Here is a 118,063-nt window from a genome sequence, read left to right on the forward strand (position 1 = left end):
ATGTTAGGGTTAGTATTAAACTTTGTTTAGATGTACCATAATTAACTTGGCTAGTTGATTGTTCGGAGTCTATGGAAGAAATAGTTTTATGCAAAATTTTAAAAATACCAGTCTGGTCAGAATATGGGGGGGTGTCAATGCAGGCGGGAGCCGAGGAGGCGGGATTGCTGGCTGATGGGGACAACCGTGTACCTCGGGGGGTGTCTGTCACACATGAGCCAGTCCAGGCTGACCTCGTGCTGTGAGTTGATCTGATCAGACTGTATTAAAAATGTTAGTATGGTAACTGCCTGCTCCCTGAGTCTGGTTTTTCAGGGGATCTTTGGTGCCTCGAGGGCAGGCCAGGCTGTCTGTACCCTGCACCTGGGGTGGGGATGCTGAGACCTCTGTACCAGTTTCCCTGGGATTGGCATCCCATACGGTCCCCCAAGCACCACCAGGAGTGATTCCTGAATGCAAAGCCAGGAGTAAGCCTTGAGCACTGTCAGGTGTGGTCCCAAACCAAAACCAAACAAAAAGTAGAGTAGAGTGGTGGCTCCCGTGCCCACGTGACGCCCGGGGTCTGATCCCCTGACATTAGTAAAGGGGGGGAACGTAGAAAGGCTGGGCAAAGAGAGTGAGTGCGATAGCAGGAGTGTGGGTAGAGTGTCCAAGGGGCTGTGAAACTCAGAAGCCCTCTGGGTAAGGGACAGAGGGGCCTGAAATGCAGCTGCCCGGGGCCTAGGGAGGGAAATCCTCAGCCCCAGGGGGTTCCCCAAAGCTCAGCATCTTGAAGCCCCCAAATTCCACGTAGCCACAGGGATAAGAAAACGGCTACGTACCCTTAGTGATGACTTTATGAATGGGGGAAAGAGGAAAACAAAAGCACGCGAAGAGTATAGTGAGGAATTACTGGAAGCAAGAGTTGGAGGTAAAGGGCCCGGCAGACTTAACAGCACCTGGGAAGTCCAAGAAACCTCCTAGAAAAGCAGCATTTCGCCTCTCGGTAAGTAGAAAGGAAGAAAAAAACAAATCAGAGAGAGACCAGGAAGAACAAACAAAGCAGAAAATACTTCAGATCCATGTTAGTGTGAAGGGCAGAGACTGAGCTGGATTACGAAAGCTTCTAGCTGGGAAGGGCAGAAAGGTAGTTCAAAGGGCTGAGCATGTACGATGCTGACGGGAGGCCGATGCTTGATACCCAGCTCTGCGTGATCCCCTGAGCACTGCCATGTGTGGCCCGAAATAAAGAAAAATTCCAGGCCCGCCCACATTTTCAAACAGGAAAACCCAGAGCTTGTCTTCACAAAGCTGGCCCTCAGTGGAATCCCCAGCACTATATGGTTCCCCAAGCGTCACCAAGGGCTCACTCTTGTGTACCCAGTGAGTATGACCCCAAGATAAAGCAAAAACAAAACAAGCTTGTAAGTGAGGTCAGGGATACAGCTTTATGGCAGCATACAAGCTGGGTATGGGTGGGGCTCTGGATTTGAGGCCCAGCACCCAAAAAACCACCACCACAAACCTCCTAAGCCGTTAATTGACACAAAACCTTGGGTGAGTAGCTGAGTTCTGTGTTTTTAAGGAATGAAGCATTCCCTAAAGGGGAAGGGTGACTGTGAGGCCTGGGGGTCACCTGACGAGCACTAAAGGCAACTTGTCCTGGAACAAGGACTTGACCATTAATCTCACCTGCCTCACCTCTGCCACTTTCCAAAACTCTGGTCAAAGGCTCACAGAGAGGTCAGGACTACCGGAACTAACTCACATGGTAGGAAAGGAATAAGAATGAGAGCAAACAACCACTTCTGCTAATGCAGTAACCTGTCTTGGGCTAGAGCAATGGTACAGGAGGGAGGGCATTTGCCTTGTATGGGGCTGACCCAGGTTCAGTCCCTGGCACTACCTATGGGCCCTCGAGCCCCACCAGGAGTGATCCTTGAGCACCACCACGGGTGGCCCAAAAAACAGAAAGCACCAACCTCAAGACATGAGCCACAAGCAGAGGTGCCGGGGGCCCCAAACCTCCATGTCTTACTGATATACCGTAACCTTTAGGCCAGAAGAAGAAAATTTGCAAAAGACAGGTGAAAAACAGGCGGAATGACTGCCACCTTGCGCGTAGAGGCTGAACCTTGGCAGTTAAGCTCTACCCTCTGCCCTGTGGCGCCTGTGGGCAAACCTCTGAGCCGTCGGTTCCTCCACAGTAAAGTGGGGCTCTGAAAAGTGAGCGTTCTCTGGGCCTGATCTCAGCTCCGCATCAGGTGTGAGTCCCCTCATGCTCCCCCTCCTGCAGATGAGCAAACCGACTCAGAAGTGGAGGGAAGCCTTGTATGGGGCTGACCCAGGTTCAATCCCTGGCACTACCTATGGGTTAGTGTCCCCCACCCACCCCAGGACAGCCACAACACACACCCAGGTCTGTCCTCATCCTCCCGAGCTCCAGTGAGGGTCTTAACACACAGGCACATGCCCAGAGGAGACTGCAACCCTGCTCAAGGTTCCCTGGCAAAGGGCCTGTGCATGGCAGCAAAATAAAAGCTGCCAAGGCGGTCAGGCTGGTGCCAACGAATGTGCCCGGAGACCCTGTGTGAGAAAACTCCTTATGGGTGACCCCAAGACTCTCTGGACCCCACTGAAAGTCTCCCAGCACCAGTGACCTTGAGGCACTTGCTTCACGCGGTTGAACTGCCCGAGAGCGCTGGCCTGTCTCCACCCTGGCAGAGCTCCAGGAGACCCCCTAGCACGACAGGCCTCTGGCACACACCACTACAGAAAGATCTGGCCACTGAGAGCCAAGAACGGGCAGGACCTGGGAGCCTAGCAGGTCTGGGACTGCTGCTGATCTCGGGACATACTTTCTGAAATGGCTTTTTACAATGCTGGCCATTCCCCAAGCCTCAGTTTCCGTATCTGCAAAGTGGGGATGAAAGAACCAATGGAAGGTGCCAGTGTGCCGGATACAAAGCCAGGCTGTCTGTGGCAGCTGGAGTTCTCGGACACCTCCCTTCCTGGGACGCCTCTAGCATCAGTCCCCACTTTCGTGATTAAGTTCCACGTATTGAGCCTCTATTGAAGCCTAACCTGAGTCATACTCTGGTGCTACCAACAGTGACCATAGTACTCTTAAGTGCCAAGTAGCCCATATGTCAATTTAGGTGGCCCTCTAGGCAGCTCAGAGGCTGGCAAGATTTTTACAGCAAAGCCACTTGCCCCCTTAACAGCTGTGAGAAGAGCAATGAGAAGCTGAACCCCGTAGTCTAGACTCAGCCCTTTCCTCACTGCCGTCCCGACTGGCTTGACCCCCACTGCCAGGCGACCCAACGCTCCTAAGGTGACCATTCTCAGTCTCTCCCACCAGTTCTACTTTACCCCTGCCACCCGGACCCAATTCTGGGCACAAATCTTCCCCTCAGCTCAGTTTCTGGGCTGCTGCGGCTCCGACCTCCCCTGGCCCTTCAGCTCCCTTCCTGGGTCCTCATGGTGGCCTGATGCCACGTGGTCTGTGGGGACAGCCTGCTGTGGAGTCCAGAGCCACCACTTTCTCATTTGGGGGACACTTGGCAGGTGCACATTGAGAGCACTCAGAAAGCTCCCTTCTACCTTACAGGCACCCTTTCCTCCCTTGGGAATAAGAACGAACCAGAGCAGGGACAGGCAAGTGTCTGTGAAGATATGGAGGGTAAACCTTTCGCAGAGGCAGGCGGGCAAGACTCCGATGACACTTCATCTGCAAACACTGGAGTGTGGCTCATATCATTTTTATCTCTTACAATTTTTATTTTTTTTTGCTTTTTGGGTCACACCCGGCGGTGCACAGGGGTTACTCCTGGCTCTGCGCCCAGGAATTACTCCTGGCGGTGCTCAGGGGACCATATGGGATGCTGGAATTGAACCCGGGTCGGCCGCGTGCAAGGCAAACGCCCTACCCGCTGTGCTATCGCTCCAGCCCCTTACAAGATAATTCTTGGAATTTTCCCCCCCAACTCCTTATAAATTGTAAAAGCCATGCTTTGCTCACAGGTGGTACATAAATAGTGGCTTGGGCTTGGTTCCGAGGCCTGAGTTTGTATCTGCAAGAAACTTCCACTGGGCAAAAAAAAAAAAAAAAGCTGCTTCTCCTGCTTCTCTTCCCTCTCCTGGTTTTGGGTCTTGGACTTCACTCAGCCGACCCCAACTTTACAGTCAACAGATCTGACACCCCATTTGTGACTGCCATTGATTCAGAGCCAAGAGTAACCCCTAAGTGTTTGGAGGATCCTCCCAGGAGGGGAGATGCATGTCGAAAGTAGACTATGGACTGAACATGTTTGCCACTCAATGCCTCTTTTGCAGACCACAACACCGAAAAAGAGAGAGAGAACACAGGGAATTGCCCTGCCACAGAGAAAGGGGGGTATGGGGGGATGGGGGTGGGGGGATATTATCCATGGTGGTGGAAAATGGGCACTGGTGGAGGGATGGGTATCTGATCATTGTATAATCAAAACCCAAGCACAAAAAATTGTAAATCTACAACTGTAAAAAAAAAAAAAAGAAAGAAACAACAACAACAAAAAGAGTAACCCCTAAGCATCGCCCATGTGGCCCAAAAGCCAATTAAAAAAATAAATAAAAATAAAACCCAATAAAAAAAAATGTAAAATATAGAAGCAGTCTGAGTTAGACTATGCAGCTATGTAAAACTGATTACACAGAGTGTTCCCATGGGGGGAAATATTTACAACTTATTTTGTTTACTTGTTTTCAGGAAAGATAGATCACTCACAATCCCCTAGAAACAAAGCTCCTAATTGAATCGAGGATGACAACTCCCCGGGACTGTTCTCTCATGTCCCCTAGAGTGGGGGTGATTATCGCCCACTTTGGGAAACACTGGTTTACATCAAAGAGGACTCCTGAGAAAACAAAATTACCTAAATGGTAAAATCCCAACTGTGTTAAAAATCTGCATGGATAAAAGGCGTGGGAAACTACTACTGCAACAGCCCACTGGACAGCTCATACAAACATGCAACATTTCTCACAGGGGCTTCTCCGAGGTGAGTGGGTGCAGCTTGGGGACTACCAGGGCCACCCTGGTGGTGCTCAGAGTGTCAGGGATCAGTCCAGGACCTCCGGCACGCTAGGCTCACACTCTAACTCCATGGAAGTGCTTCCTCAGCACTGAAATGGAAACTTTTTTTTTTAACCATTCTCAGCAGAGGACCTTAGTGAAAACCAAGCCAAATCTTCTTTCTCATTGAATAGTTCCGTGTTAGAAACCACAGATTCTCAGCCACCTTTTGGAAGTAGAACAGTCTCCTTTTGGTATTTGAGTTTCATTTCATCACAAATAAAAATACTCTTCAAAAATTTTCCATCTCAAGCTCCCCGCTTCCATGTTTGCTCTGGCCCCTCCCACAACCTCTGGTGGCATGACTAGAGGTCTGCTCTTCACCTTTTCTTTTTGTTGAATAAGAGTTTTCAACTTTAGGGGCCAAGTGATGGTACAGTACAGTGTGTAGGACACCTGCATTGCATACAATCAGCCTGGGTTCAGTCCCCGGCACCTCATATGGTACTACCAGGAGTGATTCCTGAGTGCACAGCCAAGAGTAACCCTTGAGCATCGCTGAGTATATGGCAAAAACAAAAGACTTTTCAACTTTATTTGGGAAATAATGAAAGGGAGGGAGACAAAGAAGGGGGGAGGGAGGGAGAGACAGGGAGGAGAGAGGAGAGGAGGGGAGAGGAGAGAAGAGGAGGAAGAGAGAGAGAGAGAGAGAGAGAGAGAGAGAGAGAGAGAGAGATCACAAATAAGGTTATACCAGCCATGTTCCCTGAACTGAGAAATGCACCCTAAAGTAAGAAAGCGCACATCTCATCTCAGGGATCAGGGGGAGGTCCCAGGAAACATGCCCATTGGGTTAAATATACATCTCCGAGGAGATGCAGGCCAATGTGCGTGTCATCGCCTTTTCTTCTCCCCTACCTGAGCACTGTGGGAAGCAGCAGACGGCCATCTCTCGGCGGGGTGAAGTGGCTGCTGGCCTCTGTGAGCAGCATCCAAACACAGGCTCTCTTGTACAGAGCCCTCTGAATATCAGCTTTCCTCTCTGTAAAATGGAAAGAAAACAAACACGTGGGTGATATAAAAACTGAAGAGAATGCACGCAGGAATATTGTTGACTGCAAAATACTGCCTAAGTGTTATTAGATATTTTTATTATTCCAGTTAAGGTGTGGGGGGTCCTCATGCAGCCGAAACAGGTTTTCATTTAGTTGGCAGAAGAAACAGAGCTGGTGATCTTTCCCCCCTTAAATCTGCTTTTCTCTTAGCCTTCCCCAGCTCAATGAAAAACAATTCCAGGGGTTAGAGAAACAGTACAGGGGTTTAGGCGCTTACCTTGCATGTGGCCAACCCTGATTCAATCCCCAGCACCACTTGATCCAGGCACTGTCAGGACTGACCCCTAAGCAGAGCCAGTAGCCGCCCCTGAGCACCACTGGGTATGGCTCAAACCATGACGCCCCTTGGAAAAAAAAAGGCAGGGGTGCTGGAGAGATAATCCAGCAGTTAAGGCACTTGCCTTCCAGGTGTCTGTTCCTGGTTCATTTCCAGGCACCCCCTACAGTCCCCTGAACACCATCAGGAGTATAGAAGCAGGAGTAAGCTCTGAGTACCACTGTGTATGGCCCAAATTTCTCCCCACCCCCAAAAAGGGAAGAAAAAGACAAATCCCAAAGCAAAAATATTGGAACACAGCTTTGGCCCTCTCTCTCTCTCTTATACCCAAAATCAGCAGGTCCTGCTGACCGCGCTGGTAAACCACGTCTACACAGCAAGAACTCCCTCCCTCTCCTGCTACTGTCCCAGTAAGTCCCCTCTGCTTTCTGGCCATTGCTCTCCAGGTGATCTCCCTTCTCCACCCCCAGACCTGAATGACGTGGGTCACTACCAGAGCGAGCCTCTGCGACTGAACTGATTCATGTTGCTCTTGACTGCAAACTCTCAATAGCTTTCCATCTCACTAAAAGCAAAACCCAAAGCCCTTACCAGGGCAAGAAGGTATCATCTGATCTGGCCTCTACTTCCCTTTCTGACCTTAATCTCACCTCACTTTCCCTCACCCTGCCAGCTTCAGTCACGTGGTCTCTTAACTGTTCTTCTCACAAAGCCAGCCATATTCCTGTCTAAGGGCCTTTGTAATTTTGTCCCTCTGCCTGGAATAGTCTTTCTCCAAGTAGTCACAGGACTTCTCCCTGACTAAGAGTTGTTTTCCCCATCTAATTAAAAATATACACATCACACTCGAGCAATAGTACAGTGGGAAGGGCATTTCTCTTGCATGCAGGCAACCCAGGTTTGATCCCCACCATCCCAACCCCGAGCACTGCCAGGAGGAATTCCTGAGTGCAGAGATAAGAGTAACCCCTGAGCAAGCATTGCCAGGTATGGTCTCAAAATTAAAAACTAAAAAATAAATAAAACTTGACACGCCTGTGGAGAGATGTCATGTATCTCCTTGAAATTTTGCTTTGTATATGCGAGGCCCTGGTTTGACCCCTGGCACTGCAAAACAAAAAAACTGACAAAATAACACTGCATACATCTGCCCCATCCCGTTTCTCTGCTGTTTCTATTTTTTTAGTATTGACCACCTGACATATATTTATAATCTGCCTTCCCCCACTAGAATACAGGACTTTTCTCCTTGCAATATCCCTAGCACCCAATAGAGAAATTAATTTCTTGCATTTATAATCAATTTATAATAACTGGTTTATGACCACTATCTTGTAGTTATACCTGCCCAAGTTCAATGGTAATTTTATGTAGTGGGGTTCTCTGGATTGGAATCCTTTCTTGGAGAAATGCACATATGTAACAAAGAATTAAAGTCTATTTTCTATGTCCAACTTTAAATGGAATTACTGTAGCATTTGGGGACTGGAGTCGGAGAGACGAGAAAGGGATCTGTCCTTAGTATCTGACTATCTTTAAACTCTTCCTGATGTCTTTAACTGGCTGAAATCTGGCAAGGTTTATTTGGCCTTAGCCCATGTGTGGAAACAACTGAGAAATGTGTCTAGAGGGTAGCAGGTATGTGCAATTTACTACATTTACAGAGAGCAGAGGGAAGGCATCCTGCCAGGGCTCCACAGAATCGCCACTGGTCTTCAGAATTGGTCAATGGAGCCGGAGAGACAGTAAGGCCTTGCATACAACTGACCCGGGTACAATTCCTGGCACCACACATGGTCCTCCAAATGCCCCAGAAGGGCAGAGAGACAGGAATAATCCCGGAGTACTTCCAGGTGTGGCCCACCGCACCCCTCCTAAAAACTAAAAAAGGGAGTTGGGAGATGGAGTCACGTATCCAACATAGCACTGTGAACTCAGGATACTCTTTGCCTCAATTTCTGAAGGAGCACAGACAACTGTAACCATTTTGACTTTCTGGTGACTGAATCTACCAGACCCAGGATTCTCTGGGGGGAAAGAGCCCATCTCTGTTCTCAATGAGGGTCCAATCTCCCTACGGGGCCATGTGGGTACTTTATTCCTGGTCTCCGGTACTGCAGGCCCCATGTGCCCTCCTGACCGCCGCTGGCTGTGGGCCTCTTCACTTCGCGGAACACAGAACTATTCCCAACAAACTGTTCTTTCCCTCCTCAGACCTGCCTGGACTGGCTCATGCAGGGCACAACAATGTGCTGTTTCCCCTTGGCAGAAAATAGCCAGCACTAGTCTGCAGTGACCCAGAAAGAACCAGCAGGGGGAGCCCCCAAAATTCATACTTTTCAGGACCCAAAGGGGCCAAGGATAAAAGGTATTTATTTCGCAGGAGTCTCAGATAACATTCTCCTAGTTTAAGATACATAGAACCAAGTTCATGATTAAAACAATTGATATTGAGGGGCTGGAGCAACAGCACAGCGGGTAGGGTGTTTGCCTTGCACGCAGCCAACCCGGGTTCGATTCCCAGCATCGCATATGGTCCCCAGAGCACCGCCAGGGGTAATTCCTGAGTGCAGAGCCAGGAGTAACCCCTGTGCATCGCTGGGTATGACGCAAAAAGCAAAATAAATAAATAAAAATAAAACAACTGATATTGAGGTTGGGCTAGAGCGATAGCACAGCAGGTAAGGCGTTTGCCTTGCACATGGCCAACATGGCTGACCCGATTCGATTCCTCTGCCCCTCTCGGAGAGCCTGGCAAGCTACCGAGAGTATCTTGCCCACATGGCAAAGCCTGGCAAGCTCCCCATGACGTATTCAATATGCCAAAAACAGTAACAATAAGTCTCACAATTTGTTGTGAGATGTTAGTGGTGCCCGCTCGAGTAAATCGATGAACATCGGGACGACAGTGCTACAGATATTGAGGTTGGTGGAAAGCTAAGTGCAATTCATCCAGCGATCAACAATCATTTCTGAAGCACCTACTTCACGCTGGGCTGGCTTTCTTTTTTTTTTTTTTTTGCTTTTTGGGTCACACCCGGCGATCCTCAGGGGTTACTCCTGGCTCATGCACTCAGGAATTACTCCTGGCGGTGCTCAGGGGACCATATGGGATGCTGGGAATCGAACCTGGGTCGGCCATGTTGGCTGCGTGCAAGGCAAACGCCCTACCCACTGTGCTATCGCTCCAGCCCCTGGGCTGGCTTTCATACTCAGAAAATGATTTCTAATCTCATACAATTAATCCCTAATCTCACACATTAGAGTTGATGAACTGGGAGTACTGGTGGAGTATTAGTCAGTGAAGAGCTAAGCACTTGAATCAAAGTAAAGGCACATGACAGGTTCCTGAGACTCTGGGAATGGAAGAGACAAAAGAAGAACATGTGAGGCCAGAAAATTCTTATGATTCCAAGAATACGGAAACTGCCAGAGAAAGAATTGCAGTCAAGTGGCTGCAAGCACATGTATCACTAAGGGAAACTACATTGAGAACAAGTCATCAATATGTTAATTTTTCTTCAAAGTAATCAAGTGCCAGCCAAAAGAACAGCACAGCTGGTAGGCACTTGCCTTGAGCACGGCTGGCATAGGTTCAATCTCCAACACCTCATTTGGTCGCCCCCAGCACAGCCAGGAATGATCTCTGCGCAGAGCTAGGACTGACCCCTGAGCACCGAGCCCTGAGCTGGGTGTGGCCCCAAAGCCAAAATATAAAAATGGAGAAAGTAGAGGCTAGAGAGAAAGTCCAGTGGGCGTGGTGCTTACTTTGCATGGGGCGACCCAGGCTTGAGCCCCAGCACCCCATAGGGTCCCCTGAGCCAGAGAGGAGTGACTGCTGAGTGCAGAACTAGGAGTACCAGTCTACTGGCGTTGGGTATTAAGTCTCATACTGTGTCTTTTTCTATCCCTCAAATGAGTGCAGTCATTTGGTTTGTCCCTCTCCCTCTGACTCATTTCACTCAGCATGACACTCTCCACGTCCATCCATTTATAAGCAAATTAAATGACTTCATTTTTCTTGGCAGCTGAGTAGGGCAGTCATGTTTTATCTCACTCTTTATTCCCTCTCCCTTCTCACTGGATTATTTGGGGGGGGCTGGAATGGGGGACACGGCCACACCCAGTGGTACTCCTAGTTCTGCACCCAGCAGTCACTCCTCTCTGGCTCAGGGGACCATATGGGGTGCTGGGGCTCAAACCTGGGTCGCCCCATGCAAAGTAAGCACCACGCCCACTGGACTTTCTCTCTAGCCTCTACTTTTTCCATTTTTTCAAGAGGACTTGGAAACTTGCCACAATAGAGAGGAAGGAGGCAGTTAGGACAGAGAAGGGACCACTGTGACAATGGTAGTTATAAATAATCATTCTGGAAAAGAACTGAGTGCTGAACGGAAATAAAGGGATATACATGATAACCTTTCAGTCCCTGTATTGCAAACTATAATGCCTGGGGGTGGTGGTGGGTGGCAGGAGGGAAACTGGGGACATTGGTGGTGGGAAATGTGCACTGGTGGAGGGATGGGTGTTGGAACAGTGTATGACTGAAACCCAATCATGAACAACTTTGTAACTGTGTATCTCATGGTGATTCAATTAAAAAAACAAAAACACAAAATCAAAAGAAGCTGGGGGAGAGAGGTACCTAGTCATTCACTATATTATTCTACTTTTGCATGTTTGCAAATTTCTACTGAAAAGAGTTTATATACACAATTTGGTTAATAACCACTATCTGTCACAGAAGATACTCTATTTGTTGTGGGAGAAAACCTAGAATCTCTGTTCATCCAAATTTTCTAGAAAGTTCCTAACACACTAAAACTACGAATATTAAAAAAAAAACTATGGATATTTTCTTCCCCATTCCCTTCTCTCACAAATCTGTTGTGAGAACTTATTATCTTAACCCTTTAAAGTGACAGTTGGAAATGATCATTCTGGCAAAAACTGAGTGCCTAAAGGAAGTAAAGGGGGATGTGGGGGTTATGGTGCAACAGGTCAACCTATACATGTGGGGTGAGAGCATCAGCAGCCTGATGGTGCCTTCAGACTTCCTAACACCCCAAAATTGCTGCTGTGCCTTTGTACGAACCCCAAGAACTTGGGACTAAGTTTATAAAAAAATAAGCAGCCAAAAGTTAGGTATGTGGGAGCCATGCTCACAAATGGCGCAGCTATACAAGCTCATTTATTGGTCTTATTTCAGAGACCCAAGATAAATCTTGAAAGAGATCAAAAGCCACAGTTAATCTTGGGCCCGAGCATGGTTGAACAGATTAGGTAAATCGGAGGGGGATGGGTTGGCCTGGTGGCCTGCCCAAGCAGAGTCCCCAGCAGCCACTTGCTTCCACAATCCAAAATCACTGCCATACCCCTGGCCTGACTCCGCCATTTCAGGATGGACCTCACCAAAATTTAATCTGCTGAAAATTCTGATATGCAGGTTTTGTGACTAAAATCTCCAGGCTTCTTGGGGGTCAGGATGGGCTACCTTCCCCCACCTCCCTGTACTTCCAGAAGCCTCGGCAGTCACATCCACACCCCAAAGCTGCCACCCAATTGAAAAGCTACTCCAGGCTTACCGTTCTGATAAAAATACCGAATGCCCTGAACAAACACCATGACCTCTTGACCTCTTAGCACCTGTATTGCAAACCATAATGCACAAAAGAAAAGGAGAGAGAGAGCAAGAAGGAAAGTGCCTCCCATAGAGGGAGGCTGGGGGTGGGGGTTGGGTTGGGGGATGGTGGTGGGGAAACAGGGGACATTGGTGGTGGGAAATGTACACTGGTGGAGGGATGGGTGCTGGATCATTGTATACTGAAACCCAATTGTGAACAACTTTGTAATGGTCTATTTCAAGGATGACACTTGACATCCTGTTACTCATCGATTTACTCCAGTGGGGGCCAGTAATGTCTCCACATGTATTCGATATGCCAAAAACAGTAAAATCTCAAGGATATCGTTAAAAAATTTTTTTTAAAAAGTAATGTAGAGTTCACTCAGCTTAATCAATGACTGAAAAATAGCAGTACTCCCACATTAAAAAAAAAAAAGGAAGTAAAGGGATATACTTTAGGTCCTATCATTCAGAAAGTTTAATTCAATTCCCAGTTCAGACACCACGCATGCCCCCTGCCCAAGTCCTGCCAAAGCAAGGAATAAGCCCTGAGCTCTGCCAGGTGTCACCTAAAAACAAAACAAAAATGTGACACAGGCCAGTGAGACGATACAGGGTGTTAAGGCATCTGAATTGCATACAGCTGACCCTAGTTTGATCCCTAGCACCGAGTCCTGCCCAAAGTGATTCCTGAGAGCAGAGCCAGGAGTAGGCCCCAGCAGAATGAGTGCAGCCAGGTGTGGCCCCCCCCCCAAAATAAAAACCGGGGCTGGAGTGATAGCACAGCGGGTAGGGCATCTGCCTTGCACGCGGCCGACCTGGGTTCAATCCCTGGCATCCCATATGGTCCCCCAAGCACCTCCAGGAATAATTCCTGAGTACAGAGCCAGGAATAACCCCTGAGCATCGCTGGGTGTGACCCAAAAAGCAAAAAAACAAACAAAAAAAAAAACAAAAAAAGGTGACACAATGCTGTCAGTGGGGTTCCTCACCAGTATTATTCATAAGGGCATAAAGGAAGAAACACTAACACTCATTTGGGAGAAACAGTAGGAATATACTCTCTCTTCTGTTGTGCAGCAGGGAAGATGTGGTTGGGAATGACGAGGAGGAGGGATCCATGGAGTGAAGGGCGAATTCTGCTCCTGGCAGCACTGTGACGTCACTGGGCAGCCCTGAACTTGTTCCATAATCTCTGGAAGCTCCTCTCTAAGGATGGGGCCACATTACACATGGAAACTGCACTTGTCAATGCTTGTTTTGGCAAGATGAGAGAAGTGCAGAGGACAGATTCTTCCCCATGTGTTTCCTACTCAGCATAACATTTCAGATACTAATTTACAAAAACAAATAAACACCACCCCCTCCCCTCCCAGCAGATTGTAAGGCTGGTCTCATGCCTGACTTCTGGAGAGCTCTGGTTCCAAATAAAGGTTTTCTGCCCCAAAAGCTCAATCCACAACTGGCAGCAGTCTGAGCTGAAGCAGATGGAGGGAATGTGAGTCTCTGTGATCTAAAAGCAACAGCCAGCATTTCCTGAAGCCATGGAGGTGGGGAAGCTAATGATTCCAAATCCAGGAGAATCAGTGCAAAGAAGGGCTATTCAAAACAGTGAAAACAAACCAGGACTGGTCAGAGAGATGCTCCAAAGGGCTGGAGCACACGCCTTGCATGTAGGAATCTCAGATTTGATCTCTGACACCATATAGTCCACCGAGCACTTCCAGTTGTGGCAAAAAAACAAAACAAGAAAACTTCCAAGAAAACAGAATTGGAAGTGGAATAAAAATAAGAGTCTGAAGTAATGTTTTGGGTAAAACCAAACACAAGCCCTGCACAGTAAGTAAACAAACCCTCTGTAATTATATCATGTTGAACTTGAAGCTTCACCCAGGAGTGCTTAGGGGCTATTCTTGGTACTGAGTTCGGGTGTTACTCCTGGCAGTACATTGGGTACCATAGGTGATGCCAGGGATAGAAATGGAGCTGACCACATGCTAGGCACGTGCTTTTTACGAGGGCCACACCTGGCTATGCTCAGAGCTTACTCCTAGCTCTCTGCACTTCTGGTGGTACTCGGGAGACCATATGGCATATCAGTGATCGAACCACATATGGTCCCTCAGAACACTGGCAGGAGTAATCCTGGAGCACAGAGCCAGGAGAAAATCTTGAGCATAGCTGAGCACAGTCCAAAGTCCTCCCTGACAATTAAAAAAAGAAAAAAATTAAGTTGAACCATATAGTAAGTCAGGACTATCTATAGTCAGATCAAAACTCAAAAGCTTTAGGGGGCCAGAGAGACCATACAGGAGGCACTTACAGTACATTCCTGAAGGCAGCCTGCCCTGATTCAATCCCTGATTCCTGGTACTACATGGTAACTCTCCTCACAACACTGCTGAGTGTGGCCCCAGAGGCCCTAACCACCACCTGGCTGATCTGGGTAACCCCCAAGCACTGCCAAGGCTGGAGCAACACCACAGCCTCAGGCCTTCACACTGAACCACTGGCCAAGAATCGCTGGAGTGGCCCAAGAGCCCTTGAGCATTACTTGGGACACAAAAATTAATAAATGAAAGCTTTTGTGCAACCAGAACTACAACAATGTATGAAAACAACACAGATTAGGAAAAAATATACACATTAGATCTTAGTAGTCAGAAGAGGTATCACTGTCACTGTCACTGTCCTCCCACTGTTCATCGATTTGCTTGAGCGGGCCCAGTAACGTCTCCATTGTGACACTTGTTGCTGTGTTTGGCATATAGAATACCTCATGTGTAGCTTGCCAGGCTTTGCCATGTAGGTGAGACACTCTCGGTAGCTTGCTGGGCTCTCTGAGCCGGGCAGAGGAATCGAACTCAGCAGAATGAGTGCAGCCAGGTGTGTCAGGATGTTGGCTGCGTGCAAGGCAAACGCCCTACCTACTGTGCTATCACTCCAGCCCCAGAAGAGGTATATAGTTCTTATAACAACAAAAAAGACAACACAATTTAAAAATGAGCAAACAACTTCAATAAATATTTCCCCCCCCAAAGAAGATAAACAAATGCTGGGCTGGAGAGAGAAATCAAAGGACTACAGTACATATCTTGCTTTTAGGAGACCCTTAGTTCCATCTCCCTCAGTTTTTATCACACCTCTAAGGACTTCTTAGTGTGGTCTGCTGACCCCCAGCACTGGCCAGCAGGAGCAGTACCACATCACTGACCCAAGCACTGAACCATCTCCCAGCATGGCCTCAGCACCTCTGGGCACAAGTAGGGAACACTGCCCAAAACAGAGAAATAAATGGCTAAACTCATGTGAGTTTGATTTATCTTTTTATTAGTCTGTAGGAAAATCTAAATCAAAACCACAATGGGAGATTACAGCAGGCAGGGCACTTGCCTCGCATGTGGCCATCCCAGGTTTGATCCCCAGCACCCCATATAGTCCCCTTTTCCCTGCCAGGAGTGACCTCTGAGCACATAAGCCCTGCTCACTAAAACAAAACAAAAATAGATGTATGTATGGGGCTGGAGCAATAGCACAGCGGGTAGGGCATTTGCCTTGCACGTGGCCGACCCGGGTTCGATTCCCAGCGTCCCATATGGTCCCCTGAGCACTACCAGGAGTAATTCCTGAGTTCAGAGCCAGGAGTAACCCCTGTGCATTGCCGGGTGTGAACCAAAAAGCAAAAAAAAAAAAAAAATGTATGTATAAAAGGTCAAATAGAATATTATTTAAAATGTCCACAATAGGGCTGGAGCGATAGCACAGCGGGTAGGGCATTTGCCTTGCACGCGGCCGACCCGGGTTCGATTCCCAGCGTCCCATATGGTCCCCTGAGCACTACCAGGAGTAATTTCTGAGTTCAGAGCCAGGAGTAACCCCTGTGCATTGCCGGGTGTGAACCAAAAAGCAAAAAAAAAAAAAAAAAAGATGTATGTATAAAAGGTCAAATAGAATATTATTTAAAATGTCCACAATAGGGCTGGAGTGATAGCACAGGGGGCAGGGCATTTGCCTTGCACACGGCCAACCCGGGTTCGATTTCCAGCATCCCATATGGGCTAGGAGTAATTCCTGAGTGCATGAGCCAGGAGTAAACCCTGTGCAACGCTGGGTGTGACCCAAAAAGAAAAAAAAAAGTTTAAAATATCCACAATAGGCAAATGCATAGAAACATTAAGTAACTCAGATTTTTCTTTTTCATAATAATAATCAATTGATAATTGCAAAAGATTGATAATAATCAATCTTTTTTTTTTTTGAGTCACTCCTGTGAACCATTGGTGCTAAAGGGTTGCTCAAGGCTTATTCCTGCCTCAGCATTCAGGTCAGGAATCACTTTTTTTTTGGGGGGGGGCGGCCACATCCAGCAATGCTCAGGGGCTATTCCTGCTCTGCACTCAAAAGTTATTCCTGGTGATCTCAGGGGATCATGGGGGATGCTGGGGATTGAACCCAGGCGGATCGCATGCAACGCAATTGCCCTACCCATCTCTCCAGCCCTCCTCAGGGATCACTCCGGGCAGGTTTAGAGGATGTTATGGGCTGCCAGGGATTGAACCTGATTGGCTGCATACTAAAGCTCTGGACCTTACAAAAAATTTTTCTTTGACTATCTAAAGACAGAATCATTCGAGGAATGAGAAGGTTTTCTCATAAATCTGATGATGACTCACGAAGGTGACAAAGGTTCGGCTCCTCAGTGTTAGAGAAGACAAGATCCTAGAAAGTGGAAATGGCTCCCTCACCACTGCCTCATAGCAACACCCTGGCTGCAACTGGGAAGAATTTCTACTTCTAATGTAAAGATAATAAGGAAGCTGTGCCAATGTCGTACAAAACTCCAGAGCACTTAGCAGTGATGGCTGACTTCCAACTGAGCCATTAAGGTAAACGCAGAGGCAAGCTCCAGGTAGAAATGTCACTGGGAATTCAGAGGATACACTGAATGTTTGAAGCTTAATGCCCTATTATTGAACTCAGAATCTTGCAGACTGGAGCTGACATGAGCCCACTTATGACACCCAGCCTGCTTATTTCTAGACCTCACAGAAGATCAGAAGGATAATAATCAATCTTAGGTTCTTGGGCCTTGTAGCAATAAGATGTTGATTTTTTTTATCTTTTAATTTCCTTTCAAGCCGCATCACTCTATGATTTTGTTGGAATTCTTCTCCCTTTTACCAGTGCCAGGAACTGAGCTGACATTGCCTTGTTCAGGGCAACTGTCTTATCCCCAGTAGTATTTCTCTAGCCCCTGGGGTTCTTTTCTCTTCTCTTTCCATTTTATTGTAACAAAGTCAGAATATAGATCATTTATTAGTATTTACTTATACATCAGTTATTAGTATTTCCTGTCATGTAAATTATTTAAAAATACATTTGGGGGGCATATCCGGTGTGCTAGGAGGACGATGTGCAAGGATGCTGGGTTACTCCCTGCAGTGCCTGGGGATCATGTGATGCTGGGGATAAAATTCAGGCCTCCTGCATTCACTGCATGTAGTTTAGCCCTTTGAACTGTCTTACCCTCCTAAATGACATTTATTTGGGGGTGCGGGGGCGGGGGGAACTGGCCACACCTGGTTGTGCTCAGGGGCTATTCCTGGCTCTGTACAGGAGTGACCTGAGTCAGGGGACCATATGCAGTGCCCAGAATTGAAACAGATCACCCAGAGCTGTGTCACATAACAGAAGTACCTTATCTCCTGGCCCTATTATTTCTTGCGGGGTGGGAGCAGTGGTGGAGTTTGAGCCACTCCCAGCTCTGTGCTTTGGGGTTACCCATGTTTAGGGGGGTACCATGTGGTGCCTGGCTCTGGTCACATGAAAGGCAAGAGCCTTAACCCGATTTTGAAACCTAGTACTCTATGATGCCAAGCACTACCGAGGATGACCCAAATGTGCATCACTGGGAGTAGTCCCTGAGTACCATTGGGTTTGCTATTCCCACGCCCCCCCTAAAATCCTTTGTCTGTCCCCACATCAGCTCCTCTTTTAACGGCTCTGGCATGGCTAGTGATTAGAATTGACGCCTAATCCACTCAGAGCAGCACACATCTGAAGACCAAATCAGTTTGAGTCCCGTCAATCCTCCCGACAATCCTTCCAGCTACTTCTGGTCCTTCTCAGCTGAACTTCTCCAAGTTTCTGTTGCCAAGCCTTCCCTCATTATCTCCTTTTCCTTTCATAATTCATTTATTTTGTTTCCCTTCTCCCCCAGCTCCTCTTGACAAAGTCACCAAAGGCCTTCATGCTATTAAAACCCGCAGGTTCTTACTTTATGGCAACATTTCACGATGCTTATTTCCATCCCCTTCCTTCCTGAAGCCCTCTTTCCTTTGCTTTTCTAACACCCTCCTTTCCCGAGGCAGTAAGCCCACATTCTGCTACATGTGAAGCCTTCCATAAACATGCTTTTCTACCTGTCTTTAGCTCCCGAAACGGCAGCCTTCTCCTAAAGCTCCTGACATTTTCTTAGCCAAGGAATCTTGCTTATTCTTTTTGGTTAATCGCTTTGTCTCCCTTCATTCCCATCACCCACACTTACGGTGCCCTGCTATACACCAGGCATACCAGGCATGTTTGTTATAAATGCTTTAATCCGCACAAGCCTCTAAGGTAAATTTTAATGTATCTCCAATTTTCAGATTAGGACAGAGAGACAAAGGGTGGTTAAGTACTTACATAAGTAACTTGCAAAACTACAAAATGATTCAAGCAGCTTACTAAGAGAGCGGGACTCAAGGCCAGGTACTGACTCATTCAATTCCTCATGCAGGTCATTTTCCACTTGCACCCAGATCCTGCAACAACCTGTATGTTGATCTCCCAACCTTCTGGGTTTGGGGTTGTTTCCCCCCCTCCCCCCGGGGTGGCAGGTCAGGGTGGGGCAGTGAGGGGCAGGGGTGCAACACCCGGCTGTGACCAAAGATTAATCCTGGCTCTGTGCTTAGGGATGAACCTGGTGGGCCATATGCAAGGCAAATGCTTTACGGGACCCACTCCACTTCTGTTTTGGCTTCCTCTAATCATCTACCCTCTTCAGTTGGTGTAACCCCAGTCTGTTCTATCCTGTTATCAGTGTAAATAAAGTTCTCTGGCCACGATCCCATAAAAAGGAGGAACAAGAAAGAAGGAAGGAAAATAGGAAGGAAGGAAGGAAGGAAGGAAGGAAGGAAGGAAGGAAGGAAGGAAGGAAGGTTGGTTGATTTTGGCCAGAGCTCACTCATTCAAATGTTAGATTCAACACTTTGTTTGCTTTGGGTTTTAGGACACAGCTGACAGTGCTCAGGGATTATTCCTGGCTCTGTACCCAGGGATCACTCCTGGCAGGGCTCCAAGGACCACATGGGGTGCTGGGGACTGAACCCAGGTTAATCACGTGCAAGGCAAGCCCCCTACCTATTGTACGATCTCTCTGGCCCTTTAACTCGTTGCTTTTTAAAAACTCTTTACTGTGTTTTGAAACTTTATCCTGCTTTAAGGATAAAATTCATACTGGAAACTCTAACTTAGTAAGCATTAACTGCTTTGGTTTAGTAGTTCTATTTTGGAGTCTCATTTTAATCACCACTTAGAATGTTCCACTACCCACTGTGACAGCTTATATTTCCAGGCTTCTGCACATTGCCTGGTCTGCCAAGAACACTAACTCCATCCCCTTTAACTTTCGTTTTTAATTTTGGGGGTATTTGGGGCCACATCTGATGGTGCTGGGAGACCATAAGTGAGTCTAGGGATTCAGACCAAAGTCAGAGCCGCAGACTGTATGCAAGCACCTTAACCCTGTTACTATACCTCCACTCTGCCAAAATCTGGATTCTTTTTCAGGAGGAGAGGGGTTTGGGCAACATGCAGCTGTGCTCAAGCCTTACGCCTGGCTCTGTACCCAGGGATCATTCTGGGTGGTGCTTGGGTGAGCGCTTGCAACGTCAGGGATCAAACAGGATGTTGACCACACACAAGGCAAGTGCCTCACTCCTGTCCAATCTCTAACCTGATACATGCATACTTTTGGGGCGTTGGAGGGGTGGGGAAACCCATCTACACTCAGTGCTTACTTTTGGCTCTGCATTCAGGGATCACTCGTGAAGAGCTTGGGGCAATCATATGTGGTGCGCAATGGAACCTGGATCTACTGCGTGCAGGCAATATGCTTTACCTGCTGCACCATGGTTCCAGCCCCCAGTACCTATATTCCTAACCACTATAATAATAGGTTAAGGAAATAGAGTTATAGCTGCTAATTAAGTTACCCAAGATCATAATGTAGTGATAAGGCTGAATCCTGGTTTTCACAAAGCCTGCACTCTCTAACACATTGCTTCTCTTACTTTATTAATTTTTTGGTTTGGGTTTCACATTCTACAGAGTTCAGGAGCTACTGGTACAGTGCTTGGGGGTGCTCCTGGCAGAGCTGAGGGGACCATTCAATCCTGGGGATCAAACCCAGCCCTCCAGCAATTAAAACATGCACTCCAGTCCTTTGAGCTATCTCCCCAGAACTTTTACTAGGAAAACCAAGGCACAAGGACCAACCCTGTGACTGAACTCCAGACCTGGAGCTGGCAAGACTTGCACCTGCCCCCTTGAGCTATCTCCCTGGCCCCTAATTTTGCTGCTTGAAATGCTAGTGCTAAAATTCATTCTGGGTAACTGATAGTTTTTAAAAGCTGCAAGGAGAGGTTACTGATATTGGATAATATTAAAGCCCCTTCCAAAACAGGCATAATTGTAGTTGAGTTAATTTTCCTTAAGTGTGGATAGATAGTCTTTTTTGTTATTTAGTTTTGGGACCACATCTATCAGTGCTCAGGGTTCCTCTTGGCTCTGCGGTCAGGAATCACACTCCTGGTGGTGCTCAGGGGACCATACAGTATGCTCGAGATCAACCAGAGTCAACCACATGCACTACTACCTGCTATACTATCACTCCAGCCCAATCTTTTAAAACCAAGTTTCTAGTTAAGACTTCCTGGTGCCATCTCATGTGACACTGAAGACTGCTGATTTTATCAACATGAAAGTCATGTTTTCTTTCTTCCTCTTTTGGTTTTGGGGCTACACCCAGCAGTACTCAGAGATAACTCTTGGCAGTGCTTAAGGGACATTTGTGTGGCCTATGATGGAACCAGGGTCTGTGGTGTGCAAGAAAAGTGCCTTACACAAACCAATCTCGGGACTATGCGGCTTTTGTCAGAAATCCCTCCAGACTTAATTAGTAAAATATCAGAAATCCAAAATCGCGTGGCCGTGACATCATATGGTCTCAATAAACAGCAATAGAAAACAAATTATTTCATGATGCCTTTTCAGCAGGTTTGATTGTTGGGGGAAAATTCCAAATAATAGTGGTGCATCTTTTGTCTAAATAATGAATGTAATAAAAGTAGAGAGAGAGTTAAGTGGAAATCATCTGCCTCGCAGGCAGGGGGAGGGGTGGCATGGGGGGTATATTGGGGTTCTTGGTGGTGAAAAAAATGCACTGGTAAAGGGATGGGTGTTTGATCATTGTCTGACCGAGACTTAAGCCTGAAAGCTTTGTAACTGTTCTCACAGTGATTCAATAAATAAATTTAAAAAAAAAAAGTGCCTTAAACCCCGTACTATGTCTCCAGCCTGGAACACTGCAACATTTGCCTCTAGGTCAAAATTCACTCTTATCTAAGTATTTATTCTTTCTGTTGTTTCTCAAAACCCTGGGCTGGAAAAACAGCTCAATGGGTTTCTTCGCAGGTTGGAGGCCTGGGTTTGAGTCACAGCATGGTCCCTGGAACACTGCCAGGTATGGCTCAATAATAAAAACAAACAAAAAACACTGATAGGATGTCCCCAAATTCTCTGCTTTTGTGGCCGAGTTCGATTCCTCCGCCCCTCTCGGAGAGCCCGGCAAGCTACCGAGAGTATTCGATATGCCAGACACAGTAACAACAAAGTCTCCAATGGAGACGTTACTGGGCCCGCTCGAGCAAATCGACGATCAACGGGAGGGCCTCCAGTCCTCCAGTGGTTTCTTAGTTCTCTAGTGTGGAATGTCTTGCTCCTGAAAGTAAACTGTAAGTAAACTTTCTTGGCTGTTTTATTATTTACCCTTTAAAAAATCGTATTTTTCTGGAGCCAAAGAAACAATATAGGAGACAAGGCATTTACTTTGCCCTCAGCCAGTCCTCGTTCAAATCCCTCGTTCGAAAGTGAATACGGGCCCCTATATGATACGGCCTGGAAACAGCCTGAGACCACTCCAGAGTAGAGTCTGAAACAGCCCCTGAGCACTGCTTCAAGTCTTCTGTCCCCCCCCACCCCAGTTCTATTCTCTGGAGTCAGGGAGACAGCTCAACAACGGGCTGGGATAGTTTGCAGGAGCTGGGTTCAGTCCACAGCACTGCAGGTCCCTGAAGCACTGCTGGGAGTGATACCCAAGCTTTGAATCAGGAATAACCCCCCACCATGAATATAAAACAAAGCAGAAAGATTCTATTTTTCTTTCTTTCTTTTTTTTTGGTCACACCCAGCGATCGGCAGGGGTTACTCCTGGCTCTACACTCAGGAATCACTCTTGTTGGTGTGTGTGTGTGTGTGGAGGGATAGTACCTCGTTGGCCACATGCGAGGCAAGTGCCCTATCTGTTTATTATCTCTCCAGCCCCAATTTTTTGTAGTTTTTAATTTTCGTTTGCTCTTTGGCTGGGGGTCACACCTGGTGATTCTCAGGGGTTGCTCCTGGTAGTGCTTGGGGACCACATGCGGGCCTTCTGCATGCAAAGCATGTCTAGCAGGCACTCTAACTCTTCCAGTTCTCCTATGGTCTCTCTGCAGGTTTTCTAGACTATTACTCCTAACCAGGTATTGTTTTTGCCCTTTCTTTCAAATATCTATTGAAAATTCAGGGCTGGAGAAAGAGTACAAAAGGTAGGGCTCTCACCTTGCATGCAGCTGACCTGGGTTTGCTCTGCAGCATCCTATACGGTTCCTGAGCACTGCAGGAGTGATTCGTGAGTGCAGAGCCAGGAGTAACCCACGAGCACCACCGGGTGTGGCCCAAATGCAAGGCAATGCCCTAGCTGCTATACTCTCTCTTGGCCCTCATGAGATCTTACTCCAGAGAATTTTACCAGCATCTTGGCCCCCTTTTGCTGGCAAAAGAGAAAAGTATTTTTAAGCTTTTGGAAGCTTTATGGTTTCCTTATTAGAGCTTTCTCACTAGCATACCGTTATCAAAATGAACTGCCCATCCTTTGTGAGAAATGCTCTGAAAGCTATTTCCTGAGTTAATGGTATGGCTTTGTCTCCCTGGATTAGAACTGATTTAATATGAAACGAAGATTCAAACATCCTTAAGATATTTAGTAATAAATGAGAATCGCAATTCACAGTGTTGGCTTCAATGACATAAGCAATCCAAAATAAGTATTTGATCACCGTATATTATTACTGCAATAGCATTTCCAGAGAGATCTGAAATAGCCAGAGGCCATAAAATGAAGCCACACTGCACTAATACGTGAAGCAAAGTTCAAACCTGGATTATAATAAAAAGACAAAAGCATCATCAGTGACGATGATAGGTACATCGCTGAACTAAATCTGATTTTCTTGAGGAAGGAAGGTACGAATGTCTTATAATAGAATATTATGCCTTTGAAGGCCTGAGAAACAAGTCCTCAAAACCCTCCCCCTGACAATCAAATCACATTGATAAATGTCTTATTTACGTAAGGGGAGAAAAAGCAGAGATGACTAAGCTGAAAAAAATCTCTTCTAGTCTGTCTAGCATCTTTTCTAAGCAGTGCAGTTCCTGATAAAACAGGAAAACAAAGCAAGGGTTTACTACATCAGTTAGGGAAGATGGCAGGGTTGTTGTTTGTATGCGGGTGTAGACAGAGATCGAACCCAGGGCCTTGGAAGCATGCACTCACTGAGTATATCCCTCGCCTCCAAATAGCAGTTCTTATGTAGGAAAAAAAATTTGATAACAGCAATGAGTAAAAAAGTCTTTAGGCGTCAGAGAAATACTGCCATCCCCACATAGGCAGTGCAGATAATCAGAAAATGGGACAAGAGCAGACCTGCATCTAGCCTGTCTCTAAAATCAGAAAGGAAACTATTACAACACAGCAGAGGGCAGCCCTTCAGTGTCTCAGAAGGAGCACTTTGCTGGGCAATAACTGAACATTTCCTACATGCAAAGGATAATGTACTCAGAGATCAACTGAAAAGAATCTCTGAGCCCCTCAAATTCTACAAAGATGTAACCTAATAAATCCACCAATGAAAAGAACCCTGGCTATTCAGAAATTTTAAAAACTACATTCTTGTTTTCTCAAGCCCATTTATATGTTTTTCTATTTTGTTTTGGTTTTTGGTTTGGGGGGCCACATCCAATGGTAATCCCACATCAGGGATTACTTCTTACTGGCTCAGGGGAACATACAGGGTACCGGGTCTGCCCTGTAAAAGGCAAATGCCTGATCCACTGTACTATCTTTCTGGCTCCATCTAAGCCTATATATTTTTATGTAATGAAACAAAACACAAACCACACATATAAGAATTATGAGGAACCCTCAGGAAAGATTGTGCAAGACTGTGCTTTCCCTTCTGTCTTTTCTGAATATTACTGATACTACTGAACCCAAATATACTTACTTGCTCTCTGAAAAGTAGGGCCCCCAAAAGTGCTTGTTTAAAAAAAAAACAGGGGGGGGGCTGGAGTGATAGCACAGCGGGCAGGGCGTTTGTTTGCCTTGCACACGGCCGACCCGGGTTCGATTCCCAGCATCCCATATGGTCCCCTGAGCACTGCCAGGAGTAATTCCTGAGTGCAGAGCCAGGAGTAACCCCTGTGCCTTGCCAGGTGTGACCCAAAAAGCAAAAAAAAAAAAAAATTAGATAAATAAATAAATAAAAAACAGGGAAGGGCTGGAGTGATAGATAGCACAACAGGGAGGGCGTTTGCCTTGCACACAGCTGACCCAGGTTCAATTCCCAGCATCCAGTATGGTCCAAGCACCACCAGGAGTAACCCCTGAGCATTGCCCAGTAAGACCCAAAAAGTAAAAAAAAAAGGGGGGGATGAGGAGAGAAGTGATAGTTCATCGAGTAGGACATTTACCTTGCATCCTGTATGGTCCCCCAGAGTCTTGCCAGGAGTGATTCCTGAGCACTACAGAGTGTGGACCCCCTTCCCCCAAAAAAGTATTTTACAAGTGCCATTCCTAGTGATGCTTACACCCCGTAACCAGGGTCACACTCAGCAGTGCTGGGAGAGGGAATGTGGTGCAGGAAACTGAACTCATGCCCCTCCTGAGGGCTCAATCCTGGTGGGACTTGGGGGGAACAAAAGGGGCGCTGGCGACTGAACCCACATCAGCCGTATGCAAGGCAAACAGGAAATATCACTCCATTATTCTTAACATTTCACTTTTCCCCCCAACATTAAAGACTACCTCACATTTAACATATTCATGATTTGTCTTCCCAACTAAGGTATGTTCTGTAACGGCAGAGATTATAAGTATTTTGTTCACAGACATGTTCTCAGTATCTGGTAAAATATCGGTTACAAAAAATTGTATAATTGTTATAAGAACCCCCTAATAATAAAACTGTTTCATTCTAAAATGCTGACTTAACTGCATATATGTGAGGAAACTTATAAGTACCATGTAATTCCCAGTGTAGACAGAGTTGGGGAGGGGTCTAAGGATCAGCAGCTTATGTGGAGAGATGGGAGAGTGAGGTCAAAAATAGTTGGGGAGGGGCTGGAGAGACAGCACAGTGGGTAGGGCATTTGCCTTGCAGGCACCCAGGTTCAATTCCTAGCATCCCATATGGTCCCCCGAGCACCTCCAGGAGTAACCCCTGTGCATCACCAGGTGTGATCCAAAAAGCAAGAAAAAAAAATAGTTGGGGAGGCACAGAGCAACAGTAGAGCAGGTGAAACACTTGCCTTCCTTAGGCTGACCCAAGTTAAATCCCTGGCACCACATGTGATACCCTGGTTCCTGGCCAGGAATGATCCTGAGCAAAGAGGCAAGAGCAAGCTCTGAGCACAGACAGGAGGAACCCCAAAACTATAAAGAAAAACAAAGCAAAATGTTTTATTAAATGCATTTCAGGAATGAAATACTGTCAGGAAAATTTCTCTAGAGTAAACTAGGATCCAGAAAGATAGTACACTGGGTACGGTGCTTGTGGCCAAATGTAGAACCCTCAAGGAAAGTTTTAATCCCCTGCATACCAAATGGTCCCCTAAGCCCACCTAGGGTAACTCCTGAGCACAGAACCAGGAGAGGCATAACTCTTGAGCACTAATGCATGTGGCCCCAAAACAAAACAAGAAAAGTAAACTTAACGTGGGGCTGGGGGATAGTTCAAAGGATTGGAGTTTGATCCTGGGACTGCATGGTCCCTGGGCAAGGAGCAGCACCCCCTTACCTACCCGAGGATCAAGCATTCTGGTGCTGGGAGTAGCTCTTAAGCACCACTGTGTTAAGAAAAAAAAGGTTAACTAAATTTATCTGTCCTTTTTATGTTTAAAATTTTTACTACAGTGAATTCAATTCATTTCGGATGTGTTGAATTACTATTACTTTCTTCCTTGATAAAACTTTGAAATTTTTCCCTCCTCCCTAAATTACTGACTGCAATATACAAACCCTGGGATCCAAAGAGTCTCCCATTTCTATTTTGAGATTCGCCTGGGTCACAAGGTAGTTTTGGCCAATTGCTCTGCTCAATCTCTCAGTTTACTGAGGCTCCCTCGGAACTTGTACTGTCAGCCAAACAGGAAGAGGGCTATCCTGCCCAACTCCAAAAAAGCCTAAGTCATATGGATTTGGTAAGGTTTTAACGATGCTATAAATCATTGCAAATGTAATTTCCCACAGGGGCTGGAAAAGCAAACCTTTGACTTTATAAATTTAGGGATGAAAGACAGGACGGGCTATTACAATACAGATAAGCAAAGGAGCCTCATGTTTGCATAAAATGTGTTTTCAATCTGCTGTATTCCTAACATATGTATCAACGCCAAACCCCAGATGTAAGCAAAGAAATGTGACAAATAAATCTGACCTTGGCAAAACTATACTATTTTTTTAAAGTGTTCAGAAGCCTGTATAAACCACAAAGGACGACCACCCCGACCCGCCCTCTCCCCACCCACTTCAGCAAGAATATAAGGATATCCCACCTCAAACCCACGTGGCCATGAATTGTTACTGATTGGGTCTCCTAAATTGTACCTTAGCCCTAACCATACCCTTCCCCCAACGATGATGCATCTTGACAGAATTACTCCTATACTCACAGAAATGTCCACATAAGAGATGAAAAGCCCCTGGGAAGCAGCCAGTGCTGGTCTCACATCGATCCGCGGCTAGGCACAACCTGAACTTCTCTTCACTTGGCCAAGTTCCTCTCCTGGCTCGGGGTTAGCGTTCTTGCATGGCATAGGAGGCTTAGGACCCAGGGGGCGCCTTTCAGCCGAAAGGAGGAAAAAAAAAAAACCACCAACACAACACTTAGCTGCAGGGAAGCTCCCAGTTCTAGAGAGGCTGTTTACCAGATCATAACAAGGGCAGGTCTGACTTCCAGAAAGGGACTGGGAGGCGGCGCTGGCGCCAACAGGACCCCAGCTGCACACGGGTTGGTCCAGCACCTGCAAGACTCAGGAGGCGAGGATGCTGTGGTCCTGGGCGCAAACATTCCTTGTCAGCAACATGCTCCTCGCTGAAGCCTATGGATCTGGAGGTGAGATCACAGTCTTTCCTTTCTGCAGCAACTTCATGAAGCAGAAGGCTCAGACTCCCCATTTCCCAGGCCTTGGTCTGCTTAGGTGGGATGACGCCAGGAAATGAAGCCTTGCTCGCTTTCTGTTGTCCCAGGAAAGATTTGATTTTTTTTTCTTTTCCTTTCCCTGCCAGGGGGCTGGCAGCTCCATCTTTGCCATTAAGAACAAAGGCCAGCAGCCACTTTCTCTGTCTTTTCCTCGCCGAGTGGATCGAAACTTGGAGGGGGGTTCATCTCCCTTTCTCCCTCCGGCCCGTTCGGCTTGTTAAAGGGGCTTCGCCTGCACGGAGCAGCCCCCCCAGCACGGGCGCTCCCTCCCCGCCTTCCTGCGGAGGGGCGAGGGAGCTGGGGGCGTGCAGGCGGGGCTGAGACGGGTCCCTCGGCGTGAGGCGCTTCAGGAGCCGGGGTCCGGGGAGAGAGGAAGGGTGTTGTCGGTGGCGGTGGCGCCAGATCCGCGGAGCCGGGAACACCGGAGTTTTATGTAACACCGGCTCGATGACCCGGGGCTTCATTCCAGGGCCGGCCCCAAACTCCCGACGCCCCCCATCGCCCCCCGCCCCGCACTCCGTTCTTGGGCTGTCTCGCATCGGCTCGGAGTTCCACAAGCGCTTTCTCGCTGCTCTGTGGGGTCATCGAGCAAGTGTGTGTGTTGGGGGGGGGGTCCTTCTCCCCAGGACGGAGACAGAGAGTCCCCCGGCTCAGCAGAGGCACTTCCAGGGCGGACTCGGGCTCCTCTGCCCAACCAACACTCAGACTTGGGGCGGGGGGATGCTCCTTTGCTCCACAGGCTGCTTCCAGGACAACGGCCACCTGTACCGGGCAGACCAGTCCTCAGCGGCGTCGGGCCTTCGCTGCCTCAACTGGCTGGACGCACTGAGCAGCCTGGCGTCGGCCCCCAAGACGGGTGAGCATCCGCCTCGGGGCAGCGGGTGACCGGGACCCCCTTCGGTCCTGGCCCGGACACCCCCGGCCCATAACGCTCTCTTCCTCCTTCCCAGGTGCCGGCAACCACAGTTACTGCCGGAACCCAGACCAGGACCCGCGCGGGCCCTGGTGCTACGTCCGCGGTGAGGCCGGGGCTCCCGAAAAGCGGCCCTGCGAGGACCTGCGCTGCCCAGGTACCCACCGGCCCGCTTCCGGCCGCGACCAGCCGCGGGGTCTGGGACCGGCGCCGCGCACGTGTGGCCGCGCGCCGTAGGCCGGCCCCGTTCCGCCCCCCGCGCCGTCCGATTGGTCGAAGCTGTCTCCAGGCCGCGGATCTCAAAGCCCATTGGCCGTCGCCGCCACTCGGAGTGAGCTCATCCTCCGCGAGCCGCTTGTAAACAAGCGTGGGCGGCGAGGCCGGGCGTTTCTCCGCCGAGCGCTCGGCGGGCTCCGGGACCCGGTGGGACCGCTTGGGACCGAGGTCCCAGACCGGGGCCTTTAGAGAGAGTCAGTTTGCTGACCGTTCGTCTGGGCGTCTGTGGCGTGCTAGGCCCCTATAGGCCTTCTCTACACATTTGCTTGTCCCAGTTGTGGTGCAGCCTCACCCGCCCCCCCCTCCCCCCCCGGGATAGTTGGGTTTCAGTGTGGTGGGAGCCCTGCCAGCAGTCATCCCTTTTCCCCGACGCTTAGTCAGGTTCATTTGTGAAATGCTTCTAGACCAGTTTATTTTCCCTTTCTTTTGGCATTGGGCCACACCCAGTACTTAGGGCTTACTCCAGGGATCACACTTGGCTTTACCCAGAGAACATAACATGGAGCTCGGAATCAAAAACCTGGGTTAGCTGCGTGTAAGGGCAGTGCCTTTACCCGAGATCCTATCTCTCCAGTCCTAGGCCAGTTTTGTTTTGTTTTTGTTTTTGGTTAAGAATCAGCAGTTATTGGAGTCGGAGAGATAGCACTGTGGGGAAGGCGCCTTGCCATGCAGCCTATCTGGGTTTGATTTCCCAGAGCCCACCAGGAGTGATCCCTGAGCATCGCTGGGTGTGGCCCCAAAACAAAACAAAAGCAGGTTAGGTGTTTGCCCTGCACAAGGCAGACCCAGGTCCCATCCTGCACCACATAAGGTCCCCTGCGCCCGCCAGGAGTGATTCCGGAGTGCAGAGCCAGGAGTAAGTCCTGAGCACTGCTGGGTGTGGCTCCCAAACAAAACAAAAACAAGTATCCCAGGAGAATCAGGGTTTTTTGTAGAAGGGTAAGATGGTGCTGGGGTAGGAAACAGGGATTCAGGGTGCGGGCACAGCTCTGAGGTTCTCAGGGGTGCCATTTATGGAAGTCAGAGAGCTAGGACAGTGGGCAGGGCTACTAGTCTTGCAAGCAGCTGACCTGGTTTGTTCCCCAGCACCCTGTATGGTCTCTTGAGCCCTGCCAGCAGTAATCACTAAGCATTGCCCAGTGTGGCCCTCCAAAAAAAGTGCCCTTTGTCCAGAGGCCCATAAATCAGGATGTGTTTGACCCCAGAGGCATTTGGGATGAGCCACTTATTAAACACGGTTAAGTCCCACTTCTTGGAGATGCAGATTTTCTGGCAGCCAGGAAACTTGAACTTGGCCAGGTGCAGAACTTAAACAGTTGCAGAATCTCAGTCACATGCTCCTTGTTCTGCATTTTGATGCCAATGGACATGATGATTTAGCCACCGTGGACTCTGGCCATTGTGCCCTGGGGCTTTCCAAAGGCACCCCACATACCTGTCTGGAGACTGAGATTGGGGCTAGCTTGAAAGCAGAAAGGAATGTCCACTGTAAAGGGCTGTCTCCAAGGACCCTTAGAACAGCCCGTGCAAGCCAGAGTCCGCTTGTTGTTTGCAACCCTGGGTCCCATGGGGCAGAGAGCTCCAGGCTAGTTTCTGATGAGACCTGCTTCCCTCCCACTTTACCTCCAGAGACTTCTTCTCAGTCCCTGCCAGCCTCCAGAACTGACTCTGAAGTGACATCTGAAGTACCAGGGGAAGACGAAGTACAGGTGTTTGCGCCTGCCAACGCCTTGCCTGCCCGGAGTGAAGCAGCAGCTGTTCAGCCAGTTATTGGGATTAGCCAGCGTGTGCGGGTGAATCCCAAGGAGAAGAAAGACCTGGGAACCCTGGGTATGACTGCCTCACCTTTCTCCTTTTGTGATATCAAGGGATATCCTTGGGGTTGAGCGATAGAACAGTGGGTAGGGTGTTTGCTTTGCATGCAGCCAACCTCTGGTCAATCCCCGGCATCCCATATGGTCCCCTGAGCACTGCCAGGAGTAATTCCTGAGTGCAAAGCTAGAGGAAGCCGTGGGCATCACTGGGTGTGACCCCCAAACAAAACAACAACAAAGAGATGTCATTTGCTGATCTACGGAGGTGAGGCTAATGGAATTTATCTCCTGTCCTTGGCAGGCAACGTTCTGGGCATTACCATGATAGTGATCATCATAGCCATCGGAGTTGGCATTGTCTTGGGCTACACCTACAAGAGGTCAGTAGTTTCTCTTTTGGACTCTCATGAGAAGACAAGAGGAAGGGGCACAAGGTCAAAATCTGACTCCTTTGTGACCCTTCTATCCAAAAAATGGAATGGGGATAGATATTGAAAGACTACACGATGCAGAGACTTGGTTCTGTTGTTCACTGTGTGGATAAATCTTTTCTTTCGGTGCCTTATTTATTCACCCAGAAGCCTGAGGAGGTAGGCTTTGTTTCCAGTTTTACAGACAAGAGGCCTTTACGAGAGAAGTGACTGGTTCAAAGTTATAGTACCCAGATTGAAAGATAGTACAGAGAGTAGGGTGTTTGCCTTGCATGTGGTTGACCTTGATTTGATCCCTGGCACTGCATATGGTCCCCGCGCACCACTAGGGACATCCCTGAGCACAGATCCAAGAGTAGGCCTGGCGTACAGCCGGGTGTGGCCCTAATACATCCTCCAAAAAAAAAAAAGTTATGTTACCTGAGAGTAGCAGAACCTGGAGTCAAACCTTGTTCACTTTTGTTTTTATTTTGGGGTTACAGCCAGCAGTGCTCAGGGGCTGCTTTTTGGCTCTGGGATCAGGAATCATTCCTGGTGGTGCTTGGGGGAACATAATGTGGTACAGGGATCGAATGGAGTCCACTGCATGCAAGCAAAACACCTTAAATCTTGTATGATCTCTCTGGCCCCTCAGACCCAGTTCTTTTGTTTTGTTTTGTGGCCACACCCTGCAGTGCTCAGGGGTTACTCCTGGCGGGTGCTTGAAGAACCATAGGGGATCGAACCCAGGTGAACTGGATGCAAGGCAAATATCTAACCCACTGTACTATCGCTCTGGCCCCAGACTCATTTCTTATGATACGAGATTTCCTCTATCTAATCTAGCTTTCCCGGTATGGGGAAATCAGACTGGGCAACCTGAATGGCTGAATATTTTCTGAGAGTTACGAAAGTCTGACCATAGAAAAGCTCCAGGCCACTGTTTCTGCATTAGGACTTGAATTTCCTGAGCTGTACATAACAAGATCTTCTCTAGGACGGGAGAAGTGGGTAGAGTGAGCTGGTGGCCAGAGAGGTGGCACTTCTCACCAAGCGAAAGAAAGTGGCAGAGGCTACCTGGGAAACTCAAGGCCATAACCAATGGCTTTGGGCCAGAGGAGGAAAAATGTTTATTTGAGTGACTTCCTGAGATAGCATGTGGAAAAGTTTCTCAAAATAAAGACAAGGGATGTCCAGCCAAGGTCGCATTCATTCTCACAGCAGTGGCTGACTCGGAGAAATTTATTTGCTGTTCTTGAACAAGATCAGGAGATTTGCGTCCAGCCCTGAGTATATATGCTAGTTCTCTTCGACATACGACGTTTCCGTGAAGGAAGTGACATGGTGGCTTATTTTCTAGTGTTTAAGCCCATAATCCTGTTGTATCACTATTACATTACCTGGGGGTGGTAAAAATAGAGTATGAGGAAGTGATGTGATAGCCCACCTATAATTCGAAGTAAGATCTCAATGATGCTGACTGATTTTAACCCTTGAACTATTTCCTCTTTCCTTAATCACTGGATATCATTTGGCTCTCCTTCAATCTTGAGACAATTTATAGGTCTTCAGATTTTGGGGCTTTTGTTATTGTTTGTTTGGCCATACTTGACAGTGCTCAGGGATCACTCCTAGCTCTGTGCTCAGGGATCACTCCTGGTGGGGTTCTTGGGGTGCTGAAGATCTAACCCAGGATGGCTACGTGCAAAGTGATTGCTCTGTTGTACCCACTGTACTATTTCTCCAGCCTCTGCCTCCGGGTTTTTGAAATTCTGAGCTTAGTGCAGAAGCCCAGAAAGGAAATCAGGTCTTTGCTTTTATATCTGCTCCTCTTGATTAATGTAGGTTTGCAGTAAGGCCTAGAGTTTACTTTTCTATCAACTTAAGTCAAGATACTAACTCCCCATCATCATCACTAAACCACGGGACCAGCCCTTTCCTCTGGCGAAGTACTCTGAGAACAAACTGTACAACAGGAAACCACATGTGGGCTAGAGGCAAGCTCTTAGCTTCTCTTGAGTTAGAACAGTGTTTTATGAAAGACAGTTAAACAAAGGTTTTGCCACTCTTCTGCATTTCAGTTTATTAAGTGGGGCTATCTCTGTGTTACATGTAGACAGTAGAATTATTAATTACATTAAATAACTTACAGTTGCCCCTCAACAGATATTCTATGCTCTCTTGGTCAGACCCTACTCTAATAATTTTGCATTTTCTACTCTAATAATCTTACACTAACCTTAGAAGGAACTTTATTTTTTTTGCATGGGGGTGATGGTGGGGGGAGTTGGGAGGCTCCCAAAGAATGCTCAGGATGCATCTGCAGCACTGCCTGATACTCAGGGAGTTATGCAGTGACTGGGGATCAAACTTAGGGGTGTGCATCTCTGACACCCACTTAGAGCAGCACTTTTTATTTTATATTATTTATTTATTTGCTTTTTGGGTCACACCCGGCGATGCTCAGGGGTTACTCCTGGGTCTTCACTCAGAAATTACTTCTGGCAGTGCTCAGGGGACCATATGGGATGCTGGGAATCTAACCCGGGTCGGCCGCGTGCAAGGCAAATGCCCTACCCGCTGTGCTATCTCCCCTCCAGCCCCACTTTCATACCATTTTAAATGAGGTAGGGAGCTGAAACCTTGTGTAGTTAGGTGCCATGTCCAAGCTGCACAGCTAGTAAGATATGTCTAGAAGTATTAGTAGTTCCCCCAGAGTCCAGTGAGTTCTTTTCGTTTCATGGAATAGTTTTCCATTGCAAAGGAAAATAGAAGGTTGAACAAAAATCGTTGGTTTTAGAAGTCAAGAGAAGTCACGATCCACTTCTGAAACACCCAAGTCAGGATGTGACACCAGGCAAGTCATTTTACCTCAGACAGAACTTCCCCATCAGTGAGACAGTGTGAGGTAGGATGAGATACGATGATCCTCCCAGCTCTAACGGTCTCCTTGTCTGTATTGACTGCTACAGCTTAGAGACAGGCCTGGGTTTAAATCCTAGCTCTGTTTACCTGAACATAAGACTTAACCCCTCTGCCTCTCCCTCCCCATCTCAGAAGCCTTGCTCCTCCTGAGAGGCCGTTGAGTTTGCTGTGAGGTGAGAGGAGCGGGCATTCGGTTGGTGTTCAGAAACTCAGCAGCCCTGAGTCACTTTTCCTCTCCCCTACTACAGCTTTGCTCCGACGAAGAAAATGCAGTGGTTCACAGCGATGCAAGTTTTAGAAATAATTTGGTTTTTTTGTTTGCTTGTTTGTATTTTGCTTTTTGGGGTCTCACCCAGCGATGCACAGGGGTTACTCCTGGCTTTGCACTCAGGAATTACTCCCGGTGGTGCTTGGGGGACCATATGGGATGCCAGGGATTAAACCCAGGCCAGCCGCGTGCAAGGCAAACGCCCTACCCACTGTGCTACTGCTCCGGCCCTTTAGAAATGATTTGGAGAGCCCCGTGTTGCCTGCTAGAAATCTGCTATGCCTCCTGGCACCCCAGAGGGGGTGGCAGAGGCCCAGAGCCACTCCATCCACTCCTGCCCACTCTGGTTGGCCCCACACCTCTCCAGAGCAGTCAGGGATAGAGTTGCTGCTACTAGCCTCGAACTCTACCAGAGGCCTAATGGGATGGAGCTTCTCCCAGGCTGGACAGGCTGGCAGGCACTGGGCTTCGTCTCTGGGGATAAAGGCGCAGGCCTTTGTCTTGGTATGTCTTGGCCATGAGTTTCAGATAGTCAGTCTGCATGCACGTGGCCAGTGGCTGCTCCCTGTCCCTTTGTCAGCTCCAAGCAGGTGTGCACTAGCTCCAGAGGGAATGCTTCTTTTCGGATAAAAGGTAAGGGAAAAGCCGTAAGTCAACACCCCTCCACCAACTCAGGAGAGGCTCTGAGTCAGTGAATAAGCCTTTTGTCTTTCTTGGCTGCTGGACAACAGCTTGGCTGCCTTTAGCCCTACTCCAAAGGCAGTGAGAAGGGCTGGGTGACCAGGTGGTCAGCGCAGCAGGTCCAGGGGGGCCTCTCTTAGGTCTTCTTGAGAGCTGGGGACAGCTGCTGCCTTGCCAGGACTCACAAACGCTGTTAATTAGCATGCATGCCTGTTTTGAAGCTTCTAAATGAATGAGTCTATAATCCAGACAAGTCCCAGCACCTGCTTTCTTTATTCTTGACTGCTCTTAGCCCTGCTCTTCCCGATTAATAGAAATTGATTTTTTTTCCCCTTAAAGACTTTTGTTTGATGCAGCCTGATCACAGCCAGATGCCTAGTCAAGGAGGTTGGTGAGATGGGGCCAGAGCGATAGTACAGTGGGGAGGGTGCTTGCTTGCACACAGCCAACCTGGGTTTGAACCCTGGCATTCCGTTCAAACGCGTCCCCAGAATCCTGCCAGGAGTGATTCCTGAGTGCAGAGCCAGGAGTAAGCGCTAAGCACCACCAGGTATGCCCGCCCCCCCCCAAACAAAACAAAACAAAACATGGGGGCCGGATCCATAGTATAGCAGGTAGGGTGTTTGCCTTAGACATGGTTGACCTGGGATCAATCCCCAGAATTCCTTAGGGTCCTGAGTTCCACTAGGAATGATCCGTGAGCATAGAGCTGAGTCAGCCCTGAGCAGAGCCCCAAAGCAAGCAAAGCAAAACAAAACAAAAGAGGCTGGTGTGGGAAGCCTGACTTTGGAATCAAAGCAGATCTTCTGCTATGTGAGGATGTCAGCTTGTAGAGTTGGTGTAAAAAGTAAAGAACATGATAAGTGCATGGCATACAGCAGGACTCAGGTAGCTCTTCACGTTTCGGAGAATGAATGGGAAAACCATCCCTGGAACCTTTGCAGTGTTAGGGAAAGCCCCCAAAATAAAGATTGAAGCCCAAGGCGGGTGGAAGAGAAAGGAGTTTACTGGTGCGGACCAAGAGTTCAGGTCACCCTGGCAACTCTCGGCTGGGACAAAGGATCCACTCTGCTTTTATGTGTTCAGGTGTGGAAGCAAGCAGCCAGATTTGTACAAGCTAATGTGCAGTTAGGCTGCTGAGGTTATGAAGAACAAAGGATTTTGCATTGAACTAACTGTTCTGTCCCAGCTGTCTCGCTCTGGTGGTATGGGCCTCTCTGCACACACAATCCATCACCACCCTCCTTCACAACCCCCCAAACCCATACATTTCCCTCACAGTAGGTTCTCTGAGTGTTGAGTTCTTACCAGGCCCTTACAGTTTTGAAATTCAGGCCTTGGCAAAGTCACTTGCTTGCTCCTCCGATTCTTCCGCAGATCGCCTTTTGGCCATCTTTTGATTTGGGGCTTCCTTAAGAAGATTAAAACCAGCCCTGACAAATTTTTCTTGACATAGACCGCTCTGGTGTCTAGTTTTGGGGGACTGGGATGATAGCTCAAAGGGCTGAAGTGCATACCTTGCATGAGTGAGACCCTGAGCTTGCTCCCTGGCATAATATACCACCCTGTCCCACCAGCACTGCTAAGTATAGCCCTGGGGCCCTTGAGCTCTCAGCCCACACAGGTTACTGCCAAAATGCCCCCTGAGCATTTTGGGAGCACTCCCACTCCAAAAAATAACCTGTTGTCTTATGGAAGCAGACTTTTCCCCTCCATGTTGCAGCGGCTGTAATAAATGAGTAGTACCCAAGGGTAAAGTGAATCAGATTGTGAGCGTGGATGCACTTGATCAGACAACAGCTCCTCGTGGGCCTCCCCTTTCTTTTCTGGGTGGGTGCTTCGGGATCATTGAGCTGCAGGAGTTGGTGTTCAGTGCAGATGCTAGAGAGGTGGCGAGGGTGACTCCGGGAGACGAGCTCACAAATGTGCCCCCCCTCTCATTAAAGTGAGCACCTCTCATGAAAAGGGATCTTTGAGAATGTTAGGGCCTCAGGGTTTTTTTTTTCTTTTTGGGTCACACCCGGCAAGGCACCCTGGCTCTGCACTTAGGAATTACTCCTGACAGTGCTCAGGGGACCATATGGGATGCTGGGAATCGAACCCGGGTCGGCTGGTGCAAGGCAAACGCCCTACCTGCTGTGCTATCGCTCCAGCCCCAGGCCTCAGGATTATTAAGTCAACTTCTTGTTTACAGATGATGAAACTAAAGCCCAGAGAGGAGGGGAGTTGCTGAGGTCATGTAAACAATACTTGTCTTGGCTGGTCAGTGGGAGAATTTCTGGGTTTTGTTTGTTTTGGGGCCACACCCAGGGGTACTCAGAGGACCACGTGGTGCCAGGGGTCATGCCAAGGCTTCTTGCATAGAAAGCAGGTGCTCAGTCCATGACCTTTTTTTTCTCCCTGACCCCTCCAGGAGAGTTTAATTGGGAAATCAAATTAAGATAAAGTTAATTGGTGAGACCAACCCGTATTCAGAGCAAATCACCATAATCCTGTGTTTTAGTTTTTTCAAAATGCTTTCACATTCACCGTCTTTGTTTTGTTGTTTTTGTGTCACACCTAGGAATGCTCAAGGGTTACTCCTGGCTCAGCACTCAGAAATTACTGCTGGCATTACACAGGGAACCGTATGGAATGCTGGGCATTGAACCTGGGTAGGCCGCATACAAGGCAAACACCCTACGTGCTGTACTATCTCTCCGACCCCTCATTTTATTTTGAGGGAGTATTATCCTCAATTCACAGATGAAGTCAAGGTTATGTTTTGCAAAGCGTCATGGAACTAAGGCTAAGCTGGCACCAGGACATAAGAGGAACTGAATTAGACGTGGTGCTTGAATTAGATGTGGTGCTGGGGACTGAACCAGAGTTGGCCGCATACAGTACAAGCACTTTCACCCATGTCCTATCTCTCTAGCCCCTAAAGACTGGTTTTGAGGCATTGTACAAACTTCCTGCCTCCAGAGTCTGCTGTTTTCTCAGTATTCTTTTCTGGTCTCTGAGAGCTTCTGTTATTGTTCTTCATGTCATGAAGGATGTGTGATCTGTATGATCTCAGCCATCTCCCCCGGGGCTGGCTGAAGCAGTGCCATTGGTATCATGAAGTCATCCAACTGCCCTCTGTGGAGTGCGGAGGCGGGGCGCTCCCAGCTGTGCTCAGGGTTTACTCCTGGCTCTGTGCTTAGGAATCATCCCTAGCAGGCTTGGGGACCACATACAGGCAAGTGTCCTACCCGCTGTCTTATCTCTCTGCCCACTCCCCACTACTCTCCTGCCAGCTGCCTGTTTCAAGGCCTCTTTGGGGTAGTCTTCTCCCTGGAAGATTGGCTTTTCAGTTGGGGACTGACCCAAGACCTTACATATGCAAAAATACAGCCTACTGCTCTGCCTCATCCCTGGCCCTGTGGAAGATTTCTGACAGCTCAGCCCACGTATCTAGTTGTTGGCTTCAGAGAATACTGATCTAGGTCCTGGTTGCCAGTTCTGATATGCAGTGTGTTGGGCATTTACCAAACCCTTTAGCCTGTAATAGAGGTGGACTAGTCTTGTGGGAAAAAACCTATACAAGCAGCCAAACATTGGTTTAAGTCACGTCTTTTTTTTTTTTTTTTTGGCATTTTTGGGTAACACCCGGCAATGCTCAGGATTTACTCCTGGCTCTGCACTCAGGAATTACTCCTGGCGGTACATGGGGGACCATATGGGATACTGGGAATCGAACCCGGGTTGGCCGCGTGCAAGGCAAACGCCCTACCCGCTGTGCGGGTTACATTTCTTTGGGGTTACCCCCATCAAGTCAGAATTTCCTTTATTATTAGCCAGTGTCCAGTAGCCTTTGGTTGTAGACTGACATATCCTTGGCAAGTTCCTGAACTTTTCTGGGTCATTTCCTAATTATGAAATCAGTGAAGAACCCAGAGAAATAGAACAGGGGTTAAGGTGCTTGCCTTGGCTGACCGTGGCTGGCTCGTTGGATCCCTGCCACTGCATATGATCTCCTGACACAACCAGGAGTGATTCCTGAGTATAAAACTGGAGTGGCCCCTATGTACCTATGTGGCCTAACCCCATCCCCTGTGCCTTCCCCCGAAAAATGATAGCACCTCATTGTTAAGACTGGACTGAGAATGAAGTGAGATAATGGCGCATCAAGTCCTTAACATGCAGTGAGTGCGCCACGTGAGAATCTCTGAAGAGCTCACTGTCCTTTTGCTCCTTGCATGAATTGGGAGATCAGTGGTTTCTAACCAGGCATTCTACTTTTTGGGACTTCTGCATAGATAGTTCAGACAAATTTATGGGTTAGTACTGTTACATAGTCTCCTGGGTATCTTGAAACCCTGGAGAGAAAAAAAAGTGGTATCTTGTTTTAGAGTCTTTTTCCTGGAGGCAGGTATGTAGTTCAGTGGTAGAGCACGTATCTGGGATGTGTGAGGCATTGGATTCAAAACAGACAGACACACACACACACACACACACACACACACACACACACACACACACACGGCTTTGCTCTGTGCTATCATGTTTCCCAAAGTGGGCAATACTGCCCACTCCCATGGAGTGCTGCAATAATACGGGAGGAAGGGGAGGTGCTGTAGCCACCTCAGGTGCAAGTGTGGGGAGATGCTTTGTTTCCTTAAAGGTAGATTTTCAGGGATGCTCTGAGTTTTTATTTTCAGAGGGGGGTGGTAGGCCAGATAAGTTTGGGAACGTCTACTCTATCATCTTCATTGCATCCTGCTGTAGTGGTGAGAGGTTCATATTACAATCACCCCATTTACAGATGAGAATGCAGAGGCCAGAAGTCCAGGGGGCACTTGTTAAATTAAGGCAGTCAGGCCAAATGGTAATCAAATGTATCAGCTATTGATGTGTTGTGACCATGATCAGCCCACCCATCTGGATTTCAGGGATGGTATCTAACAAAGTCATGGAGGAGGCACAGGCTGAATGCTGGTTTTTTTCTTCGGGGGTGGGGGGGCTTGTGGGGGAGTATCCGTCTGATGGTGCTCAGGGGCTACTTCTGACTTGGTACTGGGGGTCACTCCCAGTGATGCTCGGAAGACCCTGCACTGCCAGAGATGGAACCTGGGACTCCTGCACACAAAGCATGCACTGCAGCTCTTTGCAGCATCTCCCTGCTCTGAATATGTCCTTCTTCTCCCGCCAGGGGGAAGGACCTGAAAGAACAGCACGAGCAGAAAGTATGCGAGCGGGAGATGCAGCGAATCACCTTGCCCCTGTCTGCCTTTTCCAACCCCACCTGTGAGATCGTGGATGAGAAGACAGTCGTGGTCCACAGCAACCAGACTCCAGTGGACCAACTTCAGGAGGGCAGCGCTCCCCTGATGGGCCAGGCAGGCACCCCGGGGGCCTGAGCCCCTCCAGAGTGGGCAGGAGCCCAGGTAGACACCAGCGCAGGCCAGCTTGCCACATCCTACAGCTGGGAGGATATATACTTTGTGTTGTGGTGAAAGCCCTCCCCATCTCTCCCCCCGCCCCCTCTCGTATGACTTCCAAGACACAGACAGGTGTCACTGTGGGCTGAGGGTGACACAGGTGCACCTCCCAGTGCACCTTCTCCATTTCTTAGAGCAGTATTTTGCCTGCGGATGGAAACAGCGGCAGCCTCACAGCAAGCTGTGCTGCTGACAAGGGCTTCCAAACACAGCCTGTGCTTGGGGTGGGCAGGGGGCTCCTCCGGACTCCTCTCTGCTTTCTTCCCCAAGATGGTCTCAGTGTCCGCCTTTCTGTTTAACTCCATACACTTGAGTGGCGCATGCTGTTATTCCTAGTTCAGGTCAAGAGGGGCATTTCAAAGTATAGATTTAGTTTTTTTTTTTTTAATATTTGGGATGGAACTCCCCACTGACCTCTGAGAACCGGAAATAAGTCTGGACAAAAGTGAAAGCTCTGGGCCGAAGGGATCTAGGCTAGGGGCTGCTGGGAGTGCGGCCAGCTTGTTGGCGGTGATGTGCCTTGACAACTTTGTGCTGGGCACGGGTCCAGGGCCCAGGGCCTTTTCCTGTTTTGAAAGGAAAGGAAGAGAAGAATTGCACTTAACGTTCCACTTAGGAGCACCCAACTGCCTTAGGCCCAGGAGCTGAGGTGGCCCAGGCGGTGTCTGCATTTTGCAGGGGTTAAGAAGTAACCTATGGAAAAGGGACTGTGGGGAGCAGGGGGCTTGCAAGCTATTTCTGAGATGTTAATCTGGACCTACACTGGGAGGCAGAGTGAAGAGCCCCAGGGCCGGTTCCTAGAGTGGCCTGAGCTTGCAGGTGCCCTGTAGCTTCCTGGCCAGGCCAGTGCCTTCCAGTGGGGCAGTGGGGTGAAAGCCATAACCTATGACTTGTTCAAGTCAGAATCACTGGGGGGAGTGGGCTTCGGAGCAAATGACCCCCACAGGCCCAGAGGGGGAAAGTGACACATAAGGTCATAGAGCTCCATCATTTTGTGCCACACTGTGCCAGTGGCTGAGCAGAGCTGCTAAGCCTGGAGAGCACCGGGAGCCTTAGCCATGCTCCCCATCCACAGTTTCCTTCCTTCGCCCCTCAGGGAGAGGTGGGAGAGTGGGCTCATTCTCGTCAGCGGCTGTTCAGTAGAGTGGTTTGCTAAGGGAACCTAGGCCTCAGAGGTCCCTGACCTTAGAGATGCCGAAGAAGAAAACATTACTGATTTTTACTTTTCTATAAAAGCATTTCTCTGTATACATGTTTTATATACCTCATTCTGACACCTGCATATAAGTGCAGGAAATTGCTCTGCATTCGACTTCTATTAAAAAAAAAATCCAAACAACGTCACACTGTTTTTTTTTTTGTTGTTGTTGTTTTGTTTTTTGTGGGGGCCAGGACACTTCCTATAAACCAAGAAGCTTTGGTTACTTCATCAGCACCCATGTGGTGAACTCAGGTTTTCTCCTTCACCCTACGTAATTAGGTTTTAATAAGAACTGTTTGGGGGGCTGAAGCTATAGTACAGTGGGGAGGGCATTTGCCTTGCACGTGGCCAACTGGGGTTGGGTCCCCAGCGTCTCATAATGGTCCTTCGCCAGGAGTAATTCCTGAGTGCAGAGCCGGGAGTAACACCTGTGCATTGTTGGGTATGACCCCCCCCCCAAAAAAAAAAACAAGAATTGTTTGATATGGTGAGGCAATAAATGGGGGGGAAATGCTATAGATAAAAACGTCAGGAGAGGGCTGGAGCAACAGCACAGCGGGTATGGCGTTTGCCTTGCACGTGGCCAACCCGGGTTCGATTCCCAGCATCCCATATCACTGCCAGGGGTAATTCCTGAGTGCAGAGCCAGGAGTAACCCCTGAGCATCACCGGGTGTGACCCAAAACGCCAAAACAAACAAAAAAGTCAGGAGATAATTGTAGCTGGTGACAAGGTACAGTTAAAATCAAAGAAATGGAAAGACAAAGTAGTTGTGTTTGGATGGAGAGTTTTGAAAGCATGATTACATGTTTTTGTTGTTATTTCTTTGTTTTTGGGCCATATCCAGTCGTACTCAGGGTTTACTTCTGGTTCTGAGCTCAGGGATCATTCCCGATGGGCTCAGGGGACCAAAAAGGGTGACGGGGATTGAACCCAGGCCGGCTGCCAGCAAGGAAAACATTCTACCCACAGTACTATCACTCAGGCCCCCTGCTTACACATGATCAGGACTCATTCTTCGTCACCCCGGCCCAGCAACTGCAGCCTCCACCTTGACTGCTACCATCCACCACCAGAAATCTGATTGAAACTGCAGGAATCCCGTATGGAAGCTGGTCACTACAAATCCTACCCCTCGGCATTCTATTGGAGGTGGAAATAGTTCAAATACCCAAGCTACAGAACTTACCAGGTTGGCGTCAGCAGAGCTTGTTTGGCAGGGCCAAAGGATGGATGCATGTGTGTGTGTGAGATGTGCCTCACTGGGCTGTCATGCCAGTGTGCTGCGCTGGGGAAGGTTCCTTGAAGGGGGATTCATATGTTTCCAGATGGAAAAAACTACCAATAGGGTATGAGCCTCCAGGAATAGGCAGTGTGACATATGCCCATGTCCAGACGCTACTCTAGAGTCTACTAGAAAGGGCCACCCCAAGATACCAGTTTTCCCAGAACCAGATTCTGCCTTTAAGCTGGATTCAAATTTTGGGAGAAATCACCTTTGGAAATATGCCTTATATTGTACCCAGGATCCCACTAATCAGACGGCACCATCCTGCCCAAATTCCCTTCCATATTCTGATGTACAGAATCAAGGCACCTATGCTTTCAATCATTTGTAGGGAAACACAAGTAGGAGGAGGGAACTTCTCATTGTGAGCATGGCATCCAGTCCAGTGCAGAGAACATCAAGATATCCAGCCTCTAGGGGTATGTGAATTTTAGCAGGTGGGAATGATGGGTCCTGAGGAGAGGACTGCTGGGATGTTCAGTTCAGTCACAGATGTTCCAAGGACTGGGTTACTGCCTCCGGTGTGATGTACATGTTCTCCAGAGGTGGGTGCCTACATAAGGCAAGGTGATTAGAATCGGGGGGTATTTCTATAACTAGGGAGAACTCCCTGTTGTGTGGAGACGTGTGACCTTGAAAGTAGCCAGCAGCGTTTCTTTAGAAGGAAGCTTGGGAGGCCTCATACTTCCTGAAAGGCCTGCAGTCTGCACATTCATCATCTTGAACCAGGACCCAAGTCATTTTTCACGTTTGTAACATCAGTTAACTGTTTAATTTATTTGGTCTGATCAATGGCCCGGCATGGGCCCACAACTCTCACACTTGCTATGCATAGCTGAGACATAGCCAGCCATGCAATGCTGGGAGCCCAGTCCTAACACAAATGCCCCATGAGTGTGGACTGTCAGAGCAAGTAAATTCTGGTCAGACATGATAGCTCATCCCACGACTCCTCAGGTCTATGTACAGTATTTCACATGTCACCCAACAACATTAACAGCAATCATTCTTCTGCGTCACTCCTACCCGTCCCCCTCCCCCAATACAATCACCACACATTGCAGTAATATCCCCAACCCAACCCCATTTGTTAAATATGGTACAAGTTCACAGACACCTAGGCGGAGACAAATCTACTTGTGCTGAAGAGTCCCAGGAGCCCTGGAAGCTAAGGCGGAATGAGCCTCTTGGGTTTTCGAGCTCTTAAAACTGGGTTTCAAGAGCTGTGGCCAGGAGCAAGTAAGCTGGCTAGCCAGCATGGGAGGTAGAAGCCAGATTTAGCCCAGCCCAGCGGGCTGTCCCCTGGCATCTCAACTCTCGATCTCTGTCACCACCTCCTTCCACCCACGCTGCTTCTTGGATCAGGTCTGGTGAGCAGTGGCTGCCATAGACAGGGACAAAAGGATGGTGAGGTCCCTTCTCCCACAGTGACACACTGGTCTGCCAAGGAGCCACATCGTCCTCCAGAACCCATCTAACTTTGGGCAAAATGACTTGGGCTTCTGGCCAAGAACCAAGCAGGGCCTGAGCGACAGTGGCAGTCCCCAGTCTCCTCCTGCACCTGTTGGGTGACTGCTGTGCAGGCAGACCAGGCGCTGCTCAGAACTTCTTAGCCAGTTTCCAGCGATCGATCCAGTCCGAGACCCTGTGGCGAAAGTGTCCCCTCGCCCTGGACTTGCCAGAGCCACCACCCGGGACATGAGCAGTGCAGCCTTTCATCTGCCAGAGGGACTCTTCAAATCTACTCCCTCAAACCCTGCTCCAGGAATGAGGGGACTCGGTGTGGGAGGGAGGTAGCACCACTGTCATTTCACAGCCTGGGCATCCACCTGGCCAGCCAGCAGTCCTCCTCTCGTCCAGACTCCCACTCCAAGTCCTCCTGTACCCTAGGTGGGGCGGAGGTGGCTGAGTTCACAGACGGCTTCACCGTGATCTCCAGCCCCCGGGTCTGGGTCCCGCTGAGTAGTGTGCCAAGAGCCTCCTCGAGTCCCACGGCCAAGGAGTCCCCAAGTAACAGACTCCTCGTGGCCCAGGGTCAGGCCAATGTTTTGTTTTCCCTCTTCACAGCTTTCAGGTGAGTGTTGGATTTACAGAGTAACCCGGCCCCCAAACCTGTGGAGATGCGTTTCCCTGTTCGCTGCGCCCGACAGCCTCCTGGGGAGGTAGTAGGGATGGCTTGTCCCACTTCTTCTAGACAAGCCTCCAATCTGCAGAAAGCCCGGATGGCCCTGTCCACCACAGGGCCAGGGCGCAGAGGGGGCAACGCTGGTTGTGAAACACCCCCTGCAGGGGGCTCGGCCGGGGTTATGGGGGCGAGTCCCTGGTCAGGCCGTACTGCAAGCTCACAGTGTGGTCCAGCTCCTCCAGCTCAGCGGGCAGAGGGATGGCCAGCTCCCCCAGGTACAGGGAGAGGGCCTCAAAGGAGTCCTCCAGTTTTGAGAATGCTGGTCTAGAAAGAAAGGGGGTGAAGAGATAGGTGAGCGGTGGGCAGAGCCAAAGGTCACATGAAATCCTAACACTTTTTTCCCCCGCTTTTTGGGCCACACCCAGCGATGCTCAGGGGTTACTCCTGGCTCTGTACTCAGGAACTACTCCTGGCGGTGCTTGGGAGACCATATGGGATGCTGGGGATCAAACCTGGGTCGGCCGTGTGCAAGGCAATCTTCAGAAAGAACTAAGGCTAGCCATATACAAGTGAGATATATATATATATATATATATATAATATCTATACTATCCAGCTCCCAAAATCCTAACACTTCTTCTTCTTCTTTTTTTTTTAAATTCGTGAAACACCATGAGGTATACTTGTAGACTTACACACTTTGGGTGCTTGGGTTTCAGTCATACAATGATCAAGTGCCCATTCCTCCACCAGTGCCCATTCTCTACCACCAATGAACCCAGTAGCCCTCCCACCCCTTTTCCCCCCACCCTGCCCCACCTCTGTGGCAGGGCATTCCCTTTTGCTCTCTCTTTCCTTTAGGGTGTTGTGGTTTGCAATAGAGGTATTGAGTGGCCATAGTGTTCGGTCTATAGTCTACTTTCAGCACACATCTCGCATTCCGAGCGAGTCCTCCAAACACCCTTTACTTGGTGTTCCCTTCTCTATCTGAGCTGCCTTTCCCCCCAGCATGTGCTGCCGGCTTCCAAGCCGGAAATTCTAACACTTCTATGTTTACTCCTCTTTTGTGTTTTTTCTTAAACTTCTCTCCTTCTCTACTCTGACCACTATATTTTAAATTGTGATATGCACTGTTCCTTTTTGCTTGGTTTGGCTATTTTCCCACAGCATTTGTCATTTTTTAGAATCCAATGTAATTTATTACGTTTATTGGAATCAACTTTCTTTGTTAAAATGTAAACTGTGTGGTGGGTCCAAGGGACTGAACCTTGGTCAGCTGTGTGCGAGGCAAGCTGCCTACCCCACTGTACTATTGCTCTGACCTGTTTAAGCTTTGTTTAAAGGGGAAAATTAATTCAGTGAATAAAAATGCTCACTATAGGGCCAGAGAAATTGTACGATTAAGGTGCTTGCCTTGTATGCAGCTAACCCCAGACTGATTCTCAGTACTGTACAGCCCCTAAAAAATGCGGAGGTGACCCCTGAGTACTGCAGGGTGTATCACAACCTCCCCGACACAAAACAAAAACAAAACAGAAAAAAAAATTACCAAAAAAGGGGCAGGGCATTTGCCTTGCATGTGGCCGACCTGGGTTTGATCCCCAGCATCCCATATGGTTCCCTAAGCACTGCCAGGAGTAATTCCTAAGTGTAGAACCAGGAGTAACCCCTGTGCATCACCGAGGGTGACCCAAAAAGGCACAAACCAAACCCAAACAAAACAACATGGCTGGCTCTTTCAGCCTGTGCTTGCCCCGAACACAGATTTCCCCCCCTCTCCCCTTTCACATCTTTCTAAGCAAGTTTCGTTCAATAAAAACTATTTTGCTTCACACCACACACACATATACACACAATCACTAAGTACACACGAACACACACACACACACTATAGTGTAGTAAGAAGTACTGCAAAGCTGGAAACTTCTGAAAAATCACATTATGTATATTATAACATGTTTAGACTTAACAGTTGCATGTAGTCAATAACAGTGAAAAATGAGAAGACTAGGTCGTAACAAGGAGAGTGCAAAAACAGAAAACTTTCCTCTATTTGGGATGTTTTAGCTCAGGCATATTTGGATATGGATAGGGAACACAGATTCTGTTAGAATAACAGAGGTTTTGGTGAATTTTCTTCCATTAATATCTATTTTGGCGGTGGCTCTGGGGATTACATCCGAGACCCATCCATTTGAGGCATGAACACAGCTGCTGAGTGCATTCCTTGCCCTTAACATTTTTCTTTTATCTTTATTTCATTTCTTTGATTTATGCTATGGTACGCGGAATAAGCTCGGGGTGCCACACATGCAAGACAAATACTACTGCGGAACCCTCTTTTTTTTCATGTACAGGCCATGCCCTGTGGAGTTCAGGGGGTCATAAAGTCATAAAGAATTAAGGATTAAGCTCAGAACCTACTTGCTAGGTTCTTGCTCTACCACTTAGCTGTCTCCCTTGTGCCCCACTTCACCTTTAATGTAAAATGTAGTTCCAGTGGCTGGAGACAGTACAGAGATGAAGGCACCTGCCTTGCATGTGGCTAGCCTTAGTTCAATCCCTGTCATCACATGAAGTTCCCTGAGCACAACACGTATGGCTCAAGCCATACCGCACCTTCAAAAAGAAATGCAGGGGCCAGAGAGAAAGTACAAAAGCCAAGGTGCTTATCAGGCATACCAACAATCTGAGGTTGATCCCTAGTACTGCAGATGGTCCTCCAAGCCCCACCAGGAGTGATCCCTGAGCACAGAGTAAGGAGTAAGTCCTAAATCCCGCTTGGTCTGGTTACAAAAACAAACAAAAAGAGCAGTTTTGTGCTCTACTTGTTTGTTCTGCTTTTTGGCCATACCCAGTGGTGCTCAGGACTCCTAGTGGAGCTAGAGGGACCATATGCGACTATAGATCAAGGATCCAATCCAGATGGGCCGACGATACACTAGGGATCCGATCCAGGTGGGCTGCGTGGAAGCCAAGTCCTTAACCCTGGTTAAATCTCTGGTCCCGTGCTCTATGCTCGACTTCTGACCCCTGAAGATTTCTTTACATGGCTCCGTCTCTGTTATCTGTGTCACTTGCTACAAGGCCCACGTTTTAGTCCTCCCTGGAACTGACATGTCTGCTTTCAGATGGCAATAACTGTTGATATGACATCCCTGAGTTCAAGGCATTTGTGACCCCTGTGGCTGGAAAGGAACAGCCTCAGGCTGGAGTAAGCACCACCAGACAGTGAACGTGGGGAACGGGGCGAGGTACCAACCTGCTCTCGGGCTCCAGTTTGCAGCAGATAGCGGCCAGGGGGAAAAAGGCTGGGGGGCAGTCTGTGGGGACAAACTTCTCCCAGAATAACTTCACGTTCAGGCCAAAGTCCAGTGTTCGTGGCAAGCAGTCCGGATCTGCATACACCTGCCCAATAATCTGCAGGCGAAAAGAAGGCTGGTCAGAAATGCTGGGCCGTGGCAGTACAGAAGACGAGGCCTTGCAGATGGCTGGAACTGCAAGTTTGGTCCGAATCCCTAGCACTATATACGGTTCCCCTGAACACTGCCAGGGACCACTCTTGGGCACTGAGCGAGGAAAAGCCCCCGAGCACTGCTGGGTGTGCCAACCCCCACCAAAAAAGAAAAGGAATTAACCATGGAGAATGCTCCCATGTGGGAAGGATGGGCAGAAATCACTTGGGAAAAACAAGGCTGGCTGCTCTCACCTCTCTCTCCACCTCTTACTAACCCACCAAGAGTCTGAGTATTGAGGAGGATGGAAGAGATGTCACTGCAGCACAAGCACGCTGGCATGTGGAGGGGGCAGCGCCCACACATTCCGCCCTGCCCTGCTATGGCCCCATTATGTCCGTGTCCCCTGTCCAAGTTCAGGCTGTGTGAGATGATTCATTTGGCATTTCCCTAGTGCTTCGCGCGTAGTGCGTGTGCAACTAATTTCTATGAAAGAAAGCAATTCAAAAAATCTTTTCTTTGCTTGTCGCTCCTCTATCATTCACCACGCTGGAGGAATTATTCAATGAATGTACCCGAGTCCTCTGAGAGAGACTAAGCTCTTAAGGACAAGAACTTTCCCAAGATTCTCCCTAGACCCCAAGAAGCCAGCATGAGTTGGCACTTTCTGGAGTGATTACTTCCACTTGTTGGGCAGAGGATGCTGGGGCGGGAAGGTGGGCACCACCAGGGCCTGAGGAAGGGGTGACAGAGCAGAGAGCTGCACCTGGCCCAAGCTAGATGTCATCAACACGAACATTCTCCTGCCTCTCCTAGCAGAATTCTGAATCTCATCTGCCCTTTTCTACTTGGTCTAAGTTTTTTTCAAAATTAAACTTTCTTCACCGTAAGAAACCCTGCTCAGAGACTCACGAATGAATCTCGGAAGACAGCTGCTGACACAGAGCGGTCCCCGGACCCCATGCCGAGCTGGGCACCAGGGCGCCTCAGATGGAGCAGACTACTGCTCCATCTGCCTACTCCAGAAGAAAACCCTGGTGGCCACAAACCTCTGGAAGAAAAACCCAGGTACGGGGTTTTCTGGGTCACACCCGGCGAAGCACAGGGGTTACTCCTAGCTCTGCACTCAGGAATTATTCTTTGCGGTGCTCAGGGGACCATATGGGATGCTGGGAATCGAACCCAGATTGGCCATGTGCAAGACAAACGCCCTACCTGCTGTACTATCGCTCTAGCCGCAAAACCCAGGTACAGGGAACCAGTGACTGAAAACTCCAGGCCATGTGGAGGCAGGTATGGGCGGTCCCTCCCCATCTCCCCGCCCATCTGGTGTGCTGGCAGTGACGCCCACAAATTACCTCTGGGCGCCATTTAAGAGCATTAATGGCCATGATCCAGAGACTCACAAATGAATCTTGGAAGATGGCAGCTCACCACAGAGATGTTTTCAGACCCTAATTATTTAAAATTTTATACATCCTATACTATTCATTACAAGCAATATAAAATAAATTACTTAGCCTCTGCTTGTGGGCCGGACTTTAGTGGTGGTGAGGAAATTCAAAATAATGGTGGAGGGTAGGAGTAGTGATGGTGGGATTGGTGTTGAAACATTGAATGTAATCAATTACTTTGAACAACTTTTTGAAAATAAAATTGAAAAAAAAAAACCAATAAGGAAACCCTGCTCAGGGACCAGAGCAATAATACAGTGAGTAGTGCTGGAGTGGGAGCACACGGTCAACCCAGGTTTGATTCCCAGCATCCAATATGGTCCTCCAAGCCGTGCCAGAGTGATCCTTGAGCACAGAGCCAGGAGTAAGCCCTGAGCAGAGCCAGGTGTGGCCCCAAAATGAAACAAAACTAAATAAAAACCCTGTCCAATTCTTCTCAGGAAACCAGTAACATATCTACTGACACATTAAGGAGACTTAATAGTATCTGTAGGATAACATTGGTTTGTCCTTTCTGCCTTGCCATAGGGAGCTTAGGTTTATTGGGTTGCTCCCATCACAGTGCTCCCATTCCTCTGTGTTTGCTTATAACCTCTTTCTTTGTGCTCTGTTGACATGTAAATACTGTTTTTCTCTTCATAAGTCCTTTGCATAGTTAATTCAGAGCAATGTCCTTTTTGTATGGAAACAAGAAGACAGTTAATGCTATGCTTTCATAACTTAGGAGTTAACTGACTGAATAAAATTTACCTCCTGGACATCTGTTCTCTCGACTTAAGCCTTAGCTGCCCTTACTTCCTAGCATCCCAAAAGCAGGATCCTGACGAGAGACTGGATGGACCCAGGGCAAGCTGTGAGCTATGTGCTACCCTGGCATCGAAATGGGCCTGGCCAAAGCACCATAGTACTTAACTATAAGTTAAGAGCATGGTCATGGACAAATTCTGTCATGATCCAAAAAGTAATAACTAGATTTGGACCCTGCTAGGGTTAGGAATAATTAATCTGGCCTGAACACTGTAGTCTGAGTCGTGCGAGATGTTCCCAGAAGAGCCACCCTACATGCTCAATGTATCTCTCACTGTGTCCATACAAAATAACTAATATTAAGAAGTAGAATTAAGATAGTAATTAAGATATTAAGTTATTGGACTAAGGAGAAGAGGACTACCCCTAGGTGGTGTTTCTGCCCTTGAGACTGATGGGTGGTCAGGAAGGGCTTTCTTATGTTGATTTTGCTACCAGACTAGAGAGAGTGGGAGAGAGAGGAGAGAGAGCAGGGTAGCAAGATGGAGCATGGAGAGACTAGCAAGGGGGACAGAGGGAGAAGAATGTGGAAGAAGAATACAGGAGCAGACACATGGAGAGAGAGCCCAGGCTGTGAGATGGAGTGCGGAGAGATGAGTGGGAGATACAGGAGGAGACGGGAATGAGGGACAGTGTGAGACTAGAACTGGGAGCTTAGTGAGACTGGAACAGGCACGTGGGGAAAATGGAATAAATGGCAACTGATCATCAATCAACCGGCTTGGCCCTCGCTTCCTCCTCCATCCGCCCATGACCTGGGCCGCCCCGGGTGGGGGAGCGGCCCAAGATCACCCAACCCGGGCGGAGAGAGGGAGAGCTGCCGGCACCCTCCCTAGCCACCTGGAGACTACACAAGTGTCAACAGATGTGTTATTAGCCACCCAAGGTCTACACTTGTGTTGATCTGATGATCATCTACAGTGGGCAGAGACCCAGTTCTGAGGCAGGACAGAATTGCTAGACCACACAGTTGAAGAAGCTCACCTCGCAGAGAACGATCCCGAAAGAGAAGACATCCACTGTCTCATCATAGCTCTTTCCTTGGGAACAGAGAGGAGCAGATTGTTAGGTATGGTTCCTAGTCGGTTATGCACCATTCTAGAGCCAAGCCATGAGGCAACCAAGAAACAGTGCCAGCACAGATTCTTTGGGGATGCTCCCAATTTGCCAAGACAGGTACCACATGAAAATCTTCCTTCTTTAGTCTGAGGTGGACTGCCATTAGGCATCTTATGAAACAACACTGCCCCGGATTAAACTGGATGGTAGAGTGGAAGAGAACTGGACCAAGAGTCCCTAGAACTCGGCCTTTAGCCAACTGTGTGTTCTTGGGAAAAAGCAAGGCACTTCTTTGGTCCCCAGTCTCCAAAAAGGGAATATTCAAAAATTACCGAGATCTTGCAACTGTCAACATTTTAAGTATCCCAGCCTGAGACTCTGAGTGAGACTCAACTTTGGTTGAAAGCAAGAGGGGACAGTCGCCTTTGCAATGAGGTGGTCTCTGGCGACTTTGTGCATTATCCACAAGGGGGCACCACACTTTAGTTTTCAGCAAAGAGAAAAGGTTAAAGGCAGACAATCAGCTTTCAGTTGCCCTTGAGGAACTTTCAGTTCACCTGTGGTCAAACCTCACCTGAGGCCGAGGATGGGACACTGACCAGCTCAGGGGAAAGAGCATTTCATGAGGCCCTGTCAGACCAGTGACGAAAATGACTGGCCTTCAGCAGAGCTTCTGGCCCTACACGTCAAAGGCCTTCCCTGGAGATCTCAGGGCTCTGCTACCGGCTCTCGGAGTATGTCCCCTCCAGCTCTCAGGACTCACCATTCAGCATCTCAGGAGCCATCCAGTAAGGGTTTCCCACCACCGTGTAGCGCTTCTTGCGGTCATTCTTGCGCAAAGTGCGTTTCTTGGTGTTAGCTTTCTCCACGGGTGGCTTTTTCCTCTCCTCCACGATGAGCCGGGACAGTCCAAAGTCAGCCACCACCACAGTCTTGTCCTGTGAGGACAGGGGCCAGGGTCAGAATGTGGTTGGACCATTGTCAAACTTGGAACTGGGGTGGGGACTTAAGCAAGAGAATACTTCAAAGGAGGGGAGAAGAGCCAAGGAGCCGTGGCAAAGGCTATGGCCTGCGCTTGCTCAGTTGCTACCGCAGAGCAAAGTCCCTCGAGGGCTTCGTGCCTGGAGGATGGCACTGGGAGGAGAGGGGCTTTCTTTGTTCCTAGTTTTTTTTTTTCTTCCGGCCTGGTCTGTCTTGTTCCCAGGAATATTTAGGCCATGGCTAAAACCAGGGTAAGATAGAAAAACAACAAAGTAAAGGTCGTGGGGACCAGTGTGGGGTGCTTGGGGAAGATAAGCCCTTCAAATAGCTACAGGGCAGTCATGTGGAAAGGGATTAAGGATGGTGTGAGTGCAGAGGGTGGAGCCTGGATCAGCTAGTGGACACCGGATCCAATGGAAAGCAGGTCACGAATCAAGAGGAAAAATTACATTGTAAGAGACCATAGCGGAGGGGCAGTGGGAGAAATGCTGGCTTCAAACTAGTCACATAAACGTACTATCTCTAAGGCCTTCAGTGGAGCCAGCCACAGGTGCTACAGCTGTGAAAATGGGGTTCACAATGAGCTGCTGAGTAAAGCGATAGTGCTTACATGCAGTTAAGGAACTCCAATGTCCCTTCTAACCAAAAGATTTCAAAGGCTGCTAAAGGGAAGGGAGATCTGAGGAGGCAGGAGAAGGCATCGGAAGCAAGAAGGGCAAGATAGGAGACTCTGAGTGAGACCTCTGGATGAAAGCAAGAGGGGACAGTCGCCTTTGCAATGAGGTGGTCAGAGGTGAGAGGGCTGACCCAAATGTCTGAGAGAGGGGACATACCAGTTTTATGAGGCAGTTGTGTGAGTTCAGGTCCCGGTGGATGATGCACATGGAGTGCAAATAGGCCTGGAAGCGAAGGACGAGCAGAGGTCAAAGGGAAGCTGATCAACATGAGCACCGGGGCCCACAGAACTGGCTCTAAAGCCAGGCCACCCCCACTCAGCGTCAGAGCCCAGGTGGACTCCAGGGCCTGGGCCCGCTGTTCACCACATCAGCCTTAACTTCTAAAACACATACTCTGGTCAGAAAGTTTCTGGCTTAAAAAGCTTTTGTATTTGTCCTCTGAATTCCCACCTGAATTTCCAAACTAAATTCTTTTTTTTCTGTTTTACTTTTTTGGATCACACCCGGCGATGCACAGGGGTTACTCCTCGCTCTGCACTCAGGAGTTACCCCTGGCGGTGCTCAGGGGACCATATGGGATGCTGGGAATTGAACCCGGGTCGGCCGCGTACAAAGGCAAACTCCCTACCCGCTGTGCTATCTCTCCAGCCTCCAAACTAAGTTCTTTACCTTGAAACAGAGAGCTTAATCTTCTCACAGATGAATACTGTCTTTCTGGACCTCACATGAAGAGACGCGATTAAACTCTCAGGTTGGGGGGTAGAATGATTAGTCTCTATAATCCTATCCTTTCTAGCCTCAGCTTCTCGTCTGGAAGCCAGGTGTGAGTAATGACACATGAACATGAATCCCTTAGATCAGTGATTGGCATAGAAAACCTTCAGCAATCATCACTATTTTTGTAGAAAAAAAAAAGGGGGAGCGCCAGGGTTTACATAGCTCTGTGCTCAGGAATCATTAGTGCGAGGTTTGGGGGACTACAGGGGATCGAACCCAGGTCAGCCGCATGCGAGGTCTACTTGCTGGACAACCTCTCCAGCCACCAACTGTCACTTCTATTGCTCTGAATGGTGCCATTCTTTCCCAGGTGAAAAAGAAAACCAAACTTTCCTCGTGTTTTCTCCCAGGTCTTTACTGCTTTCACAATGATTTCGAGAGCCTTTCTGTCAATTATATCCATTATAATTTTATGCACTGTCTGTCCACTGTAGCACTGTCCTCCCGTTGTTCATCGATTTGCTCGAGTGGGCACCAGGTACGACTCCATTGTGAGACTTGTTGTGACTGTTTTTGGCATATCGAATACTCCACGGGAAGCTTGCCAGGCTCTGCCGTGCGGGCGAGATACTCTTGGTAGCTGCATTATAATTTATCTAACTATAAAACATCCTCAGGGTTCGGTTAGAACTTATTTCCCACTTCTCTCTTCCTAGCTGGTGAGGTTCTTGTCGAGCTCCAATACCCACAGCGCCACCACCCCTCTGTGAGAGCCAGGCCAGTCAGTTTGCTTTTAAATATTTGGAATCCTCTGCGGGTAGGATGTAAGCTGAGGACAGCAAGCTGAGGGCAATTTCACTGGCAAAAAGACAGGGTCGAAGGAATATAAGAGCGGGCAGGGTGCTTGTCTTGCATGCAACAAAGTTCGATCCCCTGGCATCCCAGACAGTCCCTAGACTTGCCAGGTGAGATCCCTGAGCAGAGCCAGGAGTAAACCCGGTCACCACTGACCTGAGCACCACAGGGTGTGGCCCCAAAACAACAAAAAAAAGAGAGTCCAATAAATCGTTCCCAAATCATCCTGCCCACAGGAGCTGCCTGCCCACGATGCTCACACATCTCAACTAGCCCCGTGGGCAGGGTTGCTGGCAGGACTCACCATTCCGGAAGCAATGCCTTTGGCGAACCTGACCTTCTGCTGCCAGGGGAAGGGATCCTGCAGGATAGAAGAATGCCCGTCAGAAGTTGCTGGGCCCTGTCCCACTTGTGGCCCAGGTCCCCTGAGTCAACATGTCAACGAGCCCTCAGGCCTGTAGTCAGTTCCACCCACCGTGACCCTTCAGAGTGAGTCTCTGGCACTGGTGGTTCCAGAAGAGTGGTAACACAGGTGCCCACTGAAAACCCACCAAGCCTCTTGGAACCTAGAGGGCGGCAAGCTCACCACACTGCGCAGGAAGTCCTTCAGCGTGCCTCCTTCAATGTACTCTGTCAGCAGGTTCAGCTTCTTGTCCTTGTACAGCACCCCGATGAACTTGAGCACATTGGGGTGGTCCAGGCTACGCATTACCTTCACCTGAATGCAGGAAAGCCAAGGAGGTTGGGTGGTTACAGCCTATGGACATCCTCACCCTTCCCTCCTGAGAATCTGCACGGCAAGTGGTACCTGCACTTCCTAGCACAGGCCCTGTGGCAGAGACTATCAGGGAGGAAAGCACACGTCCACAGGAAGGACATGGCCTTGTTCAACTCTGGGGTCCTGCCTGACTAAGAACTGCATTGGGGATGAAGTTGGAGGATGCAAGAGTGAAACAAAGGCTTAGTGCAGTACTAGCTCACAGGTGTATTCAGCTGAAGTAATAGAACAATGGTGGAGACAGTGAAAACTGGGTAAATAAAGGCCCATGGGTATCAGTTCTCTGGTAGGCCCCAGTCTAGGCTACCCCATCAGGGATTATACTGATTATTACATCTCATACTATACTGGTTCATTCTTTTTTTTTTTTTTTTTTTGCTATTTGGGTCACAGCCGGCGAAGCACAGGGGTTACTCCTAGCTCTGCACCCAGGAATTACTCCTGGTGGTGCTCAGGGTACCATATGGGATGCCGGGGATCGAACCCGGGTCAGCCACATGCAAGGTAAACGCCCTACCCGCAGTACTATCACTCTGGCCCTAAACTGAGTCCGTTCTTACATCCACCACCTGCAAAGTCCACAAGCTCCTCTGATCCACCTCTTATCTGTACTCTACTTGTGAATGTGTTTAGTAAATGCACACTGAGTGAGGTCCGTTAGAGAGGGCAGGGACAGTCCCTAGTGCTCTATTCTGTTGGCTTCTTACAACCATGATACCAAACTCCCCGCCTCCATTTTACCTCTTACCTCAGTCAGAAAAGTCTTCTGTGTTTCCTCATCACACCGAATTAGTTCCTTCATGACCATCACTTTGCCCGTGGCTTTGTGTGTCACCTACAGAGAAAGTAACTATTAGTGGTGCCGGAACCAGAGGCAGTTCTGGAGGCTGGCTTGTTGAAACCTACACAATCGATCATTCCATCCCTTGGAGACACACTGAGCTGGACCGGAAGGACAGAAAATTCGTGTATGAAGGATACAGCGCAGGCTAACGGGGGACCCGGAAGGGAGCAGAGCCTCACCCCTGGAGAGCTGGGCATGCACAGAGAGTTGAGAATCCAGAAAAGGGAGCAGGGAGGGAGGCAGGAGGGGACGCTGCCAAGCCAAGCAGGGGCTTTGGTCATCTGACAGAGGAATCTCTCGGGTGAACTGAAGTTTGGGGGTAGAAGGGTCAGTGCCACAGACATGCTCCGGAAGGCTAGGTGGGGTGGGTGTGAGCTCTTCAGCCCAACTGCCCCCCAAGCTCAAACACATGGCTTACCTGACCCCCCCTCCCAGCTTTCAGCAGAGGAGGAGGAGGAAAGAAAGAGACAGAGGTTAGTCCCAGCGACTATTCCCAGGGATGCAGGGGCCACTCGCCCATTTGCTCCCTGAAATATGCCCAGCACCGGTAAAAGCACTGGTAAAAGCACTAGTAGTGGGAGGCAACCACTAGTAGCATCAGCACTGCTCACTCCAACCAGGTTCTCCAGGTGTACGAAGCTCGATCTAACACCACCACTGCCCTGACATGGCCTAGGAGGGTGGGACAGAGTCATCACACTGTCACCTGCAGCCAAGAAGGCTGGTGTTCTGTGGGGTATGGGAGGAAGTCTGGTGACAGGCTCTTTGTTTTTATGTCACACCTGGTGGTGCTTAGTGGTTAATCCTGGTCTGCACTCAGGGATCATTCCTGGCTGTGCTCAGTTAACTATATGAGGAGCCAGGGGATCGAACCTGGGTCAGCCATGTGCAAGGCAAGGCAAACAATTGGTACCTGCTGCACCACCAGTCTGGCCCCTCATGAGAACTCTCTGAAAGAAGGTGAGAGAGGGTTAGGGGACAGAGAACAGCCTGTGCTCACCTTGATGGCCTGCCCAAAGAAGCCCTTCCCCAGGACCTCCCCATGGGTCAGGTCACATGGCCGGAAGATCTGCTGTGAGTAGCTGCTGGAACAGCGGAGGGATTCTGAGCGGCTGATGTCACGGCTGAGCAGGAGGGGTTCTTTTGGAGAGCTGGGGCCGGGGGACTTAGAGATACTGTTACTGCGCCTGAAGATGAAGAAAGGTAGGGTAAATCCTTAGAGATCTACCAAGAAGCCTGGGGGCAAAAAGCTTAGGGCCACCTACCCGGTCCATTCCAATATTTGCAATGCAGCCGCAATGATGGGGCAGGAGGCTCTTATATTAGACAGATATACTATGTTTAGGCTTCCGACACCAGCAGTTCATTTAAGCACAATAAACATACCCTCAAACTGCGAATCCCAAGTACCACCCACCTGAACTGACTACATCTATGGTCACTAGAAGACAGCACTATAGATAATATTCCACCAAAAAGAAGAATCCCAAATATTTCTCATGTCTTTGAACCTGTGTATGTTTTCTGAATTATAAAACAATAAGCCTGTATAACAAGTCTCACAATGGAGACGTTACTGGGCCCGCTCGAGCAAATCAATGAACAACAGGAGGACAGTGCAGTGCTACAGTGCCTGTATGATACTCTTAACATTAAAGCCACAATATTTACATTTTTATAAGCAGCAGGCAGTGGTTACTAGTGGTTGAAGACTATATCTCCTAAGGAAAGGACAAGAAGGGCCACAGAGAGCCCAGAGACAGAGCAAAGGGCCAGAGTGTGTGCCTGTATCATGAGGTCCCAAGTTCAATACCTGGCACTGCAGGGCTCCCCCACAAACCCTGGAAATGACCGGTATTGCATGAGCACTGAACTGTCAGGCCTGCACAACCAGGCTGAGTGTCACTTGGAGTGACCCCTTCTCCAAATCCCCCTCCACACCCGGAAAAAAGAAGGGAGAAGAAGGCCGGCATCCATAGCACTGAAGGTAAACTGCAACCTCACAAATCTCTCTTCTAGGAATGCTGTTTCCCTTGGGCTTCTCAGGAAGGGCACTCGGGGCGCGCGCACACACACACACACACACGCGCACACACACACACACACACACACACACACACACACACACACACTTCTAGTCCTATTGTGCCCCTGCACAGGTCAGGCCACCCTGTCCAGCACAGTTCAGTGCACAGAGCCTGACGCTCTGGTTACTAAGGCAACCTGGCAGACAGCTGGGTCACATCATGCACAAGCCCTGGCTAGGAGCTGTGATCGCCATGGGGAGAGCTGGGTCAGCACAAACCTCATAGCCTGTTCCTGGCCAGCTGGTTCCCTTTCTAACTCTGCTCGCCACTGAAAGACCACTCTGTCTCATCTGAAGGAAAGGCACAGAAAAGAACAAAGTCAGGGCGGGAGGAGGCACCTCAGTGAGCGTCTCCTCAGTGTCCCATCCAGATTCTCCTTGGTGTCCAAGGTACTGAGGGTGTGGGAATGTCCGGCGTTCTGTATGTGGGGAGAGAGTCGCGTATCCAGCCGCAAGTGGTCCAGGTGCTGGGAGTCGGGGTCATGTTCGATCAAGACCTGCAGCGTTTGGCTTGTCTGGCTAATCGCATCTTCTACCTGTGGCCAAGAGCAGTGTAAGACTGGGTCCCACAGGCTGTCCCTTTCCAAGCCACCCACCATCAGCTCAGGGGATCAAAGGACAGTGTGTCAATACTGATTGAGTGGTTAATGGTGGCCTCCACCTGCAGGAATGCCCTCTGCCTGGCATCCTGGTAGCTCTACTATCTGTTCAAATAATCCCTGCTGCCCTGGGAACACATCAGGCTTGGCATAGGAGGTCATCATGGGTCGCAGGCTTAGTGGGCAAAACAAAAAGAAAGGCTAAGCGTGGGCAAAGGTAAAAGTCGTAGCCTGATTTTCCAAATGGTCTATTCCATTTCTCACCCCCAAAAAGACAGACGGGACCTCAGTTTACCTCCTCCACGCGGAGCGTGCGGACAGGGGTGCCATTGATCTCTAAGATGCGGTCACCAGGGTGGATGGCATTCCGATTGTTGGGAGTGATGTGCATACGGTTGACCCTGGAGCAAAGCAAAATTGAGGAAGAGTTAAGGAATCCTACAAACACTCCTCGCCAACTTCATTTAAGCAGGAAAGGCTCACCTGGCCTCAGGTCATCCAAGGCCCAGGGCACTTACGAGGAAAGGCAATACCCTTTCAAGGACTTTTCGTCTCAGCAAAGGGAACCAGAGATCCAGTGCAAAGACGATTTACATCCTCCCCGTCTGGAGTTCCCTCACCATCCTGGAGAATCCTGCTTTCTCTCCATTACTGTAGCTCACCAACACCCCTCACCTGTCTCTAACTGGTCTCTACACTTAGAGACTTGCCCTTCTCCCATCCAATTTCTATACCAAAAATCCTTCTAGAGTGCTAACCTCGTGTTAGCCCGTGGCTTACACTTCTTAGTGGACTTGCTGAGTCTTCGTACAATCCAGGCCTCCGTGACTTGACTGAGCCTCCCCTCTGGCTCCCAGTCGGACAATCACGGACTCCTGCCTGCGCCCTGAAAACAATTCCATCCTGTCTCTCTATCAAATAAGGCTTTAGAGCAGATCTCACTTCCTCCTGAATCCCTAACCTGCGGACTCACATATGCAAGCACTCACTGCTCAACCCCTAGCAGGTGACAGTCACTGTCTACAGGCTCTGTGGCCACAGGAGCCCCAACTTCTTTTCAGCCATGAACCTTATTTTCTCTTTCTTCTTCCATTAACTTAGACAGAAAACAATAGTTAACAACACCTACTATCTCCACTGTTCCGGGCTCTGGGTACGCAGTGTGAATAAAACTTAAGTTGCAGAAGGAACCAGCGGGGAGGACAGACGATATTAAATTTGAGGCTGGAGGAATAGTTCAGTGGGTATGGAGCTTGTCTTTCATGCAGCCAACCCAGGTTCGATTCCCAGCACTGCACACAGTCCCCCATGCACTGCCAGGAGTAATTCCTGAGTGCAGAGTCAGGAGCAAACCTGGAGCACTGCCAGGCTGTGACCCAAAAACGGAAATAAACCAAAACAACTCCAAATATCCAATATACTTAATCAAACCATCATTTCAGAGAGCAAACCTGATCTGAAATTTGACAAGTGATCCAATGTTAATGAGCTGGAAAGAAGCAGTTTAGGCTGATAGACCAGTCAGTGCCAAGGCCCAAGTGAGATTCCAGCCCAGGAGAAAGAGAGGTGGCGAGGGAGCTCTGCATGAGAATTCTGAGTCCTGAACTTCCTGAGCTCCTTTCTGAACTTTGCTCAGGAATCTCTGGTTCCACGGATCTCAAAATACTCACTCTTTCACTTGCACGGTGGTGGCATAGTTGGAGCAGGTACTCTCCACAGACACAGAGAAGCCACGTCTGCCCTCGGTGGTGGCTGGCATGGAGATGAGTGTGACGGAGTAGGGCAGCTGGTCATGAACAGACTCCGTGGAGAGCCTCTCAAACATGGGTGCCAGCACCACATCATTGTGACACTTCCCACTGAAAAGAGAAAAAGTAAGGCGGTTAAGATCACGGTCCCGGGGCTAGAGTGATAGCACAGCGGGGAGGGCATTTGCCCTGCACGCGGCCGACCCGGGTTCAATTCCCAGCATCCCTTATGGTCCCCCAGCACCGCCAGGAGTAATTCCTGAGTGCAGAACCAGGAGTAAGCCCTGTGCATTGCTGGGTGTCACCCAAAAAGAAAAAAAAAAATGATGGGTCCCTGGCTGGAAGCTTCCAGCAACCACTTGAGCATGTGCCCATAAGCAAGAGTACCCACGATCCCACTACCACCGTCCTGCCGTTATTCCATTTGGCTGCTCAAAGGAGCAGCATGGGTTCTTGGTGCAGCTGGGGCTGGCAGTGAGAAAGTCTGGGTTCTCTTTAGTCCGCTTTGACTCACAGTCAGACTCTTCCCTTAGGTCCCTTCCTCTCAGGACTTCAGCCTATCAAAGCAGAGGAATCGAGTAATTGCTAAGGGGCCTTTTCCTTTAATTTTTGGGGATCTTTCTCTAAGAGCAATTTTCTAGCCTTTCCTTCTGGGAGTATCGAAGGGCAGTATACCAATATTTACACAGTCGACAGGACCAAAAGCAGAGAAATGTTAATTGTCTTCCTTGTCTTTCTTTTTTTTTTCTTTTTGGGTCACACCCAGTGATGCTCAGGGGTTACTCCTGGCTCTGCACTCAGGAGTCACTCCTGGCAGTGCTCGGGGGACCATATGGGATGCCGGGGATTGAACCCAGGTCAGCCGCATGCAAGGCAAACGCTTTACCCGCTGTACTGTCACTCTGACCCCTCTTAATTATCATATATATACAGGTTATAGAGCTGGTAAAGTGCACTGCTCTGATAGGAGTCTAGTGCTTTCATATGCCCCTACTAGCTCTAGCAGTCACTTCTCTCTCCCCTTCATTCTCTTTTAAATTTAGTCACTGTGAAATTACAAAGCTATTCATGATTGAGTTTCAGGCACACAGTGTTTTAACACCAACCCCTTCACCAGTACCCGCTTCCCTCCACCAATGACCCTCTCCCTCATCTGCTTCCTACCACTAGTCTGCCGCTATAAGGGACATTTTTTTTTTTGCTTTTTGGGTCACACCTGACGGTGCATAGGGGCTACTCCTGGCTCTGCACTCAGGAGTTACTCCTGGCGGTGCTCAGGGGACCCTATGGGATGCTGGGAATCGAACCCAGGTCGGCCGCGTGCAAGGCAAACGCCCTACTCGCTGTGCTATCTCTCCAACCCCTATAAGGGACATTTTGACATGCAAGTTTTTGCACAGTGGTTTACATTATTGTTATTGGCAGGGTTACATATATCATGTTACCACCTTTCAGGACCACCTCCTCCTCCTGTTTGAGCGCTTCCCTCTACCACAGTTGTTGCCCCCTCCCTGTCCTATCCCTCAGTCCCCATCCAGTGGCATATTTCCTACCAAACACCAATCCTTGCGTTGTTTCCATTGACTTCGAGCATTCGTTATTTCGCCATCATTCAACCACTCTTATGGGGAAGGGTGAAGACCGCGGCGCCATCTTACCAGTAGAGTGAGGCATGCTGCACCAGAGCGTATGCGTCCCCATCCTCGATGATCACCTTGCAGCTCACACAGGCAAAGCACTCTGGGTGGTACTTGAATTCTCCAGCCACCTGTGAACAATCGGGAGAAGTGTGAACAAAGGGAGGAAGCTGTGACAGATGTCAGAGTGAGGAATGACCTTTGATCAAGGATTTATAGACCCCAGTCATACTTTTCATCTCCCATTACAGAGCTTCCCAAGCAAGTGTTAGGTGGGTGCCTGTCTGTCCTTGCTGAGATTACAAAACACTGTCTTGGTTTCAGTCAGGAGAAAGGATTCTCAGAAGTAATTATCTCTACGAGATAGATACCAGACTCACAGATCTTCCTTCCAACTGTGACGAGTCCAACAGCGGCAAGCCTGTGACTAGGCTTAAAGCTCTATGTCTACAACAGGTAGGTGGGACTCTGCCAGCACATTCCAAAACTTTCCTTTCCGAATCCCTGAATACAATGTAGGTGTACCCTCCTCTCAACCTGTAATGGTGTCTTTCAAGACCCTAATTCCACTGTCCTGTGTCACCTCCATGCCTGCCTGGCCCTCCACACCCCAACTGGACTGTTAAATCTTTTTTTTTTTTTTGCTTTTTGGGTCACACCCGGCAATGCACAGGGGCTACTCCTGGCTCATGCACTCAGAATCACTTCTAGTGGTGCTCAGGGGACCATATAGGATGCCGGGAATCAAACCTGGGTCAGCCGCGTCCAAGGAAAACGCCCTACCCGCTGTGCTATCACTCCAGCCCCTGGACTGTTAAGTCTTTGAGAGAAAGACCTTACCTGGCACTTAACAGGTAAATGATGGACTAAATAAAAAGAAGGGGCGCTGGATGATGGGAAGACAAGGGGCTCAAAGGTGCTGGGGAGTTGGAGGAGATATCAATAGACTTTGAGGACCGTGATAGCAGCTACGGAGGGGCTCACTTACCATGACAGGTCCTGTCATCAGCAGAGAGCACCCGTGGCAGAACTCCCCGAACTTCCCCCAGTAATCCTTATGGCAGTAGAGCTTCCCGTCCTTCTCATAGTACCAGTTGGTAAGGGAATCCTGGCATTCTGAACACCTGCAAGGCAAGATAAGATCAGAAACTGCCCTGAACCCTTTCAAATGGGTTGCATGACTGTCCCAGGTTTTCAGGTATAACAGCCAAATCACCGATCACTCTTTGGTCCAAATCCTGGGTGGAGGAAAGCCACAATTTGCTGTCTCCCCAAAGGAAGCTGGTTCAGGGTCAGAGTGGATAAGGCACTTGCCTTGCATGTGGCTGACCCAGTTTGATAACTGACATCCCATACAGTCCTGAGCCCTGCCAGGAGTGACTCTTGAGCGCAGAGCCAAGAGTAACCCCTGAGCATTGCTGGGAGTGCCCGCCACCCCCCCCCCCCCCAAAGTTAGTACGTACTAGTGCATTTTCACAATCATCCATTTTACTGGGTCAAAGAAGTGAAGTAATTTGCCCAAGCTGACATAACTAGCAGGTTGTAGGATTAGGATTCAAAGCAAAAGGCAGCTCCACCCTGCCTCTCAGAGGTAAGGATGTGGGTGGTATGAGACCTTAACAATAATATGGCGTTTAGTTGACCAAGAGGTGGTCACAGTTAGTAGGTCAGAGACCTCCTAGCCCTGAGTGCTGAAAAATGAGGAGGGCTTCTCTGTGCAGATGTTGCCTGAGAATATACTGAGTGACGGACCTACACCCAGGGGTCTGGAGGAAGGAGCAGCTCTGGTTCTGACATGTTCATCTTTCACTGTGCTAATGAATTCTTGCTTTGGTTGGCTGGTTGGTTTTGGGACATATTTGGAGGTGCTCAGGACTCCTGCCAGCTTGGAGTCATTTCAGCCTATTAACCTCTTAACACCTGCATACTAGGACGTGTCTAGAGAATGGCAGTTAAAAACTACTCTGCTTAAACAATATTCAAAAACAAAAGAAAAAGGAGCATTAAAAAAAAGGCAGATGGGGGCTGGAGCAATAGCACAGCGGGTAGGACATTTGCCTTGTACGCAGCCGACCCAGGTTGGATTCCCAGCATCCCATATGGTCCCCTGAGCACCGCCAGGAGTAATTCCTGAGTGCAGAGTCAGGAGTAACCCCTGTGCATTGTCAGGTGTGACCCCCCCAAAAATAAAAGCAGAATATGATAGGGGTAGGAGCGATAGCACAGTGGTAGGGCGTTCGCCTTACAAGCGGCCAACATGGCCGACCCGAGTTCGATTCCTCCGCCCCTCTCGGAGAGCCCGGCAAGCTACCGAGAGTATTCGATATGCCAGACACAGTAACAACAAAGTCTCCAATGGAGACGTTACTGGGCCCGCTCGAGCAAATCTACGATCAATGGCAGGGCCTTTACCTTTTTTATGATAGGGGTGGGGGGAATGAGGGGATAAGACAGTGGGAAGGGAGTGACACACTGTAACATGAGGGAGGAAGCTGACACTCTGGTAGAGGGTGGGTTCCTGGAATGTTTTTCATCATGGTGCTTAAAATAAAATAAAAAAAAAATTGGGGAGAGAGCGGAAACCTAAGGGCAGTGGTGAAGGGCTTGGTGCTGCAACAATGTATGTCTTAAACCCAATCATGAATAACTTTGTAATTTCACTGTGACTAATAAAAATACAAAGAAAAAAGGAGGAAAATTACTCAAGATTAGGTACTTTATGTACAGGATTAGTGTAGAAGCCCAAGGGATTGCTCAGTGGCTAAAGTTCCTGCCTTGCAAACATGAGGCCATGAGTTCTTTTTCCCTGATTCCATCCACAAGAGCTAAGCACAGTCCTAGGAGTTTTACTGCCCCATCTCTGGCACCACCAAGAAGAATGAGCATTGTGGCCCGGAATGCGACCCTGGGCAAGCATGTGTGTGACACTCGCCCGCCCCCAGCCCCGTGAGCACATGTGTAAGCACCGCAGAAGTGTGTGAGACCCCCCTCCCCCATCATTGCACAACAATATTAATTAATAAAGGGAAGGGAAGGGGAAAAGAAAAGTCTAGGACACTAGGAGCTCAGCAGGCATTGTTAAAGGTGATTATGGAGGGGCCAAAGACACAGTGCAACGGGCACAGCACTAGCGTTGCATGCAGCCAACCTGGGTTCGATCTCCAGCATCCCATTTGGTCCCGAGTCAGCCAGGGGTGATCCCTGAACGCAGAGCCAGAAGCAAGCCCTGAGTGCTGCTGGGTGTGAGCTCCCCCACACCCCAAAAATGTCCATCCTGGATCACTCACTGCCACAGAGTAATTTCTGCTACTTCCAGTAGTTTTTCCTCACTGACAAAATGCAGCTAAAAATCACCCTACTACCAAAAAAATCCACAGTGAAAACTAAGGCGAATGCCTGTTGCAAATCTGAAGGGCAAGGCAAGTATGTTATTATAGCAACTTGCTAAGCACTGCAGATACAAAGCAGAGATAGATATACAAAGTCTCCTACCCTATTTTTTTTTTCAAGAGCTTACAATGTGTGGGGGAAGAGAAAGTCATAACAGTTTAATTAACAACTGCAAGATGAGAGGCCACAAAGCACTGCCAGAGTCAGAGAGAGACAGGAGGAATGAGCTGAGGAGGTGGTGGAAAGCAGCTGAAGGAGGGCGATTTGGAGAAGGACCTAGAGAATCCCTCGCCACACGACTCGGGTCGCTTCTGCTCTCAGTCCCTCTTAATTTGCCCTGGGTCATTGCAGTCTGTAGCTTGCGACCTGTCCAGTGAATGCTGTCCTTAAGAGTCTTATGCCTGGAGGCAGTGTGGAGAATGATGATATGGAGTATCTAGGATGTGTCACAGTGAGAATCATAATTTACAGGAAGAGGAGGAGAAATATGGATTCAAGTTCTTGGTACCTACATGCCTTTGGACAAGGCCTCTCCTTTTCTGGGTTGTTTCCTGAGCTGTAAATCGAGGGGATTAGGTTATATTCTAGGCACTGCCTAATTCTGTGCATTTCTCTGTTCCCGGTCCCAATCTCAGCAACATCATTTACTGACCTTAGGAACGTTAGGTTGCTCCACTTCTCATTTGCGAAATGGCAGCATCAATACATGCTTTCAGGGTAGCAACAAGGAAGAAACAGTACTGTGAGGGGCTGAGTGTAGTACAGGGGGTTAGTTAAGGCGCTGGCATTGCATGCAGCTGACCCTGGTTCAATCCCTGGCACCACAGGGTCCCCCAACACTACTGGGAATGGCCCCCGACTGCTGAATGTGGCTGAACACCCTACCCCCCAATCAAGTAAATAAATGCTACTCTGAACGACAGTGAGGTGCCCCGCAGAGGGGCCGGCACACTTCCTTCTTGACCCTACCTGTGACTCAAAACTCCTGGAGCATGTTATCCACTAGATTGATGAGCTCCTTGAGGACAGAAACAGTGTTCCATATACTCTTCACAAAACCAGCACCTAGTACAGGGCCTGGCAGGGTAGCTTAGCCAATATTTCCAAACTGAAAATGGTAGGAATGGCTCGAACTAGCTGTCAAGGTGAGAGCCCATGAGTTCCATGGCTCATCGTCACCCGGTCCTATCCTATCTGCAGTGGAAAAAAGCTAGTGTAGACATATTTGCACCCAACTGCAGGCCTGGGCCCTGCTACGCCCTTGCAATGGTATGTGTGCCGCAGGGCACGGGAGCACCAGAACACGTCCTCCTCCGTGCCACTGCCAATATCCTGCTTTTGTTTGCCACAAGTAGCCGTGGCCAGGCCCGGGAGGGGGGCAGGGAGAGAAACGAGTGCAGGCATGCGGGAGCAGCCACACCAGTCGGCTGGGAGGAACACCTGGCTGGGAGCGACATCACCCAGGAACACAGCTGTGTCAAGGAATGTTTGTGAAGGACATGGCCGGCCAGATCCAACACTGACCGTCTCGGGTGTCTCTGAACAGAATGGTAGCGAGCTGACTGGGAGACAAGCAGGGTGTTCCCAAGGTGCTCTGTCACAGAACACACTGGTTCTTAGGCCACTGAAGCAAGTGTCCGGGGTGTAACGCAGCTGAAGACCACTTGCCACGTGCAAGGCACTGGGTTTGATCCCTAGCACCGCAAAACAATAACAGAAACTGCCCTGGTAGGCAAAAGAATGTTAGATTAGATATTAACGAAAACAATGATTAAGTCCCTGGAATGCCAACCCTCTTCTGGGCACTTGGTGAGGTTGCCTATTCATCTCACCACGACCCTGCAAAAAGCGAGATTATCCTGGTTTTACAGTCAGCTCACTTCTGCTGTCGCCCGCCCGATCCACACACGATGAAGCTGGAGTATGAGCCTGAGAGTACCTGGCTACAAAGCCACTTCCACTATGTCACCCAAGTCAAGTGGCATATCTGCAAAGCGGGGTGTCAAGAGTCTCAGCTGTGAAAATAAGGAGCTGGAGCTTCAGGAGTCCAAGTCCCTTTTTAGTGTGGCTACTTGGTGAGCCTTCTCCAGAGAGCCAAATGGTAAAAGGCACAGTGATTCTCCTTAGTTTAGTCCAGTGTTCTATTCTCTAGAAAAGAACCAAAACACATCCAGAGAACTGAAGATGCTACTAAAAAAAAAAAAAAAAAGAAGAAAGAAAAAAAACCCTATTTGGGGCCAGAGCACTAGTACAGTGGGCAGGGTGTTTGCCTTGCAGGTGGGCATCTCATATGGTCCCCCAAACATTACCAGAGGTAATTCTTGAATTCTTAAGTGCAGACCCAGGAGTAAGTAAGCCAAGAGCGCTGTCGGTGTGGCCCCAAACAAAACAAACAAAAACTTCAGATTATCAGAAGACCTGGCTGGCCATAACATGCTCCTCAGAAGCCAAAGCTTTCAGTCTCTCCTTCCCCGACCCTCCTGCCGCCCCCCCCCCCCACCCCCGCCACCAACCTGCTCAGTTTCCAATTTTTCTAAGTTTCAAGTGTAAGTCAAAATCGGCCCTTGCCCATCTCTTGCCCATCACTAATCATCAGGGAGATGCAGATCAAAACAACAATGAGATATCATCTCACACCACAAAGACTGGCCCACATCCAAAAGAACAAAAGCAACTGGTGCTGGCGCGGATGTGGCGAGAAAGGGACTCTCCTTCACTGCTGGTGGGAATGCCGACTGGTTCAGCCCTTTGGGAAAACAGTATGGACGACTCTCGACCCAGCAATACCACTCCTGGGAATATATCCTGGAGAGGCAAAAAAGTACAGTCGAAATGACACCTGCACTTGTATGTCCATGGTCACAGTCCTACCATTGTTCATCGATTTGCTGGAGCGGGCCCAGTAACGTCTCCTTCGTGAGACTTGTTACTGTGTTCGGCATATCGAATACGTCACGGGTAACTTGCCAGGCTCTGCCGTGCGGGCGAGGTACTCTCGGTAGCTTGCCGGGCTTTCCGAGAGGGGCGGAGGAATCGAACTCGGGTCGGCCATATTGGCTGCGTGCAAGGCAAACGCACTACCGCTGTGCTATCGCTCCAGCCCCACTTGTATGTTCATTCCTGCATGATTCATTACTATTCACAACAGCCAAAATCTGGAAAAAACCCAAATGCTCGAGAACAGATGACTGATTAAAGAAACTGGTATATCTACACAATGGAATACTATGCAGCTTTAGAAAAGATGAAGTTATGAAATTTATATACAAGTGGTTCTACATGGAAAATATCATTCTAAGTGAAATGAGCCAGAAAGAGAGGGACAGACATAGAAAGACGGCAATCATCTGGGGAATATAAAGTAAGAGAATGGGAGATGAACACCCAAGAATAGTTAAGTACCAGGAGGTCTGCTCCACGGCTTGGAAGCCGGCAACACATGCTGGGGGAAAACGCAGTTCAGATAGAGAAGGGAACACTAAGTAAAGGACAAACATCCTTTTGGATGGAGGATTTACTCAAGATGCGAGATGCGTGCTGAAAGCAGACTATAGACTGAACATGATGGCCACTCAATACCTCTATTGCAAACCACAACACCCTAAAGGAAAGAGAGAGCAAAAGGTGCCACAAAGGTGGGGCGGGGTGGGAGGGCTACTGGGATCAGCGGTGGTAGAGAATGGGCACTGGTGGAGGGATGGGTACTCGATCATTGTATAACTGAAACCCAAGCATGAAAGTTTGTAAGTCTACAACCGAACCCCATGGTGTTTCACTAAAAAAAAATTTGGCCTTTGCTATAGGCCAAAGAGCATCCAACTTGGAGATGGTGGGGCCCAGAGGTGAGGCATCAGTCAGTTAGCTCTACTGGGGACGCAGAGTGAAAGGGCACAAAACCACCCCCTAAGGAAGTCACAGAGAGGCCTGCAACACTGGCATCAGTGGGAGCTCCAAATTCCTCTTCCAAAGTGTAACAGTTTTAGTAGCTACAGAGTGAACCAAGCCCTGGTAACAGATCAGAGGGCAGTCCAACCACAGAGACCTCTTCCACTTTCTTTGGGTTTAGGGGCCACCTCTGGAGGTGCACAGAGCTTACTCCTGGCTTTGCACTCAAGTATCACTCCTGGTGATCTGGGGGACCATATGGGGTGCTAGGAATTGAACCCAGGTTGGCTAGGTAAAGGCAAATGCCCTACCCTCTGTACTATTCCTCTGATCCCTACAGAAGTCTTTTGAGTTAGTTGAGAATATACAAGTTTAAAAAACAGAAAGGAAGAAAACTAGCTGAAATTTTCATAAATAACTGGTTAAGAGACCTGCTTCTGGGACTGGAGTGATAGTACAGCAGGTAAAGTGCTTGCTTTGCATGTGGCCAACCCAGGTTTGATACCCTGCATCCTATATGGTCCCCCAAGCACCAACAGAAGTGACTCCTGAGAACAGAGTCAGGAGTGAACCCTGAACATCGCAAAAAAAAAAAAAAAAAAAGAGAGAGAGAGACAGACAGACAGAGACAGAGAGAGACAGAGACAGAGAGCTAGCTCCATATTTCTTCCTTGCCATTCAATGTAACCAAAAGTCATTTACTATATGACCCTGAACCTCAGTGTCTTCATTTGTACACAAGTGATGAGAAACTCTCCTTATGCTATATGAAATATGTTCAAATGCCTAGCATGATGCTAGGCTCACAACAAAATGTTCATTTCTCTGCCTTCACTCTTAAATAAAAATATCAAGGAAAAATGTAGAAAAGTCTCTTTTCTCCCAAGCCCAAACAACAGGAACCTGATTCTTTTTTTTTTCTTTTTGGGTCACACCCAGCGATGCTCAGGGGTTACTCCTGGCTCTGCACTCAGGAATTACTCCTGGCAGTGCCTGGGGGACCATATGGGATGCCGAGGATCGAACCCAGGTTGCGTGCAAGGCAAACAACCTACCCGCTATCCTATTGCTTCAGTCCCAGGAACCTGATTCTTGATGGAGAATTAAACAGATTTCTCTAAGTAGACTGGGTCATAACATTTGTTTAATTAGAGGGGGAAAAAAATCAATCGATTCTAATCAATATCTATCTGCTGGGAAAAAGTTTCCATGCAATTGTGATGCCTAAGAACAACAGACAGATACTATGCTGGAAGAAGACAGAGGACCAAACCTCACTCAACCAAAAAATAATTTTGTTTGGTTCTGTTTTTGGTCACACCTGGTGGTGCTCAGAAATCGCTCCTGGCAGGCTTAGGGGGCCATATGGGAAACTGGGGAACAAACCTGGGCTGTGTGCAAGGCAAACCTCCTTCCAGCTGTACTACTGCTCTGGCCCCTCATCCAAATTCTTTAGCTCAAATGTTTACAGGTAAATCTTCAAGTGGAAGGAGACTAGTCACTAGTAGAGTGATTTGCCCAGGTTAAAGATCAAGGCCAGGTTGCCTGCCTACCCCGCGTCTTCAGATTGAACAGACAGGCTCTGGGAGAGAAACTTCTTCCAGTCCTTTGCCTCTGAGCTGAGAATGGGCAGGTCTCTCTGCCCACAGCTTCGAGTTGCTGTGGCCGGGGATGCCAACTTCCCCAGAAGCCAGAGGTTACAGAAAATAAAGGCCCAGAGACTCTGGTCGAGAGCCCAATCTTCTACTACCAATGAGCCCTTTATTATTCCTCCTTTCTGCAGAACCTATAGATTAAAATAGGCTGTCAATTAAGCTATAATTATTATGGAATATGTTGTTATCCTGTTTAAAAAACTAACCAAACAACATAATGAGCCTCTGATCAGCAAGAATTAAGTGTTGCCAGAGCACTGATTCAGTTCCAATCCAAAGCCGGGAAGCCTGCAGTTTCAATAATCTGTGCGGTCCGACTGGAATCAAGGGCAGAGCCACTGTTCTTTGGAAAATATGGAAGCTTGTGTATACCTGAAAAGTCACATTAGTTGCAGAGTTGGGAGCCACTTACCAGATTCAAGCCTTTCATCTTTCAGATGAGGAGAAAAGAATCCCAGAGGACCCAAGGCAGCTGCCAAATGATACTGCTAAACTGGGCAGCATTAAGGATAATTTTCCCCTTTAGACACGGGTTGCTTTAGAATACAAAGATACAATTGTTTTCTTCAAGAGGCCCTGTGTAAACCAAACCCTTTAAATCAATGTTGAAATTAAGGAACATTCTCTAAAAGGAAATTTGAAAGACGGTAGATGAAAGTCACTCCTGAATGAAGCCCGCCTGTGAAGCCCAACTTGAGGTGCGACCTTACTCAGGGCATCTGAGAGTGGCCCTCAACCTCATCCCGGGGCGCTGGCAGAGGAAGACGGTGCACTCCGCTGAGAACACCCTGCCAGGCAGTGTCCAGGATACAGAAATCGCATTCTTCATTCTCGGCTCCCTTTCCCCTCCCTCGCCCGCTGTCACGCCCGATCATGTTCCCGTGGAATCTGGTTGCGTCACTTTCCTTGCAACCTCAGTCCCGGAGCTCCTGTGGACTCTGTACTCCCCCGGAGGCCTGGGGTCAAGGACTTAATTTGTTCCACCGAATCTGACAAGGGTTGTGTTTAGAAACCCAGGAAGTTCAGTCCCTCTGCTACTCCAAGGAGGAAACTGAGGCCCAGAGAGGGCACAAGCTCCTAGCTAGAGAGGAGCCCTTGAGGTGAGGATGCTCTATAAAAAACAGATGAGGTTGGAGGGGTAGCTCAGCAGCACAGCACTTGACTTGTATGTGTCAGGCCTGGTTTACACACACACACACACACACACACACACACACACACACACACACACACACACACCACGTGTGCACACAAGAGTGTCCTAGCTTTCTTTTTCTTTTCCTTTTTGGGTCACACCTTGGCAATGTACAATGCACTCCTGGCTGTGCACTCAGGAATTACTCCTGGCGGTGTTCCGGGGGACCATATGGTATGCCGGGAATCGAACCCGGGTCGGCCGCGTGCAAGGCAAATGCCCTACCCGCTGTGCTATCACTCCAGCCCATCCTAGCTTTCTGAGTGACGGTGGTGATTGATGAGACTGATACCTGGAGCAGCAGAGGGTCTGGGTGGTGGGTGGTCCCTCCTGGGAGGCAGAGCCCTGAGTGTCGGTATCTCTTCAGAAGTGGCTTCAGGAATGTGGCCTCCCATTTAGGGTAAAGGGAGAGGGTCAACAGTTGAGTCAGTACCTACCTGACTCCAGCTGGGCAAACAGTGGGGTGAGGGGCAGGTGGTCAGGTTCCCCAGAGGGACGGAGGCAGAACAGGATAAAGGGCTGGCAGGTCTGGGTGGCACTGGGGATCTGGCTCTCAGAGGTCCAGGCAGACAATTCATTATCTATTCTAGTTCCAGAGAAGATGCGTCCAATCCTCTCAAAGATTAAAGGGACACAGCATTCCTGATTCCTAAGGGAATAAACCCTCCCCCAAACTGCCTTTTCAGGATTAAGAGTAAAAGGGATTAATGAGGTCCTGGTTTAAACTAGTGCCTTCTTCAAACATTTGGCATCCTGATTCCACCTGGTAATACCTGCCTCCTAAATTCAAGATCAATATGACTGCTCTTCAGAAAAGAATCTCCACTATTCTTCTGGTATGCCAAACTATAGGAACCTTTTTCTATTTTCTCTGCTGAGTGAGGAAAATAAACCCAAGAATTCCTCCGGATGGGGGGGCCGAGGGCAGAGGAAGGTATAATAAATATAGCTTCTGAAGGATGAAAAAGAAACTCGGAATGACAGAACACTGGCTAGAGTCCCCAGACATTAACTTTGTTGAAACCAGTGGCCCTATCTGTAAAATGGGGACATAAAATGCCCGAGGCCCTTGGGAGATCCTAGCCAATTATCTGGAAGAGTCAGCAATGAAGACTCGTCCCCCCAAATGCTCCCTCAAATCCAGATTTGGTCGATCCAGACGAGCTTACCTAACAGGGTTAATTCTGCGAAACCACACGATATTCTGCTTTTCTTCCCAGGGCAAAGCCACCTGACTGGTATCCCGGGAGGTAAGTCTGGGCACGGAGCTGAGGTGGGGAAGCCAGAGGGGAGAAGCCAACCAGGACCACTGGTGAGGGGGAGGCAGCCCTGGAACAGGCTGCTCCCAGAGAAAGAAAACAAGCCCCACCCCAATCAGTAATGGCCCATTCAGGAGGGACCTCGAGGGCCTGAAACCCCCTGGGGAGTTTCTGTTGGAGGTGGGGTGGGGCAGAGGGAGAAGAAAGGCCTGTCAGAGGTAGAGAGTTTCTGTACCTCCCTCTGAGAAGTCTCCAAGAGCCCCCAGAGAGACTCAGGCCCGGGTCTCTACGTGCCTGGAGGGTGGGGGGGGCGGGCACAGCCACTCAGGAATATTCTCCAAAGCCAACTGCTCCGATTCAGGAAGCATCTGTCCTAGAAACTGTGTCCACCTGGGAACTCAGTCGCCCTTACAGGCCAGGGGCCAATGTGCCTGCCATTAGGAAAGAACAAACGTTCATAGAGGGCCTACTGTGTCCCGGGCTGCCCACACCCAGGCCCTGCCAGCTTTCACACTGTTTGGCAAAACCTGCCCATCCTGCTTGTTGGGACAAATTCCTGGGGAGGCAGCATGGCCTGCAGGTAAGACCTGTGGGAGCTCAGGAGCAGCACCGTGGCCATCTGCTCGCCTCACTCGAGTCGGTCGCACTGAGAGCGAGCCAGTCTGTGGAACCCGAGGGGCTCTTCCAGGTGCGTCTGGGAAGGAAGGGCTCCCCCAGAACCCCCCCTCGGGCCTACCCCTCACCTCGCCATTCCCAGGACGGGCTGGGGAACCTTCCCCTACCCTGGTCTGTTCGGGAACGTCGCCTACTGTCTTCTACCTGACAAAACCAATGGTCAGAGGACCAGTGAAATCTGAGAAGCAGCTCCGGGGAAGCCTCTGCTCCCCCCATCCCCCCCAAAAAACCCACCCCCTACCGGGGACCAGAAGAGCGGATGGGGAGGCGGATTCAGCTCAACTCACCGAAAGGGGTCTCTGGAGGTGAAGTAAGCCGAGATGGACAAGTAACTCCCCATCTTCTTCCCACACCAGAGAAACAGGCTCGGCTGCAAACCCGTCTGGGAGGGCCTCAAGCTGCCTGCAGACAGCCACCATGACAGGCCCAGGGCTCCCGGCACCTCTGGCTCCGCCGGCTGCTGGCGCTCACCTCTCCCTCCGGAGCACCCGGGCTGCGAGCAGGAGGACTCCCGGCCACTCGCCCCCTGGCAGACTCCCGAAGGGGCTCATGGCTGGAACGGCTCCTCCCCAGTTCTCGGAAGCTCGGCCGCCTTGCAGGTCTCCCGGAGAACCGCCTCCCCGGGGAGGCTACGCAGACAGGGGCATTCTCGGGCAGGGGCCGGTGACTAGCTAAGAAAGAAGCGCGGCTGTCAAGTGAGCCTTCTCCTTCGGTCCCACCCCGGGAGGAAGAGGAGGGGCTCCCCGCGGAACCGAGGTGTGTGGTTGGAGCAGCTATTAGGAAACAGACCTTGCAGGCACGGGGTGGAGCTGAGCTGCAGGGCGGCTGGAGGCAGGAGCCCAGACAATAAGCAGGAGGGGCTGAGCGGCAGGGCAGGAGAATGGGTGTCCCACATCTGCCCCGAGTGGCCCCAGCCGGACGGATACCTAAAGGCAGGGACTTTCTCAGCAGTGAAAAAAAGCACGCGAGACCAAGAGACCCAGCGCCAAGCCGAGCCCCAGCCCCAGGAGGAGGAATGTGTGTGTCTCTCCTGCGCCTGGCTGGGGCTGAGATCCCTCAGCCTCTCCCTCTCCCTGGCCAATGTGGGTCGCTACTCCCCGACCTCAGAACTGTACTGGGAAGGAGGAAACAAGGTCCAGAATGTTAACGGACACCTGACGTTTCTCCAGGCAGCCGGCGCTGTACAGGCATGCTCTTATTTCTCCGAGATGAAAAGTATCTCCACGTTACAAATGAGGAAAAGCAAGACCTAGATCATTTATCTAAGATCAAAATTTTAGTCAGGGGCAGATCAGAAATTTAAAGACAGGTCTATAAACTCAGGGACACAAACTTGCAGCTCCAAAATGTCACTCTGCCTCTTCAAGAGAAATTTCTTCCTCAAAGGTTTTTCTGCAAGTGGGAGATCACGGGTCCCCAGTCTCTTCTGTTTTATGTTTTATTTCGGGGCCACACCCAAGCGATGCTCAGGGGCTACTCCCAGTAGTGCTTAGAGGTCCACGTAGTGCCATGATGGAATCGCAGCCTCCTGCATGGCTTCCATTTTGTCCCGTTATCTCTGTGTCTACCCCTGTGTCCCCTCTTCGACGTGTCTGTATGAGTTCATTCACTCATTTGTTCATTCATTCGTCTGTTCATTCATTCATTCATCCATTCACAGAATCCCATCCACTGGCCTTTGGGGTAGTGGGACTTCATTTGTTGAGTCTCCTGGCAGTAACTGGTCTTCTCAAGCTGAAAATGAGACACGATGGAGGCCTCAGGGGATGAGCACAGATAACGGGAGTGAATAAACCAGTGACCACCATGGGGAAAGCCAATTTTCTCTCTTCCTGCAGGGCTATTACGGGGGAAATAAGACTGCTAGAGAGGACTGGGGCATGCCTTGACCAAAGAACTTGATTGGGATGTGACGTCAGCTCTCTCCTAACTACACACACAATCCTCCTCTCTGTAGCTGATGTCTCTCCTTGTAAACTGTGTCAGGGAAATCAAAGATGGTGGTTAGGTTACCAGGAATCTGTGACCCAAAATAAATAAAATATAAATAAGTGGATGTGACTGTTTCAATAAAACTTTATGGGTAGTGCAACTTGAATTTCATGTAATTTTCAAGTGCCAAGAAATATTCTTATTCCAACCATTTAAAAATGTCAAAATCAGAGCTAGAGAGATAGTACAGTGGGGACAGAATTTGCCTTGCATGTGGCCAACCTGGGTTTGATCCCCAGCATCCCATATGGTCCCCTGAGTACTGCCAGGAGTAATTTCCTGTGTACAGACCCAGGAATAACCCCTGAGCACATTCTGGTGTCCATTTCCCCAAAAAATATAGTAAAAATTTAGGGCCTGGAGAGAGTACAGTGGGATGAGGACGTGCCTTTCATGCAGCTGACCTGGGTTCAATCCCTGACATCCCACAAGTACCATCCACCCACTCTGGAGCACTATCAGGAGTCACTCCTGAATGTAGAGCCAGGAGTAAGCCCTGAGCATTGTCAGGTGTGGCTCCCCTCCACCACTAGAAGTTTTTAAAAGGTAAAAATAAGGCTAGAGAGACAATTCAAGGGTTAAGGTAATTGCCTTACATGTGGCCAACATCAGTTCAATCCCTAGTACTGCGTAAAATTTCCTGACTTCGACCAAGAGTGACTCCAGAGAATATAGCCAGGAGGAAATTATGAGCACTACTGGGCATAAACCCCCACCAAAAAAAAAAAAAACTAAAAAAAAAATCAAAGACCATACACAGGTTTGCTCACTTTTGACCTGAAATCAACACTCAACTTCTACTTACTGACTCTAACAGTGAAGACCAGCATTCGGCATTTCTGCTGAAGTCGGTCACATCTCTCTTCTACCAGACACCATCCTCCAGCCCCGGAGGAGTGAGCTCTGGGAAGGTGCTACCTTCACAAAGCACTGCTGAGTACTCATGAATTAATGCTCTTGTATGAATGTATGAGTGATTTTAACCACACTATTCAAGAGAGTTATGATTTCTCATTATACAAAGGGAGAAACCGTGATACAGAGAGGTTAAATTATTTGCCAGGGGTCAACTAACTGTGTAAGAGAGTGGGGAAGTCAGGATTCAAACCCTGGCTGTCTGTAATGAGCTCTACCATTGCTACGCTGGAGCCCAGCCTGGGCCCAGAGCCAGACTGTCTGGGTTTGAATGCGACAATGTACTGCACGTAAGCCCTTGGCACAGAGACTGGAACACATTAAGGATTGATAAATGTTAGCTGCTAATATCATTAAGTCTATTGTTACTACCACTGTGGGCTAGCTATGTGGCCTTCAGCAAGTCACTGTCTCTGTCTGGACCTGGGGTCTCTAAATTGCTTCCAGCTTCAACAGCTTTCAGCCCGGTGAGACTGTGGCAGGCTCCCCGTTTTTGCTGAAGACCCAGGCTGAGCTGAAACCACTGGAGTTGGCCCTGAGGGGATCAGGGCAGAAGTGGGTGGGGGCAGGGGGGAACGACACTGAAAGGGCTTCCCAGTTGGGCTGCTCAGAGCTCTCTTCCTCCCAGTCACAGAGCCAACTCTTTTCTCACCAAAAAATCTTTTATGTGCCCCTGTAATTCAATCAGGCAAGAAGGGGGGTCCCAAATTAAGTCGGGAACTAGCAAATTATCTTCTAATTGCACTTTCTGATTCCCATCTGATGAACAGACCGTGGATGGAAGAAAACACGAGCCACAAAGAGATGGGGGCCAGGGAGCCCATGAGCATAACTCCTCTTGACGTTTCACACAGCTCTGCAGTTCCAGCAGTGGCAGGCGCAGTGAGTCGGTGTCTAGGAATGTGAGCAGGAGGCTGCAGGCGCTCTCCGTCCCCCCTCCCCCCTTTACAAAGGACTCTGTGGGTGGGTGTTCAGAGAACTAGTGAGGGTACTTAGAGCCACAGAAACTGCCTTTTCCTTGCAGAGGCAGAGATGCCCTGTCCTGAAACAAAAGGAAGCCCCTTCTAGTGGGACCCAGCTGGCCCCTATAAACTAAGACTTCAGGAGGAACCACTGAAAGGACTGATCACCAGATGTGATAACGGCTGGCCACTAGGACTGAAACGTTGCGGCTCCTCAGGGCCAACTTCAAAGGGTCTAGCCACCCAGAACTGGGAGGTGAAAGGTCACACTGGATGACATACTTCCGTCCTGCTTGCACACTGATCCTGGGTAGAAAGCTGATCCTCTGGGTCCCCAAAGCAGCTGGCAAAAGATTTAGCAGATACGGCTGCCAGAGGCAAACGGCAGGGATCCTTGCACTGGCAGTTACAGACAGGATAAAATGGCAGAAGAGGTGCTAATCTCTGGCACATTTTACAAGTTAGAAACCTGGTAGGGAGCCAAGCAAATGGATTCCTTGAAACCAGCAGAGACAACAGAGAGACTGGAGAACATCACCTTTAAAGCTGACAGCCTCACGTAAGCACAGCGCATCTCTCGAGCAGCTCCTCGAAGGTTCTGGTCAGATACATGGAAGCCTAAGGAACTGTGTTCACCTGGAGCCCTCTATTGGCCGGGAGGACTCCTACCAGGGAAGGGAGCTCACTTCTGGGGAAACTGGAGCTTCTCTATGAACTTTCCAAGGTGAGCGCTGAACCTCCATCTACTAAGCAATTTTCGGGCCTCTATGTTCCTCTTCTCGCCTGACTAATTTTCCACACTACAACAAGCAGTCATATTTTTAAAATGAGAATCCGACCTGGATTCCAATCCTGGCACCACATGGTTCCCTAGGGACCTCCCAGAAGTGACCTGTAAGCGCAAAACTCAATTAGCTGCTGAGTATGCCCGCCAACAAACAAACCAAACAATAAACTAAACTAAAAAAGAGAATCCCAGAAATATCACTGAAAGAAATTTTCCCTAGGTATTGGTATGCTACACCTTGAGGTGCTCAGGGCCACTCCCAGCTGCCAGATCTGTGCTGGGGTTGCTCTGGCACTGTGCCAGGGATGATTCAGTTGCAAAGACTGAACCCGAGCTTCATGCCCGCAGAGCATGTGCTCCAGCCCAACAAGCTCTCTCTGGCCCGAATCCAAAATTATTTAATACTAAAAGATGATGAATAATTCATAGGTCCACACTTGTATAAAACAGCTAAATACAAGAACACTAAGAATACAATACAGAATACAGCTGCTAAAAGTAATGACATAGGTCCTAGATGCTGAAACAAAAACTGTCCCAGTAAGGTGTTATGTAAAAAATGTAAACATCAGATCGTATGCAGTATAATTCCATCGTTTTAAAAGTTTATGTACACAATCCTTAGACACCATCCAGAAGATTCTACCATATTACCAATCTAGTTTATTGTAGATTCTTCTTATTAGTTTCATAATAAGATTCTACCTTATCAGTTTCTCTTTCACAAAAATGAGACAAGAAACAGGGAAGAAACAGCGTTAATTTTTGACCTTTTTGTGTATGTGAAGTCAAAACAGTTTTTTTTTTCTTTTTGGGTTATACCCAGCAATGCTCAGGGGTTACTCCTGACTCTACACTCAGAAATAACTCCTGGCGGTGCTTGGGGGACCATATGGGGTGCCGGTGATTGAACAGCTGGTCAGCTGTGTGCAAGGCAAATGCCCTACCCACCGTACTATCGCTTCGGCCCGAAGTCAAACAGTTTTATTTAGAAAAGATGAAAAAGAAGAGACACAGAAGAGGGACCCCGGGACCAGAGAAAGAGTACACTGGGTAGAGGGTTTACATGCACATGGCTCACCTGAGTTCAATCCCAAGCACTCCATATGTCCCCTGAGCACTGCCAGGACTAACCCCTGAGCCTAGTCAGGTGTGGCCCAACAACTCCAAGTTAATTTAAATAAGTAAATAAATGAGTTATAAGTAGAATTTTCAAAAGGGTAAGAAGGGGTTGGAGCACAGTGGGTATTACGTTTGCCTTGCATGTGGCCAACCCGGGTTCAATCCTCAGCATCCCATAATGTCCCGCAGTATTTGAGGGGTGCCAGGAGTGACTCCTGAATGCAAAGCCAGGAGTAAGCCCTGAGCACTGCTGGACATGGCCCCAAAACAACAAGAAAAAAAAAGAGGGGGGCGGGAGAGAAAACCTCCTCTGATAGGTACAGTGCAGTCTTTTGCCCCCGCGCCTGGGTGTCCCTCGCCGGGACCCCTTGGAGGGGAGCGGGTCGAGCTTTCCTCCCTGCCCCGACCGGGGCTCTGGCAGCCGAAGACCTCCAGGACCAGCCACCACCATGCTGAGACCACTCTCCGCACACATGAAGGTACTGGCAGAGGGACAAAGCCACGCGGGTTCCGGGGCCGAGACCTCCAAGCCTACTCGATTTGGAGTCGAGTATCTTCCACCCAGATCCTCCAAATTCCAGTAGGCGGGGGTCACACCCACCACCTGGCCCCCTGGCGCCGTGTAATCCCATCAGCGGCCAAGACTCAGAGACTATAAAATCCAGATCCCGGACGAGAACAGTGCAGTCTTTTGCCCCCGCGCCTGGGTGTCCCTCGCCGGGACCCCTTGGAGGGGAGCAGGTCGAGCTTTCCTCCCCGCCCCGACCGGGGCTCCGGCAGCCGAAGACCTCCAGGACCAGCCACCACCATGCTGAGACCACTCTCCGCACACATGAAGGTACTGGCAGAGGGACAAAGCCACGCGGGTTCCGGGGCCGAGACCTCCAAGCCTACTCGATTTGGAGTCGAGCATCTTCCACCCAGATCCTCCAAATTCCAGTAGGCGGGGGTCACACCCACCACCTGGCCCCCTGGCGCCGTGTAATCCCATCAGCGGCCAAGACTCAGAGACTATAAAATCCAGATCCCGGACGAGAACAGTGCAGTCTTTTGCCCCCGCGCCTGGGTGTCCCTCGCCGGGACCCCTTGGAGGGGAGCGGGTCGAGCTTTCCTCCCCGCCCCGACAGGGGCTCTGGCAGCCGAAGACCTCCAGGACCAGCCACCACCATGCTGAGACCACTCTCCGCACACATGAAGGTACTGGCAGAGGGACAAAGCCACGCGGGTTCCGGGGCCGAGACCTCCAAGCCTACTCGAATTGGAGTCGAGCATCTTCCACCCAGATCCTCCAAATTCCAGTAGGCGGGGGTCACACCCACCACCTGGCCCCCTGGCGCCGTGTAATCCCATCAGCGGCCAAGACTCAGAGACTATAAAATCCAGATCCCGGACGAGAACAGTGCAGTCTTTTGCCCCCGCGCCTGGGTGTCCCTCGCCGGGACCCCTCGGAGGGGAGCAGGTCGAGCTTTCCTCCCCGCCCCGACCGGGGCTCCGGCACCCGAAGACATCTTATTACCTCATTCCTACTTTGGACAAACTTGTAGGCTATCGAAGGTAGCCTGCCCACAGGGCAGAGTCTGGCAAACTCCCCGTGGCCTACCAAATATGCCAAATACCAGTAACAATGATGGGTCTCATTCTCCTAAAGAGCCGTGAATATAATCTCAGGGCTAGGATGAAAGAGACGTTACTGGGGCCTGCTCGAGGCAATCGACGATTAACAGGATGATGAAATGAAAATGAAATGATAGGTACACTGAAATAAGATGGATTTGGGAAGGCTCCTCTGTAGAGGACAAGATCTCTCAATGGATAAATCTGCTTGGTTGATTGCCAAGCAGACAAGAGGTATTCCAACCTTGAAGGAATATGTGCAAATACAAGGCATGACAGAGGATGATATAAAGTTGCAACGTGGGATATGTATGAGGATTGATGGAAGGGAGTGGAAGAGGGCCACACATACCAAGGGCCATTTCTGCTACGTAAAAAATTTGCCACCCAAAGGCAGTAAAGAACTAAGAGAGATAATTAAAGCAAAGTTCCCAATAAATATAAAATGAAGCCTGAAATTTAAAAAAATCCTTTAGTTGTCAATTTTTCTCCCTGAATGGGCATTTATACTCCAAGTCTCCATAGTACTTTTTCTTTAGGGGGGAGGGGAACAGGATACACTAGTGGTGTTCAAGGCTTACTCCTGGTTCTGTGCTCAGGAATTACTCCTGGTGATGCTCAGAGAACCGTATGGGACGCTGGGGATTGAACCTGGGTCAGGCACATGCAAAGCAAGCACCCTACCCACTGGATTATCTTTCCAACTCCTCCAGTTTGCCAGACACTGCTCCTATGTGATACTAGTAGTAGAAAACTGGTCAACATTCAGTGCCAAATGATGTGTTCACAGGGACAATCTGCCCTCACAGGGCTCTACCCGGGAAGCAGCAGGGCTGACAAGAAACAACTGCAAAAGCAGCTCCTGGTTCAGAAACGTAGACCAATAGTAGAGCATGACTAGCCCTGCACATCCCTGGCAAAGGTTTTGGAAACAAACAAGATTTTTGTACACCTGAACAAATATCCAGACAATGGCAAAGTTTGGATACCTTCCCTGATGTGGTAGAGAAGATCTTAAGTCTTTTTCTGTTTGCTTTTTGGGTCACACTCGGCAATCAGAGGGGTTACTCCTGGCTCATGCATTCAGGAATTACTCCTGGCGGTGCTCGGGGGACCACATGGGATGCTAGGAATTGAACTTGGGTGAGCGGTGTGCGAGGCAAACACCCTACCTGCTGTGCTATCACTCCAGCCCAAGAAGATCTGAAGTCTTAACCTGGCTAACAACAAAACTACTGTGTGATCAGAAGCTAGCCATTAAACAACTACCTGAACTTTAATTTCTTTCTCTGTAAAAGAAAGGAGTTAGGGGCTGGAGTGATAGTATAGTGGGTAGGGCACTTGCCTTGCACGCAGCTCACCTGGGTTCGATTCCCAGCACCCCATATGGTCCCCCGGGCACCGCCAGGAGTAATGCTTGAGTTAAAGAGCCAGGAGTAACTACTGTGCAGTAACTAGGTGTGACCCCCCTTGCCCTCCCCCCCAAAAAAAGAGAGAGAAAGGCGTTAGATGAGCAAAGATAAGCAAAGAATCCTGCACTAGGGCTGGAGAGACAGCTCAACAGGCTGAGCATATGCACTGCATGTGGGGAAACTGGGTTCCATCACAGGCATCACATGGGTCCCTCAAGTACTGCAGATAGCAACCCCTGAACCGGAAACAGCAGCTGAACACCACCCGTTGCCCCACCCCCACCGGAAAGCAAAAAAAAAAAAAGAATTCCACACCCATGGTTTAATGCTGAAGGGAAAAGTGAGACATTGAGGAAAGGGCTGAAATGAAACAAGAGTTGGCTGCAAAATTGGCTCCAGAAGGCTGGCATCACTTTGGTGAGTGTCCCTGGTCCAGGTCTTTTTGTTGACCTTTTAGGTTCAGAAACAGGACTTCAGAGAACTCAGAGAGGTACAGACACTCTTTATGGTTCCATCATGATCATTCCATTTGTTGCAGGCAGGCAGGCAGGCAGGCAGGGAGGCCCTGCAATGAGTTTCTCAGGAAATAATAAAAGCAAGAGGAAATTGCCCAGCTCTGAAGCAGCCCAAAGGCAGGAGGATCACCTCCCTTTGAGATGCAAATACTAAGCTATTTCCATCTAGATCCATAAACTGAGGCAATACCTAGAGAAGGTGGCCTCCTCAAAAAAGGAGAAATTACAGAAGCATCCAAAGTGATGCTAAGAATATGAAAGGGCTAAGATTAAGCAACAGCACCTGGCCTATGCAGGCTCAATCCCCAGCATCCCATATGGTCCCTAGACCCTCCCAACCCCAGGAGTGAGCCCTCAGCACAGAGCCCGGAGTTAGTCCTGAGCACCACAGGTCTATATGGTCCTCCTATCCACCTCCCCCACCGCCCCCAAAAATGAAACGACCATCAAGAATCCAAGGTTTTTCCTCTGTGACAACATCCAGATTAACTTTCATATGTTATATATAACCAGGCCAAGACAATATGGCATTTGGAGAAATTGTACAAAACCTTCTAAAAGCCACGTCTGCATTTCCCCTGTGGAGAAGTCGGAGTTCACTCCTGCACATGTCTGTCTCTCTCTCTCTCTCCCTTCACGTTTCTCTAAGTGAATTTCTTCCTATTTTTTTTTTTTTTTGTGAAGCAAGATCGTTTTTATTGAAATTTATTTTGAAAGATGTAAGGGGAGGCGTCAGAGAGTACAGCAGGCAGGACGTTTGCCTTGCTCACAGTCAATCCGGGTTTGATCCCCGGGATCCCACATGGCCTCCCAAGCACTGCCAGGAGTGATTCCTGAGTGCAGAGTCAGGAGTAATCCCTGAGCACTAGCGGGTGTGAACCAACAACAACAACAACAACAACAACAAAATACATGAGGGAAAAAGTGTGTATTACGCGAGATACATGCTCCAGGGATATGGTGAAGAACAAGGTCTAAGTGAGGATCTTTAAATCAAGCTATTTTACTTCACTATTTGATCTCCCCCTAAAAGTCTTTGCTGTGAGCAAAGGGGATATTCCTGGAATGCCCATGTGCCCAGTTAGAGCACTTTCCTTTGTCTTGCAAAGAACAGTTCCTCACTCCAGCCTGAGACTACAGCACTCCAGGAACTCCAGTGGTATTTCTGTGCCATGCAGAACAAGAGCACTTCAGGGACAACTAGACAGCTGTCTCATGGGGCTGGTGCACTGCAAGCATCCATGCTGCAGAGGTGCTTGTAGCAAACCAATCTTACTCCATGCCAGGCACTTCCCAGGGGCTGAGTGTGTCAAGCGGAGAGGTGGAAGCACTGTTTCCTTGAGACTACCTTGAGCTATGGGACTTCAATGAAGTACATCAAAGAACAAGATAAGATAAATTAAGCTCAAATACAGCTGCTACATACAGGACACCTTTGTTAAGGTACAGGAAGGTCCAACTGTGTGACAGGTGTCTGTCCTCCCCTTCCCCGTCAGGTCCAAGAGTCCAGCCATACCTGCTCACTGACTGTTCCCATATAAATAAACTAGACATAGGGGCTGAGTGATAGTATAGCAAGTATGGCACTTCCTTTCATGAAGCTGACCTGGGTTCCATTCCTGACACCGCATGTGGTCCCCAATACCCTTCTGGGACTGATCCATGAGTGCAGAATCAAGAGTAAGTCCTGAGGATCTCCAGGTGTCGCCCCCAAACCAAGATAAATAAATAAAATAGGGGCCAGAGCAAAAGTCCAGCATGTACAGCACTTGCTTTGCACACGACCAATCCCTGGCATCCCATATGGTCCCACAAGTCCACCAAGAATAATTCCTGGACACAGAGCCAGGAGTAATCCCTGAGCATCGCTGGGCGTGGCTCCCAAACCGGAAGTAAATAAATAAACTAGATAAACAGGCAAAATAGAATCAAGGTCTTGGGTCAATAAATGCAGCAGCAACATCAACATGACAACAGCAGATGGCAGGATAGTGCCATTGATTTTCATGAAGAAGAAAGTTAAGTGGTTTTTTTTTTTAAAAATAATGCTGGGGATCAAATCTAGGGCCTCATGCGTGCATGACAAGTACTCTACCCACTAAGCTACTTCCCCGGTCCTGTAATGGTACTTTTCCTGACACTGGAGGGTTCATAAAGCCTCTGAAGCAATACTCTTCAATGCTACTTGACACTTCCAGTTGTGAGGCAGGCAGGGTGTGTTTGTTGTTTGTTTTTAGGCCATACCTAGAGAGTGGCTACAACCAGAGCAGGGTTCTTGGGAGTCACTCCTAGTGGTGACAGTGCAGGGTATGGGGGAGAAGTATGTGGTGTTGGGGGTTGAACCTGAGGCATTCATATGCCACGCAGGAGGTCCAGTCCTTTAAGCCATGCCCCAGGTCTAAGCAGAAGAGGAAACTAATTCTCAGAGAGGCTAAATGACATGTCTATTTTAAGAACACTAGCAGAGTCCTGTAAGCAAAGAATCATAATGCTTGGGTCCAAATCCTAACTATGCTGCTAACTCTGTGACCCTGAGCTATTCCGTTCCCCGTCTGTAAAATAAACAGTACATTTATTGGGTTGTTTTAAAGAGTAAGTAAGATAATGCATGAGAAATGCTTAAGACAACGTCTTCAAAGTAAGCATTCAATAAATGGTATTTATTTCTATAATTATGAGTTTACCATACTTGTTTAAATGGAGGGTTAGAAAAAAATGAAAAATAATGGAGGGTTAGAAAGACAACTGGGCATAGCTTTATCATCACAAAAAATACTGTTGTCTGACAGCCTATTACACCATAATCTCTGGTCACTATGGCTGGCATTTCTTCACCGGTCTTTCCTCTAAAGTCACAATTTAGAGGAAATAGTTTGTTGCCAGATGACGTGACAATAGCTTTCAATCTACAGCACCTCTTTCCCAGAGCAGAGACATTAGAAATCGATTGTTGAGAGGAAACTCTTGTACTCTGTGTTTATGATCCCAAGCCAGGAGCACCTAATAGTTCCCAGAGGTTTTAAAATGGTGGGACTTTGGAGCCAGAGTGATGGTACAGCGGGGAGGGCATTTGCCTTGCATGTGGCTGACCCAGGTTTGATCCCCAGCATCCCATATGGTCCCTGAGCACCACCAGGAGTAGTTCCTGAATGCAGAACCAGGAGTAACCCCTGACACTGCCATGTGTGACCCACAAAGCAACAACAACAAAAAAATACAAAAAAAGGATGACGAGATTTTTCTCTCATTATAAAGTTGTTAGGAACCAGGACCTGCAAGAGTGTCCCAAGTTGGGGGTGGGGGTGGGGGACATACAAATTAACAGTCTGTCTAACTTCTTATATTTGTCAACATGCCAAGAGGCCATAGCTTCATATTTTAACCTATACTACATGTTTTATATGTATAAGTGCACTCTGGATGTTTTCCTGACTGGAGGCTGTTTCTGAGAGATTCAGAGAGGATTCCAGTTCTATAACCAAAGACCCATCTCAAGGCAAGGGAAAGCTAAAGGTACTCAAGAGTCCTATCAGGTCTATTGCTGAGTTTGTTTGTTTTGTTTTGGGGGGAGGGAGCACACCCAACTGTGCTTAGAATTTATTACACCAAGGGATCACTTCTGAAGATACTTAGGAGTCTCTATGTAGTGCTAGGGATCAAACCCAGGACGGCTATATGCAGGGCAAGCATCTTATCCACTGTACTATCTCTCTAGCACCCACAGTGCTAAGATTGAGAAAAGAGAGTAAGAGCTAGCCAGTCAACTGCCTATAGATCCTGGGCTCCTGATCCTTTAACTGTGTACAATTCAGGGGGCTGGAGCGATAGGACAGCGGGGAGGGTGTTTGCCTTGCATGCGGCTGACCCAGGTTCGATCCTCGGCATCTCTTATGGTCCCCTGAGCACCACCAGGAGTGATTCCTGAGTGCAGAGCCAGGAGTAACCCGTGTGTAGCGCCAGGTGTGACCCAAAAAGAAGCCGAAAAAGAAGAAAAAAAGTGTGCACAATTCAGACTAGGCTATCTCTAGGAGGTCTATCAGCTGAACACCACTATATAGTACCCAGTTCCAACCTTAAGTGACTCTCAGTTGTCCTGGGTACCTGAGAATCTGCTGCAACGCTATTTGAAGCAAGTTTATGGATACTGCTGCAGAAGTGGGCAGATAAGGTAGTATTAAGAAGGTGAAGGGAGGAGTTTGGGCCAACCCCAACAGTTTCTCATTCAATATCCAGCCTCACCCAGTGACTAGGAAAACAAAGGTAGGGGGAAGGGAGAAGAAAAGTCATTTCCTTTAATGCAGCTGCAGACCAACTGTGTAAGAGCAAGGCTGGAAAGGAGCCAGGAAGAATGCATTACTTTGGGGAGCATGGAATAAGGGTTCCACTTCCAACAGGCCTGTGTCCAGACAGAATCCATCAGAGAATCACAGATGAGCACAAGTGGAAGAGAAATTCAGAGGGCAAGAAATACAGTGCAGCAGGCAGGGTGTTTGCCTGGCATCCAGCGGAACTGGCTTCAATCCACAGCACCACATACAGTCTCCAAACCTTCCTGAAGTGATCCCAGTGTAGTGACTACATGGGGCGTGGCCTAAAAAACAACGACGACAAAGCAGCAAAACAAGACCATTCAGGCTGCTGCCTCATGTTCCTCATAACCAACATTACCACTGGGCATCCGACAAAAATACAGACCTTGCCAGGGCTACTGACTTTCCTCCAATTTGGAGACAATCAAATTGGCTCCAAAGCAGTCAGTCTCCCCAGGGAAAATCATAAGGCTCCATCTGAAAACTCCATGATGCAGTTTTCACAGGAGGCTCAAGAATCAGATGCACTCCTTCAACAGAGTGTGATTAGGAAAACTCCATCCTCAAAGTAAAGCTGCAAGTAAGAGACCAAACCTAAACGCTCTACTTGACCCCAGGCTTGATCTTTAACTGTGCCAGTACAGTCTAGATTCAAGTTAACCTCAGCTCTAGCTTCTCAGATGACCAATAAGTATATAACACTTGATCACATGACTTCCCATTAATCATCGATTTGCTTGAGCCGGCACCAGTAATGTCTCCATTTGTCCCTGTCGCTTGCTAGTGTAGCCCAATGGCGTCTGCTCATCCTAAGTATCAGAAGTATATAAAAAGAGAAAGTATATAACAAGAGAAAGTATATCAGAAGTATATAACAAGAGAAACAATATATGTGTGTAGGTGTATACAAAGTGATAGCTACTAATTGTTATTTAAGGATTGTCTCTGGTCAGGTGCTGTAGGATGTATTTTATTGTAGTTTTCTACATTTAATCTTTCCCACCAACATTGCAGAAAGGTAGCCACGGCCAGTTAATAAACCGCAAAGCCTACAAATACGTATCTGCCCCCTGCCAAACACACACAGTTTTCTCTAACAAGATAGCATCTAACCAGATTTACAAATGATCTAAGGCTCAGATCTAAGGCCAGGTTTCGTCATCCATGACCTATATGTGCCAGCTCTTCATGCTTTTGATTTCAAGCCTCTGTGTTAGGAAGGGGTTAAATCTTATAGTAGGCAGACCCGTGCAGTTCTGAAGTTCTTTCATTCTCAGAGAATCTAGGAATTACAAAGATAATTATCCCTGCCCAGTTTATTTTGGGTAAAAAATAATCATACAAAAAAGAAAAATGGGCTGGAGTGATAGTACAATGGGTAGGGTGTTTGCCTTGCACACAGTCGACCCGGGTTTGATCACCAACATCCCATATGGTTCCCCGAGCCTCGCCAGGAGTAGTTCCTGAGTGCAGAGCCAGGAGTAACCTTTGAGCATCGCTGGGTGTGACCCAAAAAGCTGAAAAAAGAAAGGGAGAGAGGGAGAGAGGGAGAGAGGGGGAGAGAGAGAGAGAGAGAGAGAGAGAGAAACAGTAGGAATATAGGAATAAATATAACCATATTGGTTAGACACCAAGGTAAGCCTGAATCTATGTAAATCATTATCTGCTGATCCCACTTGGTAGCTTCAACTATAAAATTTAAATGTCAGTTGTCCTTTTCTGTGTAATCCTACATTCCCAAGGCTTCAATTTGAAGGTGCCTTTCTTCTAATTACATTCTGCTATTTTACTAAAGGCAGTGAAAATCAACTTCCCTGTAGCAAAGGAGGAGGAACCAAGACCATCAGATCCACACAGAAGACTGCAAAAGTAAGAGTTAGAGCTGATTCAGATAAATGCTGGTTCCTCTCCAACTTTTTCCAAGGTCCGAGTTCTCCAGAACAACCCCTCACACAGTTCCCTTGAGGAGGCAAGTGCTTAAAGGTCAATTAAATCACTTGCTATCAGCACTGAGAATGATCTGCAAACTGTGTAGGAGCTCGAATCCACACACAGTGTCCATCTGCAGTCTGTGTCAGTCTCAGGATGGGAACACAACCCACCACTTCAGACCATGGGGGCCATATATGCCCACCCAACCTCTGATGAGGAATGACCGTGGGCTATGGATACAATACAAAACAAACCCCATCCTTTGTTGTTGTTGTTGTTTTTCTGAAGTAAGATAGTTTTTATTGAAATTCATTTAGAAAGATGTATGTGTGAGAAAGAAAGATAAGAGAGGAAGAGGAGAAATGTGTTCTCAGGAGAATACAGGCAGCAAAGAAACATAGAGACAAGTAAGCAAAATTCGTGTCCAAGGGAGGACACAGGCTTGAAGAGCAAGCCAAACTCACTCTTTAATGTCCATATTTTTCTTTTTTGGGGGGTAGGGGTGCAGCAGGTGTGATATACTTGGCTCTGCTCAGAGTGCATTCCTGGCTGTGCTTGGAGGTTTACATGGGGTACCAAGGATCAAAGAAGGGCCAGCCATGTACAAGGCAAGTGTCCTGTCCTCTGTACTATTGCTCCAGCCGTATGTCCTTATTTTTCTGATGAAGAAACAGTCTGAGACAGCACGAAAAAAACTAAAGTCCGTGTCATTTTCAGGAAATTAAACAGTCTCAAAATAATAATCTATAACTTGTAATAAAAGTTAATGATAAAAAGCAGATAAGATACATCCTGCGGAGAAGAGTTGGCTTTGCCAACTGCAATAAAAAGCACCCTGGAATAGCCAAAGAGATAGTACAGGGGTTTAGGTGCTTCCCATGCAATGCAGCCAACCCTGGTTTGATCCTTGGCACCATGGAGGTTCCCCTGAGCAACACCTGTGTCACTCCTGAGCACAGATCCAGGAATAGCCTGAGGAACGCCAGAGTATAACCCAACAAAACAACACACACACACACACACACACACACACACACACACACACAAACCCCACAACCCTTGAGGCACCTAGATAATCAATAATGCAGTTGTAGGAAATGTCATTCTTCCTGAGAATGACTTTTTTCTTTATCCATAAAATGAGGGTGACTAGAAACCACTCTCCCCACCCCCCATACACACCCCTATAACTGCAATAAGTCCATCTGTGTCTCTTCCACTTTCACTGAGCACTGGAGGGAGCCACAAGTGATATTTGCTCAAGTGTTTTTCGTTAGCACATCCCTTCCTTCCCCATATCACCAACAGAAATTGAAGCTCGTAAGTCAGAAGTTTGTGTCTGTATTTTTCAGAACATTAAATAGTACCTGTTGTGTGCCCTAGCAAAGAAAGAGGAAACATCCACTTACCGGAAGCAAGACCTGTGCCAGGCTTCATTGACGGTCCTGTACAACCTCTGGCTTGGAGTGACGTGATCCCCACAGCCCTGACACCTCCAGGCATCTTCACCTGCACACAAGACCAATTACGTCAGCGGGCAGTGAGATAGTACAAGCAGTACTCTGCTGCTTTGCATGGAGTTGTCATGGGTTTGATCCCATGGTTTCCTGAGTGTTAGCAAGAGTGATTCCTGAGTGCAGAGTTAGGAGTTAAGCCCTGAGCACTGCCAGGGGTGGCCAAAAAAACAATAAATAAATAGGTTTTTTTCCCGCCCCAGAGACCGATAGCAGAAGGAGGCAAAGAGACAAGATTATGGATTACAAACAGTGAGACTCAAGAGGTTACCATATGAAATAGTTGCATTGGTGCTTTGTTAGATGCACAAGATCTCAGGTACATACTTACCCAGTCTCTGCTCATCTCCCCAAGGACAGAGAATTCACAGTCTCAAAAAGGGCCCATTTTCTAAAAATGGTTGATTTGGGGGGGGGGGTGTTTACACCCAGGGGTGCTCAGAGCTTTCTCCTGATTCTATGCTCATGATGGAGCTTGGGGGAATCATACGTGGTGTCAGGGATCGAACCCAGGTTGGCCACACACTAGGTAAGCACCTACTATAGCTCCAGCCCTAAAAATGACTCAGTTTCCTTTTCTATTGTAACAAAACCTGTTTTACTAAAACTTGCAACCTCTGCTAATCACCTTCAGGGTCCTCCCATTGTTCATCGATTTGCTCCAGCGGGCCCAAGTAACATTGTGAGACTTGTTACTGTGTTTGGCATATCGGATACATCAGGGGTAGCTTGCCAGGCTTTGCCCTGCAGGCGAGATACTCTCGGTAGCTTGCCAGGCTCTCCAAAAGGGGCGGAGGAATTGAACTCGGGTCGGCCATGTTGGCTGGGTGCAAGGCAAACGCTCTACCCACTATGCTATCACTCCAGCCCAACCTCTGCTAATAGCTCTAAGAAATGAACAAGATTTCTCTCCTTTTCTTTTTTCTTTTTTCTTTTTTTTTTTTTTGCTTTTTGGGTCACATCAGCAATGCACAGGGGTTACTCCTGGCTTTACACTCAGGAATTACTCCTAGCAGTGCTTGGGAAACCATATGGGATTCTGGGAATTGAACCCGGGTCAGCCACCGTGCAAGGCAAACACCCTATCTACTTTACTACCACTCCAGCCCCAATTTCTCTCCTTCTGAGGTCAGTTTTTCCTGTGACTTTTGCAAGGCAGCACCTAGAAATTTATCTATTGTCTTTTCCTATTCCTTAAAGGTTTTGGTTGAGCAAATATTCCATCACTTAGTCCAGGAACTCATTCAGTCAACGAACATCACGGGTCCTCTCAACAGAAAGCTGTGCTGGAGATTGTAAAACAACATCATCCCCAATCCCACTCTCCTTAATGAGCAAATCCAGAAGCCAGAGACAGTGTAGCAGTATTACCTTCCACAAGCCTGACCTGTGCTCCATCCCTAGAACCTCATATGGTCCCCTAAGCCCCGCCAGGAGTGAGCCCTAAGCAAAGAGCACTGCTGTGCACTGCTGGGTGTGGCCCCAAAATAAAAAACAAAAACAAAGAGAAACAAATCCACTGGGAAAGAAAACTTCCATTTTGTGACTTTTCATTTAGATGTTATTTTAGTAAAATGCTATTTTAATTCTGAGGAAAAAAGTTGGAAGTTGTAAGTGGAGCAGTCCGCCCATTTTAGTTGGGGCACCAGGAGGGGGTTTCAGTCGCAGTGCTTGCCAAGGTTAGACTCCCAGTTGTCGTGCTCTAGAGCACTCTGGTTGTAGTGCTCACCAGAGGTCACTATGGCACTTGCACAGATGCTGGCTGGGGGCACACTTTCTGGGTAGGGAGGAGTAAGGCTTTTACGGTTGCTTACTGTGGGTGATAGAGCTTTAGTGGTGGTACCAGAAACGGCTACAAACACTGAGGATTGTAGACAACGGCTCCCAGGACTGTGGTCAGCACATGTGACAGGACAGGAAGCCTGAATTCACAACTCTGCACATGCCCTTAGGCCTCAAGAACAAATATTTAATGAAATCCTCCTGTATTCCAAGAACTGTGCTTTCACAGACCCAGTACCATTTCATTTACCAAACACTGCTGAGACAGGTATCATTATACTCATTTAATGAATGAGAATACTGAAATCTTGGGGCAGTGGTGACAGGCCAAGCTGTAAATCTAGCATTTCAACTCAGGCCTGGCTTATTCTAAAGCCGAGACACTTTCAACCCCCTATATTAATCCCTGCTCATTCCACTGTGGGGGAAGAAAAGAAAATCTTCTAAGGGGAATCTGACATTTGAACTGAGTCTTGAAAGATGGAGAAGATTTACCAAATACTGAGAAAGGACAGGAAAGGGCTGTGTGCCTGAGGCATTAGCATGGACAATTGCACAGAGATGGTCTGTGTCCCTCCAAAAAGAACAAAACTTAATACTCCTGGTATAGCTCAGATGCCAACTTCTTTAAATGAAAAGGGCAGCGGAGATCAAACTATGGTACCTGACTCAGCTCTAAAAAGCAGGAGAAGGTTGTTACAAGACTCCCTTGTGCATCCCATGTATACAGCTTTGTTCTCTCTGGGTAACTCCAGACTGCCACAGGCACAATGACAGTCACTGAGTCCAGTTTCACAGGCACAGGACCATGAATAGACAATGAACAGCTCTAGGCACTTCAAGATTGTTTAGCAGAGGCTGGGGATAGCTGAACCATAGGGCATTTGCCTTGCATGTCTGAAGCTCTAGCTTCGATCCATGACATTGGGGAAAAAACAAAAAGAGTGAAAACTACTTAGCAGCATTACCCCAGATGAGAGTTAAATAAGATCACAGAAGGCTTTAAAAAAACAAAAAACCCTCAGAGACCAAACAGTACAGAGTAAGTTGCCTGCCTTGCATATAGTCGACCCTGGTTCAATCCCTGGCACTGCATATCGTCCTGAGCACAGAACCAAAAACAGCCCTGAGTGCTGCCAGATGTGGCAAATTTTCCCACATAACACACCAAACAAACAAAAAATCATAAATACCTAAACCCATTTACTCCTGGGCCTAAACCCCTCAGACTCAAGAGGGATCTCTTTTAGTTTTGGGGGTGGTAGTCAGAGAATATGCCACTACCCTCACAAAATTTCAAAGCAGAAAGTCAGAAAGACTTAATCAAAGTAGGACATGGTTCTGATCAGTGACAGTGAAACAGAATTAGTGAAAAGACGGTTAATAAGCACATGCACCTAAGTGAATGTTCCAAATTCTAGAAACAGAAGTTTGAAACACATTTGACTTTTTTTTCCCCCTGCTCTCAGGGATCACACCTGGCACTCTCCTGTGAAGTACCAGGGATTAAACATGGATTGGCTGCTTGCAAAGCAAGCACACTACCAGCTATACTAAGGCTCTAGCCCCTCATATTTGGAACTCTTTTTTTTTCTTTTTGGGTCACACCCAGCGATGCACAGGGGTTACTCCTGGCTCGTGCACTCAGGAATTACTCCTGGCGGTGCTCAGGGGACCATAGGGATGCTGGGAATCGAACCCGGGTCGGCCATGTGCAAGGCAAACACCCTACCAGCTGTGCTATCACTCCAGCCTCTGGAACTCTTTAGAAGGGTTTTCAGAATCAGTTTGTGAACTGCTGTGGCCCATCCCCAGAAAGCTTGACTTTGCTGTTTCTTGTTTTTACTTTTTTTAAACTTTCTTTTGTTTTTAAGGTCACATCTAATGATGCTCAGGGCTTATTCCTCGCTCTGCGCTCAGGGTTCACTCCTGGCAGGTTCAGGAGACCATATAAAGTTGCCAGGGATCAAACCCAGGCAGCCACATTCAAGGCAAATGCCCTACCCGCTGTATTATCACTCCAGCCCCTTGTTTTTACTCTTTAACCCAAAAGGAATAGTCTCTAACCTTACCACCCACGCAACAATTCAGCACTTTGGTTCTGCATGACTTCTAACTTTGCAAAATTCAGAAAGGATCAAGACCTTCCACTACAAGATATTTGACATAACTTGTTAACTGCCACACCTTCCAGAGTCTGTTCAGTTTTTCCCATTTTGAGAAACTCAAAGTTTGAGAAACTCAAACTTACTGTTTGCTCTGTTAGGCACAAAATCAAAACCCCGACTTCAAGTCTCTCATATCTACTTGGTTTCACTTCGAAATATATCCCAGTTTTACCCTCTCCTTCATTACAGCTCTAGTTTAGGTTGTTAACTTCTCCCTTTAGTTGCACAGTCTTAGACGGCTGACCCACTTCACTACTTCACTGTCTGCAGAAAAAAAGACACTTGTACAGCAGGAGAGTACAGCAGGTAGGGTGCTTGCCTTGAACCCAGCTGACCCAGGGCCAATACCCAGAACCCTGTGTGGTCCCCTGGACCTCACCTGAAGTGATCCCTGAGTGTAAAGAGGCAGGAATAAGCTCTGAGCGCTGCTGGGTATGGCCCAAATAACAAAAACCGAAAAAAGGCAAAACAGAGAAAAAGACTACATAGTCCTATTCTGATTCCATCCTTTCCACTTTTCTGAAGTTGTGCACTTTCAGGTGTCTCCATCACCAATGTCTTCTTCACTGACTCCTTCCAATTAGCCTCTAAATAAGAGATTAAGAGATCGCTCAAAGGGCTGGAGTGTCACAAGTTCTGCAGACTGAAGCCCTGTGGCTCCAATCACTGGCACTGCTCAGAGCAGCATCCCAAGCACTGCCCACCATGCCATGTGCTCCCCATGCCGAAATAAATGAATTCAAGTCTTTTCCACTGGGGAAGGGGCAGGAAGCCCAATACAGATACTGTTTTCTCCCATAGCTTCTACCTTTGTGTCTATGTATTTATAAGTTGTCTAGAGATGACAGACAGCCCTCATTTCCTCACTTCCTATTTACAGCATAATCTACTGCAATGTGATTTCCACAACCACTATTTCCCTGAAACTGGCTCACCGGAGCCAACAAGGACAGATACTGCTAAATTCAATGGACATGTTTCATTCACTGCTTTTTCTTTTTTTTTTTTGGGGGGGGGAAGGGGGCTCTCAAGTAGTGCTCTAACAGTAGGCAAGGGGACCACTCCTGGAGATACCTGGCCAAAGAGACCAATGGGAACTGGCCCTGAAAGATGGCCCAAGGATGTTTTACTGCCCAGTCATGCGGTGCTCAGGACAGTAGTACTTGGGGACTTCCAGGGCTACAAACGGAGATGCGCGAGAGACTCTGGGATGCTGGAGATCAAAACCAACTGTGTGCATGCGTAACACGCACCCTAAGTGCTGAGCTATCATCTGGCCCTAACACTGTATTAGGGAAAGAGCAGCACACCAAAGACTAAACATTGGAAAATATTAATGGCATAATTATTTTAATTATAATTGGGCAAGAGTTTGAGGGAAATAATCAAGTTCAAACTAAGACAATGAGGTGGTGTGGGAAAAAACTATTTCTTTTTTTTTTTTTTTTTTTTTTTTGCTTTTTTGGGTCACACCCGGTGATGTATAGGGGCTACTCCTGACTCTGCATTCAAGAATTACTCCTGGTGGTGCTCAGGGGACCATACTGGATGCTGGGAATCAAACCCGAGTCAGCCACGTGCAAGGCAAATGCCCTACCCATTGTGCTATTGCTCCAGCCCCCAAAATAACTATTTCTTAAGGAAGTAACTTTCAAGCTGAATGCTACAAGATGAATATAAATTGATCTGATAAAATTAGGAACGAATAACATAAAAGACTGCAAGACGGAGAAGGGAGGATGCATGCAAAGGTCCTAGGCAGGAACCAAAGTTCACATTAGTTAGCTACTGTTACCTCCAAAGGATTAGAAGAACCAAGGAACTAATGGCCTTCCACAAGGGGCTCCCAAAGAGCCCTGACTGCATGTCATACCTTCACGGTCACATCATGATGTGTATTTTTATTCTTGTCATATAATCATGTTTCTTGCATCCGAATATTCATACCTCAAGTTATTCTGTTTTTAGGATATTTCATCTACTATTCTCCTCCAATTTTTTTTCCTTCCTTGGGTTGGAGATAGCAACAGGCCTCTGTGTGTAGGAGGCCCAAATTCAATCCCTGGCACTGCACGCTCCCCTGGATATTGCAGAAAGTGACCCCCAAGGCACAGAATTAGGAGCAAGCCCCAAGCACTGCCAGGTGTGACCCCAAAACTAATATGTGCCCCAGTCCCCACCCAAAGTCCTATCCTTCCTTGATGGTCTTCCAAAGCAGAAAGTATTTGCTTCACTGTGTATATGCCTAGTTGCATTATTGTTTTGTTTTATCTGCCTTATTTAGTGGTGCTCAGGGGTGCTGAACCCACTTCCAGTGATAGTGATTTGGTAGCAAACATGGTAAAGTCTGTGCTCAGAACTCTCAGAGTTCTGAGAGCAGTCATAATTGGGAGAGTTATCTCCAGTCTGGTGTATATCGGTCTTTATACTTTCTCTTTAATTACAGTTCATCCTGTTTCTGACTTCTTTCTCCTCCTGTGACCCCAACAGCCCTCACTCCACCAGCTCTAAGGGGCAAAGATTACATCTTTATCTCTTCAAATCTTTAGGACCTTGCATAAAGCCTGAAGCAGAAGTGATTCTTCTTTGTGTGGTGAATACTGAGCAGAAGGATCCAACAGTCAGGTATAAAGATAAAATAATTTACAATAGGGGCTGGTGCGATAGTACAGTGGGTAGGGCATTTGCCTGGCATGTGGCCAACTCGGGTTCGATTCCTAGCATCCCATATGGTCCCCTGAGCACCCCCAGGAGTAATTCCTGAGTGTAGAGCCAGGAGTAACCCCTGAGCATTGCCGGGTATGACCCAAAAAGAAAAAAAAATTTACAACAGTCAACAGTAATGATGCCACTGTTATAAGTGTTCTGGCTCTGAGGGAGGCCATCTACAGGTAAGGTCACATGCAGAAGCATTGGCTTGTCCATATCTCTGCTGGGCATACATATTAGTTTTCTGTTTTAGAAAGTGCTGGAGGGGCTGGAGTGATAGCACAGCGGGTAGGGCGTTTGCCTTGCACACAGCTGACCAGGGTTCGATTCTCAGCATCCCATATGGTCCCCTGAGTACCGCCAGGAGTAATTCCTGAGTGCAGAGCCAGGAGTAACCCCGGTGCATTGCCGGTGTGGCCCAGAAAGATAAAAAAAAAAGTGCTGGAGGAGCCCAGGGTTGCCTCATGCCTTGCAAGTATGAAGTCATGAGTTCAATCCCTGGTGTTGCCTATATCCCAGAATAAAGTCCTTCCATCTCTGAGGTCTAGAACTACCAGCACTGAAACAGTGTGTTCAATCTCCAGGGAACAATCAGGTAAGTACGAACATCTTAACAAAAGCAGGTGACAACCTCAAAAATATATGGGCACTGTGGCTAGGAGTGTGATCCTCCACAAATGCATGTGAGCACAACTTCTAACAAGTACATGTGCAAAGAGCCCAAACAAGCAGGGCAAACCCCACAACCAAATACACAAAGCCCCTGGCATTGCAACAGAGAAAAGAATTTAAGTTTTGTTTTTGGAGACAAAGTGACAGTACAGTGGGTAGGGCATTTGTCTTACATGCAGTCGACCCAGGTTCAATTTCTGATATCCCATATGGTCCCCTGAGCACCGCCAGGAGTAATTCCTGAGTGCTGAGCCAGGAGTATCCCCCCGAGCATCGCCGGTGTGACCCAAAAAACCAAAATAAAATTGTTCTGTGGGGTTGGAGAAATAGAACATGGGGTAGGGTGGTTCCCTTTTACATGTTGACCAGGGTTTGATTCTTGACATTCCAAGCCAGGTATGGCCCCAACATTCCCCCACCCCCACTGCCCACAATTTTTTTGTTTGGGGGGCCACATGATGCTCAGGGGTTACTCCTGACTCTGCACTCTGAAACTACTCTTGGTGGTACTCAGGGGACCATATGGGAGGCTGAGGAGCAAACCCACGGTGGTGCGTGCAAGGCAAGCGCCTGCCCACTGTACTACTGCTCTGGCCCTAAACAAGGGTATTTACCCAGTCATCGGTGTTTGACACTCAGACTCCCTTTTAAAAGAATACTCTTGGCCTCATTAGCCCCCTTAAAGTCCTAAGAGTTAATGTTCCTAAGAGCCTTTCAACATTTACTCCAGGAAATGTGAGAAACAAGAATCGTGGAGATCTCCATGAGGCCCAGTGGAAGATCAATCCAGAGTCCAGAGTGCCTCGAATGTTATTCAGTTAGTAAAATACTTCATTGTACCAGGCTGTCCATTCTCTCCCTCTATGGTGTTTACCACCTATCTGTAGACTTACGAACAGCGGATACTGATTATCACCGTCCAGAAAGGGTGCTTGATTGGGCCGTTTCCAATAGAATTAAACAAGGCCCTTACTAAGTGTTTAATCATCAGAAAACTGTATCTTCACAGTTATCATTGGAAATTGTTACTTTTAAGAACTGGTAAATGTGCAATGTAAACAAGGTGAAAATTGCAACAAATGGTTCCATCTGTTGAATCCTAGTATAAAATATATTGTTTGAATGGCCTCCTATGAAATGCTGCTCTTCCACAGACAGCGCATGGCACTGACGCACAAGTCTGGATGCATGAGGCTAGGATCCAATCTCCTGTACCGCATGGACCTCCAAGCACCACTGAGAGTAGTTCCTGAGCACGACGACCAGAAGTGGTCCAAAAAGCAGCAAAATATTGCTGTCCTAGAAGCAAAATGATCTCTCATACATGAGACTTCAATATACACGACAAGGTAGAAACAAAGGGCCAAAGACAACGCAATGGGAGAACTGATCCCTGTAATTAAGTTGGGTGTGGGGTAGAGGTGGGCAGAATATAAAAGAGGGGTGTTGGGATCTTTGGGGAAGATGGTGGACACACAAGTGGTGGGTATGATGTTGGAATTATGTGCATGGTAAACCATCATTAACAGTATTGTAAGTTACAGAACCTCAATCAGTTTTTTTTTCTTTTTGGGTCACACCCGGCGATGCTCAGGGGTTACTCCTGGCTCTGCACTCAGGAATTACTCCTGGCAGTGCTCGGGGAACCATATAGGATGCTGGGAATCGAACCTGGGTTTGTTGCATGCAAGACAAACACCTTACCTGCTGTGCTATCGCTCCAGCCCCCAATCAGTATTTTTTTAAATTTAATTAAAATAAAATTACAAATGAAAAAAATTGCTATCCTCCCAGAAGTCCTCATTCCAAGGGTCACTTCAGTTTTCACCTCTGTTATTTTAATATGAGAAAAAAAAGCAGTGTTTCTCAAATGAGGGCTGTCATTTGTTCATATGGTGATTGAGACTAAATGTGGACAAAACCTATTTCACTATTAGGATGACATCATCAATCTTCTGTAGCAAATATTTCTATCTCAGGCTAAAAGAAATATTTTCCATATATACAAATAGGTATATATGCATAAATATAGCAAAGGAGTGTATACATGCATATAAACTGTAAAATATGAAATCAGAATATATATTAAGAATAAGTATAGGGATTGGAGTCGAGCATCCTCCACCCAGATCCTCCAAATTCCAGTAGGCGGGGGTCACACCCACCACCTGCCCCCTGGCACTGTGTAATCCCATCAACAGCCAAGACTCAGAGACTATAAAATTCAGCTCCCGGAACCGCGCGGCCACATTGCGGCCGCGCGACATCTTATCAGAACATCTTTTTATGACATCTTATTATCTCATTCCTACTTTGGACAAACTTGCAGGCTATCAAATGTAGCCTGCCCACAGGGCAGAGTCTGGCAAACTCCCTGTGGTGTACCAAATATGCCAAATACCAGTAACAATGATGGGTCTCATTCTCCTAAAGAGCCTTGAATATAATCTCAGGGCTAGGATGAAAGAGACGTTACTGGGGCCTGCTCGAGGCAATCGACAAATAACAGGATGATGAAATGAAATGAAATGAAGTATAGGGGCTAGAGCGATAGCACAGCAGGTAGGGCATTTGCCTTGCACGCAGCCAACATGGCCAACACAGGTTCGATTCCCAGCATCTCATATGGTCCCCCCGAGCACCGCCAGGAGCAATTCCTGAGTGCATGAGCCAGGAGTAACCCCTGAGCATCGCCAGGTGTGACCCAAAAAGCAAAAAAAAAAAAAAAAAAAAAAGAATAAGTATAAAAATTATCACTGTATCACTGTCATCCCATTGTTCATCGATTTATTCAAGCGGGCACCAGTAACATCTCCATTAATCCCAGCCCTGAGATTTTAGCAGCCTCTCCTTACTCATCTTTCCTGAAGTACTGGAGGCTCTTTCAGGGTCAGGGAAACCCATTATTGTTACTTTTTTTTTCTTTTTGGGTCACACCTGGCAATGCACAGGGGTTACTCCTAGCTCTGCACTCAGGAGTTACTCCTGGCGGTGCTCAGGGGACCATATGGGGTGCTGGGAATTGAACCCAGGTCGGCCGCGTGCAAGGCAAACGCCCTACCCACTGTGCTCTCTCTCCAGCCCCTATTGTTACTGTTTTTGGCATATCAAATATGCCATGGCTAGCTTGCCAGGCTCTCTGAGATGCAATATATATATGTATGTATACACACACACACACACACACACACACACATATATATATATATATATATATATATATATATATCCTTCTATGATTTGTCTGAACCCCGTAAAATATGGTGTGGTAATTATGGAAAATGGGTAGGGAGTATCTTATGATGTGTCCAGGAATATGTTCATTCCTGTATGAGGCTCACCCAAAGGGTGTTTTATAAAAATTATAAAATAGAGTAATCCCATTAGAAAAGAAAAAAACAAATGGTGGGGGCCAGAGAGACAGTACACAGGTAAGGCATTTGACCTGCATGTGGCCACCCCTTGCACCTCAAATGGGCCCCTAAGCCCTGCCAGGAGTGATCCCTGAGCACAGAGCCAGGAGTAAGCCCTGAACACAACTGATGATTTTTCCTAGTTGCTTTTAATCAGACTGATGATTAGTTCTTCCTAAACTGTTAAATTTGCATCTTATGTGATAACCGATTTTGTGAAAGCTCTTTTTTACATGTAATCATGTAAACATAACTATAATATAATCAGTGATAAATTATACGGACAGATACTTCTCATTACTATAAGGTTCACTTTGTCTTGATTTATATAGATGGGTTTGACATCTAAGTTAAAAAGGTTCAGAATGTAAAACTTTTTTAAAATTTAATTAATTTTTATTATGTAGGAGTACTGCTATTTATTCAGCTATTGATTAAGCTGACTGAATTTGGCATGAACTCCACATAGAATGTAAAAAAATTTTGTTGGTGTTTGGACCACAGCGCTTATAGGGTTTACTCCTGGCTCTGTGCTCAGGGATCACTTCTATCAGGGCTCTTATAGGGTTTACTCCTGGCTCTGTGCTCAGGGATTACTTCTAGCAGGGCTCACAGGACCGTATGGGTGATGCTAGGGATCCAACTGGGGTCACCCTCATTTTTAAGGTCCCTAGATGTAATTTTCCTTTCTAAATATAAAATAAAATATATTCAGTTCATATATGCTTTCTCCCTTAAGTTAAATACTGGTGATACATGGGAACTCATTAGAAAAAAGCTGACAGGGCACTTTTCTTGCATGCAGCTAACCCAGGTTCAATCCCTGACACCTCACATGGTCCCCTGAGCCTCGACAAGAATGAGCCCTGAGCACAGAACCAGGAGTAAGCCCTGAACACAATTGTTTGTGGTCCAAAAACAAAAGCAAAAACCAGGGGCCAGGGCAATAGTATCACAGATAGGGAGTTTGCCTTGCACATGACCAATCTGGGTTCCAAGCCCTGAATCCCAAATGCACTGCCCCCCACGCCCCTCGCCAGCACCGCCAGGAGTAATTCCTGAATGCAGAGCCAGGAATAACCCGAACATTGCTGATGTGATCCAAGAAAGAAAAAACACACATACACACACAAAAAAACCTGAAATCAAAATCCACAAAAAAATCATCTACTCCATTGTTTAACACCTGGTGTGGGTGTGTGCGTGCGTGCATGCATGTGCGTGTGTGCGTGTGTGTGTTTGTGTGTGTGTGTGTATCTAATTGTTTCATTTTCCTGGAAGAAAAATAATCTTGGAGAAAGGATATCTATATCTTCTAGTTGTTAACTATTAGAAGCTGGTAAAAGCTGGTTCAAGAAGAGTTCAAACTCAAGTTCATTACAGATCAGCTAGATTTCATTATACTCTGCAGTCTAAACTAAGTTAAGACTTGGTGACAATATACAGTTATTCAGTGTAAGGACTCTGCCTGGTACCCCAGCTCAGAGCTAGTGAATTTCCCATAAGATACTAACATTCATCTTAATCCTGGTCTAAGAGCTGGTTTTTGCAAACCAGTCTTTTCCAGACTTCAAAGAGGTAAGAAATCCTTAAGGACTGAGAGCTCATGAGACCATAAAGCCTAGCCTGAACTAACACGCACAGATCCTATCCTTTCATTCGAGAAAAAAAAAAAATCTTTAATGCTTCTCGTGTTCCACCAGACAATGAGAATAAGGAACAAAACCCAGTGAATTTGCAGCACAAATAAGTATGGTAACTTCTGTGTCCCTTGAGAAAAGGCAGGTCAGGTGTATAAACCTCACTTGTTCCGGGATAAAGCAGGAAGCAGAGGGGCAGGGCAGCAACTAATGAGGAACAGTCATGAGAGAAAAGATTGTATTTTAATAAAGTGACTGCCAACAAGACTAACATTAATGATTAATATTCCTCTAGGTCAGAGGTTTCCAAACTAATATGGCTTACAATCACCTTTTCAGGAAAAACAAAATAAATCACTCAGTGGCCCTTGGAAATCTACCTTAACCAAATCCACACTACTACTGCTCTGCCTTCAGTCCAGTGAACTCTGGGAAACCTATTCTAGATATGCTATCCTGTAACCTAAGGGTGTTCTTCACTAATTTGCCAAATATTACCAAAGGAAAAGTCTAAGAAAAAAAAAGATTAGGGATTTTTATTTCAAACTGATGGAAAATCTTTATTTCAAGGAATTAGATGATTTTTTTTAATTAATTTTTTTCTTTTTTTGCTTTTTGGGTCACACCTGGCGATACTCAGGGGTTATTCTTGGCTCTGCACTCAGGAATTACTCCTGGCGATGCTCAAGGGACCATATGGGATGCCAGGGATTGAACCCAGGTTGGCTGCATGCAATGCAAACAATCTCTCCACCGTGCTATCACTCTGGCCCCTAGATGATTTTTAAAAGCAACTTCGGGACCTTTTTGCATCTTAACTTTTCCTTCATAAAGGAGTGATCGAATGCAAGCTTCCAGCTTTAAAAATCAGCCACACCAAACTAGGGTGTCTCGTTTCTCAGATCAGGCAACATGCATAAGCATCTCAGAGACTTACATTCTTGCTGTTTAGTTTAGTAGGAAAAAACTGTGAAGGTCAAGCAGGCAAACAAGCTGAGCCTAGGTTTGAAACCTCCCTCTGTGTCCTTGGGTAAATTATTTAGCCTCTCTGAACTTGTCTCTTAATCTTTAAAAAGAGGATAATATCAACAACCTCATAGGATTACCAAGAGGATTAAGAGAAATAACGTAATATATGTGAAAATACCTCCTGCAGTGCCTGGCACTTAGTTGGTAACTGAACTGTGAGCAGCTTGTCTTTCCTTCCTGTGTATCTAGGGAGTGGATTGGGCGGTGGGGGGGAGATTGAGGAAAATACAAGAATGTCTAAATTCTGAAGTGAAGGTTAGGAATATGGCTCAGAAAGCTGGAGCACTTGGTTTATATGTGGAAGACCTAGGTTCAGTTCCAGCACAACGTGGGCCTCTGAGCATGCCCGGGGTCTCTAGTCCTCCCCCAGCCACCCCCAACCCCCATTTCGTCTCTCTTTTTTTAATCTTAAGTAGAATATTTTATGTTTTTATTTATTTATTTTAGGTTTGGGCTGGAGCGATAGCACAGCGGTAGGGCGTTTGCCTTGCACGCAGCCAACATGGCCGACCCGAGTTCGATTCCTCCGCCCCTCTCAGAGAGCCCGGCAAGCTACCGAGAGTATCTTGCCGGTATGGCAGAGCCTGGCAAGCTCCCCGGGACGTATTCGATATGCCAAACACAGTAACAACAAAGTCTCCAATGGAGACGTTACTGGGCCCGCTCGAGCAAATCGATGAACAACGGGAGGACAGTGATTTTAGGTTTGGGGGTCACACCCAGTAGTGCTCAGGACTGACTCCTGGCTCTGTTCTCTGGTTTCACTTCTGGTGGAGCTCAGGAGACAATATGGAGGGATGGAATCTGGGTCAGCCACACGCAGGACAAGTGCCTTCCCACTGTACTATTGCTCTGACTCCTTAAGTGAATATTTAAAAAAAAAATTTAGTGAAAGTTATCTATGTGCCCATGTACACGATGTAGGTACTAGGTCAAGAGCCGCCATAGGCCCGTAGTGAGGACTCATGAGATGTGAAAGGTGTAGACAGGAACAGAAATAAGTCACAAGGGTAAGAAGAGAAATAAGTCTGAGAGGGACAAGCAGGTACTGGGGAAGAGCAAGCGTGGTACAGTAATAAGATACTTGGTTGAGAAACAAATGAGACAGATGGTTCCGGTGACATCAGGGCACTCCAGTTCTCAGTTCCAAACATACATTTACTTAATTGTAAGTAAGCATTTTCCTTACCTGAGGGAAATTCTACAAAGAATCTCTTTATCGAGAACTAGCTAACATTTACATTCCCAAATAGAAGTGTTTTATCCACAGTCAATGACAGCGGGAAAATTCCAACTACCTGAGACTCCACTGTGCCAGGCGGTGCTTTCAGCGCTACGCAAGCATGAATTTGTTGAATATAAAGAGCCCATAAGATAAAGACTAGCGACGGAGGGTCATTATTATTCCATTTACTAAAAAGGAAACAAATGCTTAGCTAACAACTGTTAGATTTTGGATTATGCCACAGGTCTGCCAAACTCCAAAGGCTATGGGTTTAATTAACTACACTTTGTTTTTCTGTTGTTTTCTTTTTTATAGGGGAAGAGGCACACTCCGCTGGGCTCAGGGTTTACTGATGGCTCTCCACTCAGGGATCACTCCTGGCAGGCTCGGGGGACCACGCAAGGTGGTCAGCTGTGTGCAAGACAGATGCCTTACCCATTGTACTATCTCTCAGGTCTTAATTAACTTAGACTTTCTTAGACTTTTCTGAGAAAGCAAATTACAGGCAGAAAGATATAATCAAATAGAATCCCAGGGCTGGAGCAACAGCACAGCCGGTAGGGAGCTTGCCTTGTACGCGACTAACCCAGGTACGTTTCCCAGCATCCCATATGGTTCCCTGAGCACCACCAGGAGTGATTCCTAAGTGCAGAGCCAGGAGTAACCCCTGTGCATCACTGGGTCACTGTCACCGTTCATCGATTTGTTTGCACCGTTCATCGATTTGTTTGAGCAGGCACCAGCAACGACTCCATTGTGAGACTTGTGGTTACAGTTTTTAGCATATCAAATACGCCACTGGTAGCTTGCCAGGCTTTGCCGTGTGGGTGAATATCCTCGGTAGCTTGCCAGGCTCTCCAAGAGGGGTGGAAGAATCGAATCGGGGTTGGCTGTGTGCAAGGAAAACACCGTGCCTGCTATGCTATCACTCCGGCACTGCCAGATGTAACCCAAAGAGTCAAAAATAAAAAACCCCAATGTAGATAATTGAGGTATACATCAAAAAAAATCATATTGATGAATATAAATAGAAATGAGAGCCTAATTCTTGCTCCTGTAAAATGGTAAAAGGTGAGAAAGAATTTTAAGAGGCTGCAGATCCTTGCACTGAAATACCAAAGTTATGCAATACCTTCCTAAATGCTAAAAGTGTCCTGCGTCCTACCCCCAACTAGGTTACACACATCAGAGCCAGTCCTGGGCTAGGAATCAAATACAGAAAACCCACAGAAATATGAAAAGTCTAAAACAGGGCCCTTGAACATGATGGGCTTCTATTCAGCTCTGAAACCTTCTGGTCCTTTTGGACCCTACCTTGCTTCTCAGAGCTATTCAAGTCACTTGGCTCTGCAATTGACATGGGACATTTTCTACTGGCTGATGCCACCTTCTCCAATCTATCAGTAACGCCTCAGCTCAGGGCTTACTGTGACATCCTCCAGATTGATGCTTCACCTCACACTTGTCCAAGCCACCCTTTCCACTGATAATCTAAAAACAAGTGAGTTTTCCTCTCTAAATCAAGGATGGGAATGTCTATGCAGCCCATGGATAGACATTTCATATAAGACCTGCGAAATTATGTGGCACATGACACATAAGGATGTTTCTTGTCAGCTGGCCCATCTGTTTGTATTATATAGCCTGCAAACGATGTCATAAATATCCAAACGACCCTTGTCAGAAAAAATGGTTGCTCATTCCTGCTCTAAACTGACGCTCTACTGCAGATTGGAAAATTCCATAAACCTAGCATTAAAACCTTTATTTGATTTCAACCGTCCTCCTAGCCTTCCCTTATACTTTCTATGGCTCCCCCACCTCATAACCCTTGTGTCTACTGAACATCTCAACTCACCATCCCTTGTGAAGAGCCTGAATTTTTCGAGCTTTGCATCCAATTCCCAGTTTCCTCCCTACCAGGATGTCATCCTCCCTTCATCCTCACACCCCAGCTCCTTCCTCTTCTAAGACCTCTCCGAGGCATCTCAAATCCTACTTCCTTCAAGAAGGCCTTTTTTTGGAGCCAGAGCCATAGTATGGTGGGTAGGGCTCTTGCCTTGCACACAGTCAACCTGGGTTCGATCCCCAGCACTCTATATGATCCCCAAGCTCTGCCACGAGTGAGCACTGAGCTCGGAGTCAAGAGTAAGCAATGAGCACGGCCCAGGTAGTAGACCCAAACAAAAACCTGTACAAAAATCTGCAGCTACCCTGGTCATCTTGCTTTAAACATGGCAAGCACATTCCTGGCTCAGGGATTTTGTTCATTCTCTTTGAAATGTTCTGACGCCTACCCTACACCAGGTACACCCAATTTCACTCCCTTGCATCATTCATCTGCTCAGATATCATTAACCATAGTTTTCCCTAACTTCCCTCTGTTCTGCTGTTCTGCTTTCTTTTTACAAGCAGTTATCCTTAACATATGATACTTATAACTTTACTGTCTATCTCTATGCATAGAACATATACTCCATAAAAGAAAAGATTTGGTCTCTTTTGTTCTCTGCTGTATTCTCCATCTCCTAAAAGTGATTGGCACACATTAGGAACTTCATGTTGGTGGAATAAACATATGAATGTGAATGGAGTTGCCCCTCACCTCTGAAATTCTATACATTAATTAAAATCATTAATCATCACAGCCTGCCTAGGTTTATCCTTTTTTTTTTCCACAACAGGTAATTTCCTTTTTTTTTTTTTTTCCTTTTTGGGCAACCCCAGCAATGCTTGGGGATTACTACTGGCTCTGCACAAAGTAATTACTCCTGGAGGTGCTTGGGTGGGGGGGGGGGCGCCATATGTGGTGCTAGGGATCAAACCCAGGTTGGCCACATGCAAAGAAAATGCCCAGCAGCTGTACTCTTGCTCCAGCCCCAGGCAATTAATTTCTTGAAGACACAAACCACATATTTATTCTCACAATTACCTATTAAAGATTTACTATTTGCCAGAACCTGTGTGTCTCAAGCAGCCTTGAAAGAAACTGAAGATGGCCACAGAGACAGCTCGAGGGCCTAAGCGTATAGTCTGTATGCAGGAATCCCAAGCTTGATCCCGGGTACATTAGGGTTTCCCGAGTTCTGCCCGGAGCGACCCCACAATTGTAACACCCAGGCACAGAGTTAGAGGTAAGCTCCCCTGCACCAAAAACAAACACAAAAAACCCCAAAGAAGTCCTAGTTTAGTTTGATTCCATCATCTGCTGAGTAACCCAGAACAAAGTGTTTCCCTCCCTAGAACTCTGTTCCTTCAGCTATAAAATGAGGAGAATTATATTATCTCAAATTCTCTCCTGTTAAAACGTAGAACAGTAAAACCTAGCCCAGCCCAGTGTCTCAGACATTACAGGCACTCAGTAAATATTTGATTTCTTTGTTGTTGATTCTCCTGTTACACAGGAATCTGAGTTGTCTTGGAACACAGTTTGGATGAAACAAGTAAAAGTTTTAGTCTCTCTTCCGTCTGAATCATAGGTAACCTTATTCTGGCGTTTGTGATACGGAGGATTAAGCACTGAATTTGAAATTGGAAAATGTGAATTCTGATTTGTTTGCTTTTAGAACATGGAGAAGCCATTTCTGAGCCTTAATTTCCTTACCATAAAAAAAAAGCCATACCGATCTTTTCTCACTCTTCAAAGGCACCAACCATATGTCTTTTTACTTCAGGGCCCTCTTTTGAAGGTTCTTTGACTGATATGTTCTTTGCTTTCATGCTAGACTTTTACTTATCCTCAGGGATTGTGTTTTATATATATATGTTATATATATATATATATATATATATATATATATATGATAGGGGCAACACCAGCTATATTTTGTTGTTCAGACATACTAGGGTAGCAGAGATCCAGCAGATTCAGGCCACTTAGGTCACACTAGCAGTGCTAAGAGGCCACGTGGTCCCCAGAATCTAACTCAGGGCACCACATATATGCAAGGCATGTGTTCTACTACACGACCTATTTCTCTGGCCCCCAAACTTGCTTTTTTAAATGAAAGTATTCCTTAGTCACTTCCTAACTCCTGATGTACTCTTACAGTAATCTCTGTTTTACAACTGCTCCTATCAATTAATGCCATTGTTTGTTTTTCATATCTAGGACTGTAAGCATCACAAAGGCAGGCAGGAACTGTGTCTGTTTGGTTTACTGTTGTACCCCTTAGAAGGTGGCTAAGTGCATAGCAGAGACAATCCAACAAATACTTTTTTGTTCATATGGTGCTAGGGATTGGATCCACGGCTTTCCACATTTGGGGCATTCTACTACTGAGTCAACCCACCACAAAGATTCTTTTTTGGTTTTGGGAGTTTGCTTTCCCTGGTGGTGCTTGGCGGTTGCTCCTGGCTGTGTTCAGGGGACCACAGAGTGCTGGGAATCAAACTCAGGGCTTCTGCATTTAAATCATGTAGGGCAGGCCTTTAAGCTATCTCTGAAATTCAACAAATGTTTTGGGGGTGGGGAGATTTGGGTCACACCTAATGTGCTTAAGAGTTACTCCTTGAGGCACCAGATGTGGTGCCTGGACTTGAATCAGGGTCAGCTGTATGCAATGCAAATGCTTTCACCTCTCCAATTTCTCTGGCCCAATCATATATATATATATATATATATATATATATATATATATATATTTTCTTCTTGGGTCACACCCGACAACGCTCAGGGGTTACTCTTGGCTCTGCACTCAGGAATTATTCCTGGCAGTGTTGAGGGGGAGGGGCATATGGGATGCCAGGGATCGAATCTGGGTCATGCAAGAAAAACAACGCTCTATCGCCCTGCTATCGCTCTGGCCTCTCAAATATATTCTTAAAGAAAAGGTTTTAATGCCTCTAGGTGGCATTTTGGTTCGCTGAAAGACAAATCTGATAAACACTATTGCACTCTAAGATCTTTCACAAGTTTCTGAGAATTAAGGGTCAAGACGGGGAACCTCTCTATTACACAGAGGTCAGAACAAGCCACTGGGAATCTTATGACCCCTCAAGAACTCTGGAAAGGGAAAGAAAGAAAAGAGGAAGGGGCAGGGAGCAATCCTAACCCTCCAGCTTTCCCCAGAAGCCGCTGATGGTGAATGGGGAGCAAATCCCAGGCTCCCAGGCTGAGGAAGTGACCCCCTGGTGGCCTGGTCCTTGTATTCAGGAGGGAGGAAGTGACTGTCCCCAGGCTGAAAGCCAGGAAGCGGGGGCAGAGAGACAGGACAGCCTCTGTCCTCCGCGGGGCCCTCCGAGCCACCTCGCTGGCCCGCCTCGCCCGCGAGCCTGCGCCCCGCACCCCGCTCGCGGGGCGATCGGAGGCCACCCCAAGTGCCTGGGACGGGGACCGGCAGGAAGCGGCAGCGCCGTGGGTGAGGGGACGACTGGGGGCCGGGCCAACCTCTCGCGGAGGCTCCCCGTGCCCTTGCCGCGCTCCGCCTTCCCGACGGCGCACGCGAGCGCCCGGGCGCCCAGGAGGCGTCCCCGGGGACTGCGCGTCCGACTCGCCGCCCGATCCGCGCCCCCAATTCCAGAGGCGCCCACCACACTTCGCCCCCGCCCCCACCCCCACCCCCGCCCTTTCAACTCGAAGCGACCCCAAGCCCGGCGCGTGGATGACGGGGAGACGCCAAGCTCCCCTCCATTCCCCAGGGACCCCCCGCCCCCACCCCACCCCCGCTCCGGGTCACTCCCCGTTCCCACAGAAGTGGCTGTGACCAGGGCACGCACCGCCCCCGGGGCTGGGAGCAAAGCAAGCCGCTGCCTCCCGGGGGAGCGCGACTCGCGGGAAGCCCGCCCAAGCCGTCCCCCCGCGCGGGGGACCCCCACACCCCCAGACCCCCAACCACCGGGTCCTTCTTCCGAAGAGCCCCTCGCGCGCTCGCCTCCTCGGCCCGAAAGCCCCGAAGCCCGTCGGCTCCCCTCCAGCGCCCCGAGCCCGGGCGTCCGAGATAACGGCGGGATGGGACGGCGCGGCCCTTCCTTACCCGCCTCAGCGGCCATGGTCCCCCGGGCGCGGAAATGCCGGGGACGCGGGGGACCCCGGGCGCTCCTCGCGGCTCCGGCCGCCGCCTCGGGCTCAGGAAGATCTTAGCCCCGGGGCGCGAGCAGGATGCGCCGCCTACGGCGCCCGGGGAGGACCAAACCGCACCTGGCACCGGGGCCCGCCCGCCGACGCCCCGCCCCGCAACAGGCCCCGCCCCTGGGCCCCGCCCCCGGAGCCCCGCCCTGCCCCCTGGCTCGGGCTCCCTGCCGCCGCGGCGCCCCCTACCGTGCCCTCCGTAGGCCTTAAGAGTGGTTCTGCGTGGGCTGGAGGGGAGGGTCCGCCCCAAGGGCCCATTTCACAGATGGGGAAAGCCGAGAACCAGAGAAGATAAGTTCGACGACCTTGATGCGGCTTTAGCATATTCGATCGTGAACCGGGGTAGGCAGGCAAGTTTCCACCCAGTAGAAGAACGTTTTTTTTTTTGTTGTTTGGGGGCCACACTCGGCTGCACTCAGGGCTGACTCCTGGCGCTGTGCTTAGGGATCACTCCTGGTCAGGCTCAGAGAACCATAGATCCGGAGATCGAACCAGGGTGGGTCTGATAGGGCAGGACAGACAGTACAGTGGGTATGGCACTCTGGCCCGCGAAAAGGCTTTTTTTTTTCAATGTGTGTGGCGGTTATGAGCCAATCCGAGGTGCTCAGGGTCCTTTGTGACGAATCGAAGCATGGTCAGCTGCATACAAGGCAAGGGCTTTCAGCCCTGTACTACCCGTCCTGTGCCGAGCTAGTTCCTGCAGAGCTGAATCAAGAAAGTAAGTTCGGAGAAGCCAGACCTACCCCAACAGTAGTTCTTTGGAGATGGTAATGGACAGTGAGACTTCCTTAGAAACGCCCAGCTCAGATGGCTGCTTCTCTGCACCATTATAAGTTTGCTGATAGTGGTTTTCATCTTTAGGTCAAAGATGCTTATAGAGATGTTATCACCAGCACTCCTGGGCCCAGACCAAGTTCTGCTCTGGGACAGAACAACCGATCTTTAGAGACAAGTAAAAAATTCGGGTGTTTTTAGATGAAATTTTCCACTTTTGAAAGTGTTGCTAGTATTCCAAAATTCTAAAAATGCCACGTAGACCAAAGACAACATACCTGTGATTTGCCCTGTGAACCTGGGGAGGAAAGACTTGAATAGGAGCGAGGTTAGCTGACTGGTTTCAGGCAGTTGGCTGCTGGCTGAATGGTAGAAATGCTTGTCCATCCTGGATTTGGGCGGGGGTTGGGGCTTTCCCTGTGATGAAGCCACATCAGCTGTTCCCCGAAGCCCCTCCCATCTGACTCTCTTGTGCTGGGTCTTTGGCAACTATCATTTCCTCAGATCAGATTTAGGTCGTGGGAAGTGTCCATGACCAGGAAGAGACTGGGATGGGGCTCAAGGAAATGGACCATGACACCCCACAGGACAAAGTTCAAGCCAGCTGCTTTTGGTGCCAGCACTTGTGTAAGCAAAGGTAAAATTATCTTTGTTCCTGCCCAGTGTCGTTCAGAGCAGATGCAGTTCTGATTTTTCTCCTCTGGGTGTGGCAGGTAGCTTCAGTCCTGCATATGTAGAAAGAACTGGAACATCTAGGGAGGGTGCAGGGGATGGGTCTGACTTCTATTGTTTTCTGGGAATATTCTTTTTTTTTTAATTTTTATTAGTGAAACACCATGAGGTACAGTTGTAGACTTACACATTTTTGTGCTTGGGTTTCAGTTATACAATGATCGTACACTCATCCCTCCACCAGTGCCCATTCTTCACCACCACTGATCCCAGTATCCCTCCCACCCCCCATCTCCCCCAAACCATCCTGCCTCTGTTGGCAGGGCATTCTGGGAATATTCTTTAGCAGAAACCAGTTTTACAATGTCCGAGATTTACAAAAATTTACAAAGATTTACAAAAATCTTTGTTTTGATAATATCAACTACAAGATTGTGTAATAAATTGAAAGTTGCACAGGCTGGTGAATAGTAAAGGGTAGGGAGTTTGCCTTGTATGTGGTTCACCTGGGTTCAATCCCTTACACCAGAGAGTCCCCCAATTCCCACCAGGAGTTAGCACTGAGCACCACCAGGTGTGCCCCCCAACATGTCATTCCACTTCATTCCCACTGCTGCCAACATCATGGTGTTCATCAGCAGACAATGGAGGGAGACAACTCCCAAATTCCTCCTAGGAAAGTTTGAGTAACTGAGAAATGCAAATTGAAATGTAAAGGAGAGAAGCATATTTTATCTAAAAGAGAACTTTCTAACCTGGACCAAATCACTTTCTAAAATCACTACTGATAGGGCAGGACATGTCCAGTGGGCATGGCACTTGGCTTGTACATGTCTAACCTAGGTTTGACCTCTGGCACTTCCTATGGTCCCCTGAGCCCATTAGAAGTGATCCAAGTATAGTGCCAGGAGAAATCCCTACGTATAGTTGGGTGTGGCTCCCAAAAAAATCACTAATGAACTTAGAGGGAGACTTCTGGGAGGCAGAAAAGGCCTCAGTAGGGAGACCTAGTGGGTTCCTAGCACCCACATCACCTGTCCAGAGCTTGACGTTCTGACCGGGCACAGTCTTTGACGTCAGATCTTACTTACAATCCACTCTTCATGCCTATAGAAGAACCTGAAGGTTCAGGTTTTGCCCTCCTCAGCGAACTGATCTATTGGTCCTAAATCAGTATCAAATCTTATTTCAAACAGCCCATGTTTGACTTATCTCTCCCCTCCCTGAACTATACCTCTCAAAATGATTTGACAGTGAGGCTGGAGCAATAGTACAGTGCGTAGTATGCTTGCCTTGCCCCAGGCCAACCCAGGTTCAATCCCCAGCACCCCATATGGTCCTCTGAATCCATCAGGATCCCTGAATGCAGAACCAGGAGTAAGCCCCGAGCACCCAAAGAAAACCCAAAATGACCTGATGAATCTTCCAATGGTGTTATCACCTCTCCACTTAAAAATCTTGAGAAGCTCCATGCCTACAAAAGATCAAATCAAACCCTCGAGAGCTATGTCTCACCTGGTAGCCTTCTTTCTCAACTTCTATCACTCCAGTGCTTTTTATTCTGAATATATTCTGCTCTGTACCAAACTACCTCTCTTCCAACCACCAACGCCCCTATCTCCCCCATTCTCTTTATTGCCCTACTCTAAACAGAGATGCAGTTATTTCTAAACTCTTAACATATTAAATTACATTTTTTCAACCCCTTGCCTGGTTCTCTCCAATACAGCAGCCATTAGCTCCATGTTGCTGTCTCAATGAACATGTTGATTCTGGCTCACACCTGGATGCCCCACACAGAGGTACCATGGGTGGCTCAGTCTACTAGCCATATTTCATATTCTTGATAGCCTCATGTGGCTACTGGTGACTACACTGAGTAGTGCTGATAAAGAATTTCTCCGGGGTCAGAGAGAAGAGTGGGTAAGGCGCTTGACTTATAAGTGGTCAGAGTTTAATCCCCAGGACATGGCCACCACCAAGAGTGATCTCTGAATAGAGCCAAGATTAAGCATTTAATGGTTGCATTTCCAATTAGAGTAGGGCAACAAACAGGACATGGGGAAGATGGGGGCGCAGGTGGTGGGAGGAAAGGCAGATTGGTAGAGAGCAGAATGTGTAACTGCCCTGGGTTCGATCCCCAGCACCCCATATGGTTCCCCCAAGCCCCACCAGAGTGATCCCTGAGGGGCTGGAGTTATAGTACAGCAGATACTAAGAGGGTACTAAGAAAGGGCATTTGCTTTGCATGGGACTAAGCCTGGTTTGATCCCTGTGTGGTCCCTGAGCATCGCCAGGAGTAATTCCTGAGTGCAGAGTCAGAAGTAACCTCTGAGCATTGCCAGGATGGGGGGGATAGGGGGTGGGAGGGATACTGGGATCCGTGGTGGTGGGAAATGGGCACTGGTGGAGGGATGGGTACTTGATCATTGCATTAACTGAAACCCAAGCACAAAAATTTGTAAGTCTACAACTGTACCTCATGGTGCTCACTAATAAAAATTTTTTAAAAATTTAAAAAAAAATTTAAAAAAATTAAATAAAGGTAAAGGCCCTCCCGTTGATCGTCGATTTGCTCGAGCGGGCCCAGTAACGTCTCCATTGGAGACTTTGTTGTTACTGTGTCTGGCATATCGAATACTCTCGGTAGCTTGCCGGGCTCTCCGAGAGGGGCGGAGGAATCGAACTCGGGTCGGCCATGTTGGCCGCTTGTAAGGCGAACGCCCTACCGCTAAACTGAAAAAAAAAAAAGTGAAAAAAAGAGATCCTTGAAGATCCCTGTGTTCAAGGCAGAAGGCTAGCTTTTCCAGAATGGAAAAGGCAGAGAAGAGAAATACCTGTTCAAAAGAACACTGGCTTGAAAAACAAGCAAGCATACAAGCCCAAAATGGTAACTTTATAAGGCACTTGCTTTGTATACAGCCAACACGGGTTTGATCTGGGGCACCCCATATGGCCTCCTGAGAACTGCCAGGAGTAATCTCTGAGCACAGAGCAAAATGCCCCGAGCATAACTGGTGTGGCCCAAAAACAAAAACAAAACCCAAAGCAAAACAAAAACATGGCTGTCATATTTGGTAGACTATATGTGGTAACAGGATTCTAGTAAGGATGGCAGCTGTAGCCAAATGCTAGGCAAGCTCCCTAAGTTCTGTACCCTTCTCCCCAGAGCGTTTCATTTGTTAACTAGAAACAACAACAAAAAAACCTTACTTTTTTCACTGGGCTTATGGGTATTCCTGTGCCTTTGTATTGTCTACTCTAATTTTGCTTTTAGTTGTTTTGGAGCAATACCTGTTAGTCCTCAGGGTATCTGGTGTTGAGATTTGAACCTGAGTCAGCAACACACAAGTCTTACCTGCTGTGTCTTTCTGGCCTATTACAGTTTTTGTTTGGTGCATAGGAGTCCCTGTAGTGCCACGAACTGAACCTGGGCCTTTCTCATGCAAGCATTGAGTTCTCTCTCTGGACTGTCTACACTATCCTATTTAACTGGATAACTATTACGTACCAAGTGAAGAGCAAAGAATTAATTTCAGAAAGATGACTAGCTTTGGTGTGCTGAAGAGCCAGAGGCAAGACCAAGGACCTCATCTTTGCTCTGGGCAGGAGAGAGAGTACAAAGAGTAGATGCTAGCTTGCCTGACACTCAGCTGACCTGGATCAAACCCAGGTACCCCATATGGTCCCCTGCCTGCCAAGAGCAATACCTGAGTGCAGAGCCAGGATTAAGCCTTGAGCACTGCCAGGTGTGACACAAAAACAAAACAAAGTAATTCCCTTTTTACACTCTACTACTGAGGAAGCTCAAGGGGCGGCACTC

General features: G+C 48.1%; 2 protein-coding genes across 3 annotated transcripts; one reads left to right on the top strand and one right to left on the bottom strand.

Annotated features, from left to right (window-relative positions):
* Window positions 1-27,583: 27,583 nt before the first annotated feature.
* Window positions 27,584-41,974, top strand: PIK3IP1 (phosphoinositide-3-kinase interacting protein 1). Its single transcript, XM_056116498.1, has 6 exons — window positions 27,584-27,805; window positions 28,632-28,748; window positions 28,843-28,962; window positions 30,711-30,911; window positions 31,197-31,275; window positions 40,353-41,974. Exons 1-6 carry the CDS (start codon window positions 27,736-27,738, stop codon window positions 40,558-40,560), a joined length of 795 nt encoding a protein of 264 aa, XP_055972473.1. The 5' UTR covers window positions 27,584-27,735; the 3' UTR covers window positions 40,561-41,974.
* A 1,917-nt stretch (window positions 41,975-43,891) lies between these two features.
* LIMK2 (LIM domain kinase 2) lies at window positions 43,892-112,837 on the bottom strand. Of its 2 annotated transcripts, XM_056116494.1 has the most exons (16): window positions 112,700-112,837; window positions 91,982-92,081; window positions 63,941-64,076; window positions 62,974-63,083; window positions 61,238-61,426; window positions 59,863-59,968; window positions 59,308-59,504; window positions 57,883-58,069; window positions 56,787-56,873; window positions 55,847-55,978; window positions 55,565-55,621; window positions 53,845-53,910; window positions 52,794-52,968; window positions 51,956-52,011; window positions 48,518-48,675; window positions 43,892-45,579 (listed from the first exon to the last, which is right to left on the bottom strand). In XM_056116494.1, the coding sequence occupies exons 1-16, from the start codon at window positions 112,713-112,715 to the stop codon at window positions 45,435-45,437; spliced, it is 1,917 nt and encodes a 638-aa protein (XP_055972469.1). In that variant the 5' UTR covers window positions 112,716-112,837; the 3' UTR covers window positions 43,892-45,434. The 2 variants fall into 2 exon arrangements, with proteins under 2 accessions (XP_055972469.1, XP_055972470.1); XM_056116495.1 differs by lacking the exons at window positions 91,982-92,081; window positions 112,700-112,837 and adding an exon at window positions 75,299-75,593.
* Window positions 112,838-118,063: the final 5,226 nt, after the last annotated feature.

The sequence above is a fragment of the Sorex fumeus genome, unplaced genomic scaffold (genome assembly GCF_029834395.1).
Source record: "Sorex fumeus unplaced genomic scaffold, SorFum_2.1 ptg000032l, whole genome shotgun sequence".
Lineage (NCBI taxonomy): Eukaryota > Metazoa > Chordata > Mammalia > Eulipotyphla > Soricidae > Sorex > Sorex fumeus.

Bases quoted from the DNA above. Each gene is read 5' to 3' on its own strand.
- PIK3IP1 (XM_056116498.1), top strand. From the start codon at position 27,736: ATGCTGTGGTCCTGGGCGCAAACATTCCTTGTCAGCAACATGCTCCTC. The intron at 27,806-28,631 runs GTGAGATCACAG...TTTGCTCCACAG, and splicing joins TGAAGCCTATGGATCTGGAG to GCTGCTTCCAGGACAACGGC. The intron at 31,276-40,352 runs GTCAGTAGTTTC...TTCTCCCGCCAG, and splicing joins TTGGGCTACACCTACAAGAG to GGGGAAGGACCTGAAAGAAC.
- LIMK2 (XM_056116494.1), bottom strand. The intron at 52,969-53,844 runs GTATGTCCCCTC...CTGTCCTCACAG, and splicing joins ACAACTGCCTCATAAAACTG to GACAAGACTGTGGTGGTGGC. The intron at 52,012-52,793 runs GTGAGTCCTGAG...TCTGTTCCCAAG, and splicing joins GGCTCCTGAGATGCTGAATG to GAAAGAGCTATGATGAGACA.